General features: G+C 37.1%; 12 protein-coding genes and 1 long non-coding RNA gene across 15 annotated transcripts; 5 read left to right on the forward strand and 8 right to left on the reverse strand.

Moving 5' to 3' along the window:
* Positions 1-1607: 1607 nt before the first annotated feature.
* LOC130732359 (UDP-glycosyltransferase 83A1-like) lies at positions 1608-3765 on the reverse strand. Its single transcript, XM_057584423.1, has 2 exons — positions 3273-3765; positions 1608-2461 (listed from the first exon to the last, which is right to left on the reverse strand). The coding sequence occupies exons 1-2, from the start codon at positions 3763-3765 to the stop codon at positions 1608-1610; spliced, it is 1347 nt and encodes a 448-aa protein (XP_057440406.1).
* Positions 3766-5584: 1819 nt separating this feature from the next.
* On the reverse strand, positions 5585-19073 carry LOC130728604 (uncharacterized). The gene is made up of 16 exons (XM_057580115.1): positions 18864-19073; positions 18640-18727; positions 18431-18553; positions 18266-18329; positions 16203-17709; positions 16050-16081; positions 15091-15223; positions 13907-14004; positions 12632-12676; positions 11818-11923; positions 10341-10467; positions 9473-9588; positions 8314-8390; positions 7210-7344; positions 6607-6675; positions 5585-6102 (listed from the first exon to the last, which is right to left on the reverse strand). Exons 3-16 carry the CDS (start codon positions 18544-18546, stop codon positions 5830-5832), a joined length of 2898 nt encoding a protein of 965 aa, XP_057436098.1. The 5' UTR covers positions 18547-18553; positions 18640-18727; positions 18864-19073; the 3' UTR covers positions 5585-5829.
* A 2785-nt stretch (positions 19074-21858) lies between these two features.
* On the reverse strand, positions 21859-22530 carry LOC130728605 (histone H3.2). The gene has a single exon (XM_057580116.1). The coding sequence runs from the start codon at positions 22435-22437 to the stop codon at positions 22027-22029; it is 411 nt and encodes a 136-aa protein (XP_057436099.1). The 5' UTR covers positions 22438-22530; the 3' UTR covers positions 21859-22026.
* A 13262-nt stretch (positions 22531-35792) lies between these two features.
* LOC130732360 (uncharacterized) lies at positions 35793-36829 on the forward strand. Its single transcript, XR_009017017.1, has 2 exons — positions 35793-35922; positions 36552-36829. It is a non-coding gene; the product is annotated as an uncharacterized LOC130732360 (long non-coding RNA).
* A 730-nt stretch (positions 36830-37559) lies between these two features.
* LOC130728607 (protein RIK) lies at positions 37560-51114 on the forward strand. Of its 2 annotated transcripts, XM_057580117.1 has the most exons (12): positions 37573-37984; positions 38200-38383; positions 39493-39594; positions 39684-39718; positions 39803-39878; positions 40270-40401; positions 40481-40558; positions 46520-46613; positions 46721-46838; positions 47386-48052; positions 50153-50408; positions 50593-51114. In XM_057580117.1, the coding sequence occupies exons 1-12, from the start codon at positions 37902-37904 to the stop codon at positions 50712-50714; spliced, it is 1947 nt and encodes a 648-aa protein (XP_057436100.1). In that variant the 5' UTR covers positions 37573-37901; the 3' UTR covers positions 50715-51114. The 2 variants fall into 2 exon arrangements, with proteins under 2 accessions (XP_057436101.1, XP_057436100.1); XM_057580118.1 differs by lacking the exon at positions 50593-51114 and having other exon boundaries at positions 37560-37984; positions 49100-50293.
* A 916-nt stretch (positions 51115-52030) lies between these two features.
* Positions 52031-54907, reverse strand: LOC130728608 (glycine-rich RNA-binding protein 2, mitochondrial-like). Its single transcript, XM_057580119.1, has 5 exons — positions 54755-54907; positions 53902-54046; positions 53755-53823; positions 53188-53294; positions 52031-52632 (listed from the first exon to the last, which is right to left on the reverse strand). The coding sequence occupies exons 2-5, from the start codon at positions 54035-54037 to the stop codon at positions 52237-52239; spliced, it is 708 nt and encodes a 235-aa protein (XP_057436102.1). The 5' UTR covers positions 54038-54046; positions 54755-54907; the 3' UTR covers positions 52031-52236.
* A 4521-nt stretch (positions 54908-59428) lies between these two features.
* LOC130728609 (exocyst complex component EXO70E2) lies at positions 59429-62292 on the reverse strand. The gene is made up of 2 exons (XM_057580121.1): positions 62038-62292; positions 59429-61860 (listed from the first exon to the last, which is right to left on the reverse strand). Exon 2 carries the CDS (start codon positions 61680-61682, stop codon positions 59646-59648), a length of 2037 nt encoding a protein of 678 aa, XP_057436104.1. The 5' UTR covers positions 61683-61860; positions 62038-62292; the 3' UTR covers positions 59429-59645.
* A 3319-nt stretch (positions 62293-65611) lies between these two features.
* On the forward strand, positions 65612-67888 carry LOC130732361 (uncharacterized). Its single transcript, XM_057584424.1, has 2 exons — positions 65612-66923; positions 67528-67888. The coding sequence occupies exons 1-2, from the start codon at positions 65786-65788 to the stop codon at positions 67560-67562; spliced, it is 1173 nt and encodes a 390-aa protein (XP_057440407.1). The 5' UTR covers positions 65612-65785; the 3' UTR covers positions 67563-67888.
* Positions 67889-70488: 2600 nt separating this feature from the next.
* Positions 70489-71165, forward strand: LOC130716056 (uncharacterized). The gene is made up of 2 exons (XM_057566243.1): positions 70489-70506; positions 70737-71165. The coding sequence occupies exons 1-2, from the start codon at positions 70489-70491 to the stop codon at positions 71163-71165; spliced, it is 447 nt and encodes a 148-aa protein (XP_057422226.1).
* A 926-nt stretch (positions 71166-72091) lies between these two features.
* LOC130728610 (serine carboxypeptidase-like 25) lies at positions 72092-86632 on the reverse strand. 2 transcript variants are annotated; one of them, XM_057580122.1, is made up of 8 exons: positions 86148-86628; positions 81836-82039; positions 80833-81008; positions 80013-80300; positions 79127-79257; positions 78866-78961; positions 78517-78622; positions 72092-72508 (listed from the first exon to the last, which is right to left on the reverse strand). In XM_057580122.1, the coding sequence occupies exons 1-8, from the start codon at positions 86425-86427 to the stop codon at positions 72365-72367; spliced, it is 1425 nt and encodes a 474-aa protein (XP_057436105.1). In that variant the 5' UTR covers positions 86428-86628; the 3' UTR covers positions 72092-72364. The 2 variants fall into 2 exon arrangements, with proteins under 2 accessions (XP_057436105.1, XP_057436106.1); XM_057580123.1 differs by lacking the exon at positions 81836-82039 and having other exon boundaries at positions 86148-86632.
* Positions 86633-115938: 29306 nt separating this feature from the next.
* Positions 115939-118394, reverse strand: LOC130716074 (glucan endo-1,3-beta-D-glucosidase 1-like). Its single transcript, XM_057566261.1, has one exon. It carries the CDS (start codon positions 118392-118394, stop codon positions 116223-116225), a length of 2172 nt encoding a protein of 723 aa, XP_057422244.1. The 3' UTR covers positions 115939-116222.
* Positions 118395-126671: 8277 nt separating this feature from the next.
* LOC130728611 (LRR receptor-like serine/threonine-protein kinase RPK2) lies at positions 126672-130441 on the forward strand. Its single transcript, XM_057580124.1, has one exon. It carries the CDS (start codon positions 126882-126884, stop codon positions 130293-130295), a length of 3414 nt encoding a protein of 1137 aa, XP_057436107.1. The 5' UTR covers positions 126672-126881; the 3' UTR covers positions 130296-130441.
* Positions 130442-134185: 3744 nt separating this feature from the next.
* On the reverse strand, positions 134186-138434 carry LOC130728612 (ninja-family protein AFP3-like). Its single transcript, XM_057580125.1, has 2 exons — positions 137291-138434; positions 134186-134882 (listed from the first exon to the last, which is right to left on the reverse strand). Exons 1-2 carry the CDS (start codon positions 138096-138098, stop codon positions 134476-134478), a joined length of 1215 nt encoding a protein of 404 aa, XP_057436108.1. The 5' UTR covers positions 138099-138434; the 3' UTR covers positions 134186-134475.
* Between the last annotated feature and the right edge of the window lie 5745 nt (positions 138435-144179).

Here is a 144179-nt window from a genome sequence, read left to right on the forward strand (position 1 = left end):
AATTTATTTATTTTTTAGGCTTAATACATCAGAAGGCCCCTGGAATTGTAAAGGGAATCAGTTTCAGGACCTGTAAAATTTTTGCATCAAATTGGGTCCCTAAGAAATTTTTTTTAATTCAATTAAGGTCAAAGTGTGCCAGCTGGTGATGTGGCTCGATTTTTAACTCACTCAACATTTCCACTTGGCTTTTTCGTTTTTTTTAATACAATTAATTCCAAATCTTTTTTTTTATTCCAACTAACTTAATAAAAAACTTAATCTAAGCTAATAACTTGAAAAAATCAACTCTAATCAAATAGTAATTCCTAATCTAATCTGAGAATCCCCAATTAAGCCCTGACTATTCATCTTCATTCTTCAGCCCCAATTTCAACCCTAGAGTGGAAGAAGATAGAACCATCTTCTCCCCAGAACCCTAGTTCTCCATCTTCAGCTGCCACCCCTTCCTCTCCCCTCACCTTCTATCATCTTTCTCTTTCTCTCTCTCCCAAGGCCATGGTTGAATGATTGTGGTGCCTTTAACAAAGCCACCACTGAACCCATAAACCCACCTCACCCTCAAATGTTATTTGGTCTTACTATCATTGATAATCCATCTCAGAAGAAGGTAAAGGATGATGAGGAAGAGTCTAAAGAGGCCGACGAGCATGTAAACGACAGCGAAGATGCGGTCAACGCTAGCGTCGGGGTAGATGTAGGAGAAGTAATCGACGGTGGTGATGAAATCGTTCCATGGAAGCATGTAACCGAGGCCGAGGGTGAAGTAGATGATGTATGCTAACTGCCATTTGTCTTCTGGAACCTTCTTCGCCGACGATGAACCGGAACCCGAAGGTAGAAGGAGGCTCGATTCGCTGAAACCCATTTCAGTTCAGTTCCGTTTGGGTTCGGGTCGGTGCCTGTTTCTGGTCAGGAGTCAATGTCAATAGAGCAAATGTTATCTAGTCTTATTATCATTGATAATCCATCTTAGAAGAAGGAGTCGTGAAGCCTATGTAGTGCAAATCTGCTGGGAGAAGGATGAAGCCTAGCCCTTGTAGAGATGTATCAACAAAGCCTTCTAATCTGACATGGATGTGCCGAGTCGGTGAACCAAGCTTTTTGCTATGTGAGATGTGTGTTTTAAAAGCAAATCTAGAAGACTTACTTTGCTTTCTCTGCTGTCCTGTTTCTATCTAAGGCGTGGACTACATTGTTTCTCCCTTAGATGTTTCCTTTTTCTGATTTGGTTCTCTTTAGATAGTGTTGATGTTTGTTTCTATCTAAGGTTATTTGATTTCGATGTTCTGGGTTGATGTTGTGTTCTGGAAATTGAGTGATTTTAGATTAGAGATTTTATTAAGTTTTTTATTTTTTTATGCTTTAATATGAGTTGGAATTAAAAAATAAAGTTTTATAATAAATTAAAAAAGCTACGTGTAATTGATGACTAGAACAAAATTGAAGTCTGGCAGCATTTGGCCTTAATTGAATTAAAAAAATTTCTTAGGGACCCAATTTGATGCAAAAATTTTACGGGTCCTGAAACTGATTCCCTTTACAATTTCAGGGGCCTTCTGATGTATTAAGCCTATTTTTTATAATCTTAAACAAACGCACCCTAATTAATACTTCGCCCAATTGATAAACTTGTCTAGATTCTTTGATGATTGGCCATCTTCTGCTATGCTAGTTTTGGCTATTTCCTTCATTTTCAAAGACCTTGCTTTTATGTCATCATCACCAAGGAGTTGTTCCACCTTCTTCCTTATCTCTCCCCTTGATATTAATCCATTTTCATCCTTTTCTAATTCAAGTCCAATCTTCCACACATCACAAATATAAGACTTGTCAAGAAGTTGGTCAGAGAAAAATGGCCAACACAGGAAAGGTACCCCATTATACACACCTTCAATGGTAGAATTCCAACCACAGTGACTAATGAAGCATGCTATTGCAGGGTGGCTCAAAATCTTCTTTTGTGGAGCCCAACCAACAATTTTCCCATGACTTCCCCTGAATTCATCTGGGTATGCATTGTTTTCCTCAACACCATTGTCTTTACGCACAACCCAAAGAAAAGGCTTGTTAAGAAGATCAAGTCCAAGAGCTAACTCTTTGAATTGGTTTGGTCCTATCACTGCCATACTACCAAAGGAAACATATATCACAGATTTAGGTGGATGTTGATCTAACCAGTCCAAGCAAGTTGTGTCTTCTTTCCACAATGAAATTTTGTTGTTGTCATCACTCCCCATTAATGGGCCAATTGGTAGGAACTTTGGGGATATGGAAAATAGTCCTGGCTCAAGATCATAAGCAGTGTTGCAAAGCCACCATTCTGCTATGTTCATGGGTTGAACTTCCTGCACAATGCGATCAAAGATGAACTTACTTTGGCCATGCCATGGAAACTCTGTTGGGTCTATCATAGGCATGTTTGGGGAGAGTTGGATTTCTTGTTTTTTGATGGGAAGTCCTGCAATGCCATAAGGAAATTAATAATGAAAGTTCCCATGTTTATATATGTTGAATGTTTTGAATAAAAATCACCAGTATCTTCTTGATGTTTTGTACATGTTCAGATATGCATGTTAAAATCATGTGTCTATCACTCTATCTATCTCTTCATACGTGAAAATAGATTAGACACACTGAATATTATAAAGATGATAATTCCGATTGACTTATATAGTCAACTTTTTGATATTTTAAATTTATTTAGAAAATAAAAAGTATATTAATAAAATAATGCACATGTAAACAATCCCTCTCAAAAAGAATAGGAAATTCCTGAAAAAAAAGGACATCTCAAAGAGACCCATTCTAACAACCACAAAAGAAAAGAGAGGAAAAAAACCCCAAAACCAGCCAACAAAATTCAAAACAACAAAACCGCAACGGTATTTTAAATAAAAATTAAATGACCAACACCTTCTTGATTTTTTGTAAATGTTAGTGTGTCTTGATAACTTGGTGAAATATTTCAATGATATTTAAATCTCCTCCTTAAGGATGATTAATGTGAATGAAATCTGCACTTTGAAAGTGTTGTGCCTAATTGACAGCAGAAAGACTCATGATGCATGTTATGCGTAACTATGAGTAAATGTTCTCTATCATAATCCTTTTATGTTGAAACTTCTTATGACATTGTCATGTTAAAATTATGCGTCTATTATTAAATAAATGGAACACACTGAATATTTATGAAGATCACATTGTCATATGACATGAGAGGTTGTGATTCACTTCTAAACAACAAGAATCAATCAATAATTAATTATTACCTTCAGCATCAATAATCTTGTCCTCAATCAGCTTTGGTATGCTCAAAATACAGGCCATGGAAGTTCCTGAGGCTGGAAAGAGTAAAGCCCTTTTGATTCCCAATTTCTTGGCAACTTCCAAGGCCCAACCCATGTTAACAGTAACAACAATGCAACTGATCTTATTGCCCACATCCTCCAAAGCATTAATGTCTTCAATAAGCTTTTGAAGCCTTGCAGGCATGGTGCTTTTCATTGAGGATAAAAGTTTGAAGATATCAGTTCTATTGTCTTCAGGGTCCAAACCATCAGGGAGAGTCACAATCTTAATCTGTGACCCTTCAAGCATGTCTTTGCCAGCACCAGATGGATTATTCACTCGTTTGTGGGTGAACTCTGTTTGCACAAAAGTGATCTTGCAGCCATGTTTAGCCAAAAGTTGAGAAAATTGCATGAGGGGGTTCACATTTCCTTGAATTGGGAATGGCAAAGCAAGAACATGAGGGAAGGCCATATCTGAGTAAACTAAATATTGATGGGAAACAATTTCAAGGAAATGTATTGTATGGGGAGACTTGAAACATTGGTAATTTGTATTCATTCTCTTATCTATATATATATAGCTAAATTACCTTAAATTTTAATTAATGACAATTTTAATTAGTTATTAATGCCATTTTTTATGTTATTAATTATATTAAATATAAAAAATTTCAAACATATAATTAATATATTAAAATGTTAAAATATATTAAAACATTAATAACTAATCATAAATTGAAGAAAAAATATAAAACATTCAAATTAATTAAATTTAGATTATTATATTTTAAAATTCTAAAATTACCTAATTAATGACAAAAAAAATTAATAAAGTAATTTAAATACAATTAATGATACTTAATATTATCAAGTAAATAAATTTATAATTCATTCTATTTAATTATTATATATCTATATGTATATATTTATAATAAATAAATTTATAATTCATTCTTATTTAATTATTATCTATCTAGATGTATATATTTATAATAACATTGAATTGAACTTTGAATTAGTAAAACATTTAATTAGTTATTAGTGACCTTTTAATGCTATTAAATATTAACTATAAAAATTCTCAAAGATATAATTAAAATATTAAATATTAAATTCAGTTAGAAGATTAATTATTAATCATTATTTGAATACAAAAATAGTTTCAAAAACAAATACAAATATAAAAAATAATTAATCATATTAATTAAAATTGACTTGAGAAAGCATCAAATAAATTACTAATTATTAATTAAGTAAAAAATTTAAACTTCTTTAGTGGTATTATATAAAATTAAATTTGTAAATATTGTATTTTTAAATATTAAAATTACTTTACTAATGACAAAAAATAGTATGAAATTAATATAATAAATTTTATTCCAAGATATTAACAATTTAAAAACGCCAAATGAGATTTAGTATTATCAAATAAATAAATTTAGATATTACGTTTTAATTGATAGTAAAAATTTATTGATGATGAAATAGTATTAAAGTAATGTATCAATTTTATTCTATGATAAAAATAATTTAAATAAAAATTATATTCAATATTTAATTTAATACTTTTCAATTCATGTTTACACACACACACATACATATATATATATATATATATCATTATATTAAATATTAAATATTAAATATAATATAGGGTTTAATAATTCTTCAAGTCAATTTTACTCATACAAAAAAAAATTGAAACTAACAAATATAAATATATATATATATATATATATTACATTTAGCACTTAATTCTCTTTTACTTATATCCAATATCAACTATAAAATTCTCAAAAATATAATTAAAATATTAAATATTAAATTCAGTTAAAATTAACATTAATCAATAGTCTTAATTTGAAGAAACAAGAATAAATTGAATTAAGTAAAATTGAATTGAGAAAATATCAAATAACGAATTAATTATTTATTCATTTAACCACTTCAGCAATCACTCGGGAATATACAAATTTACATAATTATTAATCATAATTTGAAGAAATAAAATTTGTAACAAAAAAAAGTAATAAAATTTAATAAAATAAATGAAGTTTAAATGTATAATTAACTTGAAAAAGTATCAAATAATGAATTTTTTCGGTACATTGGAAACATAAACTACAACCCTCCAGGGTTGATCCCTGAACCTCCCCCTCCCGAACTCATATGTCCAACAACTCTTACCACTTCAGCTATCATTTAGGGACAAATAACAAATCTAATTACAAGTTTTTTAGGATAACAAGATAGAGTCAGCTAGCTAAAAGATCAACCAATACGCATATTAGTTATATAAAAATTAAAATGAAAATTGTGCTTGAATTTTTTCAATAATTTTATTTTTATTTATACATTATAGTGTTTCTTGACAGAGGTATTTGACACAGCTGATGTAAAATACCCTTAAAATGGATTAATATGTTGGTAGGTTTTGGTTATATTACAAACAAGATTCTCTTTTTCCTCCTATGAATGCATTTTATGGAAGCTATTTTTAATTTCCATGACAGAAAGAAGCAATTCTACTGTCAATCTATTGTCTCAACCACACTTGGTAGTCCTGTCCTTTGTCAACAAACTTTTGCCAGCTCCCTTCCAACTGGTTCTCCTTGGAGGGATTCCAATCAAAGTGCCCAAGCTTCATGACTAGTGCATCACCAACCTGGGCTACATAACCTTCATTGTGTGCATGTATTATCTTGATAGAGCTCCGGCAATGGATCCCAGCCCGTCTACGAGCCTCGATCAACTCAGTTATCACATCATGGATGCCAAAATCGTAGAAATGGTCATAAAATATCACAGGCTGCACAAATTTGCAATACAAGAAAAATAAATTATTAATATGGGACCATGAAGATTCTAAGAGTTATGCAAGTAGATTATCCTTAAAACTAGTTTGATTCCATAGTCCTTGTCAAGGAGAAACTAAGGCTTTGTTTGTGAGTTTTTAGGGGAGGGGAGGTCTTTGAGGGGAAGGGGGGTAAGCCCTCCCCTTGTTTGCAAGTTCTAAATCATACAGAACCCCCCAAGTTGGGGACTCCACAAAATAACTATAGGAGGGTTTTTGAGGGGTTTTCAAGGGTTTTCCATAAATTCCCCAAACCCTTCGCTCCTTAATAAACATACTCTCAAACAAGGGAGGGTTTCTCATAAGCCTCTCCCTTCCCTTCCCTCCCCCTCCAAAACTCAACTTGCAAATATACCCTAAATTGTTTAGGCGTCACAATAAAGCTTATATTTTTGGGAAAATCTTAGCGAACTACCTTAAACAATGAAGGTACTGGATGTGAATGTGTTGAGAACTTACAGTTCCAGGATGAGTCAAAATGTAAGCATATCCCTGCATGAGCTTATCTCGCGGAAATGGCCAGTGGCCCTGAAAATAAAATGAAGTGTTAAATCCGTTTTTAACCCATTCTCTAGCATGGCCAGGTTGTAAGTTGAGCATAAAAGGGGGTAATGTTATATGCAACAATGCCATGGCTCAAATTACTGAGGGAAACAAAGATCAGACTCTGCAACCAGTGGAAAATATAAGAATTGTAAATTCAACCCACAACTGTAGACAAGATGTTATTGCAATATAAATATAGAAGAAACATGGAACTCCATAGAAATGATTGGGTAAAGTTCAAATTGCAATCTATAATTTGGAAAGTAGAATATAATTAGTGAGTTAAGAATCTAGGATTAATAACCTAAACTACGTAGGTTTACCTAACCAACTATGTAGGAAGAATTATTGTGCAATGAACCACATTAACCAGAGCCAACCACAGGAAACACTTAGCTCAAGTCAACAAGCTCAAAGCGATATGTTTCCCTTGTAAATATATATTCTATATAATTACCAACGTTAATATTTTATGTATCATACTTTGAGAGAGAGAGAGAGAGAGAGATTAGATACTTGTGTGGACCCCGTATCATGGTTCTCCAGGAATGTGACAGCACGAGAAGGCCACCACCCCATTACTCCTGTGGGTTTCCCCTGTGGATCTATCAGTCTCCAATATTCATTATGCAGAGCAGAATGAAGTATTCCCTGGAAAGGGTAACAAACAGAGCAACAATCCTCAGAATGAATCAAGATTAATATTAAATTATGACAAAATTTTCAGAGTTAAGTCCCCTGCTTCCTCCCCATGGCATAAAAAAAAAGAAATCAAAAGTTAATATAGAAAATTACAATATATCAAAAACAAGGGTAGTCAAACAATAGCTATTATAGCAACAGCAAAAGCCAGTTTGGAAACTCCATTGATCAAGCCTTCCACTTGAACAGGACTTGATAGAATTGATACAAATGATATGTTGCAACTAGAAGTTTGTAAGGTTCCAACATCTCTTTCTCCCAATATTTGTCTCATACGTAGATTAACTCTGAAACTTCAGCAGCCTAATCACATTTCCATTGCAAGCTAGAAACTTCAGCCAATCACATTTCCATGGCAAAGTAGCTGCTTTTGGAGGAATAATTTGTTTGGCCTTTTTTTGTTTACATACATTGGGCATGTCCTCTCACATTGCAGTAGGATAAAAATGTGGTTACTGCTTCTCTCTGGTGCTATACTCATGACTATTTCAAAGGAATTTCTATTGCTGATGTTCATTATGAAGGGAGATTGGAGAACCTTATGAGCTATTTTGGCTTGCTTTTTTCTATTTTTGGAGATTTATTTTCCTTCCTCAAGATGTATATTCTTCGTCATTGTGTCCTCCCTCGATATTTCTACATGAATCCTTTCTACAATTGAACATTTATCTACTAAAACAAAATTTATATTCATATAGACATCCAAATAAATAAATACAACTTAACATTTCTCGATTGTTTTGTGGGTTTCAACTTTCTAGGTAGGTTCATCTCCTCAGCACGCGTTACTTCAATTCAGACCCACTTACCCTTAAACTTGCATCTCCTTAAATTAAAATTTGCATATAATAAGTTTCTGGATTTGATATCATGAAGTAACTTATTAACTGCTATGGAATTTACTCAACATAAAAGTACCTTTGTCGTAATATCAAATGCAGACGAAGTACCACCGGTTGCGTTGATCCAGTTAACTATTCGCTGCCGATGAGCATCTATTTATTATAAATGTCAGAAATAGCTTGTCATAGAAAAATAAAAAATGGGATACGTTAGAAATATTTCAAATTACTGCAGAAGGACTGAGAGAAAAAAGTATAGAATATCACAGAATCAGTGTGACTGTGAAGTGTGAACACAAGCAGTAGCATTATAGGATTTCCTCAACACGAACAATATTCAAATATATTAAAAGTATGCTGCCCCTTAGAGGTCACTAAGTAGGAGATAAAGTTGATAATAAATCAACAAAAACTGCTGCCTCCTTGTACTAGCCATATGCAGTGTGGTTTCCTAAAAGATATTAAGGTTTGATGATCTAGTCATGGTACTGATTATGATTGTTCCAAAGCTGAAAATGTGACATATCATATGATATCAGATATATCTATCTATCTACTGACAGCAGCTCAAATAATGTTTCACTAAGAAAACATTTTCTTGGTACCAAGTTGAGGACCCTCAATTGCAAATTGCGAGTTGATTTCCTTCCTTTCCCTTCTCATTCTTACTGTTGCTTGCTACGACCAATATGCACAGAACCAATGTCTCCTCAAAAAGGTAGGACAAAGATCAAGCTGTCAATCTCTGACCTACTGGATCAAGTGTCAAAAATATGATATTTGTTGTCAACAGCAATTACTCATCTCTGATCATTTAATAACAGACACTATAGCTTCCGTTTATCTTTGAGTGGTCCATAGTTGTCATTGAGATTTCACTAAGGATAATTTTGAATATTTGGCGACATTAAATCGTACTTCTATCTAATTAAAATCTGAATGATCCTTCTTAAGCTTTTTTGTCTCTTTAAGTTAAATCTTACAACTTAATGGTCCAGGTCCTTAATTCTGCCCAATTGAAAAAGCAATTAATTCAAGAGGCCTAGCATGATACATCACATTAACAAGAAACATGTAAAGGCCAAAATAAGACGATAATAAAATCCTGCGGCTGTGTGTGTTTCCAGTGCCTGGTAGGTGACAAAATATGATTTTATCAACACAAACCAACTTCCTACTATATTCAAAATAAGAATGGACTAATACAATTGAGTATGATAGGAGTAAATAATAACCTTGGTTGTAACACAAACTTCCATGTTCATAGGCCAAACTGTCCCAATATTCTCCAATGGCAAATACAGGATTTGATGCTTCAATATATTCTTTTACATATGTACCAGAAAAGCCTCTGCAGGCAGAAAATAAGAGTAACCAAATTTTACATGAGAATAAATTAGTTAGGAAATAAAAAAACTAGAATATCTTCCCAAATTCCATTTCATTAAAACTAAAGCTTCGTAGCACATAGCAAACAAAGACAACTGACACGCTCCATTTAACATATTGTTAGAATATGAAAATACATTTTATATATCGTGACCATATCCTAGAGTAATTAAGGTAATTTAGATTATTCTTTAGATTGGTTTCTTTATTTCTTATTTATGTTGATTTGTTTCCTCGTCTAACTAGAATTAGGAGTCTGCCCATCACTATAAATATCAAGTATTTTGTCGTTTGCACGATTACACCCAATAATATTATATCAATATTCATTGTGTTCATCTTTTCTCTTTCTATATCTTAGACTAAATCCTATAATTTCATCATGGTATCAGAGCATATTATCCTCTGCGACATTGCCATCACTATCCAGCTATCGAGTTCCCCAAAATTTGGAACTACGTTATAAAAATGTACTTCTCTCTCTCTCTCTCCTAATATAAAAAAACAACTTAGTTGATCAGTTTATCACATATACAAGAGTTGGTAGAGTTATCAAATTCTGCAATTGATTGCATTTACTTTTACAGGAGAAATTCTTCTAAATTTTTTCTTCAATCGCTCAGAATGTGTAAAGTGAAACAAGAGATATTTAGAAGGACTTAATGGATAAAGAAATTTTTTTGGATACCCATTATACACATAAAACAAAATTACCTTACAAAGTCAAGCCGCCATCCATCAAAACCTATATCATTGCGAAGCCAGTTCAACCACCCTTTGATATCTTTCCGCACAAAGTCCTGAGAATGATCAATATTTGGTGCGGCATGGAAGATGTCACCTACATATAGCATTAAAAGAAGTCTAAAGATAAGGGAAAACTCCATAAGATCATCAATGTAGTGGTACAACACTATACGGTCGTAACTGTGGAATAGGTACTCACATATAGCATTAAAAGAAGTCTAAAGATAAGGGAAAACTCCATAAGATCATCAATGTAGTGGTACAACATTATACAGTCGTAACTGTGGAATAGGTACCACATTTTTGTCTTCCATCTCAGGGTAATATTGCACAAGGGGAATGTAATGTTTCCAGGACCACAACAGCCTTGGTCCAAATGAAGCAAATACTCGAACAAATTTACAAACTCACACCATTTCTCAAGATCTGTGTTGCACGGGTACGGGTACGGTACCCGGTACGGGTACGGTATTGGGTACGCGGTACGTGATTTTTGAAAAAATGGGGGTACGGGTACGTTAGATAAATATATATTTTTTTATACATAATATTTAAATATAAATAAATTATGCAAAAAAAAAATATATAACTAATTAAAATAAGGGGAATGCTAACTTACTCCCACTTGTTTTTTAGAAGGAGTAAGTTAGCACTCAACACCTTTTATTTAGGACAAAAATACCCACTCTCTCTTTTTTCAAAGCATTAGAAGTATGTGCCCCTTGGTAATTTTCCTAACCCTTCCCTGTTCTCTTTCCACCCCCCACGTCTACCTTTCCCACTTCCCCACTAAGATCTGTAACTTCAAAGAGTTCATCAATTAGAAAGGAGATATGCAGCTTGACCATCGTTCCTATTGTCTGAATTGCGTCGCACCGAACCACTACGTTGTCCGAACCTCGCCGCCGGAACCATCACGGTTGTGCCACCGCTCCGGCCTCCCTTACCGCGAGCTTCCCCTCTCGATCTGATTCTCAGCACCGCCATCGCAGGATGGTTGATGCGCCGCAGTCAAGAGGAGCCACCCTCGTCGTTCTCTTTTGTCCACACATATAACCTCCAAGCTCTCCAAGCAATGGAGTTATCTGTTTTAGATTGGATTGGAGATTGAAAATGAAGATTTAACCATTGACGGCAAGGTTTTGTGAAACGGGTACGTACCGGGTACGTACCGTACGCGTACCCGTAGCGTATTCGTACCGGGTACGTACCCGGTACGGGTACGCAGCCCAACATCACGTACCCATGCTTCAGAGCTCAAGATTGTTCCTCATACTCATTTAATTAAGTTTTGTTTCAATTGTCTTTCAAAAAAAAGTTTTGTTTCAACTGGAATGACAAGAAACAGCCCCAAAAGCTTCCTAAGTAAATTACTTATTGAAAATACATGATTGAAAGTTGAAAAATCAAAACTTCCTAGGTGTATATAGATAATTAAATATACCACTGGAAGGATTTCCACGCCCCTGAAAATTTGGATCATCACACACAATTGCTTCAGGTCCCCATGCAAGCTTGCCACCAAAAATATTCCAAACACCATTTGGACTCTGAAACAAGTAAAGGTTGTTAATTTCTATTACAGCCATTTAACACCACACATTCAATACTTTGAACTGCGCTTTTTAAGGAGATTGCTCCAACTAGTGTTTCACATGCTATATTTTGATATAAAATGAAAATAATACTATGAATCAAGCTGAAGTTTAGCGCAGAGAAGGTATATTTTCTGTTGACTATGAAGATACTTGATGTTTATCATTGTAATTGTTCTACTTATTTCGATTTTCCCTGGTCAACATATTGACATGGCTTGGGCTTTTCTTGTGTTAATGTCCACATTCTACTCTGTTATTCATCAAAGAAATTCTTACGAAATTTGATTATTGATTGAAACAAGCAAAGGCATCAAAAAATTGATATCACAAAAATGAGAAGCAGTAGACCTAAAACCCAAAGCGGTAAAGGATTTATACATTACTTTCCTGTCTCCAACTCCCATGTTATGTTGCATGAAATATGGACAAAACACCAGCTCAAAACTCTCTCATGCTAGAACTAATTATAACTTTCCACCAGAACTTTTTATCATATATTAAGCGAAAATAAGGATCATACTTAAGACCAGAAACTGCTTTTAAAATCTGCAAACAACTGTAATACCCTCAAAGCTTAAACCCTAGATCAGTGGCTCAAGAACATATTTTATCACCTTTCACAGAAATATATACAATAATTCAGACTAAACAATAACTTACTTGTTTCTGTGCACATCGATGATTAAGGACGGCATCTCCTAAAACCTATTTACAAAGGAAACATATTACAATCATAATAAACAAAGTAAAATTTAAACATAGTAAAAGAAGTTTCTAGAAGAGTAAGAAGTCAAACAGGCAGCAGAAAAAATAACAATTCATCCTATTGAAATAGCTCAGTGAGTGTTTTATCTCAATACATAAGAAGAGTTCCGTTCACATTTTGTCTTCAAATGCGTGCTAACAGTTGTTGGCACTGCACTGGAGCCAACAGATTCGAAACATAACCTCAACTATGTAAATCCAGTTATGTGACAGGAAAACTGATAAGAAAAAATAGACCCCCTTACAGATAAATAAAACAGTAATATCATCAAAATAATTCTTTACAACATTCTGCAGTAGCTGATTCCATATTTGTTTGTTTTTTCACTAAAGAGATACGTAACTGTTTCCTATGTCGTGAATTAAGGCTACATCATTTCAAAATAACCATGGTGTATTATCATTCCCACAAAATTTATCCTAGGTAGTTAAATGAGATTTTGAATGACTTGATGTTCTCCCTACCACCTAACAATTTAAAATAACGAACTCAATAATTTCAGTGGAAATTTTTACTGTAAGACTACAAGACCTGTAATGTTGTATGGGAGTATGGAACTAAATGGTAAATGGTAAAAAGCCAATAAGAAAGTAAGCTTAGTGTAGCAACCATGGAACATTGATATGGATGAGTGGTTACACAAGACATGATAGGATTAGAAATACAATCATTAAACAGAAAGTTGAGGTAGCTACAAGGAGGGGACCAAGTGGAAGAGACTAGAGAGTCCAATGGTTAGGATAGAGGGAGACCTAGGGTAGCAAAAATATAGTCTAAATCCTTAAGCATAACTTATACTTAAATAGTATATTGGTAAGTTTAGTATCCGATAGAGCATTATAAAGTAGAATGATTTATGTAGCCAACTTCACATCTTCACCTAGTAGGAAAAGGCTTGATTGTTGTTGTTGATAAGTCTGTTTTCTTATTTGAAATTCAAACCACATGATTTAACAAAGATATTAATTATCTACAAAATAAAAAAGTAAATCTTTAGATTAGAAAAGTGGACTAGTTACTTTTGGATACCCATAAGCCATAAATTTTAGATTATTATAGATTTGAAAATTTTAATTGGTTGCCTACAATGCATCTCCACATATTCAATTACTTATGTCAATTAGCAGCAGAACATACCGCCTTATCAAAATAAAAGCAGCACAACATACCACTAGATCTTGAGAATGCATTTCCTCTATACAAGATTTAAGTTCTTCCACAGAACCATAGGATGAATTCAAGTTGTAAAGATCAGAAGGCATGTAACCTGCAAATAGTTTATATTGTTCATAAAGGCATGTTATACCACAGGTTGGCCATATATTACTTCATAAATGAAATTGTTTTGGCAAGAAATGTGAAAAGATTCCCTTGTAGGGAAAAAGAATAATTTGAAAAGACCATGCTGTCAGATCTCTTGTGAAGACAATAAAGCTTGCAAAAGCATTTATCCTATAAACTAGAAATCATGAGAAGCTATAATAATCTTACATAGAGTTTTCATTTATAAGTTATCCAAAGTACAAAACTGCCTGTGCTTCTCAAGAAATAAAAAGGACCCCTGAAATATGCTTATCTTAGATCAAGCATATTACTTATGCTCCATTTTTTAACAAATTCACTAAATAGGAAAATACTAATTACAAATACTAGTGCAGGGAAATGCCTTACTGTCTTGTTTATGATCTGAACAATTACAGAAAAGAGTTGTTATGTTTTCTATACAAAAGAAAGCTAAAAAGTTGTGCCTAGTTCAGTTGAAATTATGCTTTCAAAGTAGAAGAAAATTTACTATTATGCTTGATATTGTAATGCATTTGTAGTATATTTCGAAGGCAAGCCAGTGGGTGATGAATGAAACAACATCAGCGACATCTTCAATTATTTTGAAGTAAGATAAACATAATATGATACACATATGATCACATATTCATATCTATGAAGATCATTTGGTCTCATGTAAATAAATCTAGAACCAGAAAAAATTAAATATAGCCTTCTGTTATACTCGAGGATGCCCTCTAAATCGCATAGAATGTATAGAAGTATTACAAAACAGTGAAACTAAAACAATGAGAGAAAGCAGAAGCAAGAGAGAGAGAGAGAGAGAGAGAGAGAGTCCAAGGATGAAATATACTGAATCATGCAAAATTTAAAACTGTATTCTTTAATGAAGAGAGGTAACTTGTATAAGACACCCAATTCATCTAACCGAAGCTGTAACTGCATTGCAGTTCAGCCACTACAACTGAAAGACTGTTGCAACAGACTGAACAGCTCACAGTTAACATTTTAATGACTGTTCACACTTTACACACTTATAGTACTCTAAAAAGAAGAAAACAAGTCAAACCTTGTGGAGAAACCGAGTTAGTTGGCGGTGGCAACCACACTGCTGTCACCCCACATTGAGATAAATCCGCAGCTTTAGATGATAATTCAAGATACCAGCTCCTTCTCCAGCTCTCCCAGTTAAAAGCTTGAAACTTGAAAAAAAAAAATCACCAGACACATTTTCTTTTTTATTATTCCCTTTTACTTTTCTTTATAAGCAGTAAATACATGTAATAAATAATGGGAATGATAAATATTTGCAATATCAAGAGCTAATGAAAACAAGCAGATAGAATCATACAAATAAAACAAAGCATGAGATATGATGAAATACTACTCAATGAATCGAATGGCATTTTAGTCAAGTAGTGACAAAATTGGCATATAGTGCACAAGAACTAGTGTGTTTGGTTCAACGGAGGGGAAAGGAGGGGAGGATAGGGATTTTTATTCTTACCATGTTTGGTTCAAGAGAGAGGAGGGGAGGGGAAATAACTCTTTACTTGTTTGGTACAGGCTTGTCAATAGCGTGCTATAGCGGCGCAATAGCACTATAGCGTAGCGCCCTAGGGGTTCACCGCTACTCCACTATTCACCGCTATAGCGCCGCAATAGCGCTCGAAATAGCGTTTTTGGGGCTTGCCGCTACGCTATGCTATCCGCCATTAACAACCTTGGTTTGGTACACAAGGGGAGGGGAGGGATCTTATAATTAAATTACTTTTATACCCAACTCAAACATGAAAAAAACAACGCAGCTACATAAACTATGCACCCATTGTTCATATCTAAATCAAGAATTAAAATCAGTTTTTGTTCATAATCTTTGTATCAAGAACCAATGCATTCTAAATATCTTGCAGTATTTTCTGGCTTCAATTTCCCACCAACCACCACATCTGAGCAACACATAATAAATTTGGAACTAATATACATTTACGCTTAATTTGACAACTTCTTGGATAAGTAGATACTGACCACAATCTCACGTCCTGATCCTGTGCCTGGCTCTGTTATTGACATTATGTAAAAGTTTACATGCCAGAGGTGGATCACATTAATTAAAGAAATCTTCCAGAAGCAATTTTTGTATTTAATGTCAAGAAATGGACTAAAACACAGCACACTAACCTAGTTTTGTTTGTTCAGGGGCTCTCTGCCACTTTGTAGTCTTCCGTTGAAGAGCACGCTCCAGCGCCTTCCGCTTTCTCTCAATTGTTTCTCGTTCAAAAACTTGTTCAATTAAAGCATCATCTTCCTTTGGCTTTTCTCGAGAGATGGACCATACTTCATCAGCTTTAGGCAACTCCAAGGATCTGAACTTTGATGTCAATGATTCAGCTACATCAATCTTTCTTGGTGGAAATCTGGGAGAGATAGCCTTAATCCTTCGTGCCATCCACTGAGGTATCTCTCTACGAGGACCGTCACTTAGTAGTTTCCATTTTTGAGAATCAACATTTGTCAAAAGGTCTATCCGTCCACCATTGACAACATATATAGAATCTCTATCCCCTTCATCTTGTAGCCTTTCCTTCAATAGCAATGATTCAGCCATTTCAGCTCTCTGTCTCCACATCTTCAAAGCATCTTCGGATGACTTTAATGACCTCTGCAGCGCCTCACATCTTCTTAGGTAAGCATAATCTTTACAATGAGAAACTTCTTTGGCAGCTTCAAGTGTAGCCTTGATGTTCTTCAAGTCAGTCTTAAAAGCCTTGGAAATTGCCTTTGTCCTTTCTGCCATGTCTTTCTTCATTTTCTCCAGCATTAACTTCATCTCCTCCTCCTGCTTGAGAGTGGTTTTCCTGATTGACTCCTGAAGATCAAGCAAAGCTTTCTCCGCATCAATGGCTCTTTGTTCAAAAGCCTTTAGCTGCTGCCTGGCGTGCTCTAATTCTATCTTAAGACTATCAGCCTCATTTATTGCAACCATCAACTGAGATTCTAAATCACTTATCATGCCCTGTAACTTGATATTTTCTTCCTGGACAGAGGTCATTTCAGTAAATGGAGATGTGCCATCTATAAATGTTTCCATGGCCTCTTTTGCACGTTCACCTGCTTCCTCCGCCACAACTAGAGCCCTTTCTATAGCATATTTTGACTTTTCAACTATGGATGATAATGTACCCTCAGTTGCATCCTGAATTTGTCTTTCAATTAGATGGGCTGCTTCAGCAGCTGTGGTTTCAGCAGATGAAATTCTGAGTTGAGCATCTTCTAGTATGTGAGAAGTTGCCTGATGGAAAGCAACCTCTGCTAACTTTTCCACCTGCACTGCAAGATCAACAGCATCATGTTTGGCAAGGACCAGCTTAGATTCCAAAGTGAACTTCTCTTCCACCGAAGCCTCCAGCTTTTTCTGAAAAAGAGATTTGGCAGCCTCAAGTTCTTTTATAGTTACTTCTTTGTCATGTAAAATTGCGGAGATGTATTCCTGTTTTTTAGCCTCAGAACGAGCAAGTTCTTCAAGCAATTGATCTCTCTCTTTCTCAATAGCATTTTGTCTGTGTTGTGCCTCTGAAAGAGCTTTCTTGGCTACCATTAATTCATCTTCTATTCCCATAACTTCAGTTCTTCCAGAATAACCATCCTGGTCAACAACTACATCCGTGAAAGCATCATCTGAATCATTCTGTCACAGAAATAGAATAAATATACACTGCTCCATTATCACAAAGCATAACCAATTGTCATTTACATCTAGTTAATTAACATAAAATTGTTAAAAGACATACAAAATCCAATCTCTAAGTAATAAGCAGCCAAAAAATAAATAGTATTTACTATTTAGAATGATGCAAACATCTAAACCATGTATTTGACAGAGAACTAGAGCTGACTATGAACCAGATGTGTATTCCAAGGAAAAAATAGTGGGTTACAATAATGAATTCTCAGTTATTGTAAACTACCTCAGAAAATGGACTGTGTTCAAAGAATAATTAATGCATGAGCGCTCAATGACTCAAGTACTCAATTGTTTGTATACAAAAAAAGGTTTTTGGCAAGAACTCCTTTTTTGCAATTTTCCCCACAAAATGACAGTTGTTCCAAGTGGCAATAACTTAAATAAACTTCCCATCATTATATCGACCTTATTAGTTAATCTTCTCCACATGGATAAACACCCATTACATTCACTCCTAAACATAAAACCAAAGCCTCCAATTTCATAAGGAAGTCCTTACCGTTCGTGAAAAAACCGTGTATACTGATTCTCTAGAGACCCTCTTCTCAGCAAAGGAGTAACTCCTGCAATTAAACAAACAAAGAACACAAAGAAACTCACTTCAACATTTGCACATAATCTGAGAAAGGAAAATACCACACAAGTTACAGTTCTACAAGCTCACCTTTTTCTTATTGATCTAATTGAAGTTACTCTACAGATAAAAGGGTGCCTGGGAACAAAGGGACATCGCGGAAGAAGCCCAATTGCTACATCAGGCAACAAAGTAGTAGCTCCCATTTTATTCCTGCACATTACACAATCATCTCATCTTCTTGCATCACATTGAAAAACAGCACAACACAAACTGACAAACATAACACTATTCCTTACCTTCACTTCTTTTTTCCTGTTATCTCCTTAACCTTATATACAAAGTCATCATCATCATCATCAACAATTAACAGCAAAGACCATCATACTGAAAATGAAAAAAATTAATAATTTATATTGATTAGAGGAAATATTACAGTGACTACAACTAAACTGAGCTGAAAATTTTGATGTATGATGAAATGCAACTTTGAAATTAAGACAAGTTCAGAGATTTTTGTTACCTGGTTTGAAACAAACAAGATCCTCAGTTTTACTGTGATTTGAGAAAAGGGAGAATTTTTGTGATCAATGCGCGATTGGGAATGGAACGCAGAGCACAGAGATTGGAGTTGAAGAGAAGAGAAGAGAAGAGAAGGAAGGTTGAACTTGGATCGTGAAAAGTAGAGGATCACGTTCACGTGTTCACCGAGTCAAAGTTTTTAATTGGAAAGGTTAGAAAAGGTAGAAGGGAAAAGCCAGAAAACAATTATGGAAAAGTTCTTGTTTGGAGAAGTCATTGTCTCTTGTCTACTCTATTATCAATTATTAATTTATTATAGATAAAAATACAGTGTTTGAGTAATTTTGAAGAATTGATTTCAAATTTAAAATCATTTTAGTAAAAGTTATAGAGACAAGTTTATGTGTTGAACATAATGAATTTTGATATTTTACAACTAAATTTTGTAACATTATCCGGTAAAAAATATTTTTTATAAATGTATCTAAACATATATTATTTCACTTTCAATTCACTTTTAATATAATCCATTTTATCAGATTTACAAACTTTCATCCATATATTTTTTGTTTATAGTTGTGGGACACTATAAAAGTTTGCACTTTCTAAGACATTTGAGTGTTTGATACTTTGATTGTACTTTTTGTTTTCATTATTGCATTTAACATGTAATCTTACTTTTTGATACAGTTAAGCTTCCTTTTAAGTTTCATTTTATAAGAAAAATTGAAATCCTCATTTTTTTTATCAGATTAATTTCTATGCACTGACGGTGTAACAATTTTTACACCATCATTCAATCACAACCTTCCATTTTCTATTTTAGATATTATTTAATTCAAAATTAATTGTGAGCTAATAAAATGGAGGGATGTGATTGAATGATGGTGTAAAACTTATTTACACCGTCGGTGCATAGAAATTCATCTCTTTTTTTATTCATAGTCTCAAAGTGAACTCACCACATTAATGTAAGTCGTTATCTTGTTCACATTCGTGCAAGTATGCTCGAGCAGATTGTGATGAGCGGAGCTGAACTCACTCAAAATTTTAACAAACTTAACTTGTTCACATTCGTGCAACCATCAATAAAAAAAATGCATGTGGGAATCAACTGTTGATAGAGATCCAACCTCACGGACTATACCAGGGGCTTTTACCAATTAAAGCAACTAACATTTTTTTAGATATGCAACTCCTAATAGTTAACCAATAACAAAGTTTTCAAAAACCAATCAATTGAGTGTTGCCACTAGATGGAATCTTCAGGTTGAACTGGACAATATGCCCAACTGAATGCGCATTGAATAAAATTGCTCAAGCCTTTGTCTCTTACTACAAAGAAGTATACAAAACCTGTGATAATGAAACAAATCAAACAAGACGACACAAGCAAGAGGACACATGTGGATTCAAAATGCAAAGGGCATTGAGCTCTAAATAGGCTCTCCAATCCCTCAAGGTTTCAAAGTTCCAATAATTGTTATGAAGGGAATATGAAAACTGTTTGACAGTTTGAGAATCCCTTTGTTTTGATAAAATCCTCCTTGTGATCCAATTCCAAATGATTTTCACAACAATTAAGAATTAACAGACATTGTTAAGAAAAATGACATAAATTGTAAACAAGGTTAGCCAAAAGCCCAAATGGATGGATTACTCAACTATGAACAGTAGTTATCATGCTCAGATATTATCTGTCTAGCATCTCCTGTAGTAATGAAATGAACTCGTCAAGATAAAACCAGGGTAACACATTGAATAACAGAACAGTGTGTTGCCACAATCAAACTTTGACAAATATGTATGAGGCTTACACATTACATGACAATTGACAAGTGTTACCACAATCAAATCATTGACCAAACGTCCAAACCTAATGAATATGTTGCTGTAAAATTACAAGCCCTCATTCACAGTACCACATTACATCAAACAGCTAAGGAACAAAATAACACTCATGCCATTTTACAGAGCCAGACACTAAGGTCATCCATTCAATCAAAACTTTCCATCTAATTAGGCTATTCAAGCTGAACCATGTGACCCGTTGTGCCACAATGACAATAAGTGATTCATAAATTGCAACTCAGAATCATTAAGAAAGAGTAATACATTACAATCAACAGCAAATAAAAAAAAAACTAACAACAGCAATTCCATTTCACAGACTCAGTCAAAAAAATCACCCAGAACATCAAATAAAATAACTAACTAGATGAGCAGCACCTTCTGTTGATTAGTTAAGTATGAATTCAACTGCAAAGGTAGCACCTTATGTTACTAGAAAAACCAGATCCATTATAAGCCCAGATGCTCTGTAACACATTACAACAAGCACCAAAAACTTGAGATAATCAAGCTGAACTGTTAGGAACCTAGATCCTAACAATTGAGAACTGTAAAGAAAGTGTAAGAACTGAATTGATAGATTGCTTATTTGATGATAAAAAGGGATTACAACAGAAAGGGAATGGAATCCGATTCTGACACAGAGCTAGGCTCCTATAGGAAGCTCAAAGCTTCCTACTCATATCTCTACTTAGCTTAGAATCAAGATACCCTCTCAACCTTTCCTTCCTCCCTCTATATTGTTAGATGGTCATTACAATCATAATCCTCTCTCTCTATTCTGTTAGGGAGTTACTAAGTATTCCCCTTTCTACCCCTTCTAGAATACCCTCCAAACCTTAGGCCCATTCATCCTATGATGCACCAATATGTCACCCTCCAAGCCCATCCCCGGATCAGTCCTAACAATCCTGCTACTGAATTTCCGGGGTCTAACATGAACCTAGTCACCCATCATACCATAGTGATAATAAGGTGATTCATAAAATGAACCTCAAAATCATTAAGCTAGAGTGATACATAATTACCAACCACAATAAAAACTACATAACAGCAAATGCCATTTCATAGCCACAAAATCAAATATCACAACAATTCACTCTCTCTACTAACAAAAATACTAATCACAAGATCAGAAAGTTAGGTTAATTGAAAACGAGAACATTCATTTCATTTATCTTACAAAAGCAAGTACATTCATTTTCCAAACAAACACACATGGTAGACATTGCTACAAGAGAATGAGGATAATTCTCCAAAACACAATTCGAAACAAGAACCCTAACCCTAGATTTAACAACAATTTCAACAACCTAGGCCCTCTCGCCCCTAATTCTGCGAGCAAGTTGAATGTCCTTAGGCATAATAGTAACCCTCTTAGCATGAATTGCACAGAGATTGGTATCCTCAAAGAGACCCACAAGGTAAGCCTCAGCGGCTTCCTGAAGCGCAGAGACGGCGCTGCTCTGGAACCTGAGATCGGTCTTGAAATCCTGCGCGATCTCCCTCACGAGCCTCTGGAACGGGAGCTTCCTGATGAGAAGCTCGGTACTCTTCTGGTACTTCCTGATCTCCCTCAGGGCGACGGTTCCAGGGCGGAAACGGTGAGGCTTCTTCACTCCTCCGGTGGCCGGAGCGGACTTCCTGGCGGCCTTGGTGGCGAGCTGCTTCCGTGGGGCTTTGCCTCCGGTGGACTTGCGAGCGGTTTGCTTGGTACGAGCCATGGGGAATGGGGAGGAGAATGGAGAGAAGGGAGTGTTTGTTTCTCGGGAAAGTGAAGGAAAATTGAGAGTGAGTGGTGAGAAGAGAGGGTGTGTTTGGGGGATTATATAAGGGGAAATGGGAGAAGCGGGAATTGTGAAATTTTTTGAGAGGGTTTTCGGGGGAGATTAGCGGCCGTTGATTAAGAGAGTTATCGACGGCTGTGCGTGTCTTGGAGGAATGGCACGCGGATCGTGATCCGTGTTGTGGAAAAGTAACCAATGGGGTTGTCCCGCTAACATTTCTAATTTCTAATTTTCTGAAATTCAGAATTGTGACAAAGTCGCAAAGCCCCACAGATACCGCTGTGGCCCTTTTTTTTCTTCGAAAAAGGAAAAAAAAAAAAAATTACGAATAAAATGCATATTGACAAAAAAAAAAATATGCATAAACCTTGTTTTCTGAAACTTACTCTTCAAACTCAATCATGCTTATAACTTATAAGACTTGATCGTCCATTGTTCATTGTGCAGCTTGAAGGGTTTTGTCTAGTTATCAAGCAAGGTATACTTAGAAAAGTGAGCAGATGTCACATCTTGAGGAATAAGGGGAAGTTCTGCTAGGCCTTCTCAATGATGATCCTAGTATCCTTCTTCAATAACCACTTGGTTCTTCGATCAAGTTTTGAATGACTTTCTAGTCAGATTGTTTCTTTATTTTAATCTCAATGTCATCTCTCTCTGGACATTATTCGAGTTCTATATCGCCTAAGTCTATTACGGTGAGTGAGGAAGCCTTTCAATTGAAAGGATGCCTTTCTTTTATTCAAGTAGGAATGTTACTTTGTGACGGTGATGGGGTGGAGGTCAAGGGTGGTGGTTGTTGTAATGACTTGGTGGTAATGGTGGTGGGTGCTACGTGGTGGTGGTGGTGGTGGATGTTAATTCGTGACGGCAGTGGTAGTGGTGGAGTGCATTGGGTGGCAATGGTAGTGGAGGCCATGAGGAGATGGTGGGGGTTAGGTGGTGATGGGTGTTAGCAATGGTTGTGGGTTGTATAAAACACAATACATTAGACACGATTAGGAAGTGGCTTATAAATTGCATACTTAAGTCAATTCAAAAAGTTTTGTTTATATCCTTTAAAGTATTCAAACATAATCATTGCATCATTTATCATCATGAGCGTCAATTGTAGATGTTGATGTTGTTTTTAGTTTTTTCTTTTATCCTCTCTACTCTTTGTATTGAGTTGAAGTACCCCTTGTACTTCATTTCAATATATTTCTATTTGCCTATAAAAAAAATGAGCTGACAACGTCTAAAATACCATTTGGGATCACTTGTAAATAGTATTCATTTGTTGAATCTTAGTTGTAACTTCACCAATAGATGAATCAGGGACTAAAAGTGTGTTTATAGCAATGGTGTGTGAGTCAAATGCAAAATATTATTTCAGTTATTGCATCAGTTATTGTGTTTTAGGTAGGATCTTTGACCTTTTTCTTATTTTGATTTCTTTCACTAATCCAAACCCTTTTCCTCTTTCCAGTTCTAATTTCACTATTATTACTTGGGAAGTACTTAAGTTTATATTTTGGAATTCATTAATTACTCCAATACTTGGTCCAACACCACCACCCCCAAAGTTCTTCACTATCTCATTCGTTCTTTCTATCTTCACCATCCCTCACGAAGCATATATGATATGCATTATCCTTTTGGTTTAGGCCATTAGATGGTATCCTAGAAGTGGATGCCCGTGTTGTAGCCCCCTCATCCTTAAACAAAAATAGTCAATTCTTTGGAAAAAGAAAAACCTTTATATCAAAACCCTAAAATCGGCCCCAAAACCCTAAAATCGACACCAAAACCTAAAATCGACACAAAACACTCAGACCCTTTGGAGCCCATTTTAGGGTTTAAGGTCAATTTGAGGTTTGAAGCCGATTTAGGGTTTGGACCCGATTTTGGCTTTTTGGGAGTTGATTTTAGTGTTTAGGGTCAATCTGACCGACTTTAGGGGTTGGGGGCCAATTTTAGTGTTTGACATTGATTTTAGGGTTTTGAGGCTGATTTTAAGGTTTGAGGGCAATTTTGGTGTTCCGAGCCGATTTTGAGGCTTTAGGGCAAATTTAGGGTTTCATACTGTTTTTAGGGGTTTAGGACAATTTATTGGCTTCTGCCCAATTTTAGGGTTTTAGGGTCGTTTTTAGGGTTTAGTCCCGATTTAGGGGTTTAAGACTGATTTTAGGGTTTATAACTGATTTTAGGGTTTAAGTCGGACTTTACACTATGTTTGGTAGAGGGTGGAATGGTGAAAAAGAGATGGAGTATAGAGAGTTAGTGGAGATTATAAAGTAATCTTGTTTGGTTTGATTAAAGAGGGGGGGGGAGAGAGTCAAATGGTGGGCCATATCTACTTTTTGGCGTCTCTCCATTTTGAGAAGAGATTGAAGAAAAGAAAGCCATTTTCTTATTTGTTCCATTTATACCCACCCTTCATTACTCATTTCTTGAACCATTCAACCCAACTGTCTTTTTTTTTTACATTTCAATTTAATTCCATTCAAACTTCTTCCACAAAAAATATTATAAAAAATATTTGAAAAAAATAATTAAAAAATATATTTATAATAAATATCATACAAATTATTCTATAATAAATATTTCATATGAATATATTTATACGAAATATAACTATAATTGAGTTTTAATATTTTACATTTAGTGTAAATATGTCATTTTATACAATAGTAACACTTTCTCATCTCTCTCCTACATCTCTATCATACCAAACAACTTGTAAATCTACTATATTTCTAACCTCTTTATCTCTACTCATCTTCTCTCTTCTTCACTCTCTCTTCTATACCAAACAAAGTGTTAGTGTTTAGGGTCGATTTCAGGGTTGGTTTTAGTGTCTATGGTCGATTTTAAGGTTTATTGACAATATTAGTGTTTCAGGTTGATTCGTGGGCTTGGCGAGATTATAATTCAAGGTCGGAAGAAAGTGAGAGAGATTTTGAAATTTGAGGGCAATGGGCTAGCCCTCTCTGGTAGGGCTTTTTGAATATAAGGCTTTTCTTGGATGGCTTTTTGATTCGGTGGCCTGTTTGGCCCTAATCCACGTGGGTTAGGGCTTGTGCGCCAAATTGATAGCTCTGAAACCCATAAATCCCCCCATCTTCAAAATTCAGAAATTTCCTTCATCGTCTTCTTCCTCCTCCCCCCACTCCCACTTAACACCACCATTGGAACGAAATCCATTAGGGAGAGGGAGTCGTGGTGGTGGTTTGGGCATTGTTTGGGGAGGATGAGGAGAAAGAAGATGATGAAGGATAATTTCTTAGTTTTCGAGATGATTATGAATAAGAGAATAACAAAATTTTATGGAATTTTTATTAGAGATCAAAACAGAAGTGAATAGTTCTCGTGGAAGTCTATGTAGATAGATGGTTAAGAAAAAATTGTCACATAAGCTTTATGAAGAATTATTTTAAATCAAACAAAATATTTCAAGAACTAAAATGTTTTTTTATCAGGATCATTTTAGATTCATGTGTACTAGTCATTTTCACCTGTGCGTTGCACGGCGATTAAGTTTATTTTGTAGATATATTTGTAGAATACCAAATAACAGAGAGTAGGTTTAATCATGTATGTGAATAGACCAACGTAAAAAATTTAATTAGACTTCGTTGTATGACCTACCGATGTCAACACATGAACAATTTTTTTTTTTTGAAAACGAAATGAATATTAGTAAGAAAATGCTTGAGGCAAAATAACTTAAGGCAAGAGTAACGTACAATCTGAAACAGAATGATTCCTGACAAAACCAAGTGCTTAACAGTGCACCAAACACACCACCAACCCACATGATGGCTTCTAACATGTTTCTAAGAAGGAGCCTCGTTAAAACCTTACTGAGAAAAACCCATTGGGAAAAAAACCCAGCAAGGAAAAAGAGTACCACCAACTTGGGAAAGCCACCATGCAACTATAAAACATGAGAAATAGCCCAAAAAGCAACTGGAAATTCGTGTACAGTAAAAACAGAAATATTCCAATCTGTGTAGCATCAAAATAGCTAATAGAAACAGCAATCAAACGAAACAGCAGCAACAACAATCAGCAAAACAGCATCCCGCAAACCCAAACAGCAAAACAGCAAACCGGACCAGAGGATTAGCAACAGCAGCTTCAGCAACAACAAAGCAGAAATCTGCAACAGCAACATCAATCGCAGAAAACAGCAAACAACTAACAGGAAAACAACAATATTATAAATCCAGGTTTTTATAGAATGCGTTGCAAAATCAAACAAATTAACAAATGACAAAAATTTCAACAACATGATCGCTTAATAGAACTTGCTGACCATGTTCAGTGATAATGACTTCAGACTTGAAGTTGAATTTTGCTACCAATTCAATATTTAAACAACATAACCTACAATGGAAAAAGTAGATATAACAATAATAATTAGTAAGCAATACAAAGATGAACTTGATATATCATTTGAAAATTAAAAACAAACCTTATAGCAAATGAATTATCCTTCAAGTTAGATGGTCAATAAGCTGCTTTACTTTTATTTTTACTGTCAACAATTAAAACAAAGACACTATCAGATTTGGTATTTAAAAAAATATAAACCCAACAAAATTATAGTAAAAAACAACACTTACATATCAAATATTTTCAAAGACTTCTTGGTAGACAACGTTGCGGGTAGTGTTAGAAACTACTCCTTAGTCATCTAGGATTAGTATCTTCAAACCTTTTCTAGATTTAACCCTTGATAGTGCAACATATAATTGCCCATGAGTAAAGACAGGCCTTGGCAAATACAGTCCAACATGAGATAAAGACTGTCCTTGACTTTTATTTATAGTCATTGCAAAACATAAAGTAACAGGGAATTGTCTGCGCTGGAATTTGAATGAAATATCAAAATTAGATGGAGTTAAGCTCATCCTTGGAATAAAGGCTGTTTCTCCCATCGTGTTTCCGTTTAGAACAGTAGCAACAATTATATATTTAGTCAAAGCGTTGACTATCATTCGAGTGCCATTACACAACCCTGCAGCTTGGTCAATGTTTCGAATGAGCATGATAGGAACACCGACCTTTAGCTTAATCTGATGGTTTGGGATTCCGGAGCATTTGTAATCATTTAAGAATTTAGATGTAAACAATTCCGCATTGACACCCGAATCTTCATCGAACTTGCATGGAGTATCACAACTCAAGTACTCTGTTTCCTCCCCAGGAATCATAGCTAACATAAAGTTGTTTATTTCCTCTACACTTTCAAGTGTTGGTGCAAGGATTGCTCTTTCTTGGAAGAATGAATTTTTTTCCAAATTCATCAAAAGTTTCGGATATGAAAAATTTACTATTTCAAGTAATGTATCCTTACACGGTTCAATAAGAAGATCTGGAGGAATCTCAATGAGTGATTCGGCTTCATTAATGGTTGTAACGGTTCCGTCTCCCACTTGAAGCAACCAATCAGCAAACTCTTTAATTTCTGCTGCTGAAGAAGATGAGTTAGCATTCTGCAATCTCATATTAACATTCAACTTCATTACCTTGCAATGCTTCCATAGATATGAAGAATTGATAGCAGAATCCACAATCTCCGAACGACTTCCTTTGGAAATAACTGGGCGTATTTTTCTAAAGTCGCCTCCTAGTACCACAACTTTCCCTCCGAATGGAATGTCATGACCATAAGTAGATCTAGTCTTCATAATGTCATTTAGAGATCTGTCCAAAGCTTCAAAGCAATGTTTGTTCAACATAGGTGCCTCATCCCAAAAAATTAGGCTTGCTTTTTTCAATAATTCAGCTTTTGGGGAACCTTGACTGAGATTACATGTTGATATCTCATTTATTGAAATAGGAATAGAGAACCTGGAATGAGCAGTTCTACCTCCGGATAACAACAGCGATGCAATTCCGCTGGATGCGACATTTAACACAATAAGGCCCCTTAAACGCAAAGCAGCAGATAAGGTGTTCCAAACGTATGTTTTCCCAGTTCCTCCAAAACCATATAGAAAAAAGAATCCCCCATTATCAGATAATACAACATTCAAAACATTTTTATAAACTCCCTCTTGCTCTGAAGTTTTTTTTCTAGATAAGCAAAACTTGTATTAAAAGGAGGTACAAGGGGTACCCCAACCCTTAATACAACAAGGAAAAACAGAAAAGGTACATAAAACAGAGGATAAATTGCTAAACCAGCAAAAGACACCAGCAGTTCAAAAAAAACTTGGGCAAGAGTCCAGCAGGCTGGATAGGAAAAACGGTCACCACCAACCAGCCTCACAAAACCAGATGCTTCAAACAGACAAAGAAGAGAGCAGCACCATCCACTTATAGTCCATGAATGCAAAGCAACGGGTTAGTATACCAAGCATAGAATGAGTAAGAGAACTCCTTGACCTTTACTTTAGCCCACGCCCAGGATTGTTTTTTTACCAATTCCAAAATGCTTTCATGATTGAAAAGGCCACCCTTGAAAACAATTGAGTTCCTAACCAACCATAAATTCCAGACAGTGGCAAACCACACAGACAGTGCAACACGTCTTTGTGTATTATTCCAGCCAATTTTGAAGCGATTGAAATGATCCCGCGGGGAAGAGGCAGTAATAGAATCCACACCAAGCCACCTAAAAACCAGCTGCCATATCACAGACGAGACAGGGCACAAGAACAGCAAATGCCAGCTGGATTCCAAACTGATACGACAGAGACTACAGGTAGCTTGTTCCGGTGCTGCAAAAACTTGTCGTTTAAATAAATTCTCCCGACTTGCAATCCTGTCCTGCAAGAGCCTCCAGGCAAAAGCTTTAATATTGGACGGAGCCAACGACTTCCAAATCTCAGAGAGAGCATGATCCTGCGCCGGTAAGAGTGGTTCCTGCAGAAATGAATATGCAGAACTAACCGAATAAGCTCCATCACTACTAGGCAACCAAGACCAACGATCAAAAACGCCTTCGACGAGCTGAACACTGTTGATATCAGACAGCAAAGTCTCAAACCAGTGCAGCTCCCTACCCAACAACGGACGCCTCCAAGGGAAGTCCCAAAACCACACACCATCAATCCAATTACCACAGTCAGATATAGTGGCCGATTTTAATTTTGAAAGATTGTACAAACGGTAGTACTTACTACGAAAACATCCACGACCTGACCAATCCTCAAGCCAAAAATTAGTGCAATTACCCATTTGTACTTTTTTACGGGAGCCCATATCCAACCAGTTCAGATCATCAAAACAGCAAGATTGTTGAATACCCCGCCACCACGCAGATTCAAATGGAACAGAATGACCTGCACTCTTGGACTGAATAACCCTGCACCATAAGCTATTAGGGTCCGAACGCCATTTCCACATCCACTTCCCAAGCAAGGCCTTATTGAAAAGTGACAAATCTTTAATACCGAAACCCCCAACAGCTTTGGGTTTGCAAATAGACGCCCAACTTACCCAAGCAATTTTTTTATCTTCTTCCCCACCACCCCAAAGAAAATCTCTCATTATCTTATTGCAAACCTGTACCACACAAGCAGGGATCCTGAAGAAAGATAAAAAGAACAAAGGGAGGGCGGAGAGTACACTCTGAATAAGACAAATACGCCCCCCGAAAGAAATAGTCTTTCGCCTCCAGCTCGTTAGCCTGCTCCTGAATTTAGAAATAACAGGTTCCCATGTTTGTAACCGATCAGCCCGAGCACCAACAGGAATACCCAGATACACAAAGGGGATACTCATCAATTTACAGTGCAGAAAAGAAGCAAAATTCTGAGCAGTTCCCGAATCCAGAGCTATGGAAGCTAACTTGCTTTTATGAAAATTCACTTTAAGCCCAGAAATTAATTCAAAACAGCGAAGAATACCCTTCATCACCATCACATTCTGGAGTGAGGCCTCCCCCATGAATATAGTGTCGTCAGCGAACTGAAGAAGAGAAATCTCACATGAGCCACTCGTCCCCACTTTGTAACCTCTAAATTCTCCCAATTTTACAGCATTCATGAATAAACCATTAAGACCCTCAGCCACTATGAGAAATAAAAACGGGGCTAGCGGATCACCCTGTCGTAAGCCACGTGCCATTTTGAATTCCTTGGTCGGACTACCATTAACTAGGATCGAAACTGAAGCAGATTCCAAGCAACTACGAATCCAAAGGATCCACTTATCATTGAACTTCATACGCTTCATCATATACAGTAAGAAATCCCATTCAACAGAGTCATAAGCTTTTTCATAGTCCACTTTAAAAATCACTGTTGAGCGCTTCCGAACCTTAGCATCATGGACAACCTCGTTCACAACTGCAACACTATCAAGCAAATGGCGACCTCCAATAAAAGCAAATTGACGCTCGTCGATCAACTTCCCAATTACTGATTTCAGCCTCAAAGCAAGCAATTTTGATACCACCTTGTACATACAACCAATCAAAGATATGGGCCTGAATTCATTCAAATTTTGGGGAGAACTAACCTTTGGAATGAGGGCAATGAACGATGCGTTGCACCCCTTTGGCCAAGCACCCCGACGATGAAAGTCCTTAACCACTCTTGCAAAATCACCTTTCAAAAGTGGCCAGAATTTTTGAATGAATTGGAAGTTAAATCCGTCCGGTCCGGGGCTCTTGTCTCCGCCACAATCCCAAACCGCAGAGCGAATCTCCTCCTCAGAAAAAACAGATGACAAAGAAGAACTATCAACAGCAGAAAGAGTTTTAAATTCAATGCCATCTAGTCGAGGTCGCGGGCCAGCTACCGACTTGAATTTTGATTCAAAAAAGCTTTTTACTGCCTCCTTGACACGAACAGGTTGCTCCTCCCACACTCCATCAATCACTAGGCCCACAACAGAATTTGCACGCCTCTTCCAATTGATTGTGGAATGGAAAAAACTGGTGTTTTGATCCCCTTCCGCAATCCATTTCGATCGTGACTTCTGGCAAAGCAACGACTCATTGAGATGGAGGACTTGCCAAAAATCCGCAGAAAGATCCCTATACTGATCCTGTTCAACAGATGATAAACCCCCCTCTGCCGCCTTAGAATCCAGATCATTGATTTTCAAAACCAAGGAATCCCTCCTGCTTTTCAAGTTTCCAAACCCCTCTTTATTCCACTTATTCAGCGCCAACCGGAGACCCTTCAATTTCTCTTTGAGGACATAAGCTCCCCATCCTTGTACACGCGAACCAGACCAAGAATTCTCAACCACAGCCTGTAGATGAGGGTCAGTCAACCAACAGTTTAACACCCGAAACGGTTTAGGGCCCTAATCATCAACCGATTGTCTCAACAGTAACGGGCAGTGATCAGAAATACTACGGTTCAAAACCAGCTGAGAACAATTAGACCAGATCTCACACCATTGATTCGTAACTAGAAACCTATCCAGCCTACTGAAGGCCTGGTTGTTGGGCCTATGCCAAGTAAATTTTTTACCTGCCAAAGGGATGTCTGACAGCTCCATGGCAGAGATAAAGGAATTAAACTCATGCATATCCCGACGTTGGGAGGTAGACATATCCACCGTACCCCTACGCTCCTCTACACAACGAACAGAATTAAAGTCCCCAGCTAAACACCACGCCTGAATTTGGCAGCTCTCTTTCCAACTCTTAAGAGCATCCCACATCAACCTTTTTTGCTCCAAATTACAAGCTGAATAAATGTTAACCACAACACACTTCTGGTGACTGAGCTCCCAATATCCAATAAGACCCAAGAATCCAGGACCCTGCACACAGTCTTCTAAGACAAACGAGTTCAGTTTCCATATACATAGCAAGCCACCAGCTGCACCAACCGCTGGAACTGCACACCAGTCAAAATCTGAATCTCCCCACACCTGCGAGCATAAGCGTCTATCAACCGAATGGGACTTGGTTTCTTGGAAGCACACTAAATCCACATGATGACTACAAATAACCTCCCTGATTACACGTCTCTTAGCTCCATCTCCCAACCCTCTAATGTTAAATGAGAGCATCTTCATTGATTAATAATGTCAGTTCCACCATTGACATGCCTCAGCACATCCCCAGTCCCTGTTTCATCTCGGCGCTGTAAGACTTGAAGCTGGCTAATAACTTCCTCATCTCTACCAGTGAAAGAAGCACCACACCTTTTACCAAGTTCCCAAAACGTTGCTGCCTGTGGATTCCGTCCTTCAAGCCACAGAGTCTGATTCGGAATACTGTTGAAGGGATCAATCCCAGACTCCAACCAATCCTGACTTCGCTGCAGCCTCAGAGCCTTTCTTTGAGTTGAAGAGGAGCCTAGCGAACTAGAACGCAGAGGAGCAGGGACAGAAGGCGTTCCCGACCTCGCACTCCTTGATAAAGCTTCAAACTGGTTCCTCACCTCGACATTGAAGACGTCCATGGAGCCTCCATTCAAATCAATGGAACCTGCGCATAAGATTTGGCGACGCGTAACCTGGGCAGGGGCACTCACGTTTGCTACTCCAGAAGTCAAATCCCTAGCTTCAATTTGGGGCTCGATTAACCCAACCGAATCACCCTGCTGAACCGGGTTTGAGTGAGCATTCGGGTCACATGGATCCATAAGTTGAGATGGGTAAGACCCATGAACCATTGAGCCCAAAGATCCAGGAGAGGTGGGGTTATGGGCCGGTGAGAGGCCCACTGAAACCGCAGCAACAGGATCTGAAATCGGATCAGGTGAGTCAACGCAATTATTGGCCTCATCAATTCCCATCATTCCTTCATCATTGGATGACGGTTGCTCATGATTAGCCTCCGACGTTTCACAAACATTTAAACTGTCAAAACCCCTTGCGTGGCCGTTATTGTCCCCCACTGAGTCATTAATTGCACCCGGAGTTTCTACCGGCTCACCACCAACTTCCTGAACCAAGGTCGCCGGCGGACTAACAAACGCTGCCATCGCCGGCGAAGAGATGAAGTCGTCGTTGACCCCTACAGAATCAACCGTCACACCATCATCATCCTCATATGGCACCCAATCATCATCCTTCACCTCCTCGTCATCATCGAGGGAACTCTGAAGTGACGGCCTTGGGGCCTGTGAATCCTCCAAGAGTCGAATGGGGTACACAACCCCATTGACTCTGATACGCCGGAAGTGTGAAATGCGAAGAGGGGAGTTAGTTCGAACCAGAATACGAGCGTACTCCAGGCAGGAGAAGGAGGCCGTTTGGTTATCAACCAAAAGGAAGTCCCCCATTGGTTTCACCACCTCGTGAAAGCACTCTTTACGCCACATATGAACCGGCATCCCTGTACAGCGCAGCCAGGTTACCCGAGAGTCAGGTGCGACCTTCGTAGACCATGGATATAACTCGTCGAAGACTGCCTCAGGTCCTTTATCAACCCCCTTTAAAGCTTCTATCATATCCACTCCTTCTGGTCCAGTTTAAAGGACCAAGTTATCTCCCAAATATCTAACTTGGATGAACTGGAATCCGTCAAGCATTGTTGCATTTTGTAGAGAAGGAATAATATCCAGGTTTTTTATCACTCCCACGACACTTCGCTTTAGCCAATCAAACTCTTCAGAGACAATAGGGCCTTTCCAATCCTCAATCACTGGAGAAGACTGATCCCTGCTGCAATCATGCTTGGTCACCATGTCCTTGCAACAGACCCCCTGTTCAGAGGAGACAGCTTGGGCGTAAGTTTTCCTTGCAGTATTCGCCAAGATAAAGGGTGACCGTCTCATATTACGAGCATTAGGTCTTGAGTTCCTTCTAACCTCCTGTCCCGGTAAAGCCACGTTAGAAACCATCCCAGATTGACGTTTCTCAAACCGTGGGAAGTTGACATGCATCTTCGTGCACCCAATGATAATGGTATCCAGTTCCCGTTCCAGTTTAGACGGATTTTTTACGCCGATAAACCTCACAAAGCCAAAGCGATTCCCCTTCTTATTCCTCTTATGAGCAATGAAAACCTCCCACACCCGATCATACCTCTGAAAAATTTCCCACAGGTTTTTCTCTTTGAAATTATCTGGAAAATTTGTGAAGAAGAAGGTAGTTAAGTCCCCTTCACGAGGCGGAGGATCCTGGTTGGTCAATTGCTTCCTACCACCGCTCGAGTTGCTATGGCTGAACCAGTTCCCGTGACGGCTTCCCTTCCCCTTCTCTCTCCATCTCTCCCTACCTTTCTCTCTCTCTCTCTCATCGCTCAGACTTCACTCCTTCCTCTTGCTCTGAAGTAAGGCAACAAACCAATTCTTCATGAATCTTAAGCATTTCATCTTTATTGTAATTCAACTCATCTGCAACGAATCTATTTTCAAAATTATGTGCTTCAGTAAATTTAGGATATGGCAAACATGGAAATTTCTTCAGTGACCTTCCATGTCCTTGAAGAATTTTTTCAATCTCTATCAAACATAGGTTCTTTAATTCTTCATCATCTATATGCAGATCTGAATGAAAGCACAAATATAATAGTTAATTTCAATTTCATTACCAAGACAAATTGGTAAAGTTTATTAAGTCGTTTCATTACCAAGACATATTGATAAATTTAATTATGGAATATTTACTATTCGTGTAGTAGTATTAATTTACCGACGAATAATTTTCAGTCTTAGACACCAGTTCACCTTGGCCGGTGTGATGCTTGAAATTGAGTCTATGTGCATGGCCATTTACTCTCAAAGTTTTAGGCTAGAGAAGAGAAAGATGGAAAATTTAGGACATTTAAAAAAATGCGATCAGCTAAGAGGAGAGGTTGGTGTTGTGCTATGGGTAAGGAGGTATCTATATATAGATAGGTGTTGCTCTGAAATCATGGACTACAATCAACTTTCCACCAAGATTTTCTACACACTAAAATAATGTTTAATTAGTTTTGACTTTTCCGAAAATCAATAGATGTAATTAGGGAAATAATACTGAAATGAAGTAATGATTTTGGAATCAATTTTACCTTTATTATTGATTTAATCAAGGAAACCATTAAGTATAAATGAACGGAAAATGTCAAAATTTTGGGCTAGATATAATTGCAATTACATTTCGTTATTTTGGCCTAGGGTCGGTGTTAAATAAAATACTTTAAATTCAAATCATCCTAATTAATGTTTTATTTTATTTTATGGAATCAATGTTAAATAAGGAAAAAAACTGTTTTTTTGAAATTTAATTAGTAATTCCATTAAATGTTGTGTGGCCACGTGGGAGAAAAACTTCAAGGGTAGGCCAAAGCCATACCTTTTTCATACAATGAGTTAATTTGTGTCTTGGTGACAAAGTTTAGAACCTCAATATCTTCCATTCATTTATAATCTTTTGAATCATGCCACGAATTATGCGCATAAATTAGCTCAGGAGATCATCTAATATTACAGTTTCAGTTTTGGTCATTGAATTGATAGCCATGCCTAGTTTATCTGACCACCAAAGACTACATATGGCATGTTTGGCGGTGGAAATATTAAGATTTTCCAGGTTCAAATCTTCCCTTATTTTTTTTTGGTGCTTTAAATCTTACCTTATGCATCTCCCTTTTTCTTCCTACATGACTCTTGACAATAAATAAAGAATAAAAATTCGTAAGACTTCTTTTTGTGTATGCAATTCTAGGTGGCATATTAAAGTTGATTTTTTTATTCTTTATTTCTTATGTCTCAAGTTTTATTTTAAATTCCCACAAACATAAATATGGACTCCTCATTTATTTTATAAATGGAGAAAGGTATAACACTACTTTGGGGCCATATATAAGTGTTAGAATTATGAGTTTAGTCTCTCAAAAATATAAAAAAAAACTTCAGTCATTGATTAAAAAATCATACGTCAATAATGCAAATACATATACATAACAAATAAATTTGTTAAAAAATATTTTCTTTTTCAAATATTTTATTTTTAAAAATTCCAACTTAATCCATTGTTTGTATATAAAATTACACAACATCCAAATATATCTTGCACAAAAAAAATTGCAAGTTCATGATAAGGAAATATTTTAAACACATCTAGAATGAAAGATCACTACTCATCGAAAATAATAACATATATTAATAAAAGAAGCAATTATATATAGTCCGGTTATGACTTTGGCAACAATTATCCAGGTTTCTTTGGAGGCATCCACCTTTGCCAGATCGTCGATCCTTGAAGCCATAAAAAAGGAGGTTAAGTTGAAATATGCAAGGAATGATGGAAAATGCTGGGAATGATGGAGGAAAAATGTCACATGAGGGGTGTATATATAGTCTGAATGAAGGGTTTGTGAAATTGAATTATTTCCCTATGATTGATCAGTATTAAACGCACGGGTCAACAAATTTCCTATTATGACATGGTATGTGTTTGTAATGCGTACATAAAATCAACGTTTTTTTTTCTCCTATGATTGATCCTGTTCTAATTTATAATATTTGAATTTTTGTTTATATGATGAAATAGGTCCAATGAATATTCGTGTGTGTCCATAGAATCTGGCCATGATTCCCACGTTTATTCGTTCTTAATTTCATGATTGAAAAAATTATGTTAAGCAATTGAATGGGCCGAATGGAATTGTCATAGCCTCGTCATCACTCTAAAAAATTATATGAAATTATAGCCTCGTGAATGGAATTATACGAGTGAATGAAATTGTAGCCTCGTCATCACTCATAATTTCCCAATTGAATGGGTCGAATGGAATTGTCCATTGAATGTTAAGCAAAAATTATGTCAATCAATTGAATGGGCCGAATGAAATTGTGAAATTATGATTGAAAAAATGTCAAGCTGCAAAACAATAGTAACGTATTTTTTGTAAAGTCAAATGTGCGAAATGGATGCAAACATATATAGTAACGTATTAAATGAGTGTATTAATGTGTGAATTAAATGTGCGAAATGCTATCTGGCTGCGACACTCGTCAGTCAAAATAGTGGATAACGATTTTGTTAGAGTGACAAAATAGTGCAAACATATATACTTGAGGAGAGTAATTCTTAAAGTGACATGTGTTATAAAATAGTGGACAACGAAGATTTAAGCAAGTCAATTTATTTTTTACAGCAAAAGAAATTTAAGGAGGATAGATATGTAATTTTATGCTTTTAATTGTTAAGCTCTTTTTTATTCCACTCGCTTCCCCCCCCAAATTGGGGGGAGCAAAATTGAGGGTATTGAGTGGTATGTGGTGGAATTGGTTCCATTGGATTCCATCCTATTCCATCCACTTTTTAATAAACCAAACAAGGGATCCCTTCCTCCATCCCTTCCATTCCATCCCGCTCCATCCCCCTCCATCAATCCAAACGAAGCCTAAGATAGATTCGGGGGGTAAAGTAAAACCCCGTTTCACCGATCCAACGCTCACGTTATTATCGTTTCCAAAACCAAGAAACAAAGGTCAAGATTCTCAACAAAATCAACCAATCCTTTCAATTCCGATTGCCGAATCAATTCCAGAATCGCTTCATCAATGACGGAGGATAGCAGCGTTAGGGTTTCTTCTTCCGATGAAGCCTCCGCTGCCAACGACGCTTCACAAGCAAGGCAGAGGAGGTAGCTTTAACACACTCCATTGAATTCAGTTCCTCTTTGCATTAACTTTGTTGTTGATTTCATCAATTGATCTCGTTAATCATCGGAATAATAGCCCAGTGATTGAGATTCTAGGGTTACACTGGCACTGGGTGGAAATACGAATCCAAATTGAGTCTTTTGGATTGGGATTAGATGAATATTTGAGATGAATGGGTGTTTTGATTGTTTTGTAGAAAGAAGAGAAAGTGGGATCAGCCGGCAGAGCCTTTGAGCAATGCTTCTACGCCTCTTGGCGGGGTTGCATTTCCGGGTGTAGCTCCGGTGGTCACGGGAGCACTTTTGACGAATCCATTGGCTGCTTCAGTTCAGCTTCAGCAGCAGCAAACTGCTGTCACTGCAGCCCAGAAATTGACTCAAGTGAGATGTCTAATCCCTTACAATTGTTTAACAATTATTACTTTGGTCTTAGGCAAGAGGGGTTAGTAGTTGTTTGCCAAAATTTCATCCAAGATTTGTAAATTGTGTGGGTGAATGACATATGAAACATACAGTAGGCCAATAAGAAATAGCAGATTATAGGAAAAAACTGTGATTATGTGAAAATGAGGATCTATCCTTTTAGTGCCAGTGCCGTATATCATATTTTCACTGTACCGCGTACACCTTTGTCTATGGACTTTTGGACCTTGCTTTGCTTTGCATGATCTGCATGCCAGCCTTATAGATATGATAAATAAGCTATTGAGCTTAGTTCTACTGAGGCACAATAAGTGATCCTCTCTCGTCTTTAGTCCTCTTGGGAGCTTGCCCCACAAAGGGATCTTGATATTGTAACCATAGAAGTTTTTGATAATCCAGTTTCTCATTCTTCGTAACTATACCTTTTTTATTTGAGGAAGGTCCTATTAGAAAATCAATTATATTTTTGCATTATAATAATAAATTTTAGCTTGATCCATTTGTACTTTTTGGCCCATTACTGATAAGTTTGCAGACTGGGTGTTGGGATGTGGTAAAATCAATGTCTTCAACTTTTGTGCCTTGTAATAAACTAATCAATAGCCTGTCTCAGTGATTCTATTAAAATTTGTTTCATTTTTTGTAATGGTAAATGTTGTCATATTTGTGTTCTATGGCATTCCAAAATCCAAATTTTCTTTTCCTTTTAATTTCTGTCGAATAATTGCGTAAGTATTTATTTTGTATTTTTCAAAGATATTTTGAGATCCAAATTAGGAACTGAGGAAACTAAAATGTGAAAGGTGTGAGAGAAAATTGAGAGTGAAACTTTCTGAATCTAATTCATTGAAGGAGCTTACATGAGGTGCTGGACATATATACACGAGCGATACAATGAGGATTGAGATGCAAATTAGAGTTAGTTTCAACCAGTTAATCAATCAGCTAACTAATAAAACCATAACTGACAAACCAAACAGTAAAAAACAGTAAGCACTAACTAATACTGACTAATTTTGATACTCCCAATAATCCATATCTTAATTGTGGGATGAATTTTTGTGTAGCAAAAGATCCAAGATGAATTAGTAATTGCTCGAGAAATCATCATAAATGATGCGGAGTCTTCTATTCGTTACAAGTTGACGAAACGCCAAACACAAGAGGAGGTGACTTAAAGACAATCAACTATGCATCCTTTTAACTTCAAGCATCTCTTAATTTTTATCTTTAATGATCAATTTTCTTCTTTCTGCAGATCCAGAGGTGCACTGGTACTATAGTTATAACTAGGTTTGTGGGTCATTTAAAGCATTTCTAAAATCCTTTAGTGTTTTCTATACCTCTGCAAATAATGTGTTTGGTGATATTTTTCAGAGGGAAGTATCGACCGCCTACTGCACCGCCTGATGGAGAGAAGCCGTTGTATCTTCATATCTCTGCAGGAGCTCATGTAAGATCTGCTGCTTGTTTTTCATATAGCACAATGATTGGGTTCAATAATTAAATATTTTTGTGTCATCCTTTGTTATGATATGCCAGTAAACACTTATTACTTTGTAAAATACTCAGTCAGATGCATAGATTGGAAAGCTTTGGGATGGCTAAAGAAGAATAAAGTTTCGTCAAAGAAATAAATGAAATGTCATGTCGAAGATATTAATGAATTTGTTTGTAACATACTTAATAAAAATAAAAAGGTTTCTTATTGTTGAAAGAAAGAACCACATGACTTTTTTTGTGTGTATCATTGCTCATGACACAGTAACGGACTAATTGTAGTGTTACACTGGAATTGATTACATAACTTGGTTTGCTTTTGGTGACATAAAATTATATTGTAGATAAAAGAGACGGCGGAACGGATTTTAGTTGTTGATCGTGCTGCCGCAATGATTGAAGAAATGCTAAGACAGGGGCAAAATTCACCGTCGATTTCTACTGCATCACCTTCAGCTTTGGCTAATGGAGTGACGGTAGACATTCATTCATTACTAACTTATGTATACTGTTGTAATGTGATTTGTTGACAAATGAAACATGTTGCTGAATCAGATGCCGAGCGCATGTGTGTTTTTGGGCTTTGATGCTGACCCATCATTGAACATTGTTGCTCGTATACGTGGGCCAAATGTGAGTCCTTCTCTTCCTGATTGACATGTCTAATTTCTCTTGGTGATGGTCTGTGTGTGGCGGCCATATGTGGAGAGGTCTTCCGCATTTGTTTTTTGAAAGGACTCATCAAAATTTCTCTTCAATTGATCTGTTTACTTTCTGGGTCTCATTTGGTGGTTTATTGATGCATCCATTTTTTGAAAGGACTCATCAAAATTTCTTTTACATAATCTGTACGTTTACTATTCTATCCCTTCACTGACTAGGCTTGCCTGTGTTTTTGTTCCAAACTTCTGATTTGATGGTGTGGAGCGGTATGGTTTAAGAGATCTGATTTTCCAATAGTTGATTTGGCAAGTAAAAAAGAAAGGGTGGAGTGGGGGTAATGGAGGAGAGCTGTAGTGGTTTTATAGTTATGTCACATTTGGAATCAAAATACTAGTTAAAGTGTTAAAAGTGACCTTCAGATAGATGACAAACTGTTCTTCTGATGACTTAAGAAACCTTTTGATAGGAGAAGAAGTGAAAGAGAGGAGAAAGAGAGAGAAAGAGAGAGAAGGGAACTGAGAATTGAGATTAGAGAGATAAAATTCTTGTTACAACTAACATAACATCTCTAACTGCCTAATGGCCTTATTTATACTACTTTGCTGCCAGCTGTTATGACAGCTGTTCTAATTCTTATTTAACAGATGCTAACAAGTGCATCATATTCCTAATTAACAGATGCTAAGTGATGCTAAGTGCATCATATCCCTCCCCTTAAAACTCTCCTTGACCTCAAGGAGAAGCAGTAACATCAAAGAAGGGGAACTGCTGCTTCAGCTTATATAGCAATTCCCAAGTGGCCTCTTCTGCACTTTCCCCTTTCCACTGCACTAAGACTTCAGTAACAGCTCTATGGTGTTTCTGCACAGAGCGCCTCTTCAAAATCTTGAATGGTTCCTTAGGATTATCCATGCTGCCCCAATCTTCCGGAAGAGGATAAAGAGAAACTGTAGCATCTGGGCAAGGTTTCAGCAGGGAAACATGAAAAGTGGGATGAATGCGTGAGGTAGCAGGTAAATTGAGGGTGTAAGCAACCTTGCCTACACGATGTAGTATCTGATATGGGCCAAAGAAACGAGGGGACAGCTTTTGTGAAGCCCTAGAAGTGAGAGAGGATTGCCTATAAGGCTGGAGCTTCAAGAAAACCCAATCTCCAACTTGAAATTCTCTATCAGACCTGTGTTTATCAGCCAAGGTCTTCATGCGAGCTTGAGCTCGAGCCAAGTTACCTTGCAACTTGTTGATCATCTCCTCTCTAGCAACAAAGCTTCTGTCCACAGCATCCACCACAGTGCTTTGAGGGCAGTAAGGTAAATGCAAGGGGGGCGGCTGACCATAAACAACTTCATAAGGGGTAGCTTGGATTGCAGAGTGAAAAGTGGTGTTATACCACCATTCTGCCATAGGCAGCCAAGCAGCCCACTCCTTTGGTCTCTGCCAAGTCATGGCCCTCAAGTAATGTTCCAAGCAACGATTGAGGACCTCACTCTGCCCATCTGATTGAGGATGATAGGCAGTAGACAAGCTCTGAGAAATGCCCAATTGTTGCAGAAATGCTGCCCAGAATTTGCTAGTAAAGAGGGGATCCCTGTCACTCACTATATTTGCTGGGGCTCCATGAAGTTTGTAAACATTGTTGATGAACACCTCAGCCAAAGTGGAAGCTGAGAAAGGATGTGACAAGGCTATGAAATGAGCATACTTACTAAGCCTGTCAATAACCACCCATATGGTGTCCTTGCCATGGGACTTGGGTAGCCCTTCAATGAAGTCCATGGCAATACTTTGCCACACTCCATCAGGTATAGCCAAGGGCTGCAGCAAACCTGGAACAGCATGAGGTTCATACTTGCATCTCAAGCAAGTCTCACACCTTTGAATAAACTCAGCTACACTCTTGCTAAGTCCTTTCCAATAAAATAAGGACTTGATCCTATGAGTAGAAGCCCTTATACCCGAATGCCCCCTTGATGAGAGGAGTGCAACCATTGCAAAATAACCAATCTGACTTGGTCATTATTGGGAACTACCAATCTGTGTTTCCGGAAAAGGAAACCATCCACCACCCTGTAATGAGGATGCTGGTCAGGAGAAGCATTCACCTCTTGCATAAGATCCTTGAGGGAAGAATCTGCAACATAGGCTTGTTGTATTAGATCCCACAATTCTGAAGAAATGGAAGAGACTGCCAAGTGTAGCAACTCTCCATGATTGGCCCGGGATAAGGAGTCCGCAGCAACATTGTCCTTTCCCTGCTTATACCTAATTTCATAAGATAGACCCATCAATTTAGTAACCCATTTATACTGTGCAGGTGTAGACAACCTTTGTTCCAGTAAAAATTTCAAACTATGTTGATCCGTTAAGATGAGGAAAGGTTGAAGAGACAGATATTGGTGCCATTTAGACACTGCATGCACAAGTGCTAGTAATTCCCTGTCATAAACTGATAGCAACCTATTCCTGGGAGAAAGAACCTTGCTAATAAATGCAATAGGGTGCTTGTCTTGCATCAGAACTGCCCCAATTCCTGTACTGGAAGCATCAGTCTCCACTACAAATGGCTTAGCCATATCTGGAATAGCCAATACAGGAGCAGTACTTAAGGCTTGTTTGAGCTGATTGAAAGCATGGGAAGCCTTATCAGACCAAATGAAGGCATCTTTCTTGAGTAAGTCAGTGAGAGGTGATGCTAGCATGCTGTAATTTTGAATGAATCTTCTGTAGTAACCTGTGAGGCCCAAGAAACCTCTGAGTTGCTTAAGTGTCTGAGGTTCTGGCCACTCTTGAACTGCCATGATCTTGGCTGGATCTGTAGTAACCCCTTCAGGAGTAATGAAGTGGCCCAAGTACTCAATTCGAGTAGTAAAGAAGGCACATTTACTTCTCTTGACATAGAAGGAATGAGTCTTTAAAACAGTGAAAACATGTCTAAGGTGTGCCACATGCTCAACTATGGACTTACTATAGACAAGGATGTCATCAAAGAAGATGAGCACACACTTCCTTAATAGACTAGCAAAGATGACATTCATGGTACCTTGAAATGTGGCTGGGGCATTGGACAACCCAAAAGGCATGACCACATATTCATATTGTCCACCATGAGTCTGAAATGCAGTCTTAGCTATATCTTCTGGTTTCATCCTTATTTGATGATAACCAGACCTAAGGTCCAATTTAGAGAAAATTTGAGCACCCCCTAGCTCATCCAGCAAATCTTCAACAAGAGGAATAGGAAATTTTGCTTTAACTGTCATGTCATTAAGCTTCCTATAGTCTACACACATCCGCCAGCTGCCATCCTTCTTCTTAACCAAGACCACAGGAGAAGCAAATGGAGAAGAACTAGGTTGGATAACCCCTGAATCCAACAGCTCTTTCACCATGTTGTCAATGACATCTTTCTGTGCAGGAGGGTACCTATAAGGTCTCAAACTAACTGGGTTGGACCCTTCCTTCAGAACAATCTGGTGGTCATGGATGCCTCTGAATGGGGGTAGCTGTGTAGGCTCCTCAAAAACATCCTTAAATTCCTCTAGGACAGTGGTTTTATGTTCTTTAGTTGCAGGATCCTCAGGTTCCTCTAAGCCAAGAGCACAACACACTTTCTCTTGGGAACATGGAAACAATTGTAGCATAAAACAAAAGCTTTCCTCAGCTACAATTTGATTAAGTTTAGCAGCTGAAACTACTCTATCCTTCCCACTCTTATCAGCTTGCAATCTCACCTTAAGGTGTCCCATATCAAATTCCATAACAAGGGCTTTGAAATCCCATGATATAGTTCCCCACTGAGTTAACCATTGTAAGCCTAAAATCAAATCAAAACTACCTAAAGGAAGAGCAATAGCACTAGTGAAGAAATCATACCCTTGCATCTTCAACTGTATTCCATCACATAGGCCTGTACCTTGCATGACTCCACCACCTGCTACAGTAACTTGTAAAGGCTTCAGTAGAGGATGCACGGGTCTAAGGTAGCTCAGGCCTTCCTTGCACAGTTTTTGATCAATGAAGTTGTGTGAGCTTCCAGAATCAATGAGGACATGAATCCTCTTCTTTCCTATCCATGCAGTCAACCTCATCAAAGGATATTCAGAGTCCCCATGTATGGCATTCAAGGATAATGTAGGAACAACTGGTTCAGAATCAACAGAACTTGCAGAGTCAACAGCTTCTGGTTCACCTTCCTCAACCTCCATTAAGAAAACTTGGAGCTTCTTCCTTTGCGGACAATCATGCCCTGGAGAAAATTTCTCATGGCAGAAGAAGCACAAATTTTGTGCTCTATGTTCTTCCATCTCTTTAGGAGATAATTTCCTCTGAAATGTGTAATTAGGTTTTCCTAAAATTCCTTTCTGATTGGAATCACCCCCTGGTTTCTTCTCTGGTAACTTCTTCTCAACAAATGAAGAGTTTCCGCGCTTGTCAGACCATGCGCCGGTGCTTCTGACACCCGAAACAGTGCGTTTCTGGAGCAATTCGATGCTCCTCTCCTGCAATTTCGCGATTCGTGTAGCTTCAAGCAACGTCCTTGGTGCAAACATCTTCACACCATTGCTCAACTCAGCACACAATCCACCCAAGTATACTTGCAATTTCTGAGGTTCTGACAAATCTGTGCGCGCAGCCAAGGTATCAAAAGCCTCTTGATAATCTTCTAGAGTTCCAGTTTGAACCAGGCGCTTAAGTTCCTCTAATGGTGAATCGAATTCAGTACCAAAACGCACCTTCACTGCATCGCTGAACTGCATCCAAGAAACTGGACCAGTCGTGCTCTGTTCCAAGGTCTGGAACCACCGGAAAGAACTCTCGTCCATTGCGATGCTAGCAATCGCTACCTTCTCTGCTTCCGGCGTGTTGTCAAGCGTGAAGAATCGTTCGCACTTCACAAGCCACGATTCAGCTTCGTCGCGGTTGAATTTCGGAAAATCCAATCGCGTCAATCGCGTCGGCATGCGGTGCTCGCCGTCGTTCGCGCCTCTCCGCCGCGACGACATCTCCGTCATCTGCAACCCGAGGCCTCGCATCGCCTCCTGGAACCCGTTCAGTTGGAGCTTGAACCTCTGCTCCAGCTCACGCAAATGCCTACTGATGCACGGCTCGATCGTCGCCGTAATCCGCTCCTCCGCCTCACGGATTGAGCTCTGCAACCTCGTCGCTTCCGCCATTGGTCACCGTGAATCGAGTGCTCTGAATACCAATGATAGGAGAAGAAGTGAAAGAGAGGAGAAAGAGAGAGAAAGAGAGAGAAGGGAACTGAGAATTGAGATTAGAGAGATAAAATTCTTGTTACAACTAACATAACATCTCTAACTGCCTAATGGCCTTATTTATACTACTTTGCTGCCAGCTGTTATGACAGCTGTTCTAATTCTTATTTAACAGATGCTAACAAGTGCATCATATTCCTAATTAACAGATGCTAAGTGATGCTAAGTGCATCACCTTTTGTATTGAACAGAGCTTCTTACATAATGAAATTAATTCTCAGAGACTTTGGGGGCTGGTGGGCATAAGTTTGTATATACACATGCTGACAAGAATAAAGGAGCTTGGCAAATAACTACAAATCAGATACTAATTTCCAGAGTTAAAGATAGAGGCTGATCATTCAGTGAATCACATATCAAGAAAACAAAAACTTAATTTACCTATTAAAAATCCGGAGTTATGCTAATTAATTGCCTCATCTAATAGAATTAGTTAGCCTGCTTAGGCTTTTATCACTTATTGGACGCCAGTCATGCCACATTATTATATTTATTTCGTTTTACTGGATAGAGTTCTCTATTTGAATACTTTCTGAAGTTTACTTTGTGTATAATAAAGTCAAGATAATCTGATGTTTCAAGCTTTCTCTGACATCTCCATACAATTGGGAGAAATTGTTTTGGTGTTGGTGGTGGTTTGGATTTGAACGTGCAGGACCAGTATATAAATCACATTATGAATGAAACAGGAGTAACAGTTACACTGAGAGGGCGTGGTTCAGGAAATGATGAATGCATGAGTGGAGAAGGTAGGTTCTTCATTCATGTTATCTGGACTTTTGAACGGAATGTTATTCAGCATTGCATATTCTATATATATATGTGGTTTTGAAGTTGAGTTATTTTCTGGTTGCAGATGGACAACAGCCTATGCATCTGTTTTTGTCAAGTAACAATTTGAAAAGTCTTGAAGATGCTAGGTGTTTGGCTGAAAATCTTTTGGATACAATCAGTGTGGAGTGTGGTGCTTCGAGGTATTTTTTTACACTGTGAAAGGGTATAGGATCTGTGGGCCAGATTTAATTTCTCTCCCAAAGTGGACGATTTAGGAAATGCTTTATGTCTTCCTTAGAAATTTTTGCTCTTTCCACTTTGAAACAAATACTTTTTTTTTTTTTCCTGAAAATCTATATTTCTTTTATTTGATAATTCATGGAATATGTTAGGACTTAGGATAAAGGGGATTTAAGTAATTAAAATTAGTTACGGTTGTTAGTTTTTTCTGTGTACTTTACATTCGCAATTTGGACTTCATTGGTTGATTATGATATTAAATTTGGAACTTCGGTTTGTGTTGAATTCAGTTTTAATTTTCTTTGGAACAGAGATTGAGTTTGATTTTGAGAGGATAGTGCGTGTGTTAGATGTAAGGGTCTGGTAAATCTGATTGGGAACTTATTCTGCCATTGCAATTTTTTGAACTGTGTTATTTGGCTATTTTTAATGCTGGTACCATGATAAATTACTTCAAGTTGGATTTGTATAAGCTTTAGGAAATAACTTGTGATTTAACTGTCATAGGGTTCCATCATGTAAGGTTTATAGTGCTGTTCCACCTCCACAGCAGGCATATACTGCTGTTCCCCCTCCACAGCAGGTATATACTGCTTTTCCACCACCCCAGCAGGTTTATAATGGCCCTTCATTGTCAAAGCAGATTTCTACTGCCATTTCACCCCCGCAACAAGTTTATAGAGCTGTTCCACCCCCGCAGCAGTTGTTGGCTGGAGTTCAGAGTTCTGGAGTTGAGCTAGAGGGAATTGCAGGCCTAACCACAAATTCGTTGTCATCAAATGTGGCCCCAACACCAGTTCCACCAGCTTCCTTGATTGGAGTACCTGGTGTCGCCACTACCCTTATGTCAGCGACTATGTCACAATCTACAGGATATTTAAGCTCCGGGCCTCAAGCAAACATGATTGGTTATACTCTCCCTTCGGTATCAGGTGGCACTAGCTATATTGGATATGGTGGAATATATCCTCAAGCTACCCCAATGCAGCAAGTTGCCCTTGCCCTGCGACACTCGCCTCCTGTTGCTTCAACCGTCGCTCCCACAACATCGACATCAAATGGAGAATCCAAGTCAACCACAAGCTCTAATCCTGAAAAGGAGAGACGGCAACCTCAGAGGCGGAAGTTTCAAGAATTACCAGTTGGTTCAAAGAGCACAACAAAACTCAATCAGGTCATCGCATCACCATTGATCTTTAAATACATCATTGCATTTATCAAATGAAATAATATTCAATCCTCCTTTGTTACTTGTAGTTTCTAGTAAGTTTGCAAATGAATAGTAGGGCTTGGTCTATGGATTCTGATTCTATCAATTCGATTTGGAATTTTGAATATTTTATTAAGCATTAAAGTAGTAGTTACCTTCCATCTAGGCTGTAAATGAGGATCACTGCTACGGATTTTGTTTTTTATCATTCTAAAGAGCAGACTGTTTTCTAAGAATCTTGACTTTACTTCAACAAGAACATACTACTGTGATCAAGATACACCACCCCAGAAATTCTGCTTTCAGCTTTCTTCCGAGACCTCTTAGTTGAGCTGACATCAGCACCTAATATTTTTATGCATAGTTGCAGACTGGCTTTTCCTCAAGTGATTCAGATAATGTGTTATAGGAATGGTGGTTGTTCTTTTGATAAAGGTTCTATACCCACATTGCTACTGGGAACTCTGAGATTATTCATTGATTTTTTGACATACTTTATGATTTTTGGTTTTCAAAAATGGAAAGGAAGCAAAGTTTTAAGATTTCAATCCAGTAACTGAAATAATATTGAATTTCAAAGGCTTGAGAAAGAAAGGTCAAGTGTGTTGAAAGATTTGTAGTAAGCTATAATGTCTCCAAATTGACTGAGTTGACGAGAGTTTTTTTTTTCTTGGATAGAAGCAATTTTGCACCATTTTTTTCCGCCCCTCTGTTGATCATAGTTAGGGCAGTGGTTGCTGTACTAACATTGATGCTTGCATTTTGCATACTCATATATATATATATATTTGGAGCAGAGGGCCTTCTTATCTTCTGTTTTCTTTTTTACTGCATATATCTGTGTGTATATCTTACCCTCCTAAAGTGAACTCCTAATTCTTTTCTGTTCTCTTTACAATTTTCTTTCTTCATCAAAGAGAATAGAAGTACTCTTCTTTCGAATGCTCTTCATCACTAGCTCTGTACTGATTTAAACTATCTTGTGCTGATTGTTTATGCTTAATATTCCAGGTATTTTCTCTGACCTTCTATGAAGCTAATAGGCTGACACTGGACCTGTCTGTTGGGCTGTTGGTTTGAATGTTTGACAGGGTTTTCAGTTCTGAAGGACTTATGAGGGTGCTTGTGGCTTCACAGCATATGCCCTTTCGCAATCCAACTGTTATTCTGGTTTTTTTGCTTTCATTGGTAAACATGCTGCAAAAGATGTTGCAGCATGCTTGGGCCATGCCTCCAGTCCTGCATGTATAGGCTGCCAGCACCAAAAACACTAGATTAGAGAATGAGATGTCACCATAAAAATAATAAGTCAAGGAATAAAGTTAATGGCATGTGAGTGAAATGCATGGAAATGATAAAACTTTTTATATTCTGGTTATACATTCGAAGGAAACTAACTTCTAATATTTTTAAAACTATGGTGCTGTCAACCTTGTCCTAAAGGTGATAAGATAAAACCATCTCCCTTAAAATTGTTGCCTTCCTCTATAGCCAATTACCGCCTCGAGATGCAAAAATCTCACACCTCCTTGAAGTCTGGGTAGACTTAATTCTACGTCCCTTGCAGTGATTCATTAAAAATCCTTCTTTTGTGCTTCCAATATACCAATCACTCATAAAAAAACTCAGGTTTTTTTGGAAGATTAACTTACCCTGATTTTTGACAAATATGCGTCATTTGGCATTGGCGCTCAAACCTTTTTATTGGGAAAACTTTACCTGCAGATGTACAGTTCGCCAATAACTCTAGGAAGCATGAGCCACCACAACAAATACCTATGATCCTTCTATTTTAATTGTATTCATTATCTATTTGCACAATTGGAAGTCTACTAACTTTCTGTACTTCTGGCTGTTATGCATGTCGACATTAGAACACGTTAGAATGATACACAGCTAACAAGTTGTCTGTTTATCCTACCTTATATTGCTTTATGTATTTATTTTTCTTGATTTTCAGTCTTTATTGACTTGTAATTTTTGGCGTGTTGGAATATTTTAGTAAATTATCTGATTCAGAAGTTGTCTGGATTTTTGTTTTCTCCCACTCTAACTCAATTGCAGGGATTGGAACCTCTTAGACCTAATGAACAATCTGATGATCTGGTTTTGAGGAATACATCGAATATGCCTGCTCCTAGGAAGTTGATGCAGTCCAATGGAATGGCACCACCTCCGCCAAGAACTATGCCTCCACCACCTCCAACACTAAGAACGATGCCCCCACCACCGCCACCGCCTAAATTTTCTGATGCACCGGAAGTTAAAGTACAGGACAAGAGCAAAAATTTACTCAAGACAAAATCTGATGCAGTTCCTGGTTAGTGTAAACCTGGTTCAATGTGGCTTTAAATTTAATGTGGCATCCTCTGTTTTCTCTATTAACTTATTGTGAGCATGTATTGTATACTTTTTATTTGTGGCCCTGTAACTGGACTTTATGATGCCCGTCTTTATGGCCATCTTTTATATTGTTTTGTCTGTAAATTCTGTATTTATTTCAGATACTCTCATCAAACTAATGGAATATGGAGAGGATGATGACGATGTTGACGATTCCAGTGAAGAGCCACTTCCTCGCACCACCCAGGCAAATGGGGTTCAAAAGCCTTTCTGGGCTCTATGAGCTGTACAATGAATGGCGAGCATAAGATGTAAATAAGTAATATTTCTATTGGGATTTAGTCTTCATTAGTGCTTGCTGATTTAGCCGTTCCCCTGAGCATGATTTTTGGAGCAAACTGGTTGGTTGTTCAGTAGCATTTGAACTCTCAAGGCTGTAATTGCACATTCTCATCCGACCGGATTGTCTGTTGTAATTTTGTCCCAATTTGTTTACACATAAACACTGCTGGTCTATTTTTAGCAGTTTAGTTGGCCACTAATGTGATGTAACCATGTTGGCTCTTGCTTCTTCCCTCTTTTATAGCTGGCACCCTCTTAGCAACTCACCAGTAACCATGAATGAAATTGTGGTTCACTGTTAAGATTGAAGATGCAAGTTCAAAACCTGTTTTGTTTTTCCATTCTTCTGTTGGGTTACCTTGTTCCTAAAAGAAATCGCTTATTACTGATTAGTATTTAGTTTTAGTCCATGATTGAATCAATCTTGATCCCGCATTTCCTGAAATAGCTTAACTTTAGTTCTCAACTAACATAATGATGAAACAAACTATAGAAAAATAGTAATGATATTAAACATGTTTTTTTTTTGAATGGCTAAAAATGATATTAAACATGTTGACAAGAATACAACAGCAACATGAAAAATTAATTAAAAGCACATGCTGAGGGCTAAAACTAACTTTTAAAAAGAGCCAAAAATGATTATTTTTGAAGTTAAAGAACTAAAATCAAATTTTATTAGAACAACCTTACTCAATTAAAAATATAAACAATACAAAATGTCTGAACCTTTAAAATCTAAAACTTCCAAAATGTATTTCAGTAATAACTAATAAGTGATTTCAATGTTAATTTACAAATATTCCATTATTTCTAATATTATTGAAGAAATTTATTTACTAATAAATAGAATGCATCAAAATTTGATCCTTTATTGCTCAAATGTTATATTCCCAAACCAGCTGAGGCCCAGAGCATAAGTTCTAGAAGTCGACTAATCCTACAGAAATGAATCAATTACAGCAACTCTAAAAAGATTGTTGCTCCATTCTCAAAACATGCCACTTCAAAAAAAAATACATCGTAGACAAAATCATTTGGGAGATTTATTTAAACTTATTTTATTAAGATGTTTCGACAAGCTTATAAAGATATTTATTACCCACTTATTAATTGTTTAGAGCTTATTTTTATAAGCTACTCAAAATAACAATACTTGGATCATAACCTACCTATGAAATAAGCGCTTGAGTAAGTTCATCTAAACACACCTAATAGAGTTTTGAACATACATGTATGTTATTGTTAGGTGTCAAATGGTCGAAAAAAAAATCATTCTATATGAAGTAGCAATTATTCAATTCCTAGAAAACTTATTTTACATCAGTCGTTGATCTGACAAACTACCAAATTCAAGCCAAACAACCAAAATGCAATCAAATACTAGAAAAACATCCAGTTATAATCAAACCCACAGGTTACTTGCTCTAGCAAGGAAATCCTTTATGACCAAAATGCTCTCTTCACCTGGTTTGAGCATACTCATCATTAGGTTCAACATTGTTCTGACTCACATTGAATTCATCTATGTCTGCACCTGTTGTGTCATTTTGGTTGCCACCAAACTGACCATATCCAAAACCAGAGTTGCTGCTGAGCTCACCGCTAGCAGGTCCAAGATCACCACCGGAATTTTCATTGAATTGGTAGTTACCACGACCACCACCACCATAGCTGTTACCAACACCATAGCTGCCGCCACCACCATAGCTTCCGCCTCCACCATAGCTTCCGCCTTCACCATAGCTGCCGCCTCCACCATAGCTGCCACCGCCACCATAGCCGCCGCCGCCTCCACCAAACCCTGGACGTGACCTTTCAGTAGCGTAATTTACCCGTATTCTCCGACCATGAAGATCCTGAGACACAACATAATTTGAGATGTTGCAAGAACAAATACCAACATGTTACAGACAAAACTGTATTGAAACTTCAGCAACAATTAATTGATGCTCTGTAACATGAAGAACTGTATCCTCATTCCTTCTTTATTTAAATAGACAAAATAGAAGTTAGATTGGGAAAACATTTTACTAAACTCTGTCTTTGAAAGGCCCAATCTTGGTTTTAAAATCTAATTCCACTTCATAAGAACTTGCAAGGTTTTCCCTAACATCCATAGTTTTAAGCTGACTCTTGAAATAAATAAAAATGTAACAAACTTTTATTTAGCGTAAAGCATTTCTTACAAGAATACTATATGCAGGTGACAAGAATACAGCAGCCACATGAATATGCACTCAATGGTTCTACTAACCTCAAGCCAAAATAACAGCAATTGCTTACTCCAGCTATGTACATAAGGTGTTTCACTATTTCATACATAATATGAAGTAATGAAAACTCTCTAATTAACTCCATTAAAAAGGATTTGAAATTATGCTCATCATGTGAATTTTAAAAACTGATAATACCTGGCCATCGAGGGCCTGAATGGCAGAAGATGCATCCTCACTGGTTGCATATGTTACAAAGCCAAAACCTCTGGACCTTTGCGAATCATGGTCGACGATAATCTTTGCTGGAAGAATATTAAAAATAACCAGTTTCAGTGTAGAACGTAACCACCATATTATGAAGTGTATATGCTTGACATTTGATTGTTGTTTGCCAGTTTGTCACATGTTACAGCTAGGGACAATTTATCAACTATATTATGATTAACAACAATTGTAAATTAATTCTAACAAAAGAGATGATCAATTAACAAAGTAAAGGTCACCCACAAAAGAAAGAATGGCATAAGTATACAAATATAAATAAGAAGCTGTTATTTTTAATAAAAATGTTTTCATTAATCAAAACAAAAGAATATGGCCACTCTGCAAAATTACATCAAAGATGAAGATTTTAATGGTTTGCTTTGGCTCACGGTAAAATTCAGAAACAAATCTAGAGGTTGAAAATTATTATGGTTTGACATTACCTATATATCTGAAATAATGAAAAACAAGAAGACTGTGAGTTAGAACGAAAAATACCTTCAATAACTTCTCCATAACGAGAAAAAGCTTCTCGCAGACTTGTATCATCAGTGCTGTATGAAATACCTGCAAAGCAATTGAAATTCGAAAAGTGTCAGTGTTTTCCAATTTGAAAAAAACTTCAGCATGATAAACTTAACGTACCTCCAACAAAAACCTTGGCAGATGACATGGATCTGATTGCTTGAAACATCGAAGGAGTAGACACAGAAACATCCTGACTGATGTGCTTGACAGCAGAATTCTTGAGTAGCTTTCCTATTTTACCGATAAACGCCATGGCTCAAACCTAAAAATGTTTCGGTCAGCAAATAGTTAAATCACTTATATGATCCATTGTTCATTGCAACTTTTGCTCTGTAAGTACAAAAGTTCCACCAGCTATTCAATTAAAAAGCATCATCAGTGCAATCTGATCTGATCTGATGAGATTGACATTTAATTACACATTATCCACAACATAAAGAATTATAAGTAACCACTAACGGGTTTTGGTTTAAGTGTTCAACCACCTAGACCAAGTTTGTGGGATTAAAAAAATATGCTCTTAGAAGCATTATAACAAGCAAGACAGCCCATCATTCCCAATCAAAATCATATACTTATATGAAGCTTCTTGTTAAATTGTAATGATAACCACAAACTCATATTTGCAGTAAATATGCTAGAAATTTGTAATTGAAAATGCCCATAAGCCAAGAATCCATAAAACATTACTCCAAAGAAATTTTTTAAATTCATTTCGTTCATTTTGATTCGAATACCCCCACATGCATTTTGAACAAAACCAAAGGCTTGCAGAGTGCAGACAGTAAAAAAAAATCTTGCACCGTATCAAACATCACCACGGTCAAAATAGCCAAATGGTAGAAACTCAATCAACGAGTAAATGATAAAAACAAAAAACAGAAAAGCAATACAGGGAACAACAATGAAGTCATCATGGAAAAAGAAATGATGGGTTGGGAGGAAGTTTTGATTTTGAGATCTTACGAACCTTGAATAACAGAGCGAGGGTTCTTCACTGTGTGTGTGTGTGTGAGTTGAGACTGTGAAGCTGCATAAACCCTTGAAACAAATAATAGGGTTTTACTTTTACCTATGGGAATTACACGTGGCAGCTTCTGTGCCGTACAGATGCTGCTGCTTGAAGCCTGGAGCATGCCGCCCATATAGATTTCTTGTTGTTTGGATTTCTTCTGAGAAAAATATGTAGTTTTTTTGGGCCTGCCTATGTGGTCCAAAAATATATTCCAATTTTGGAACCCAAAAACATGATAAAGTCAAGACCAAACAAGGTTTTGAACACCTTCTACTTCTAGGAACAGCTGCAACTATGTTCAGGGTGTTAGAAATTTCCACATGCAAGTGATCTATCTATCTCTAAATATGTACACATTGTTTAGTCATTTGGCACAATCACTGCATGGAAATTTGCTTAATGTTTAGGAAACCCAACATTCCCAGACTTGGCTGTTGATTTTCCCTTGACATGGTGTCCATTATGGGATGATGGAACAACATCAATTATTTTCCACATTTTTTTTACAACAATCACTTTTTTGTTCTATGGTAAAAAATGTGTTTTGAGAGTTTTGTTTTTTGTGTTCTACACTTCTACATGAGTTGGCATAGAGGTAGGGGGAGGAAAATGGGAAGGAAGGTGATGATACATGCATGAAAATGAGAGGATTAACACTCATTTAGGCTTGACTTATATACTAGAAGGATTGCGTGACTTTCACTCTAAATGGGCTGTATAAGCTCCAATTTTCAATTTTCTTTGTAATTTAAATTCGAGTTTGTGAGTGTAGAAAAAACTCTCTCCAAGTTCTCTCTTGGAAACCCTAAAAACTCTCTTCTCTACTTTAACTTATCAATCCTCTTAAAGAAGATTGCAGTGCCTTTATCTCTAGTCTCTTCCACCACCACTGTCGCCGCTTTCACCACCCTCCATCGCCATTGTCGTCGCTACCACCACTACATATATCTCAGTGACCCACCATTACCACTACCACTACCACTACCACCACAACCACCTCCCTCAACCGCCAGCACCAGCAATGTCACCGCCACCATCACCTTCCAACACCACCACCACCACCCGAACCACACCCTGCCATGATCACAATACTCTCCACCAACACCATCCACCACAACCAACCTCTCTACTGTCATCGTCATCACCACCACTACCTACCGCCACGATCCACCATGCCACTACGGTCACAACCACCCCTCCACTGTCGTCACCACTGCCACCTCTACAACAACCACCCTCCATCTCTACTACCTCAATTGTTGCAGTCACCTCGGCCGCCACCGTCATTCTTACCGTCCGCTAATACCGTCATCATTTCTATAATATCTATCATTATTCAATATTGCATGAAATATAAATTTATATTAATTTAAACGAAATGATAAGTTATACAGTGTATAATCAAACATCATGTAATATTAAATTTTTATTAGGTCTCATACAATATCAGACCTAATACTATATGCTATAAGATCTTATACTATACAACATTCAAACGAACCGTTAGATTTGATACTATGGAACATATCAAACCGCTACAAGAAAGTGATGCATTGAAGATACAATGAAGATCTAAAAGGCGACCTTACTTTCTTGACTTTGTCCAACCTTACAAAGATAGCTTTATATTCAATGAAGAAAGTAACGCCTGTCCCCTATGCTTTAATTGCATTCAAGGCAAGCACCGTATTTTTGCCGTATTCATTTATTCCAAGTCTTTGATAAAGTCTTTTTTTTGTTTTCTTAGATTTAGATTTTAATTGAAAATGAACCATGTTACAGTACCTTTTAATAGAGGCTCACCGAAGTCATAAACTTCTCTCTTGTATTCCATATGCTATTGCACTGAACGTTCTTCATTTGCCAATTTAATGGAAGTTTCATATTTCATCAGAATTATGATAAGGAAAAAGAAGAAAAAAAACTAACCAAAAGATACTGGTAACAAACTTCCACCCAAATTATGATTTGAGGTTTTCCAAATAGAAAGCCATATATACTTGCTGTAAACTGGTTGCATAAATGAACTATCCAAGTGTTCGAAATTTCGGCCACAAAATATAAAATAGTTTGGGTCAAGAACTACGGTTAGATTTGTTGTAACTAACTAACTAATAAGAATTTCTTAAAGCATTAAAAAATAATTTGGAACACCATTCACAATACCAAATATTCTGTACCTAAATTAAATAATATATACTATATATTAGAACGCAGGATTTCAAGGCATCAACTTTTGTGGGTCAAAGAAAGAGTATTTTCTTTATTTAGAGGAACAACTACATGACGGGAGTCTTATCTTCATACAGCACTCATTACCACATAACAATAATGCCAATTTAGCATGTACAAGTAAGTACAAGAAAGAACATGTTAATATGCTTCTGGTAGCTTACACTAAAAATAAAGCCAGCCAATTAGGACCTTAAACGTTTTCCATTTGATCACTCATTCAAAGTCCCTTTCGCATTCAACAATTTCTAAGAAAGAAGAAGGAAAAGTTGCTGTTATTTTAGGCAACGCCTAGGTGGATGCCCTCAACGAGACAACGTGCATATTTGAATTAGGGTTCTCAAAAATAATAGTGGCAAGAATCAATTTTAGTAAAATTAATTATAATAAAAGTATAATTGAAGGTAAAGTGATGTATATTCAAATAAAGCTATGAGACCTATTTCTACGAGATAATGTTGTAAAATTACACGATTGATTAGTTTTATTCGAGAATTCATTTTAAGTTATAATCAATTCTGATACAAAGCATCGAAATGCATGTTTGAAAATTCTTCTACAATTGATTCTACGTACTAAATAACTTCTGAATTTCAAATTTGATCTTATGGAAGGAGAAGTTGATCAAACATGCTATTAATAGCCAAAAATATACTGACCGTGAAGAACCAGTCCGATCTCACCAGTTGCAAATATGAAACCACATATGCTCGCCCATCAAGTCAAATTTTCACATGTTTGATTAAGTTGAGTTAACATGAAAAAAAACTCAACTCAATTAATTAGTAGAGTTTCGTCACTTTTTACCTTGAAGTGAGTGTAAACGCTATTAGCACTAGAGCCAACAAGTACCAAAAAAATACAGACTCTTAATAATACTTCTGTTTTTCACTAATCTTATTATTTGTTCTCTATCTCTCTTTTCGTATCATATTATATTATATATCACATCAGTTAGTCTTATAACAACATATAATGGAATCAAGTGCAAATAATATTACATACCACATCTTTTATTTTTCTATCTCTACCCATTTTTCCGGGGTTGTTTAAATGACTCATGAGAAAGTTTGGGTTAAATAACTCATCATTCAATTACATTGGAGATAAGTGAGTTGGAAATAAATTAAAAAATAAAATATAAAAATTTCAACTCACTTATCTTTAATGTGATTGGATGATAAATTATTTAACCCAAACTTTCTCAAGGCCATTTAGACAAACCCTATTTTTTCCAGTACATCAATTAATTTACTCCTTTTATTTTGGGGGCAGTGGGGCTTCTTATCTGTATAATTCACATGCATGACAAAAAGTGTTAGGTCCAAATTCAATGCCCCATTATAAATATTTAGTTATGGACCAGCTATGCTGAAAATTGGACCCTCAAAAGATTTCAAGTTGCTCAAGGAAGTGTCTCGTTCAGTCCATATTTACACCTTTGAGGTGGAAAGACTAATTTGCTATTGGACTAGAAAATGAAAGGTCCAAAAAATCCCAATTGAAAATTGATTAAAATTTGCAAACCCTTGGTGGATGCATCTGACATGAAATTCTCAAGTTGACTTCAAATCAAATCCCTAGTTTCCAGACATTTTCATCAGCAAAAGTCAATGTTAAATCTTGCCCTATCAAAGACAATTTCAACCAGTATTTCAAGATTTTGATCAACATAGGTTTCTTTCAGGACCATTAACTGCAGTAACATTATTTGACTTAGTTTATGGTCATATTTAAACATGAAGTCATCGGCAAGTTAAAACCCTCCTCCGGTGTTGGAATTATAAGAGAAATTAAAAATAGAACCCTGCTTTAATTTTCCCAATCTTTACAGATTTAGGCCCCGTTTGGATAAACAGCTTAATTAAGCGCTTATGGTCATAAGCGCTTATGACATAAGCGCTTATTCATAAGCTATTTTTAAAAATTTATTGAAATAAATTAAAAATAAGCTGTGTATAAGCATAAGCTGTTTTTCATAAGCTATCCTGAGTAGCTTATGAAAATAAGCTGAAAATAGCTTATGGCAGACCATAAGCTGTTTGCATAAGCTCTCCCAAACACTGGCATAAGAGCTTATGCTGTCAGATAAGCTCAAATAAGCTCTTCCAAACTGGGCCTTAGATCCATTTGAAATAGCTTATTTAAGCTTATATAAGCATTTATGCAGCTTGTGTAAATAGTTTATAACAGGCATATTTAGAGCTTTTTTTTATGAGTCAAATTAGTTTATGAATAAACATTTATACTTTATACATACATCTAAACCTAATTTGAGTCTATTTCAATAAGCTTCTCAAATTAGATTACGAACAAGCGCTTCGTCATAAGCGCTTAATTAAGCTACTTGACCAAACAAGCCCTTATTGAATGTTTCAGATGCAAAAAATTCAAAGAGAAAAGAAACAACAAGCATATCTCCTATTTTGATTAGAAATCAAGCAATCTAAAGAATACATTGCAAAATAGCAGCATCACTGAAAATTTTACAGTCATTACATATAATGCACACTAAGTGGAACAAGAAGGTTTTGGCAGGAACCTAACCTGTTTGTGACCACATACAAATCTTTGTTAAATAAAGAACAAGATTATTCTCGCCTATCTGCTATTATCACCTCCTATGGGGATTTTGCAACAACTTTGGAGACCCTTCAAAGAAATCCAAAAGATAGTTTTCCAAATCATCAGCACTGTACTTAAGGTGTTTGTCACTTATGTGACTACTATTTCTTCCAACAAATGTCCTATAAGCTTGGATCACTTTGACAGATATAGAAATCCTCAAGTCTTCGCGAAGCTGAACATCAGGGATAAGCCAAGCTGTTTGGATCCTGTACACATCCTCAAAGCCAAGGTAGAAGCTTCTTAACTTCTCCTTAAGAAGGCTTTTCGAGACTGAACTCGTACCGGGAACATGAATTCCCTCATCTTTGAGAAAGTTGAGAATGGAAATCCAAGTAGACCTTTCATATTTCATTGCATGCTCCTGAAACTTCCAGTTGTGCTTTCTAATCCACCCATCTCCATATATGATCCTGAGCTCCGACCCTTTAACCTTTTCAGCCATGTAATGCAAGTTGTTCATTAAGAACAAGTGCTGCAAGGGAATTTCTTTGTATAACTTGGACTTGTCCTCAAGGTTGCATTCCAAGATTGAAGCAACTGATATGAAGTGGAGAGTCATTGAGGAAGCTCTATCTGGAGATCCCTGGCTTCTGCTATCTTCCTCTGTACCCGGGCTCATATCAGGTGATAGCGAAATCGCGTCATCATCTTCTTGATCCTTCAGAAGCAGGTTGAGTGTTTCACTGTAGTCGGTGAGAGTCCTAAGATAATTCATAACATACCTTGTCAAAGGATGTATTCCACCACCTACAAAAGGGGCTGTTGACGCATTCGATGCAATGGCATTTTCAAATTCAATGAATGTTGCCTTCACGCAATCACCTAATCTCTTTAGAACCTCATGACATTCAATTTTCACTGAGGAACCAACCTCATCTGAGTACAAAACATCAATGTCTGGCATAAGATCTGCTAGAACTTCATACATGTCAAGGATACGGAACAATTTTTCAGGCTGGTGAGGGCCAATAGACATGGCTTCGCCGAAATTCAGAAGCTGCAAGATTGAAGGCTTGGATGCATTAACAAAACAAGCTTGACTCACAGGCTCACCCTCCCCGAAAATCTGTTCACTAAGCCACTTCTCACTTGCAAGATACACCCTGACAAATATTTTCACAGCCCAAATCCATCTTTTTATCTTTGAATTCAAAGGACCCCACTCCATTTTCAAGACATCCTCAATACTGAGCCTTTCCATTTCAAGAATGAAGAGGCACTCGTCTAATGCGTCGCCGCGGACAATGGTGTAAGCATGGGAACATTCCTGGACATAGTTAGAAGCAAACAGCAGGTTTGCAATGCACCTGAGATCTGGGATCACAGCTGGATGAACTAAATCAATGACATGCTCCTCAGAGGCTCTGCTGACACTGTCTCTTCGTAGTGATTCCTCAAATGATTCATCACCTATAGAGACAAAAGAGTTTCCATCAACAGCATCTTCCTCAATGGACCGAAAAGAGACATATTCCGGTTCAAAAGGTTGCCTGTTCAGGATAAGCAGGTTCCTGAACTCTTCTTCAAGCCTTGCCATAGCTGTTTGAAGAACACTATAAGCCTTCTGCATTAACTTGTATTCTTGGTCCTCTTTACTCAACTGCATACTCTCCAGCTTCTCGATCAACCTGCGCGCTTCATTAGCAGCATTCAGATATTCAGATGCTTCTTCAGGCCCCAAATCCCAAATCATGGCCTGATCTTCCTCCCATCTCATTATTTTCTCCTGAATCTCACCAAGCCTTTGTTCAGCAGCACTAACACCCTCTTCCTCTTCTTCCTCTTCCTCCCCTTCGTCATCCTCGTCGATATCATCGTTCTTTCGGCCTTGCTTCCTCTCCTCCTTCTCACTGTGCATGGTCATGGAGGACAACTGTGAGCCAAGATCTGCCAGAACTTTCTTGGCATCACTAGTAAGGTGCTTATTTGAACCTAATGCCTTCACAATATGCCTTGCTGCAGCAATCAAATTCTCCTCCCTTTCCAGCTCTGGAATCACATGCTCAGACTCCTCAAAAGCCATGGAGAAGAATAAGAACAATCACCAAAACCAATCCTTCACCTCCAAAATCAAGATCAAAACTTCCTTCTCTAGAAAACCCAATCAATAAATCACACACCTACCCAGAACTTCAAATTACCAAAACAAGCTTAGCAGGACTCACCAACCCAATCCAAAAACAAAAGTACATATGGCTGAGCTGCATAAACCCAAAAAAAGCAAAAATCAGAAGAAAATAAAAATAAAAACACTCTTTTTTGTCATAGATGCTAAGCAAAACCGATTAAAGAAAGATCAATCATAAATAAAGCAACCCCAGAAGAAATTCACAGGAGCATAATAGCAAGCAGATGGAGGGCATGAAGTTGGCACATACCTCCTGGATATGATCAAGAACAGCCAAGAAAACTCTGAAGTGAAGTAGAAGAAGAAGCAGAACAAGGGTTGAACTGCAACTTCTGCAAGATCTGCAAAGGACAGTAGAAGCCAAAAAAGCACTGTACGGTGTATTTTGACTTTTCTGTGCGCAGATAACGTTGTTGTGTTGTGTTGTTGGATGCAAATGAAATGAGAAATGAGGAAAAAGCAGAACCAGCTTTTTGGAGGTTTGAGAATGAAACAAGACAAATTTTGGAGTAAAATATATTAATTATAACAAACAATGATGTGGGTGTGGCTGCGATCTCTATGACTAATCTCACCCTCGTTTTACTGTCTCCAACTTGCTACAAAAACTATGTTTTAAAATATCTAATATTTTAGTACAGTTCCTTGTGCACCAATCAATCTTCAAATGTAGTATCAAACTGAATTAAACAGTCCAAGTCAAGAGTACCAATAGATGATTAGTTAAAATGATACATTTTTTATTCTTCTTAAATAATGTCTCAGATTGTAATCTTATTGATGGAAAAAATCTCAATTAGAAGAGTTAATTTCACTGTGATAAAGAATACTTGTAATCAGTAATCACAGAAAAATCAAAGTCAAGTATCACGTTTACCATTTTTTATTCTCCTTAAGCCATATTTCATGTTCGAGTCTTGTTGATTGAAAAAATTCTTATTAAAAAAGTTAGCTCCATTATAATATGAATAATTCACGGTTAAAATCGAATTTTCTATGTAAGAAAAAAAAACTCAAAGTCAAGTGTCACATTGGTTCACTATTAAAAAGTTGGGAAATGAAAAAATAGTACCTATCCATCCATTTAGTTCCAATCAACTTACGTAATTGATTATTTTAAAAAAAAAACTTGCGTAATTGGCTGATTTCTCTTCCAATTTAAACTTAAATTCATTTGTTTAACTCGAGAAAATTTAATTCTTGAGGAATTCTTATTGACTCATATTTCTACCAATTCTCTCTAGGTCAGATCTATTATGAGTAAGTCCTACACTGGAACATAAGGATAATATTAAGTACTTTATAATGAGATGATCCATACACCTAATATTTTAAGGTTTTGGGTGAAGATGTGGTGTCAAATTTGTTTGTGGTTTACTCTTTAATGCCTAATGTAGATGATTCATCATAGTTTAAATCATCTCCTTTTAGGCCTAACAGTGGTATCAGAGACGATGGTTATTTGACCATGGTGACCGACTCCTTGTGTCGAAAGTCTTCCTAGCAATGTTGTGATCAGGCGATGAGTCTTGGTAATCAACCTTACGACAGTGAAAGTATTAGGAGGCCCAACATTTGAAGGCTTTCACTTTCGTTTGAGATAGACTCACTTGAAAGGGAGATTGTTGTGATATCAAGTGTGAGTAAGTCTCACATTGCAAGATAACGATAATTTTGAGCACTTTATAAGTGAGAGGTCTCATACGCCTAATACCTTAAGATTTTTGGTGAAGATGTGGTGTTCAATCCATTTATGGTTTTCTCTTTAATCCAATGTGCATGGGTGATCCCTTAATTTAATTCATCTCCTTTTAGGCCCAAGAGGATCCATCCAACATGTTGATTGTTTACTTAGTAATCAATGAAGAGGTAGTAGTAAGTGTTGTATTCGTCAGAGACACACATGAGGGGCAAAAGCCGGTGTACTTTGTTAGTAAAGTCTTCCAAGGGCCAGAAGTCAAGTGTCAAAAGCTTAAAAAGACAGTTTTCACTCTAATTATAAACAGCAAAGATACTGAAACAATAATGCTTCCAAGCTCACAAAATCACAGTCTGCATAGATTTGCCACTCAGGCAAGTAATACATAAGTCCGAGTTAGACAACAAGGTGATTAGCTTTGGTCACAAAGGTGATCAAGAGTGACTGGAGTAGGGGAAGGTGGCCAAAGGGAAGTAATGCATCATTCATTGCATTGATTCCGAAGGTAAATTCTCCTCTTAGCTTAAATGATTTTCGACCTATATCTTTAATTGGGTGTATGTATAAGTTGGTTTCAAAGCTGTTGGCATTAAGGTTGGCGAAGGTGTTACCGAAGGTTATCAGTAACAATCAGTTTGCTTTTCTTGGAGGTCGGAATATGCTTGATAGCGTGGTAGTGGTAAATGAAGTACTCCATGGAGCAAAGAAACTAAAGAAACCAACACTGCTCTTTAAAGTCGATTATGAGAAGGCGTATGATTCGGTAAGGTGGAATTTTTTAGAATATATGATGGGGAGATTGAAGTTTAGTAAAAAATGGATTAACTGGATAATGAGTTGTATCCAATCGGCTTCGGTCTCTGTGCTAGTGAATGGGAGCCCATGTCAGGAGTTCACTATGAGTAAAGGCCTCCGCCAGGGCGATCCCCTCGCTCCATTTTTATTCCTGATTGTGGCTGAGGGTCTCAATAGATTTTTTTCACAGGCAGTGAGCTTGGGCAGATTTAAGGAGTTCAGTTTTGGAGGAAATTCATGTATTAATATTTCTATGCTTCAGTTTGCAGACGATACTGTATTTGTAGGAGAGGCAATACTGCAGAATGTGCAAATTATTAAATGTATCTTGCGTTGCTTTGAGCTTATTTCTGGGCTAAAGGTAAATTTTCATAAGAGTAAGATAGCCGGAGTGGCAGTTGATCGGGATTGCCTAGGGAGGTTTGCTTCTATTCTTCATTGTAAATTAATGACTATTCCCTTTGTGTACCTGGGAATACCTGTCGGAGGCAGATTGAGGAGCTTGGCTTCATGGGAACCGGTTATTAAAAAGATGAGAGGGAGGCTTTCATCATGGAAACAGAAGCATATATCCTTTGGAGGTAGGGTATGTCTCATTCAGAGTGTATTATCCGCACTACCGTTATTTTTCTTATCATTCTTTAAAATTCCGGTTGGTGTGCTTGAGATATGTACTGGCATTATGAGACGGTTCCTTTGGGGGGGAGTTGATGCGGAACATAAAATAAATTGGGTTAAATGGTCGGAGGTGTGTAAACCAAAGGATCATGGGGGGCTTGGCATCAAGGATTGGAGACTGTTTAACATGGCTTTGTTAGGAAAATGGAAATGGCGGTTCTTGACGGAGCCAGATGCTTTATGGTGTCGTGTGGTTAAGGCCAACAGTAGTACTTGTGGTGAATCCATGTGGTGCAAGGAGATTCAAGCGATTACTGTGGAAGGTGGCTGGCCTTGGTTCCAAGATAGTTTACACAAAACTGTGTGTGAAGGGAATGAAACAAAATTTTGGGATGAAAATTGGCTTGGTTCAGGAAGCCTGCAGTCCCGTTTTAAACGCTTGTACAATTTATCTTGTCAAAAGCGTGAATATGTAAGCAACATGGGTCATTGGGACAATGGGGAGTGGCTATGGACATTCCGGTGGAGGAGGGCATTGCAAGGCCGGGAGATAGCTTGGTTGGCAGAATTAGTGGAGATAATTCGTGGTGCACGGTTGGTAGCAGAAAAGAAGGATAGGTGTTGAATAAGATAGTGTTAGCTTACCACCTTAGGTAGTTAACCATGGTTAGCTCTACTATGGTTAGTTTAGTTTGTTAGATATCTGGTTAAGTTGTTAACCGGTTAGTTAGAGTTTGCTTAACAACTCTCTTAGTATAAAGCTTGTAATAACAGTAGATTTTATATTCATTCAATACATTCTCAGTTTTCTCTGCAATCAATCAAGAAACTTCCGCTTTGTTATGGTATCAGAGCTCTCTTAGAGAGAGCTCTGCTGCGCGCTCCCATGGCGGCGATCGCGACGCCATACCCGTTCTCTGTGCAAGATGCACAAACCGCCTCACACGCTCTCTACATCCATCCCAACGAGAGCCCTTCTACCGTTCTGGTTTCTCCTCCACTTTCAGATGGAAACTACCACAACTGGGCTCGTGCAATGAAGATGAGTCTGATGACGAAGAACAAGCTGGGATTCGTCGACGGCACGATCGGAGAACCGCCGCAGGATCATCCCGTTCTTCCCTACTGGCAGCGTTGCAACATGATGGTGTTAAGCTGGCTCATCAAATCGATGAACGTGGAGATTGCCCAATCGATTCTATGGCGTGACAAAGCTGCAGATGTGTGGAAAGAACTCAGAGAACGATTTTCACAAGCAGATCTATTTCGGATTTCAGAATTACAAGAAGAAATCTTCAGCATAAAGCAAGGTGATTCTTCTGTTTCCAAGTTTTACACAAGCATGAAGACTCTTTGGGATGAATTAGACATACTCAATCCTCTACCCATTTGTACCTGTAACCCTGTTTGTGCGTGTGGTGCGATCACGAAAATTGCTGAAGAAAGGAACAAGAATCAAGTGGTGAGGTTCCTTCGAGGGTTGAATGATCAATTTTCGGGTGTTCGTTCCCAATTGATGCTTCTAGATAATTTGCCTAATGTGAATAGGGTCTTTGCTATGATAGCTCAACAAGAGCGACAATTTTCGTCTGAAAATGTTTCTGGCTCGAAGGCTCTGTTAGCCTCAAGAGAACATGGTGGTAACGATTCCAGGGGGGTACAGGGTCAAGGCCAATCTTGTGGTCAATCTTCTGGTTATGGAGGGAGCAAGTATAACTCCAAGAAATGTTCCTACTGTGGCAAGATGGGTCACACAGTTGAGGAATGCTACAAGAAGCATGGATTTCCTCCGGGTTTCAAGTTCAAGAATCCAAAGTATGCCAGCAAATCAGCCAATCTGGTTCAGACAGATGGAGATCATCAAGATGATGATGATCAAGAGGGCAAGGATGCTGGAAATACTCGTTTTGGGTTCACTGCAGACCAGTATCAGAATTTGCTTGCTTTGCTACCAACACAAGATCAGAAGGAGTCAAGAACAGCAAGTGTGAATTCATGCACACAAGTAATTCCAACTCATAATGGTAATTTTCTCAATCCTATATGGGTCTTGGACACTGGAGCCACAGATCATATTAGAAATTGGGAGGCCTATACTCAACCACAAAAGCTAGCTCAAGAGTTGAGGTTTGCACAACCCTTATAAACACTTGATTGGCCTTATCTCTAGCCAATGTGGGACTTCTAACACACCCCCTCACGTCCAGGATTGAACAGACTGGAACGTGGGAACAACAACGGGTGGCCCAAATATGGGAGGTCTCCACACAACAAATGGATCTAGGATAGGCTCTGATACCATATTAGAAATTGGCACAAGTAATTCCAACTCATAATGGTAATTTTCTCAATCCTATCTGGGTCTTGGACACTGGAGCCACATATCATATTTGCAACAAGCTTGAAGCTTTCAGTTCATACAGACATGTTCCCCCTGTGAAAGTTTCTCTGCCAAATCGTGTCATTGTTCCTGCCACCATCAAAGGGACTATAAAAATTACACCTTTCTTTGAGCTACACAATGTGTTGTATTTACCTAGCTTTGAATTCAATCTCATTTCTGTTCATAAGTTAGTTAAATGCCTGAAGTATAAACTGACTTTTGAAGATGATGATTGTATTATACAGGATTCCATTGCTTACAAGAGGATTGGCACAGCTAGAGCAGTCAAAGGCCTATATCTACTCATGAAAGGAAATCCCAGGTCTTCTACCAAAGCCATTTGTAACTCTGTTTCAGTTCCGGAATCTATTGTTGATAATACAAACTTAGCTTGTAATTTCATACCTAGTATGCATAACCTTTGGCATTTTAGGCTAGGCCATCCATCTTTTGTAAAAGGGCAGTCCATTAGAGACCTATTTCCTTACATTGAGTGTAATAAAGAGCAAGTTTGTGACATTTGTCCTCTTGCAAAGCAAAGAAAATTGAGTTTTCCTTTGAGTAATTCTTGTTCTTCAGCTATTTTTCAATTGGTTCATGCTGATATTTGGGGTCCTGTGTCTACTGTTTCACTTAATGGTTTTTCTTACTTTCTCACAATAGTTGATGATTTTACTAGACATACTTGGGTTTATCTGCTTAAATCCAAAGCAGAGGTGAGACCTCTTATTCAAGATTTTTGTGTTCTAGTAGAAAATCAGTTTGCCACTACCATTAAAACCATAAGAAGTGACAATGGTAAAGAATTTGATATTCCTCAGTTTTATGCTTCAAAAGGAATCACACATCAAACTAGTTGTGTGGAAACCCCTCAACAAAATTCTATTGTTGAGAGGAAACACCAACATATCCTGAATGTGGCTCGAGCTTTACTTTTCCAAGCCAGCCTACCTACTTCTTTCTGGACCTATGCTATAGCACATGCTGTGTTTTTAATAAACAGGTTGCCTACACCAGTGTTGGGACATAAGTGCCCTTACCAACTTTTGTACCAAGAGCTACCTGACTTGTCCCATCTCAAAGTCTTTGGATCCCTTTGTTTTGTCTCCACACTTACAAGTCATAGGACTAAGTTTGATCCTAGAGTTAAAAAGTGTATCTTTCTTGGATATAAAGCGGGTACCAAAGGGTATGTGGTCTATGATCTAGGAACTAGAGCCATCTCAGTTTCTAGGAATGTTGTCTTTCATGAAAATGTATTTCCATACAAAATATCAGCATCATCTTCTCTTGAGAGTACCACTGATAGTACTTTGCCTTTACCTAATTTTTCATCAAAAGAGCCATTTGATTATTCACCCATTGTTTCACCCGAGACACCTATAGTACAACCAGTGCCAGCTAGTTTGGCTCCAGCACAAGGTGTTATCCAGCAAACATCACATCGAACCAGGAAACCACCTTCTTATCTCCAGGACTACCATTGCAATTTGGCTGTCTCTACTGCTGTGCCAGACACTACAAGCAAGGGTAATCCTTATCCTCTCTCTAGTGTTATTTCTTATGAGCATTTGGGTTCAAATTATCAAACCTTTGTTATGAACATTACTACTGCTGTTGAACCTACACATTACTTTGAGGCTGTTAAACACGAATGCTGGCGAAAAGCCAGTGATCAAGAGCTGGAAGCACTAGAGAGAAATAACACATGGATTTTGGTAGACAAACCTCATGACAAGGTTCCCATTGGATGCAAATGGGTTTACAAAATCAAGCACAAGCAAGATGGTTCAATAGAGAGGTATAAAGCTCGGTTGGTGGTCAAAGGCTATACCCAGATTGAAGGGATCGATTTCATGGACACCTTTTCACCAGTAGCAAAAATGACTACACTCAGAGTGCTTGTAGCATTGGCTTCTTCTCAGAACTGGTTCTTACATCAATTGGATGTAGATAATGCATTCCTTCATGCCACTTTAGATGAGGAAATCTATATGTCACTTCCACAAGGGTTGTCCTGTTCTAAGCCTAATCAAGTGTGTTTGCTCCAGAAATCTCTGTATGGACTCAAGCAAGCAAGCAGACAATGGTTCTCTACACTTAGTAAAGCCATTCAACAGCTAGGATTCCAGCAAAGTGCAGCAGATCATACACTCTTTGTTAAGAAGACTTCATCTTCATTCACAGCTCTTCTTCTATATGTGGATGATGTCCTATTGACAGGCAATGATATGACTGAGATTGTGTCAGTGAAACAATCACTTCATGCTCAGTTTAGGATCAAAGATATAGGAGAAGCCAAGTTCTTCTTAGGATTGGAGATTGCCAGATCTACTGCTGGGATTGTTCTAAATCAGAGAAAGTACACTTTGGAACTCATTTCAGATTCTGGTTTGCTGGGTTGCAAACCTGCTTCTACTCCAATGGATCACTCTCATAAGCTTGGAGTATCTACAGGAAAACCACTTGATGACATTGGTTCTTATAGAAGGCTCATTGGCAGGTTACTTTATCTCACAACTACAAGGCCTGACATAGCCTTTGTTGTTAATCAACTCAGTCAGTTTTTATCTTCTCCTACAGACCTTCATGAGGCAGCAGCTCACATAGTACTGAGATACCTCAAAGGTACTCCAGGTTGTGGTCTTTTCTATCCAGCTACATCTTCCACTACCTTAACTGCATTTAGTGACTCTGATTGGGCTGGTTGTGTGGATACACGAAAGTCTATCACTGGCTATTGTGTGTTTCTTGGTAGTGCACTGATTTCATGGAAGTCAAAGAAGCAGACAACCACATCTCATTCGTCTTGTGAAGCAGAATATCGGGCCATGGCAGCAACAGTGTGTGAGATACAATGGCTCAATTACCTTCTTCGTGATCTAGAAGTTTCTCATTCTACTCCTGTATCAATGTATTGTGATAATCAGTCAGCTATGCACATTGCTCACAACCCAAGTTATCACGAAAGGACCAAGCATATTGAGCTCGACTGTCACATAGTCCGTGAGAAGCTTCAACAAGGACTCATTCATCTTCTACCAGTGTCTTCCTCTTTGCAAATTGCTGACATTCTTACAAAACCTTTGACCCTTGCCCCATTCCATAGTATCTACTCCAAACTGGGGATGCATAACATCCATTCTCCAGTTTGAGGGGGGCTGTTGAATAAGATAGTGTTAGCTTACCACCTTAGGTAGTTAACCATGGTTAGCTCTACTATGGTTAGTTTAGTTTGTTAGATATCTGGTTAAGTTGTTAACCGGTTAGTTAGAGTTTGCTTAACAACTCTCTTAGTATAAAGCTTGTAATAACAGTAGATTTTATATTCATTCAATACATTCTCAGTTTTCTCTGCAATCAATCAAGAAACTTCCGCTTTGTTAATAGGTGGACATGGAAGTTGGAAGGGGATGGCAATTATTCAGTTAACTCATCCTATGTTTTCTTACAGGAACAATATTTATTGGAACCAGATTCTGTTTTTCAATGGATTTGGGCAACACAGGTCCCTTCAAATATTAAGGCGTTTGTGTGGAGAGCTATGCTGGGAAGGCTGCAAACTCGCGATAATTTGCTCAGGAGACAGATACTCAGAGATGTGGATGATGCTAAATGTGCGTTCTGCAGATTGGAGGTAGAAACTTGCTCACACTTGCTCTTTACGTGTTCTGAGTCAATGGCTATTTGGTATGAATGCTTTGCTTGGTTGGGGGTGTCTATTGCTCAAGTTGCTGATCCAAGGATACACTTATTGCAATTTCCGGTGATTGGAATTAGTAAATCTCAGAAGCTAGCAGAAACTGCAATTTGGATGGCCACTGTATGGTCAATTTGGTGTGTACGGAACAGGGTCATTTTTAGTGGGGGGGGAGCTAGATAAAGCACAAATCCTGGAGCAGGTTCAGCTAAAAGCATGGCAGTGGCTAACTGCAAGAGTGGATAATTTTTCCTATTCATGGTTTGAATGGAAAACTAATCCTAGGGTGTGTCTCATGTCCACATAAGAACTGGGGTGGCTTCCTGTTATTATCCTTGGCAGCGTGTTATATTCACATATAGCACTATTGGATATGGAGTTGGTTGATAATTATTCTTAGACAGTGGGTGTATTGCAATTGAAGATCATAGCAAGTAGGTTCAGAACATGAAGATGTGATGAAATTAGGATCTATCATGGATGGTTTTTCACTTATTTGTTGGTTCTCTTGTGGGCTGGGTTTGTGTTTCTTCTTGGAAATTATCTTTTGATTCTAGAAAAGTGGTACTCTTTTTCCTTATTAGGTTTTCCCAAGGGGGTTTTTCCTAATAAGGTTTTAATGATGCCACTTTTGTAGAGTCGATTTCCAAGGGAGCGGGTGGGTAAGTTTAGCAGTAGAAAGTTTTTTATCCTTGCCTTTGTCAATGTTGTTACTGTTAATCTCTTATTGTTTATTATTTGTATTGGGTTGAAGTACCCCTTGTACTTCATTTCAATATAATTATTTTGCTTATCAAAAAAAAAAGAGTGACTGCCTTATGTATGCATGTGATGTAGGACAACGATCCAATCTTGTCAGGGGAAAAATTAACTTGGTTTTAGAAACAAGATTGTAGCACTGGTGAGTTATTAAAAAATCACTTAAATAGATCAGCAAGACGTTAACGATTACAGTGAGAAAGACAAATCTTAAACATAGTACAATCATTCATGAATGATCAAAATAAAAAAAATTGTTTAATGATCATGCATGTAACTTTTTTAAAGATATCACATCATATTATAATCAAAAGCTAATGTATGATCTATTAATCATAAAGGCACACCTATTTTCCTACTTATTTAGGCTCATTTTATCAATTATACCGAATGAAAAATATCAGAACAAAAAACATGGTTACAATTTAGAATTGACCCTTGCTATTTCCACCAACCCCTCTTGTTAATTTTTTGACAACTAAAAATGGCATAAATTCTTTGTCCAGTACAATAACAATGAAATAGAAATTAGAACCTATGAGCTTTTCCACTTGCTATCTTTTTTTCTTTTCTTCTTTCTTCATTTTCTCTCCTTTTTCTTAACCTCTTCTTGTTTCCCTTTTTTAGGACTTTGGGAGAGGCTTCCCTTCAAGGAACGATTTGAATAACTGAAGAGCTGCTCTGGGCTTGAATAGTGGGACTTCATGGCCTGCTCCTCTCACAGTGGCAAATGTTAGCCCTTCATACACCTCTGTCCACCCTCCAACCTTCACAAAAACCACAATTTCTAATCAGTATACAAGCAAAACTTAAATGAACTACTTTATATATTCTTAGATGTCACTTAGAGCTTTCCATTTATATAAATGTTCCCTTAAATCCCACACGAAACTCCACCTATGCTGTGTGTCATAGCCGATCCTAAATACGAGTAAAAGAGGAATGTTGTGATAGACTTGCGGCAGACAACATTGTTAGAGATAAATATGTGTAATATCCTACGGGATATTCCTTTTACTATTATTTATATATTTTGTAATATGTCTCATAATATTCCTTAGAATATTCTGTAATTTCTTTATTATAAATAACATTGTCTACCTCACACAATTTGTGGTGAGAGTATCCAATCTTACATGGTATCAGGTTTTAGGTTGAAACCCTAACCAAACACTGTGCCGCCACCCTTCTCTCTTTTTTGTGTTACAGCTTGTTTTTTGCTCGAGCACCGTGCCACCAAAATCTTGCTTTCCGCGTGTGCCTTGTGCTCTGTGCGCAGCCTTTCTCTTTTGGCTTTCCGTGCTCCTCTGGAATCCGTGTGCTTCGTGCGCCCCATCATCAGCCTTGCCCACCACGCGTCCGACACGCGCCCGAGCTGTCGCCCTTGTCCCTTGTGCAGCCGACAACATCTACACGTGCTTTCTGCTCTGCGCCCCTGTTCTTGTCTCCTGCCGCCGACAGCCTTTGTCTCCTTGCTGCCAGCCACGCGGGACACGCGCCAGCACGCCGTCAGGCCTCTCTTTCCGCGCCGTCAGCCACTTGTTGCCCTTGTTGACCGTGCTGTCCCACACACCTTGTTCCTGCATCAGCTATTTTGTCTTTCTTGTTGGCAGATTATTTATTTATTTATTTTTGGGACAATTGTGTTCTCTTTCCCATGGCTTCGGACGCTACACCTCCGACTTTTTCCTTCAACACTTTGGTGCATATGATTACAGTGAAACTAAAATCAGATAATTTTCTTCTCTGGCGTAAACAGGTCACAGCTCTTCTTCAGAATCAAAATCTTTATGACATTGTTGATCCTACCGTTGATCCACCACCGGAGTTTGTGCCACAAAATGTTTCTCCTGGTTTGCGTGCTGTTCCAGGTCCAAATCCTTCCTTTGCTCAGTGGCAGACTCGCGATCGCAACGTCAACAGTCTCCTTCTATCCTCACTGACTGAGGAAGCTTTATCTGAGACCCTCAGTGCTACCACTGCCCGGGATGTTTGGACTGCTCTTCATTCTGCTTATGCTTCACGCAGCAAGGCCCGTGAACTGCGTCTTAGTGATGAGCTCCAACTCATGCGTCGTGGTTCCCTCTCCGTTTCTGAATATGGCCGGAAATTCCGCACTATTTGTGATCAATTGGCTGCTATTGGTGCCCCTGTCGCTAATGATGACAAAGTTCACTGGTTTCTTCGTGGTCTTGGCCCCTCATACGCAAATTTCTCCACAGGACAGCTTGATCAGGTACCCTTACCTTTCTTTACTGACATTCTTTGTAAGGTCGAGAGCCATGCTATTTTTCAGGCTTCTCTTGAGGAATCAGTGACTCCTCCACCTGCTGCTTTCCATGCGACCAATCAGACTCGCTCTTCTGGCCATCAGTCTTCCACTAGTGGCAACCGTGGTAATTATGGTGGTGGTTCTCGGGGTGGAAACCGTGGCAACTCTCATGGTGGATCTCGTCAGCGTCGCCATAATGGTGGCTCTGGTCGTCGTGGCTCTTACATTCCTCGCTGTCAAATTTGTCGTGAGCAGGGTCACTAAGCTGATAAGTGTCCGGTTCGCTAGGATCGTTCTTCTGAGTCTGCCAATTTAGCTCAATCTTTTGCTGCGGGTTGTTCATTGGACAACTCCAACCGTTCCGACTGGTATATGGATACAGGTGTCACCTCTCATATGACTCCTTCTCTATCTCAGCTGACGGACTCTCAGGATTACTCCGGTAATGATCGTGTTCTTGTTGGTAATGGGGCTGGTTTACATATTTCTCATATTGGTTCTCGTTCTGTTTCACATTCTGTTCCTTTATCTAATGTTTTGGTTGTGCCTCGATTAACTAAAAATCTTGTCTCTGTTAGCAAATTGACTCGTGAACATAATGCTAAAGCTATTTTTCTGGATGATTCTTTTGTTATTCAGAACCGACAGACAGGCGCCGTTCTGGGAAGGGGCCAATGTGATAAAGGACTTTATGTGCTTGACCAAGGATCGCAGGCGCTGCTTACTACCAGTTCTCCATTACCTCGTGCCTCATTTGAATTGTGGCACTCACGATTAGGACATGTCAATTTTGAAATTATTCAACAATTGCATAAACTTGGTTGTTTTAATGTTTCCTCTATTTTGCCTAAGCCTATCTGTTGTACTTCTTGTCAGATGGCTAAGAGTAAACGTTTAGCATTTTATGATAATAATAAACGAGCTTCTGCAGTTTTGGACCTTATCCATTGTGATTTGTGGGGACCATCTCCTGTTGCTTCCGTTGATGGTTTTTCTTACTTTGTTATTTTTGTGGATGATTTTTCCCGGTTTACTTGGTTTTATCCATTAACGCGCAAGTCTGATTTTTCTGATGTTCTTGTTCGATTCAAAGCGTTTGTGAAAAACCAATTCTCCCGGTCGATCAAAGTTTTTCAAAGTGACAATGGCACTGAGTTCACTAATCATAAAGTCCAGGCTTTATTTGCTTCTTCGGGTGTGCTTCATCGGTTTTCCTGCCCTCATACTCAAGCACAGAATGGGCGAGTTGAACGGAAACATAGACATGTTCTTGAGCTTGGTCTTGCTATGTTGTATCACTCACATGTCCCTACTCGCTATTGGGTTGATGCTTTCAGTACTGCGGTATATATTATTAATCGTGTTCCTTCTAAGGTGCTCTCTAATCAGATTCCATTTCAGCTTCTGTTTCATGTTGCGCCTACATATACTAATTTTCATCCCTTTGGCTGTCGGGTGTTTCCGTGCTTGCGTCCATACATGAAACATAAGTTTAGCCCCAGGAGTACTCCTTGCATATTTTTGGGATACAGCGGTCAACACAAGGGATTCAAATGCTTTGATCCGGCTATCTCTCGGACTTATGTGTCCCGTCATGCTCAATTTGATGAATTTTGCTTCCCTTTTGCAGGTTCTCCCTCTTCTGCCAATGACTTGGTGGTCTCTACATTTTCTGAACCATCTGTAGGACCATCTTCATCTGCACAGCCTGATGTACCCGTCATTCGGGAGAGTTCCCCACATACTGGTCCTTTGCTTTGTCCTTCTTGTGATGACTCAGATGTTCTGCAGGTTCCTCATGTTGATGCACCACCCTCGCCGGTTCCTCATAATGCTGCCCCACCTTCACCGGCTCCTGCTTCCCCAGCACCGTTAGCCACCCCTACTATTGTGGCTCCGGCTCCTTCTCCGGTTGTAGCTCAGGTTCCTCTTGCTCCTGATGCTGCTCGCCCTCGGACTAGATCTCAGAATGGTATTTTTAAGCCTAATCCGCGTTATGCTTTGTTTCATGCTCAGCCTACTGGCCTTCTTACTGCTTTGCATACTGTTACTGAGCCTAAGGGTTTTAAATCTGCAATGAAGAATCCTCAATGGTTGGCAGCCATGGAGGATGAACTTTCTGCTCTTCATAAGAATTGTACTTGGACTTTGGTTCCTCGTCCTTCCACTACCAATGTTGTTGGTAGTAAATGGGTCTTTCGCACTAAATTTCATAGTGACGGCACTGTTGAGCGCTTAAAAGCGCGTTTGGTTGCTCAGGGTTTCACGCAGATTCCAGGGTTTGATTACTCCCTTACTTTCAGTCCTGTTGTCAAAGCTACTATTGTACGCCTCATTTTATCTCTTGTTGTGCTCAATGATTGGCAGCTTCATCAGTTGGATGTCAAAAATGCTTTCCTTCATGGTCATCTCACTGAAACTGTTTATATGGAGCAACCTCCTGGGTTTGTTGATCCTCGCTTCCCGACTCGTGTGTCGGTTAAACAAGGCTCTCTACGGCCTCAAACAGGCCCCTCGTGCTTGGTTTCAACGCTTAAGCTCCTTTCTTCTGCGCTACGGTTTTTCGTGTAGTCGGGCTGATCCTTCCTTGTTCTTCTTCTACAAAGGACGCATTACCCTGTATCTTCTTGTGTATGTAGATGACATAATTCTTACTGGTAGTGACCCTTCTCTTCTGACTGAGTTTATTGCTCGCCTTAATGCTGAGTTCGCCATTAAATATCTGGGTAAGCTTGGCTACTTCCTTGGTCTTGAGATCACTTATACTGCTGATGGCTTGTTCTTGGGTCAAGCCAAATATGCTCATGATTTGCTTTCTCGTGCTCTGATGCTTGAGGCCAGTCATGTTTCGACACCCTTGGCTGCCGGTTCTCATCTTGTTAGTTCTGGTGATGCTTTCTCCGATCCTACGCATTATCGCTCTTTGGTTGGGGCCTTGCAGTACTTGACTATTACTCGTCCTGACTTGTCATATGCTGTTAACACAGTTAGTCAGTTTCTTCAGGCTCCGACTGTAGAACACTTTCAGGCTGTCAAACGCATTCTTCGTTATGTCTGTGGCACGCAGCACTATGGTCTTACGTTTCGTCGAACCTCTTCCCCCGCTGTTCTTGGTTATAGTGATGCTGATTGGGCTCGCTGCACTGACACTCGTCGCTCTACTTATGGCTACGCCATTTTTCTTGGTGATAATCTCTTGTCTTGGAGTGCCAAGAAACAACCTACTGTTGCTCGCTCTAGTTGTGAATCTGAGTACCGAGCCATGGCTAATACTGCTTCTGAGCTCGTTTGGTTGCTTAATCTTCTTCATGAGCTTCGTGTTCGGTTATCAGCAACTCCTCTTCTTCTTAGTGACAATCAGAGTGCTTTGTTTATGGCTCAGAATCCTGTTGCTCATAAACATGCCAAACACATTGACTTGGATTGTCACTTCGTCCGTGAGCTGGTTTCCTCTGGTCGATTAGCTGTTCGCCATGTGCCCACGTCTCTCCAGCTTGCTGATACTAAGGCGTTACCTCGTCCGTTGTTTGAACTTTTTAGATCCAAGCTTCGCGTTGGTCTTAATCCAACGCTAAGCTTGACGGGGGGTGTTAGAGATAAATATGTGTAATATCCTACGGGATATTCCTTTTACTATTATTTATATATTTTGTAATATGTCTCATAATATTCCTTAGAATATTCTGTAATTTCTTTATTATAAATAACATTGTCTACCTCACACAATTTGTGGTGAGAGTATCCAATCTTACAAACATGAATCCAGACGTGTTTTTAATATGGATAATGTTATCCATTTAGCCAGCCTGACTTTGTGGGACAAGTCTTTTGTTCTTATTCTTGTATATCCCACATGAAATGCCACTGTCAAATAAATTCACTAACTGAACAGTTTCAAATTACCAAACTCTAAAACACAAAATTGTTTGCATTTCAAGTAGGTCCTCTAATGAAATTAAGTAGGGGAAGTCAGATGTATGATAAAGAAATACTTAAAACTCCAATTGAAGGCAGTATTCACAGTTTACACTTTATGCCAGTTCAACTTAGGAGTTTTTATTATTGAATCAGCATAGGCCAGAAAAGTTTAACTACCCTAAGATTCAAGAACAAAAAAAGAGTAGGGTGCTTAATTGGTTTCAATTAACACACTGTTGTTTCAAATCTTCTGGCTCTACCAGTTTAATGGCATTTCTTAATTACACCCTCCGGTCACTATTATAAGCAAAAGTTTGCTTTGTAGATTCATTCAATAAATGATGTATGTGGTCATTAAAATGGTCACATACATCATTTATTGAATGAATTTACAAAGCAAACTTTTGCTTATAATAGTGACCGGAGGGTGTATGTACCAAAATGTACTCCTGGAGACTGAGTAGCTGTAGTGTTAATCTAGATATCTAATAGTAATAAAACTATACAAGACGATGAGTACATGGCTATGGCTATGATAAGAAAATACATATGGGAGGGGATGAACAATTTTGAAATTGCACTCACCTGCTTTTTGACATACCAAGGGTACCATGGTATTTTAGTTGTCATTTTAAGCTGTGCAAGGGCATATCTTGTTGCTGTAACAGGCACCACTGAATCTACATCCCCACTGTATATATTAACACAAGTGTAGAACATAATTAATAGGCAGCATCAGCAATTAATCACAGTACAGAATTAGCATGTTTGAAAATTCATCTATAATCTTCTGAGGAAAAATAAGTTAATCCAATTTGGAAATAAGCTTCTGTGAATAAATTATGATGTCAGAAATGATTCTGATGAAAAATAAGTTAATCCAAATATGCTAAATATCTGGCTTGGTAGCCTATTTCATTTTTCTTTGACCAACCTGAACACCCAAACTCTTATGCCATGAGCCATCAACTCTCTATAAATTGGAAGAATAGACACATCTGTGTCATTCCAGTTTCTGTTCAAAACCTCACTGCACCAAAATGAAAAGGCAACATTAATTAATTATCAACTAACCCTTTGTACATTATATCACTAGATCAGGAAACATAATTTAGAATTAAAACTTGGGATTCAACACTTCAAAGTTAAATTTTGAAGTTCAATTTCAATTTCAAAAAAAAAAGTTCAAGTTCACCTGCAAGCAGTCCACTTATAAGGAATGCCAGTTTTGTTGGCATGGAGTGCTTTCTGAACATCTGGCCTGTTGTAGTAAATCTCTGCATACTTTTCCGTACATGGATCATAACCAGAATATTTCCTAAAAGCCTAAGAAAAAAGATAAATTTTTCTTCAGACATTTTATTACGATCATCATAAGAATGTGACAGCAGAATAAATATAAAATAAATTACAATAGCAAATATATAGCATTTTTGGATTAATTTTTCTTTCATCTAAGTCTTTTTTGAAACTTAGAAGCTACTCACATGATCTTATCCCCAAATTGATTATGACCTCATAATCAATTGTAGAACATAATCTAAACGGTGATCTAAACATGCACACATTGTGTTTGGAAACTTGGTACACATTTGAGGGATAAGTGAGTCTGGAAGAAGATACTAATAACAAGTTCTATTCCACGGTAAAATGCTCTACAGTTACTTCTGGTTAGACAAGTCTTATAGCATGTTTAGTTTCACAGGGAACTGCCCTAGAATCACTTTTGGTTAGAGAAGCTACAAGTCTTAGCTTCTAAGAGAACATGCCTTGATTGTTTTGCAAATTGGAAATTCTTTTACCATTGATTCTAAAGTCATAATCAATTATGTGAAGAAGTTGACATTAGTAGTTTTTAAGTTTGAGAATTGATTATGTTTAAAGAAAAGTTGATCTAAACATGCTTTTAAGTTTTAACTTCGGTTTGAAAATGCCCTTGGTTTTGTGCGAATCGTGACTAATAACATGTTAGGATTGAATTCTTTTTCCTCAGAATAAATTCCGGAAGCTTTTGCCAAAATTGATTAGGATTTCCAAACAGGCACTAAAAGTAGCTTTTGAATGGGCAAAAGTTATTCTACCAGATGGGGACGGTGAGGCAACCGAATCGTGCGGCTACTAGTAGCGGCGGAGCTGCCATCTGACTTGTTACATGGAGGTGCATAGATGTTGTACTGATCAATGTTTCCAAACTCTTGATCCATGGCATAGCTATACAGAGACTCACATTCATCTGATTCCTTCTGGTGACGAAAATCACAAGTGCTGATCAGCTGGTGGTATGTTTGATCAGAGATCATAGCATGGCTCCACCAGTACGTCACCGTGCCCAAGTTATCATAATAGTTGTCTGTCACTGCATTCCCAACCTGCATTTCATTTATAGAAAATGATTTGTGACATCCCCATAGTGTCAGTGATGTGATTAGAACAGAGAGCAGTCAGAAAGAAAAATGAGATGAAAATTAGATATCTAATGTCTAAATATCATTACTCTTAATTAATGTATAGGGTTTAATCTTATACTTTCACATATGCGCGATTTTAGTTCTTGTAGCTTCAATTACTCGAATTAGGACCTTCAATTTTTTAAATTGAACAATTTTGATCCATAAGTTGATTAGCCATCAATAATTCATGGAAAAATGGACATATATCACAATTTTTCACTGTGAAAAGTGACATAAATCGGCTTAACTAGTGATTTGAAAAAAAATTATGATCAACATCAACTTTTTTTGTTAGTTGTTGGATGAGAAATCACCTTTGGACCAAAACTGTTCAATTTTGACTTAAAAAGTATGCATCATCATCAATCAATATTCAAGAGCATTTAATTATTATTAAACGTTGCACTTTATGATAAATGCAAAAAGAGATTAAAGTTGAGGGTTTACATACCATTATTCCCTTGAGATTGATGGGGTGCTTGGTTTTGGTGTTATAGGTCATGATTTCCTTTGCTAATTGAGGGACATAATGGCCTGCATAGCTCTCTCCAGCGATGTAAAGCTCCCGGTTCTTATAACGTGGGAATCTTTCTAGCCATCTGATTACAAATTCCAGAGAGTCTTTGGCTGAACAATAATTAATCAACACATTAAGCATGTTTATTCTCATTCTTAGTCATTTATATATAAAAAAATTGTAAGATAAAAAGCAAAATTACTGCTAGAATAACTTAAAAATTAGTATTATATATGTGTTCACCTAAAGATTTAAGTGTTTTCACACCAATAGTATAAACGCCTACCTGCAGGTAACTCAAATACACATGTCACATTCATTACTTTTCCCCTTCTTTCCCCTACTCACACTTTAAGTGTCAGTTGGGTGTACGCACTATGTGAGTGAGGGCCCTTGATACTTACCAAGTGACATTTTATTCTCTCTTCCTAGTTCCTAATATTTGTATCTGTACCAACTTTGGGTGTGTATGAAGCTTTTTCTATTTTTTACCATAGTCACTAGCTAACACCTTGCACATGAATGGATGAAAGTAAAAAGCTGAACTCTAGGTGTTATTTTCAACTTGAACCACGTTTTGGAAGTCTTCAACCATGATCATGAGAATTTTTTTGTACTGAAGCTATAGTGCTACAAAGTACAGTATTGATGGTCAATACATAAATTATGATACGTGTGATGAACTAGGGCCACCAAAAATTGTCCATCGTTGTCAATTGGCAATTATGTTGAGGACACATATACCAACTTTATAACTAATAATAATGTTAGAAGTTAGAACATTTTTTTTTCTCCATCATAACAAGTTCATCTTATCATTTTCTAGGGCCTACCTAAAAATCATTACTGTTTCCTACTTTGGAATTAAAGATGTATATGAACCGTGGATGTTGGTGGCCATAAATGTGGATAATTAAGAGGGTGGTGTAGGGCCTACCGGTGCGGCGGTCGCCGGTGTCGAGGAGGTCGGAGGAGCGGTTGGTGTAAGAGAAGCCGACGCCGGCCGGAGATTCCAAGAACAAGAGGTTGGCCACCGTGTTCCATGAGAACTTGTTGATGTAGAGTCCAGAAGATGTTTTGTTTATTCTAAATGGGCCAATCTCTTCTGATGCTCCATATGCCACTGATGAACAACCTGGACCTAATTAACCACAAAATTGGACACTACATAAAAAAGACTGGGTTTGAAAATAAAAACATTATAAGCAAAAAAAAAATTATAAAAAGAATAAATAAGAAGAAGAAAAAACTTCGTTGACCAATTAGTATTTAGACAATTTCTCTGATACTCATTTCAATACCTTTTTTTAGCTTTTAACTAAAGTATTCTCGAGTTCAAAAAACTATAGTATTCTCAAAGCGGTTGTTATGATATTTTCTAAAATAAAGTTTTATTATTTGCAATTTATATCTATTAATTTAAACAATGAAATGTATTGAACTCTCCCATTTCAAAAGGGAACAAGAGCAATGCTCCAAATAATTTCTCTGAGTGTTTTAAATTGAACGAGTTATATACGTTATTATCTTGATGACATGTTATTTTCTAAGGAGGGGTGTTAACAACACCTTCTATGACATTCTCTTTCTGAAACTCTCACTTTAATTGGTTAAACTCATATAAGTTCCACTAAATTAGGAGGAGATCCATATAATTTAATGAACTCTACATAGATTTTGAACAATAAAAAGAGAATTCTTGTTAACATTCCTCATCTTCTAAAATAAACAAAACTAAAATGAACTTTTATATTTGCAATATAGTCCTAGTATTAAATTGAATGGCACTAAACTTTCTCCAAAGTAATGCCCAAGTTAATTTTGAGGTAGTTTTGGAAGAAAAATTAGAATTTGAAATGTGTAATTGAATGCATTGTAAGAGCAACTCCAACCCACAATTTCTTATCTGGTTTCTTAACACACTATTCAGCACTATTCAGCACTATTCCTGTGGGCCCGTACTGCCACATCAGACTTAAGAAACTCCTAAGAAACTGAACCAGATTTTGCTCCAACCCATGGTTTCTTAAATTACTATTTGAAGGGTCCCACCCGTGTCCCACCATACAACATAAATTAATAATATTTATTTTCACTCAATTTAGATTTAACATTTAATACTAAATCAATACTTCAACTTAAAAATAATTTAATTAAAATTAATACGAATTTAATTTAAATTTAATTTTACTTAATATTTAAAACAATTAAATTTAAATATCGGCATGTTAACTTGAAACAAAAATAAAAAAGTACATGTTGGCTTTGCGGGTGAATCATCTGCGGAGGTTGGTTTTGTGGCGGAAACATAGGCGAAGGTTGCAAACCTTCACTTGTAGGAGGTGTTTCATTGTCGAGCAGTGGATAATATTGCTCATAAGGATTAGACATTTTGAGAAATTTGAGAATTTTTGGACAAGAGAGAAATTGTGGGAGTAAATGTTGGTGTTTCAAATGGTCTACTGCACTATATATAAGGTAAAGAAGCTGAGAATTGAAAAAACGGTCGGTAAAGAAGCTGAGAATTGAAAAACGGTCAGAAAACCGGTCAATTTAAAAAAATTCAAAAAAAAAAAAGCCCAAACGGGCAGAAAACCGGCTCCAGCCGGTGGGATGACCGGCTCAGCCGGTCACCCACTATATAATCTATTTTTCCTCACTCTCACCCTCAGACCCAACCCTCAACCCTAGCCGCTCCTCTCTTCTTCCTCTCTTCTCTCACGCTCAGCTTCTTCTTCAACCTCTCTCACTCACCTTCTTCCTCAAGCTCTCACTCACCTTCTTCTTTCCCCCTTCCTCTTTCCCCCTTCCTCTTTCAGGACCTGCAGCGTCTCCTTTTCCCCTTCCTCTCACCCACCACCGCAACAAACACCCACCACCGCCAACAAACAACCTCAACCGCCAACAAACACCCACCACCGGCCACGATGCAGCATCCACCGCCACCAAAACCCACCTCACACCCATCGAAACCCACCTCACCACCACCAAACACCCACCACCGCAGCTAAAACCTACCCCAGCCGCCACCAAAGCTTCAATCAAGACCCAGATCGCCCCTCAAGCTTCTGGATCAGACATGCAAGGTGCTTGATCGGTGGTCCAAGAGAGAAATTTTTGCTGCTCACTTTGCTCCCTCTTCCTTATTTTTTTTTTTTCATGTAATCAGGATCTTGAGGGTAAAGTTTTAATTTTTATTGTAAAGTAATAATTTTTATTTTAAAGTTTGAATTTTGTTGTAATCAAATTGTTGTTTTGGAGTTCTGTTGTTCATCTTCTTCCAAGTTCCTTCAATCTGTTTTTTTCCCTCTGAAATCTGGAGCATTCGGTTGAAGAAAGTGAGAAAATAATAATTTTTAATGCTAAGAAACCAAAAAGCATAGTTGCTTGCAGAAGCAACCATGCACTGTAGCTAAGAAACTGAACCTGCCAACTGAGCAAGCTCCAATGCTGAAAAAAATAAGAAACCGTATCTTAGCAACTCCAGCTTGGTTAAGAAACCAGCGTTGGAGTTGCTCTAAGTTGTATGATAATAATGGTATAGGTACGCTGCTAAAAATGGGGTTGCATTGATGGTGCACCAATGGCATTGCCAGCTGACAAGTTTCCTAACAGAACCTTAAATAATGGTTCTGAGGTTGATTGTTAATCATTAATGAGGCAGGTTTATGGTTGCTTTCAAGCATTAAGTGCCATGCGTGTGTATGCGTGCATCTGCCTATATATGCAGTGCCATAGATACATAGATAGATATAGGGATGAAAGAGAAACAGAGAGAAGAAACCAGAACGTTTACTTGAGTGTGTGTTGAATTGGAACCATTCATCGATTTGGTTAAGTCATCATTCCAAGCTATCCAATATCCATTGCCAACCCACTCGACCATGTGGGCTCTACGTACTACACTTTCTTTTGTTTTTTCTCAAACAGTTCACTAATTCAATGCATTTCCCACAGTACACCCACAACTTTTCATTTCAATTTCTCCCCCTCCCCCACACAATAACGTGTTGTAACCCCACGAAAATTAGAAAAATGTAATGACATGTGTGTAGGTACTAAGTACAATGCCAACTTTTCTTTTTCAAAAAACATAACCTCACATCTAATAGGGATTAATTTCTCATGCCTGACTCCTCTAAAATAAGTCAGATCCTAATTTCTCGCCCTAAAGAGTCATTGCACTAAACGATATGAGATAACAAATGAGTTTTCAACTTCCCTTCGTTCCCTATTATAAGTCACTTTTTTTTAAAAAAATTTGTTACAAAATATAAGTCACTTTCTAATATCTAGGAAACATTAAATAATTTTTTTCCAAGTTCACCCTCATATTTAATATGAAAGAGATGATAAACTTTAGAATTATTAACTTGGAAAGAGAAAATTATAGGAAAGTAAATAAGGGTAATCTAGGAAAGTAAATCATTTTCTTTACAAATTTATTACTCTTAACTACTTTTCTTAATCTAAGAGAATTAGTTATTTGTGACTTATATATAGGAACAAAGGGAGTAATTATTAAGAAGAGTTTTATTAAAATTGTTATCTTAAATTACAAGTTGATTAACATCAGTTTGCACGGGTACTAATGGATATTCAGCATAGTGAAAGTAGGGAAGCCATATAAGCAAGGCCAATAAGAAGTACGTTACAAGTAAAAGAATTAATGTTTTCATTCATGCTTCAAATCAAGTTGAGTGTTATCCAAGGTGTTAATAATTTAAAGCGTCACATTTAGGAGGGTCAAAAAAAGAAATTAGTACATTTTGTTGACTTAATATATGTCGGTAGCAAAGTAGTAGCTAGCTAGTAGTTGTATTTTGCACCGTTCATTAGCTTCCGGAGAGGGATGCTAAGAATTAATGTAGGAGAAGGCTTAAAATTACCAAATGAGGAAAAATCATATATACAACAAATCTATAGCCGATATAACAGTGAATTTCTGATATGCAAATAGCACTCAAAATACTTTCATATATAAGCCAATAATAATATTAAATTTGCATGTCAATTTTGCTCTCACTTAACACTATCAAACTCTTAAGTAAATTTGGTGTGTTTTGTGTTCAAACTTCTAAAAGCATGGATTATATAGATTATTTTTACTTAAAAATTAAAATCAATTCTGACTCAGAGAAGCTACTCAGTTATATATTTTTCTCTAAGAGTAGCTTTTCACCAGAACTAATTTTGACTTAAGAATCTATAAAATAATTTAAAAAACATGACATAATTATTAGTCTAACCTCCATTGAGCCAAATGACAAGGGGTTTGGTGAGAGGATTTTGGGCAGCTTCAGTGAGCCAATAAAAGAGAGCTCTACCAGCAAGTTGGTTAACAGTGACATAGCCAGAGAACTGATGAAACGACACCGTTGGCTGACCAGGGAGTTTCAAAATCCTATCACCTTCTTCTCCTCCTCCTTTTTCCTCAGCTTTAACACTATAGCATCCATGACTTGCTAACAAGATCAACAAGAAAATCATCACCACATGAAGAACAAAGATCTGTCTTTGCTCCATCATGATGATGAAAATGAAGAATAATGAGAGAATGTGGAAATGTCTCACTCAATTGCCTGCTTGGAGAGTGATATATAGGGAGTTAATTAGGCGTGTCTGCCCTTCTGGAAGGATTAAATAGGAAAGAGAAAGATAGAGGCTGAGAGAGAAACAGAGAGACTGAGAGAAAAACAGAGGAGGGAGAGGGGCTAGGGAGAGTTATGGGTGTCATAAACTATTTGGGCACATTACCTAAGAAACTAGATTTTTCATTCAAAATCATATTTTGACCCTATTTTTGTATACCTACTAATTCTGGTTTATTTCATACCCAAAGAATGTTCATGTCAAAACTGTAGATGAAGAAAAACTGTAATCCCTGTATATCTAACATTTTTCCACTTTTTTTTTTTCATTTTTTTCAATATAGGAATAGAAAATTATTTACCTCATTTTCTTCTCATTTATACCCCTTACTATTTTCCCCTATCACCAATTATTAATTTTGATTATCTTTTTATATAACTCAATTTCAAATATGGGTTTTATAGATAAAAGTTTAGTAGGATGGAGGGAGTAGCCTGTCACTTTAAAATTTTAGCGAAACAATATTAGTATTATTATATATTTTTATTAAAATTACTAACTAAATTTTTAATATATAATATGCATTTTATCTCCCTAATTTGCATGGAAGATTTTAAAGGGAATGTAAGGGAGGGCAAATTTATCAATTTCTAATCAGTATTATTTCTTTTGAAATAAAATGACAGATCAATATAAATTTAATGTCCCTTTTTAATTATAAAGACTGAGTTTATTTTTATCAGAAATTAAAATAACTTTTGACTATGCAATTCATAGCTAGCTAGCCATTACTAACATCTACCAAAAAAATACTACTAGTATTCATAGCCATTAACACACACTACTAAAATGAGGTGTTCGTATTAGTTGGCAACAAATTCAAGGGAGGAGGAGTTTGAAAGGTTTTCTATGCAACAGGCTCACATGGTCTTCCCATGATCACGAACCTGTCGATTTGCTTATAAAAAAAACGAACCTGTCGATTTGATATCCTTAAGCACAAGAACTTTGACTACCTCATTTTTAATAATTGGCTTATCTATTCCTATAATTATAGTAGTATACATTGTTTTTTTCTTCTATCACACTCAGAAATTAGGTGCATCCACATCAATAAATGTACACAAATCATAGTACTTTGGGTCAATACTGTTAACCAACACACATGTTTTTCTAGTCGGTAAGGACAACATTGTAGTATATCTTAAAAGGCTGTATGTTTGATTTCAATTATTAATAAATGATTGTATTGGTGAGTAATATGTAAATATGTCAACGATCTATATATAGTCCTGAAAACATACCATAACACTTAGTTGTGATTGAAACTGAACTCGCTTAGGTTTTTGGAGATAAAAATAGTGCTGCTACATAAATTACAAAATATCTAATTTGTCTTGTACAATGAAGTATAAATCATATTTTGTCATATTGTGTTGTAAAGTTGTACCAATACATATTAATAATGAGAGATTTTTTGGATTCGTAATATTGTTGTTGGCCAATATAAATATAAATATTGTGTCGTCATTATTAAAATTACTAAAATTGACTATTTAAACTCCTAAAGTTTTTTTTTTGAAACTCCTAAAGTTTAGAATTTCATTTCTAGGACACGCGTTTTTAAAAAAATCTTTAACCGTTAATACAAACTGATTAATATTACCTTTAATCAGTTTGTATTAAAGAGTAAAGGGTATATCAGAGGTTTTTTTTGTCTCAAAATATAAGTTCTTTTATAATACTAATGAAACATCTATTACTTTTTTTCCAAACTTACTCTTATTATTTAACATGAAAGTGATAATGTGATTTTGAAAAATTCTTAAATTTGAGAAAGAAATTTATGGACAATTTAGGGAAATTAATAAAACTTTTTACAAATTTATTGTAAATAACTATTTTTTTTAATATTAAAGAACTAGGTAAAAGTAACTAATTATAATAGGGACAGATCGAGGAAGTGCAAATTATTTTCGATATCACACTTTAATCTGACGTGAGTACTTAAACACAAACAAATTAAAATACCATTAAAACAAGAAAATATTGTGTCGTCATTGTAGACGTACATGCACGATCTTGAAAAAATAAAGATGGTGATGGGTCAGTTATTATCAGTTTTAAATGCGTATTCACTATTTTCTTCTGCCTGTAGTACTCAGAAGCCCGAACTGATGTAAGAGAACATGGTGTCATTTACACATTTTCTGAAATGAAAAGTGACTTCTCATTTTACCATTCTCATCAAACGCATAGCACTCAATTAGAGGAGAGAAAAACAAAAACCAACTGAAGAGTCATGGAACATACGACAAGATTCGTGGATTATGTCTTATATATTTTAAAATTTCAATGGATGGTAAAATATTAGAAGTTCATCAAACACTTATCATCATGAACTAGAGTATGTAACCCGGCTTTCAGTTGCAATTTGACTTACAATTAGAGAATCTCCAATGCAATATTTTTAATTCTTATTTTAGAGTTAAGAACTAAGAACTAAGAACCCATTGGAGGTGCTGACATTGACTCATTAGTTCTTAAAAATAAGAACTCAGTTCTTATATAAGAAATTTTGCATTTTGAGTTCTTAGCTTAAAATATTAATTATTTCTCTCACATCCAAATTACTTTATCACTTAATGAATTTTGTTTAATTACTTTATGAAAAAAAAAGTATAAATAATGTGGTTGGTGGGACCAAATGAATAGAGGTAAGAACTAAGAACTAAGAACTCATGGTTGAAGCAAAATTGCTTGAGAGTTCCATAAACACATGTGGCAATACGGGCTCACATGAATAGTGCTAAGAACTAAGAAATAAGAACTAGAGCATCTCCAATGCTAATGCTAGTTCTTAATTATTACTCCCTTCGTTCATATTTAACTGCTCACTTTGGGTGGAGGTACACATATTAAGGGTGTAATTAATTTTGTTGATTTTTATAAAAAGTGAGGCTTGTTTTTTTAGTTTACTCTTTAAAGTGTGTGTTATTTCTCCTCATTTATTGTTCTGTTAAGAACATTATATATAAAAACATCATTTAATGCTCTCTTGAAATGCTAAGTAAACAGTTAAATATGAACAATTTTTTTTAAAGTGGACAATTAAATAGGAACGGATGAAGTAGTTCTTAGCATTATTTATGTGGGTCCGTAATGTCACATGTGCTTAAGCAACTCTCAAGCAATTTTGCTCCAACCATGAGTTCTTAGTTCTTAGTTCTTAAGTTCTTACCACTATTCATTTGGTCCCACCAACCACATTATTTATATTTTCTTTCTTCATAAAGTAATAAAACAAAACTCATAACGTAATAAAGTAATTTGGATGAGAGAGAAAAAATAATTTTTTATGATAAGAACTCAAAAAGTAAAATTCTTTATATAAGAATTGAGTTCTTATTTTTAAGAACTAAGAATTTCATGTCAGCACCTCCAATGGTTAAAAATTCAGTTCTTAGTTCTTAACTAAAAAATAAGAATTAAGAACTTTGCATTGGATATGATGTTAGTTCTTAGTTCTTAGTTATTAGCAATATTTATGTGGGCCCGTACTGCCACATGTGATTAAGCCACTCTTTACAGAGTTTGCTCCAATCATGAGTTATTAGTTTTTAGTTCTTAGCATTATTCATTCGACCCCACAATATGATTATATTAATATTTTTTATTTTCATATAATTTAAATTTAAATTTAAATGCTAATTCAATACTTAAATTAAATGAATGAGAGAGAAAAAAAAATTATGCAAAGAATTCAAAAAGTAAAACTTCTTATATAAAAACCTAGTTCTTATTTTTAAGAACTAAGAACTCCACGTCATCTCCTCCGGTGGTTAAAACCTCAATTCTTAACTAAAAAATAAGAACTAAGAACCTTGCATGAGAGATGCTCTTATGGCGCTTCAAACCGCCGCTAAAACGCATCCCATCGGTTAAGTAACCTTAGAGAATCATGCGTTAGTAATCAAGCAGTTGACATTGTTCATTAACTTATGGAGGTGTCATCCAGTACACGGTAGTGGCAGATCAAACCACACTGAAAACTTAAATTCCACTGGTAGTTTCAGCTGATGCGAGGTCTTTACCAAAATTAACCACATTTTCTGAACTGTTGTGAATCCATTAATGTAATTCATCATATTTTTAGCATAATTGCCACAAATGTATTGTCACAATTCATGAAGATAAATGATAGCGTATTCTAAATAATTGATCTCACGTCCTATCCAAAAGTATTCTTAGTCTTCGAGTAACCACCACGAATGAATTAACATAATTCACCATAGTTGTCACGGTGGTTTGAAAAGTTGGTACAATAATTCATGTTTTTTTTAATGTTTGGCAACGACAATAAAATACTTATATACTAGATTAAAAACTTGTGCAGTGCACGGGTGTTTTACAATTTTATAAACATTATATAAAATTTATTATAGTTTAAATAAAAATATTAAATATTTATTACAATAAATTTTAATTTTAATATTCTAAAATATTATTGAATAAATTAATTATTTTTCTTTGTTATACTTCTTTAAGTTGATCTTTTTTATTAATATATAATAGATCAAAATTTATAATTGAATAAATTATGAAAAAAATACACACACGTCATACATTTTTAACATCCACGTCATACTTAATAATGTTACTTTTAAAAATATTTTTAAAAATTATTTATTAATAAATTATTGCGGCACTTTTTATTTTTAAAACTATTTGCTATTTTTAATTATTAAAATTAATTAATTTTAATTATAAATAATGTTTCCATATAAAAATATTATTTAATAAAAAATTTATTCTAAATATCACCTTGTGTATACTCTATACATTTTTTGATGTATATAAAAAGATTATTCAAAAAGACTTAAATAATTATAATATATTAATTTTCATGTATGTAAAATTATTTTATAAAATAACACAAAACAACATTATAATCTATATTAAACAACACATGTAACTATTAAAAAATATTCTAAGTATATCTTTACGAAAAAGCATTTACTCATTGACTATTTCTGATATTTTATATATTTATTTTATATAAAATATATTACTCTATATAAATTTAATTTTTTTCTCAACTTGAGGTCAATAATTAATATTTTAACTACATATGTTTAAATTATATTTAGCTTTTACTTAAATGTACAGGAAATTTTATAATTAATATATAAATAATTATAAAAATGAAGATAAATAAGTTTATAAATATATTATTTAATGTTGGTAGTTGAATAGTTTTTAACATTATAATTTATTCAGTTTTAATTTTATTATTTAATATATTTATTGCCAATGCTTTGTCTAAGGAGAGGAGGGAGATTTTGGAAGCTTTATGGAAAGCATACCGCCAGGAGGAAAGAACTTGGCGTCAGAAATCAAGGGTGCGGTGGTTGAAGGAGGGTGATCGGAATACAAAGTACTTTCATCGCATCTGTAAAGCAAGAACAGTAAAAAAAAATATCACCCAGTTAAGTTATCAGGGAAGAGACTTAACTACCCCAGGGGAAATTAAAGAGGCTATGCGGGATCACTTTCAGAATTTTTTCAGGATGGCAGCTGTTACTCGACCTTGTTTTCAGAATCAGAACTTGAAAAAGGTGTCTGAATCAGAAAATCAATTCTTAGAAGCTGATTTTTCACTTGATGAGATATGGGAGGCTATAAAAAATTGTGATGGAAATAGAGCTCCTGGACCTGATGGATTTAGCATGGATTTTTTTAAAAAAATCTGGAATCTAGTGAAGGAAGATTTGATTAAATTTTTTAATGATTTTCACCGTACAGGGCATCTTGTTAAGGGCTTGAACTCGACTTTCATTGCGCTTATTCCAAAAGGTGATCATCAGGAACATATTTCTGATTACAAACCCATCAGCTTGATTGGTAGTGTGTACAAACTGTTATCTAAGGTGTTATCTGTACGTCTGAGTTCAATCCTTCCCAGGCTGCTAAGTCAGAATCAGTTTGCTTTCATAGCAGGGCGCCAGATTGCTGATTGTTCTTTGATTGCAAATGAGATTGTCCATTCTATGAGTTCGAGGCCGCAAGGAGGTTTGTTATTTAAAATTGATTTTGCAAAGGCTTATGATAGTGTTGAATGGGGTTTTCTGTTGGACCTCTTACAAGAGATGGGGTTTGGGGAAAGATGGATTAGGTGGATGCACTGCTGTATTTCTTCAGCTACTTTGGCGGTTTTGGTAAATGGTTCACTGTCGGATTTCTTCTCAATTGAAAAGGGCTTGAGGCAGGGTGATCCTCTTTCTCCTCTTCTTTTTAACATCATAGCAAATGGGATGTCTTGCATGTTAAATCAGCTAGCAGGGAGGGATATCCCATGTGGGGTGGAAATAGCTCCAGGGCTTCGTCTCAATCATTTACAGTTTGCTGATGATTCATTGCTTTTTACAGATTGCGATCAGAACCAGTATGAGGAGTTGGCTTTGGTGGTAGAAACTTTTTTGTTTGTTTTAGGTTTAAAAATAAATTTCAGAAAATCAGAAGTTTATGGAGTGAAAGCGCCCCCAACACTGGTACAATCAGCAGCAAATTGGTGGAATTTCAAGGTTGGATCATTACCTTTTATGTACCTTGGTTCGCCTCTAGGAGGTAGTCCTAGGAGATTGTCGTTTTGGAGCCCAGTTCTGGATAGATTGGCGGCCAAGCTTGGCACTTGGAATTCACGCTATTTGTCACTAAGTGGCAGGTTAGTACTTGTTAAATCTGTTTTGAATGCCATCCCCTTGTATTACATGGCACTTTATAGAGCACCAAAGGGGATTATAGTGAGAATAGAGAGGATTCTGCGTCGTTTCCTGTGGGGAGGTGTTTCAGGCGAAAGTAAAATTATGTGGATAGCATGGGAGGATTTGTGTAAGGGATCTCGATATGGTGGTCTTGGGGTGGGGTTTTTAGAGTGGAAAAATAAAACAATGTTATTGAAATGGATATGGCGTTTTGGGAGGGAAAAGAATGCCTTGTGGCGGAGGGTGCTCTGTGGGAAATATGGGTTGCCTATGGAATTAATATCTTTTAATTTGGATATTTTAGCATCTACAAATATGTCTATCCCTCTAGCTGATGTGTGTGCAGTTTGGCGCGAAAGTGGGCTGGTTGGGAGTGTGTTCAGAGATGGTTTAGCTTGTCAAGTTGGAAGGGGGGCAGGTGTTTTATTCTGGATAGATCATTGGGCGGCCTCAGGTCCTTTCAGGCTTGTGTTCCCTCGTGTATTTGCTCTAGCAGCGAACAAGAAAGCTACGATCAGGGAGTGTGGGGTGGTTACAGGGTCTCAGTGGGTATGGAATATAGCTTTTTTGAGGGAATTTTTTGGCTGGGAACGTCAACAGTATGAAGAGTTACAGTGTGTCCTGAATCAGTTGGTTCCAAAGCAGGGAGCCCGAGCAGAAGCAGACATCATGATATGGAAGCATGATAATATGGGGATGTTTACTGTTAAATCTCTATGCTCTGTAGTTGAGGCACGATGGTTCACAGAGGATGGTTGGTCAATTCCTAAAGTATTAAGGCCTATTTTACCTTCAAAAATTGCTTTATTTTTGTGGCAGGTCCAGAAGAACAGAATTGCTACCAAAGAGAATTTGCAGCGTCGTGGTGTAGTTTTGGAGGGAGGGGTGCAGTGTGTTTTTTGCATGATTGCACCTGAGACTGTGCCACATCTTTTTATGCATTGTCCTAAGGTTTGGCCTTTATGGACAGCAGTGTTATTTAGGGAAGGAGTCTGGGGGGTCATGTCAGAATCGATTCCGGATTTGTTGGAAGCTTGGGTATCAATGCGGAGAACAACCTCAAGAGTTTTGTGGGATTTGATTCCCTATGCGCTTTGTTGGGTATTATGGTTGGCTAGAAATAATGTGATTTTTAATGACAAAGTTTTTGATGCAGAGGAAGCATGGGAGTCTCATATATTTCTGTTGTTCACCTGGCTAAAAGCATGGTGGAAGGAGTGTCCATATGGGGCAGATCAATTTGCTAGAGGCTTTACAAAAATTGATATTCAAGGGAAGGTTGGGGTTCGTCAAGTGGTACCTTGGAAACCCCCTCACGGTATGAATTTAAAGTTTAATGTTGATGGGTCTTTTCAATCTGGTAGTGCTGGAATTGGAGGAATTTTAAGGAATAGTGGGGGAAGTGTGATAGGTAAATTCTCAAGGAAAGTTGAGGTTCAGAGAGCGGATGAGGCTGAGGTGTTGGCCATTTTGTATGCTCTCCTGTTTTGTCAGCAATACATGATTCTTTCAGTGGAAGTGGAGAGTGATTCTATTATTGCAGTTGGTTGAGTGAGAGGGGAAAAGCCGCGACCTTGAAAGCTGACAAATGAGTTGAACATGATTGATTACTTGATGCCACTGGTCAAGTGCATTGGAGTGAATCATATATTACGGGAAGGGAATGCGGAGGCAGATGAGTTGGCCAAGCAAGGTTGCTTTAGTATGGAACCGGTTTGGCTATTCTCAGGGTGCTAGATACATTGGTGCAATTCACTGTTTTAGTTTTCTTTTTGCTGCAGGAAATCTAATAAAAGCTGATGAGCAAATTTGTGCATTTGGTAGCTGCTGTAGATTCTTTGGGGCTGAAATTGATGTCCAGTTATAGATTGCCGGATATGTCACAAATGGAATTTTTGTAATTGATGTAGCTGTTGACGTAACCAACGCTGTTGCTGTTTTTGCTGTTTTGGTTGGCTGTTATCACTATTGCTGCTGTTTCTGTTTTACTGTTGCTGTAGAAATTCCTGGTGTTGTTGTTGTTGCTGTTGGTTGTTGCTGTTGTTGTTGCTGTTGCTGCTGCTGTTGCTGTTGCTGCTGGTGCTGGCTGGCGCTGTTGCTGTTGCTGTTGCCTGTTGCTGAAATGCGAAAATAATACCATTGCTGGTGCTGCTGCTGTTGCTGAAGTCCGAAAATAATAAGCTTGTTGGGGCGGTTTTGTTGTTGTTGCTGATGTACTATGGTGCTCTTCTTGTCTGATGTTTGTTGCAATACTTCTCCCAGATACGCTATGTTAGCTTTTTATGCTTGTAGGGGCTATTTTAGTTTGAATCTTGTTGTGAAATGGCTTTCCCAAGATTGTGGTACTCTTTTTCCTTGCTAGGTTTTTATCCCTTTGGGTTTTTCCTAGCAAGGTTTTAATGAGGCTCTCTCTTGGGAATACGTTTGTGCCATTTTGCGGGTTGGTGGTGGGTTTCTGTTTTCTCAGCCTCATGTAACTTGTACTTTGCCTGTTTTGCTTCTTTGGCTCAGGCTATTTTATTATTAATATATCATTCATTTTCAAAAAAAATATTTATTGCTAATGAAATTCTTTATTTTTAATGTATTTTAATGTAGAGGTAGGAATTACTTGATATATTTAATGCAAAAAACACAAGTCTCCTTTACATATATATAGAAGATAGATAGATTTTTTAATTTTAAAATTATTTTATAATAAATAATATTTAATTTAATTTATATTATTTGTGAAATACAAAAATTTGCCAATTTTTAATTATTAAAATTAATTATTTTTATTTATAAATAATGTTTCCATATAAAAATATTATTTAATATATTTGTTGAGGGTATTCTTCCCACTTCACCTTTGTTGCTGCCGGATTCCGATCAGTCTTGCGGCGGGCGTTACTTCACGCGATCGAAAAAGACATGGCTTGTGGGCAAAGTCTTGGGTCTAGAGTTTTAGGGAAATGACTTAGATGCCATTCGAGGCCTGGAAAAGGTTTATGAGGATCATTTCAGGTCTTGATTTATGTATGATTCTCTCGGGCTGTTCTTGTTTTGGTTAAGGGGTTTATTTCTGGCTATTCCCCTCAGATTCGTGGCTGTTTGTTTAGCCCTGTTTTGATTTTGTTCCTGGGTCTTGGTCGAGGGCTTTTAGGTGTAGTGGGGTTTCTTTTTGTTCATCGAGTTGCTCCCCTTTTTGTTGGGCTCTCCTCGCTCCCTAAGGGTTCTGTCCTTAGGGGTTTTTTATGGATAATAATACTTAACCTTTAATCTTTCAAAAAAAAATTATTTAATAAAAAAATTATTCTAAATATCATCTTGTGTATACTCTATACATTTTTTAATGTATATAAAAAGATTATTCTAAAAGACTTAAATAATTATAATATATTAATTTTTATGTATGTAAAATTATTTTATAAAATAACACAAAACAACATTATAATCTATATTAAACAACACATGTAACTATTAAAAAAAAATTCTAAGTATATCTTTATGAAAAAGCATTTAATCATTGACTATTTCTGATATTTCATATATTTATTTTATATAAAATATATTACTCTATATAAATTTAATTTTTTTCTCAACTTGAGGTCAATAATTAATATTTTAACTACATATGTTTAAATCTTTTTTCTCACATTTTATTTAGCTTTTACTTAAATGTATAGGAAATTTTACAATTAATATATAAATAATTATAAAAATGAAGATAAATAAGTTTATAAATATATTATTTAATGTTGGTAGTTGAATAGTTTTTAACATTACAATTTATTCAGTTTTAATTTTATTATTTCATATATTTATTGCAAATGAAATTCTTTATTTTTAATGTATTTTAATGTAGAGGTAGGAATTACTTGATGTATTTAATGTAAAAATCTCAAGTCTCCTTTACATATACATATATATATATGTAATATAATAATATAGATAGATGGTTGTTCCAATGACAAATTTAGCAGGAGAATGAGATTAAGGCACTTATTTTTTTCTAGCCACTATTAATAGCAAAGGAAGGGAACAAAGAGTGAAGCCTGCCGTTGGTTACACAACCACCTCTAAGAATAACACTTATTGGCAGAAAGCTTCCGGTAACCGCTGTTAGGCAACCGCCACAAACATGCATGTAGTGTAGCAGTGTGGTAAATCAGGTTTGTATATATTACTTTTTTTTCTCAAGGTATCCCTACAACCGATAGTCATGAGACTAATCCTTTGAGACCCTGAGATCATGTTAAGTGGGTAGGTCTCTCCCAACAAATGCTTCTCCATACGCACGCGCCCAAGAATCGAACCCTGGAATAGATGGTTAAAGAGTCAAACTATCTACCAATTGTGCGATACCTGGTTGGTGTATATATTACTCTCTCTGTTCCTATTTAACTGTCAACTTTGGGTGGAAGCACACATATTAAGGGTGTAATTAATTTTGTTGATTTTTAGAAAAAGTGAGAATTGTTTTCCTAAATTTACCCTTTAAAGTGTGTGTTATCTCTCCTCATTTATTGTTTTGTTAAGGGTATTATATGTAAACACATCATTTAATACTCTCTTGAAATGCTAAGTGGACAGTTAAATAGAAACAAAAATATTTTTTCAAGGTGGACAGTTAAATAGAAACGGAGGGAGTACTTATTAATTGCATTGGACATGTTTATTTATAGTGGGAGGCCACACAAACCGAAGTTTAAAAGACATGGATTTAGGATAGAGTTGAGGTTTAGCCGAAGTTAAGGTGTCTCAAAAAGAGAGATTCATAAATCCAAACGGGTTCATTATCAAAGAACATACATGCACTCAAGGCCCTTAAAAGTTAAAGATCACAATAGTGGTCCAACACCACATCTTGACCTAGAACTTCAAGATAATGAGTCTTTGGGTCTTCGCACTTGTATTGTTTTTAGTTAACTTGTTATATACCAGTGTGAGACTTATTACTCACACTTAAAACTTCAAACATTCTACTCCTCGAGTGTGAGTTCAGAGTGAGTCTCAACATCATACTTCCCCTTAAGCGAAAGTCTTGCCCAATAGTATAAGGCTATCATCCACAACCAAACTTCATGCTCATCTGCATAGAATCATCGGCTTTGATACCAATTGTTGAAAAAATAACTAATAAGAGCAGAAGATCATGTAGACACAGATTACATCATGTTATGAGTAACAATGTAGAGGTATTATACTACTATGTACCTGGAGAATCCATGAATGTGTTCTTTGTTTCATTATGAGAAGTGTAAACGTCATAGAGAGTTGAAACTCCACTCTATCTGATGAGTACTAGGGTTTTACATTAATTCTTGGCAGTGGCGGAGCCACGTTGAGACAGGGATGCCTGCAACACCCCCCCCCCCCAAGGTCATGAATTAATTGTTATATATATGAAACAATGTGTAGCCTGTCAAATAAAGTGTGATGTCACAATGGTTGGTATCTGTGCTCTTTCACCACATAAGTAGTGTGTTCAAATCCCCTCTCCAGGACATCTTTGATTATTTTTCCATTTTGACAAACTTATTTTTTCTATTATTTCACTTATTATTACTTAATAACTTTTATACAATTAATTAGTACAAGAATTAAAATGTTATTTTATTATAAGAGGAAGGCTAATACTCTTGTTTTGGTAAAAAAAAAAAACTAATAGTCTTAGAGCAACTCCAATGCCTTGGCTCTTATACACTACTCAGCTCTATTCTGCACTATTCATGTGCCACATCAGATTTAAGAGCCTGCTAAGGGCCTGAAGCAGATTTTGCTTCAATGCATGGGCTCTTAAATTACTATTACAAGGGTCTCATCCGTGTCCCACCATACAACATTAAATTATAATATCTATTTTCACCAAATTTAGATTTAAAATTTAATACTAAATCAATACTATAATTAAATTTAATTATTTCCTTTTAATTTCCTTAATACTATAATTAAATATTAATGTTTGGGTTGAAAGTAAAAAAAAAATATTGGGCTGATCAAGGAGTCCAAAGATGATTTAAAAAAAATAATTCAAATATAAAAAACCGGCCAGGCCGGTCAAACCAGCCCAAGCGAGTAAAAAATCGGTCTGGAACCGGTCCACAACGGCGGGATGACCTGCTCAGCAGGTCACCCCCTATATAATGATTTTTTCCTCTCTTCCTCACCCAAAACCCTAGCCGCTCATACTCTCTCCTTCTCTCTGAAAACACGTCTTCTTCCTCCTCTCTTCATTTCTTCTTCTCTCTTCCTCTAAACCTCTCCCTTTCTTCCTCCTTTCTTCTCCCCTCTTCTTCACCGCCACCAAAACCCACCAAATCGAGTGACCACCACCAAACACCCACCACTGCAGCCTAACCGCCACCAAACACCCACCCTCGCAACCAAAACCCACCTCACCGCCACTCACCCACCACAAAACAACCCTCACATGCAAAGCAATAGCAGTCCATATCAATGTTTCAAGCTCTAGATCGGTAGTTTCAGTAGCAGATCGGTGACATGCAAGAACAGACCTCAGATCGGAGCTATATTGTTTTTTTTTTCCATTGTAAAAAATTAATCTTTGAAAAAATTTCTTCCTTTATCTAATGAAAGGTTGATTTTTGATTGTTAATGGATGAATTTCTGGTAAAATTTGTGTCTATGTTCATCTTCTTTTCCCATTCTGTTACTGTTCCCTCGTTTTCTTATTGATGGATGTGAGAGAAAATAATAATTTTTTAATGTAAGAGCCCATAAAGCAGGGGCTCTTGCACAAGAGCCTCTGCACTGTAGCTAAGAGCTTGAAGGCTCTCTTCAACGCACAGAAAAAATAAGAGCCGGCTCTTAAAACCTCCAGTTGGGCTAAGAGCCCAGCGTTGGAGTTGCTCTTAGAGCAACTCCAATGCTAAAGGGCTTTTAAACACTATTCTGCACTATTCATGTGGGCCCGTACTGCCACATCAGACTTAAGAGCCTGAAGCAAATTTTGCTCCAACCCATGGGCTCTTAAATTACTATTACAAGGGTCCCACCCGTGTCCCACCATACAACATTAATTTATAATATTTATTTTCATCCAATTTAGATTTAAAATTGAATATTAAATCAATACTATAATTAAATTTAATTATTTCTTTTAATTTCCTTAATACTACAATTAAATATTAATGTTTGGGCTGAAAGTAAAAAAAAGATTGGGCTGAAAGTAAAAAAAAAACAATTGGACTGAAAGTGAGATGACCGGGTAAACCGGTCAACTCAAGCCCTAACGGGAAAAAACCGGCTCCAGCCGGTCCACAACGGCTTGATGACCAGCTCAGCAGGTCACCCCATATATAAACCTCATTTCCTCTCCCTTCCTCACATTTTAACCTAGCCGCTCCTCTCTCTTTCTCTCTGATTCTTCATCTTCTTCCGCTTCTCTTCCTCTGATTTTTTCCTCTTCTTCTGGTCTTCTTCAAACCCTATTCTTCCTCTTCCTCTCCTCTTGCCCCCTCCACCATTTCCGCCCCCAACCGCCACCAAAGCTTCAAACTGGACCCAACCCTACCCTAACGCCCCCAAGCAACGATTTTTTCACCAAATCAGAGTCAACAAGCACATGGATCGGACATGCAACGATTTGATGATGAATTTTTTAATGTAAATATCAATGTGCAGGGTAAAAGTTTGATTATTTATTGTAAAATTTTGAATTTTTGTTGTAAAGTTTGATTTTTTTTATGTAAAGTTTGAATTTTTATTCATAAAGTTTTGATTTTGTTTCTATTAATGGTGCTTCTTCCCATTCTGTTGTTGATTTAGCATTCAGTTCCTTCCCTCTAAAATCAGTTGATGAACAAGTGAGAGAAAAAAATAATATTTTAACTAAGAGCCCAAAAAGCAAAGGCTCTTGCGCAAGAGCCTCTGCACTGTAGCTAAGGGCTTCTTCCTGCCAACTCAGCACTCTCCAATGCAGGAAAAAAATAAGAGCCGGCTCTTAGCAACTCCAGCTGGGCTAAGAGCCCAGCGTTGGAGTTGCTCTTAGAGCATAACATTAATATATAAATGTCTCTAAAAAGATAATAACTAAAATGATTATATTTTTTCAAGAGAAACATTTAAAAAATATAACTTAAAATAAGTTTTCAATGAGTATATAATTTAATCATTATTTTTGGTATATATGAGTCCATTTAAAAAAAAATTAATTCATATTTAATATCTTACTTATGTTCAAAAAAATATGTAATATCTTATTTTGGCCCCCTCATAATATTTTTTCTAGTTCCGCCACTGATTCTTGGTAAGGTGTCTAATGAGGAAATTAAATAATTTATATATTATCAGATGAATCACAGTCTCCTTATTAGATATATGTGAAGAACAATCAACTCATCACAGGCCCGTTAATAATAAAAGACCAATATATCATTCATCATAATACATGTATCATGTATGACATTTTCCGATGAATAAAAAAAAATGTATCATGTATGAGAATTAAATTAATAATTCAGATAATTGACATTAATAACTAAACCAAAATATATATATATATATATATATATTTAACTAATTGTTTAATAATAATCTACACAATTAAATAATCCAATATACAAAAACATTTTCATTTGACAAATCCTACAAATTATAGTATCTTCAATTCTAATCAGGAGTAGAGAAGAGCCCCGCACACTTCAAATAGTAGTTGTGATTAAACAACTAAAAGGTTTTTCCGTTTCTGTGTAATAGAAGAATGATCCTTACAAGGAGATATTGTCCTTTTTTTCTAATTAGAGGGTACGTAAAAGTAAAAAAGAAAAAAAGGACTATTTTCTACAGTTCTCTTTACGTGCACGCGAGCTGAAGGGATGAGATCATGAGATCAGGTGCCATTGAATTCTGAAAATTGAATGGTGTGAATATATTGTGGCCAGTAGCCCAGTAGCATGATGATGCCTCTTTTGGACCTGGATTGCCAAGGTGCCCTACCTACACAATGCAAATGTGAAAATTCCAACTACACCTCTTTATGGGTGCTATGCTTATCCCTATTTTCAAGAAGTAATATCATTCTGTTTAGTTAGTGTAAATTACTCATATATCATATGAATATCTTTTAATATAAATGAAAATACACGGTGAAATTGAAAAGTAAAAATATCATTTTAAGTATAAATAAAAATGACTTAGTGTAAGAACAACTATCAAAATGTATTACGAATAAAGTCATGTTTAATTAGCAAGCAAGCAGACATATTCTTCCATCTCAGGGGCCAATTATTCCTCCAGCGGTATCATTAAGATTTCTTCCTCTAGGCATCCATGTAGAAAAGCGGTATTCACATTAGGTTGCTCAAGATTTAGACGTAACACGCTCCCCATGGCTAGAAGAAGGTATATAGTTTTGTGTTTCACTACATGAGAGAACATTTCATCCTCTCCTTTTGTGAAAATTAGTCTGTTACAAACCTTGCCTTGAACCTTGACAGTTGAACTCCGAGAATGTCATTTATCTTCTTCAATAGACATTGGCATCATAGGAGCTTTGCTCCTTTAATTAATTTGACCTTTAAGTGTCTACATCTCTTTTCATGTAAAAAAAAAAAGACTACATCTCTTTCCTTTAATTTGGGATTGAGTAATTATTATCATTATTCATATTATTTCTACAACTGATTGTCTTAGAAATTTTATGGTTAATTATTTTTTGATCCCTATACAATGAACGAAGCTTGAACTTGGTCCTTAATTTACCGGAGTAAATTGTAAAAACACTCAGGGCTTGTTTGGCACGCCGTATTAGGCATGATAGTATAAGCTTATACAATACATTATGAGTTTATCCATTGTTTGGTGATGACATTGTATTGTATAAGTTTATCCATCAAAGTCCCCTTATACGTTAAAATGACGTATTATTTAATCCATCATGTAAGTGATGGATAAAGCATGATAAGATTGTGACGTATAAGTCACCATCACCACCACCCTCTATTGCTGCCAACTTACACCACCATTGGCACCACCACCGCCACCACCCGATCACCGTCGCCGCCGCCCTACCGCCACCACCACCATAATCACCGCCACCACAACCCTATCGCCACCACAACCATAATCGCCGCCACCAATCTATTGCCACTACCGACACCACAACCACCACCCTATCGCCGCCACCACCACCATTGTCTCCACCCTCCACCGTCGCTGCCACCCTACTAAGCCGCCACCGCCTTACCACCACCACACCCTATCATCGCCAACACCACAACCACCACCGCTGCCACCGGTGTTGCCTCCACCGCCACCACCATCGCCGCCGCCCTACCGCCACCCCAACCACCACCCTATCGCCACCACCACCATAATCGTCGTCACCGCTCTATTGCCACCACCGACACCACAACCACCACCCTATCGCCACCACCACCACCATTGCCTCCACCACCGCGTTACCACCACCATCACCACCTTATCATCACCACCACCATCGCTGCCACCACCACCGCCAACATATCTTCACTGTCACCACCACCGCCACCAACATCAACCTACCACCATTGCCACCACCACCACCACCACCACCACCAACCTACCATTACTTCCATCACCACCGCTATAAGCACCTCCATATTTGATTTTTATTATATACGTACAATTATTCAATACTTCATTAAACATAAAATTGCATTAATTTAAACGATATGGTAAATTATACAGAGTATGTCCAAACACTGGATAGTATGAGAAAGTTATCAGGGCTTATACTATCAGGCCTAATACTATCAGACCTTATACTATATGTCGCATTAAACGGATCATCATGCTTTAGAGAAATGCCTCGGTTTAGCATTGATGGACAACACCCTCCAAGCGAACTTCTTTATGAGGCCGGCTATGATAGCTCCATAGGTATATTAACCTAATTTTTCAGCTAAATAGCTGTACTTATATTTTGTTATTGCATTTGTAAATTAGGATGCAGATTTACGGCTACACTATAGTAGCATGCACTAGAGCACTAGATCACTAGGCTAGTGATAAGGAAACAAAGACAGACACAGTTGGGTGAGCAGAAGATCGAGCTAGAATGGGAAAACATGTGGAGAGAAGATTAATTGGAAATTGAGCATCCTATAGAATAGTTAGATCCATAATCAATGTCTCTAGCTCGCACCTAAATTCAATGGCATTGATTGAATGAAGTTGAATGAAGTAATATTTGTCAGTGTCACATCTGATATCTGATCAATTTGGTCAAACCTCCCTCATCTTCTCCCTCAAGACCCGCACGAACACTTCCTAACTCCAATTAGTTTATATCTCATAATATGATAATATAATAGTGTATATACGCATGCATGTTCGTGGTAGAAGATAAATTCAATTCATTCATGGAAGAACACGTATTTTCTTCTATAAATTTTAGAGTAATGATATATACACACCTCATCTTTTAAACACTTCATTTTCACCTATTTTTGTTTCTATCTCTCTCCTCTTATTATCTATCACATCTTATACTTTCTCTCTCATACTTTCTTTTTTGGTAAATTCTGTGGTACCCTGAAATTCTTTTGGGTACGGTACCCCAACTAGATGAAATTGTGAAATTGAAGGGCAAAGAAAAAGAGAAGATTAAACCTTTTAACTTTTGTTGGAATCTTAGACATCATGTCCGTTGTTCCAGCTCTTTTTAAGTCAGAATTTAGTGGTGGAAGTGGAAATGTATGCAATGTAAGAACAAGAGAGTTATTGACCATAATAAGAGTGAGATATGGAAATTAGTGTCTGGCGAACAACAAGATAACAAAATAATCTACTAAAATACTCATGAATGATGAGGTTAGAGGCTTTTAGAAGTTAAAAATTTAGAGATAATGTGATTTTACATCATTTAAGGTACCGTACCCTCATTTAAATTAAGGTACCACCGCAATCACTAAATTTTATTTTGCACAGGGAGGTATATATGACTTCACACTGAAATTCTGCTGTTGGTACTTTGTACATATGTATGTATATGTATTTGCGTCATCAAGAGTATATATCTCTTGCTCCTTACGTTTCCTCTTACTTTCCCGAGTATCTACTGACTAGTGACTACTGTTATGATCTAACCCCGATTTTTTTTATCACACGTTTGACCTGCAGAGTTTATATAAACTAGGTCTGTAATTTTGACCGCCACAAAAACAGTATGTAATATTTGCCACAAAAGTGTGGTTTAAGAGTTAGAACTCAATTTCTGAATGTGTATTTAGATATTAGTTAAGTGTAATATGAAACACTTCATTTCAATTTTTTTTAAAAATGCGCTATGTATAACTTTTAAAAAAAAAAATCTATTCCACTCATGGTGTCTCCATCTTTTGTATTTGATTTTGAGAGATATAATTCAGTTTAAAAAGTTTGCTTAAACGTTGAGGATTTTATTCACTTATATAAATGTTATATTCATCATATTTTTAATTAATATAATGTAAGACTTTTCAACACACCCCTCATGTCGATAATGTAGAGCGCGAGATATACATGCATAATCAGTGTCTCATATATAGTGATTAAGTGATGATCACCACCTGACTTATCTAAAAAAAGTGATCACCACTTTAACAAATTTAAAATAGGCTTAATACATCAGAAGGCCCCTGTAATTGTAAAGGGAATCAAATTCAGGGCCTAAAAATTTTTTGCATCAAATTGGGTCCCTAGAAAATTTTTTTTAATTCAATTAAGGCCAAAGTGTGCCAGCAGACTATTTTATCCCAATCATCAATTCCACGTGGCTTTTATTATTATTTTTTAATTACAAAAATAATAAAAAATTATTTTTATTTCCAGCTCAATTAAATAATCAGAAAAAAATTAAAAACTTAATAAATCAATCCAGCCCTAATTAACTCATCTAACCCCAAAATTTATTTTCCACCCACATCTTCATCTTCATTCTGTTCATCTTCCACTTCCTCTTCTTCCATCAAACCCAGCAATCTAGAACCACCACCACCTCATCTTCTCTCTTCCATCAATCCCTAATCTAAACGGAGGATTTCTTTAACAAAAGCACAAGAAAACCCCTCCTCCACTATCGAAGCTTCATCACAGCCAAGCTCCAATTCCATCTTTCCTTTGCAGCAACCCACGGTAGAGAGAAGCAGAAACAACAGAGGCAAGGGTTTCTCGTAGATCCAAAGTTTACGGTTGCATCTCCAATCTTTACCCTAAACCCAGCAACACAACAACCTTACAACCTTCATGAACACAGACAGCAACAACAGCCTCCACCACCACAACCCACAACCTTCACCCTTTCTACAGAGCCCAGAAAAACAGACAAGAGAAGGAGAAGGAGGGATCCAGGGAAAGAGATCGAGAGAGACAGAGAACCCCCGATAGAAACCTCACACCCCAACCTCCATCGAGATCGAGACGGAGGGGGATGGAGAGGCGCGGTGCGAGGAGCCGAGAGACAGCGAAGCGAGATCGAGAGACGATGGACCACCACCATGCCTTGCACCTTCCACCGCAAACTCCAGAACCCACCTTTGCTTTGGGTTTTTTGAGATTGGTTGTTGTTCTTGGTGATGGAGGAGGAAGGAGAGATTGAGTATTGTCTGGGTATTTTTGGTTTCTTGCTGGAATTTTATTTTTGGTTGTTGTTCTTAGTGATGGAGGAGGAAGGAGAACTTGGTTTCTTGTCTGGGTTCAATTTGGGGATGGGGAAGTTTTGTAATTGGGTTCAATTTGGGGATGAAAGGATTTAATCAGGGATTGGTTATAATTAGATTATTAGGTTAGTTTATTATTTAGATTATGTAATTGTTTTGTTAAGAGATTATTAGATTAGGATTTTATTAAGTTTTTTAATTTTTTTTTCTGACTTAATAAATGAACTGGAATTAAAAATATTTTTTTAATAATTTTTATAATTTAAAAATAAATAAAAAAGTCACGTGGAATTGCTGACTAGGCTAAAATTGAAGTCTGGCAACATTTGTCCTTAATTGAATTAAAAAAAAATTCTTAGGGACCCAATTTGATGCGAAATTTTTTCAGGCCCTGAAACTGATTCCCTTTACAATTTCAGGGGCCTTCTGATGTATTAAGCCTTTAAAATATGCTTAACTTAAAAACTAGCTCAAGAGTTAATTATTGTCTTTTATATATTAGAATAATTGTCTTGATCCATTATATTTCTAATCATGTGAGACTTTGCCAATTCAAACATTTTCCTTCTTAAAATACTCAATTGAAAATATGCACACGAACACACGTGTCCTTTTTAACTAGTCCATGTTGGAGTTGGGATTTGAGCGAAATGAACTTCCAATTATACAGCAGTAATGATCTTCTCATCAGCTATGACCATGATTGATGATTCTATGAATAATAGTACAACCAACAATGGATTAATTATCAGCCAAACAATACAGTCAATGGTCCTTGGATTTTCCGCAGAATTAGTTACTAATGGGTACTTGAATCTCAATAATGAGTTTGGTAATAAAGTTTCAACTTCTTTTGTTGACCATTAAATTTTGGTTTGTTCAAATCACCAAACACACAAAAGTTGTACGCGGGGAATATCTGTTTTTCTATTTCTATCCGATGAATTTATCTGATCAATCACGTGAGACACAAGAGAAAGCAATGGCTACTTGGTTGGTGTGATGAAGAGAGAATTTATAGTTCCTGAAAAATGTTGCTCGTTGATGTAAGATGACTATATATATAAATGCATGGTATAAGTAAAAATGGGATAAGAAAATTATTAGGTGTGTTGGGCCAAAGAAAGGAGATGGTTTAAAACTCATGAGATAAAACTTCACATTGGACTTTAAAGAGCAAATCATAAGTGGACCAGACACCACATCTTTCACTCAAAACCTTAAGAGTTAAGACAATGAGTATATGAGTCATCACACTTATAAACAACTCAAACTTATCATTATCTAACACAATAATCTCTCCCTCGTGTGTGAGTCTATCTCAAACGAAAGTTGGGGCTTGTACTCAAACATAACCTCAAAGGTTGTCATTCTGGGCTTGTGGTCCTGAGTCTTAGAGGTCCATGATAAAACAACAATCGACTCTAAAACCACTTGTTAGGGGAGACAGGGGAGCTCATGGGCTGAGGAACGAGACATCAAGAGATATCGACGCTACATCTTAACCCAAAACCTTAAGTCATTAGGTTTATGGGCCACATCTCTTATAAAATCTTATCCTCACCCAAACTTAACCAATGTGGGACTCCAACTTCACACTTGAATTCTCAACAATCTCCGCCTCAAGTGTGAGTCATCTCCACATTATCATGACTCCATAATATAAGAATCGAACTCAAGACTAATGAAAATCGATAAATTTTAATGGAACTAAGTAGGGGTGGAAGTAGGTTAGACGATTGATAGGGGCTCGCGGTCTAACCTGATTTGTTTATCTTGAAAGTTAGGCTTAGGTTTCTTAAAAAAACTCATTAACTAAAAAGGTTGGGTTCATGCTATCACAAAAACTTGTTTGCCTTATAAGTCGGTCTGTTTACATAATTTTTTTATTAATGAAATAAATAAATGAAAATGTAATGATATTAGAAAGACATATTTGCCCCCTGACCTACTGAGCTCTTTAAAATGACTTTTTTTTGTTAAATTGGCTTGTAAACATGTTAGTTGGTTATGCGAGGCCGTTTAAGATGTCTTACTAGAGATCTTAAAATTTGGCCTTTGACATGCCATAGGTCAAACTTGGTTTGCGAAATTATAATGAAAATCAGGCTTAAGCCGCACAAAGATTAGCATGTAATTGCCTATTTCACTCCATAGTTTTTTAAAATGAGAGAGGAGATTGGCTTTAAAAAGGATTGAATATCTAATTTGTGGCTAAAATAGGTTTTTATTTTTGCCAAAGCTTCATAATTAGATTAAGGCATAATCCAAGTCAAACGATACTTACAAACCCTAGAGAACATTACAACACAAAATCATATCATAGATACCAGATACTCATTACAAAACAAGCTAGCAAGCTTTAAACCACTTGAGCAAAGCAAACCCAAACAGAACAAGAAAAAAGACACGCAAAAGCCCCTAACAAAAACAACTTCCAAAGCTCAATCTAAAAACATGATGTGCTGCATATAAAAGTGAAAATTCGATATTGTAATTTTTTATGTCATTTCTTCTCAACCCAGTCGGCATTGTTGTATGTCATCTCTGCTATAATTCCATCAACAACAAAGGTGCACAACACCTTGAAAATAAAGGGCTAAGACAAGCAGAAGACTAGATCTGGATAAGAAGGGAGTTGAGTCATGGAGTTGTTATCATAGGCAATGGTCTCTAAATCCTATCCAACCACGATAAAGAAGCATAGAGGCAAGAGGAAGATGGTGGTGACTGTATGGTGGAGGAGGTCGTGACTGAGGTGATGGAGGAGACATGGTGGGGTAGGTGAAACGATGATGGAGGTGGAATAAAGGCAGAACGATGATAGAGGTAGAACGAAAACGAGGGTGGAATGGTAGCAGCGGCTAAATAGGGTGGAGGCAATGATAGTGTGGTGTGTGGAAGAGAAAAATGGAAGGAAGTAAGGCAGTCGTGGGAAACATGAAGAAAAGGGGGAAAAGAACAAACACGCTTATTTAGATAAAGAACCACCTTATATGGTAAATACCCACCTTCTATGGGAAAAACACATAAGAAAGAAGGATAAGAGTCTCCCACATAGTCAGAGAGGAGGGGGGAACCCCAAGGGGAGTGGCGGTGCAATTTCAAAGAGAAACACTAGTAGACATTGAGGAGAGACCGTCTCTCATTGTTAGAAGTTTGTTAAAACTAGGAAGAATCAAGCCCGTGGGGTGGGCCAAAGTTGGAATAGACTAACATATTTTGGATTGAGTTGAGTGGCAAGAAATTAAAACAAACTACTAAGAGCCTGTTTGATAACCCTTTTTAAAAATTGTTTTCAATTTTTAAAAATTAAAAAACTGAAAAACTTGCTTGGGTAATCAAAAAAATGTTTTCAATTCTAAAAACTGTTCTCCATTTTGCTTTTTAAAAACTGAAAAACGGAAAGAGGTAAAATGTGTTTTGCTTTTCAGTTTTGCTTTTCTCTTTCCAAAACTGAAAAAACACGGAGAAGTGAGTGTTTTCAGTAATGGCAAACTTGGTAAATATTATCAAAAGTATCAAACGCTTTCTTTTCACCTAAATAGGGTTGAGCTCTCCTGGAACGTGTTCATCCCAAGCACTGCTAGAGCCTTCTCATCCCAAGCACTGCAGCGCACAACCAAAGCACCGTGGCACACAACCCTCAAAATCTCAGGTTGGTTCATTTTTTTCATTCTCTTGGAAATCTTAAATTGATTTGATTTCTTTTAATTTTGGTTTCTTCTGGTTCCCCTGTCATCTTCAATTTCTCCATTCTCTATGGGTTTTGCAAACCCTAGATTCGAGCATGGCTAACTGGCTGTTTTGTTGGGTTTCTTGGGTGAGTTTTGTGGGGTTGTTGGTGGGTGGGGGCTGTTGTTGGGTTTGATTTTTGGTAGGCTTCGAAAGTTTGGTGGTGAGGAGGGGGTTGTGTTTCAACAGTGGTGGAAACCAGATATACACCTTCAATCTAAGGTCCACAAGTACTAGTAGTTCTTGTTATGGCAATATATTGATGTGGGTGTTATGGCTCACCTTAATAAGATGCTGTTTTGGCTCTTGTTTTTTTTCTAGACAATTAAGTTCAAACAAATCATTCAAATAGTGTACAATACTCAGACGCCTTCCATATCCTTGAATGCAAAGAAAATATAAAAAGTAACAACCAGATGCATAGTGAACATCACAACGAAATCTGAAAGTATCCATCAAACATTTTCTATGATAATGAGATGAGACATTCTGAGCAATTATATCTTCCTGAAGCAACTTAACTATACTATAGTAGTTGAAACATAATGCCCTCAAAATCCAGTTAAATACTTAAAAACAAGTAGAAGGGGAACAAGATGCAGGTCACATTGAAGCATGGACCTTCATTAAGATAGATTTTTCTAGTCAACTTATTAGGAATGACATACCCTGTATTACGAGCTTTTAGATTTTTAGTTGTTAAGGCTGTTAAGGCTTTTAGTTTTTTCTGTTGCTTTCATTAATGATGGCAATTGTATTCTTAGTTGCTATTTCTCTAAAAGGACATGATAATACTTGTGGATTGTATACTTACTTGTGATGATAATTTGTAATAGATGACAAGTAACGCTGACAGTGTTGAGTCCAAGCTATGACCTAAATTAGCTGTAAGGAATTCATAGATGTTATGGTTGATGAAGTGACAAATGGAAATATGCCAAATGGTGTATTTCATACTAGAACAGGTTTCCTATATTCTAAAGTTGATGACTTCATATAAACCTTGCAGGCAACGACTTATAGTAACAGCATGTTGTGCTATTCATAATTACATACGCAAGTGGAATTTGAATGATGAACTATTTAGGATGTGGGAAGAACTGGAGGAACAACCTCACATGATGACAATTTAGCAAGACTATTTGATGAAGGTGCAGCTGAAATGGCAATGCAAAGGGATCAAATAGCAGATTCGATGTGGGCACATCATGACATTGATAATTGACTCATTTTAACTTTGTTTGATATTAGACCGCACTAGTTTTAAATATTATCACTTTGACTTTGTTATCCAGTTGTAATATGATAATATGACATTTTTCCTAGTTATTAGATTTTAATTGACTTTAACGTATGTAAGTGTTTTTTTTAGTTTAACTTATCTAAAAAATGCATTAATATTCTCATGTTCATAAAATAAGACAAGTTCTTGTTCCATTTAAATATGAAGTTCATTTAAATCTCATAAAAGAAAACAACACAATCAAACAAGTTTTTAATTTTTTAGTTTTCAAAACAGGTTTTCAAAATGATTTTTCCAAACAAGTTTTCTGTTTTTTCATTTTAAAAACAGTTTTCAAAACTAAAATGATCAAACAAGTTTTTTCTCCAATCTCTCCCCAAAAACAGTTTCCGAAAATTGATTCATAAAACAGTTTTGAGAACCCTTTTTGAAAAGGGTTAACAAACAGGCCCTAAATTTAACAACCCATTCTAACCATCCACGAAGTGTGGGCTAAACAAGCCAACACACAAACCATTATTTCTTAAAGAGTTATTTCAAAAATAAATATATGAAAATATAAAAAGTAAAAATTCTTTTTTATTTTTTATTTTCACATGTTATTATTTTGTCAGGAATTAAGTAAATAAATAAAAATTATATTGCTCAACTAATAGATTGGGTCTCATTCTATCATGGGTCATCTCGCACCGAGTTGGTTGATTTTTTTAGCTAAATCGGGTTGGATGGAATTTGAATTTATATAGGGTTTGAATTCTCTTAGCTCAACCCAAATTTAAACTATTCGGATCGATCCATCAGGCCTAGCTCATTTATACACGTCTTCTCCCATATCACCGCTAATATCCTACTATGTTGTTTTACCTTCCACATTCCTCATATGATCTATTTTTTGTGTAAGATAGGTTACCTCCTTCGAAGGCAATCCTGTTTGAGCTGAGAACATCCACATCATGGTGGGGCTAACTCTCATAGCGAGAGATTTTTCCATCCACAAAACTCAAACTCAAGACTTTACTTAAGGGGAATTAAGCATGTACCACTTGAACCAACCACCTCATTGGTCACAAGATCTATTTTGTTTCTTTACAATTTCTCTGACATGTCATCACATGATGAAAAACAGGGCTTAGCGAAAAGCATGAAATTGATACTTTAAACAAATTGTTGGATTTGGAGTACTTGAGTTCCATGCATACTTGATTTTGAGGCATTGGGTTTTGATTCTAAAGGTGGGTTGAGGAAATCAGCTAAATGGCCTGGAATGCTTTATTTTAACCGCGCTTTGTGCCGTAAAGTGTGGTGTCATGGTGATATATCTCTCTCTCAAGCATGTCTGATTAGGGGACTTGACAAGAAAAAGTTTGACTGGGGAAGGAAAATGCCAAATGTAAGTGAGCTGTGAAATGATGAGTTATAATCCAACAGTGCAAGATGCTGAACCTGTTCTGCAGAAAGGTGGGGACTAATGTTAACACCATGAAGTAGGAAGCATATACACAGTGTTGTCTCTGCTATGGCATGCAAAGAGCCTTGTTGTGCGTGGACTGAAGAAGAGGGTGACTTTTTTTTTTGAGTTATCTTTGTACAAATTGTTTATCATCCTCACTAGGGTGTAATCGGACCGGATTGGTTCGAATTTAGGGTGTTTAAGTGTCCGAACAAATCAAACAAGTTCGGTTTGGATTGGTTCGGATCTCATGACTTTTACTTCTAAACCCGAACCAAACAAACCTGATCTCAATTGGATTGGTTCGGTTCGGATGATCGAATTTAAAATAAAAAAATATTATTTGAAAATATGCACCAAAATTATTTAAAAAACGTGAAAAGTTATAAAAAAATATAGAAAAGTCCAACATTTTTAAAGAACAGAACATTCAATAATGACATAATCCATATAATCTAAATAAAATTTACATCTCTAATACAAATATAAATATGTAATGTAATAGGCTGAAAGTGTTTGAGTTTAATGTAAAAAAATTCTTAATTCATTGGGTTGGTTTGTATTGATCGATTTTTCAATCCCCCAATCCGATACCCGAACCGATGGTGATCGGATTCAGTAAAAAAAAATTCGAACCGAACCAATGATCTGATCAAACCCACCATAATGTGTTCGTTTCGGATCAGTTTGATTGGATTCGCGGATCGGACCATACCGGCTTACACCCCTAATCATCACCATATATGTGGGTGGAGTAATGATTTATCCTCTTACAAATTCTCATACATACTAAATGAAGTAAGTATTTTTTGAAAGTTAACGTACCCGGTATCTTATAAGTGTAAAAATCATTAAATTATTGTTTTATTTAGTATGTAGAAGGAGAAAGTATGAGAATATAACATTACTCGTCCGAGCGCATCCACTTTAAATTTTCTTTAACAACAATGATGCATGAACCATCGAATAATCCAATTTATGCGGATTTACCTATAAATTTTCCTGCATATTTTACTTCAAAAATTATTCATAGAAAATTCATAAGAAAGTTCACAGGTAAAACTTTTAAAACCAAATTCGCAAAATAAATTGATCTGAATAATCGCAAAAAATCACTTTACAGAAGTTTTAACCGCCACACAATGACCGCCGCTAATTTTTTGCTCGCAAAATGTACGAATCTATATTGTTTCTTTAGACAATTATTTTTTTTTGTAAGTTTCCATAACTAGTTACTAGTAACAAACATGAGTAGGTTAAATATCAAACATAGCCTTTGTTTGCACAACAATATGCACTCATTGTTCCTTGAAACTGTGAGGGTTGGGCTAATGAGAATTTCATTTCCAATTATTTTTTTTCCAATTTTGCAGGTCCAAAATGCCAATGGTGACCCAACAGATGTTGGTGGTTGGTAAAAAATGATTATTTGAACCCTTATGTTGAGAGTTCGATTTCTAAGAGCTGCTCTCTTTGAGAGACCCGTTTTGTAGCATCTATATCGAGAATTCAAGTATTGTATACGTCATTAGTCCGATCCTTTGTAGGAAACTACCCTTAATAACGAACTTGCAAAATGAATCTGTATATCATAAAGGGATTCGTTGTTCCTGACTCAGTAATGGACTTCCTTTCATTCTTCCTTAGCCTTAGATGTCCTACCATAGATTATCGAACCTCCGACAGACATAATCCTCATGCATGCGTTCTTTCTCCCCTCCCCTCAGACATACATCTCTTTTTTTTGGCCGTTTTTGTTGATCTTCACCACACTTGAGTCGGAATTGTGAGAGCAATTTAGAACACACAAAAAATGCCCATGGTGCTTTTGTAGCGGGGCCTTTTGTTATCAATTTTTTGTCTACCAGCTGGGTCAGATGTTTTATTGGTTTTCACTTTTTAGTCTTTTCTTTCCAACAGATTTCAGCCTTTGTATTCTTGCTTTATGGCTTGGTAGATTTTGCTGGGCTTGTGGGGCCCTTTCATCTCGTATCCAAAAAACTTAGGGCCAACAATAATGACAATGGACCTATTTTATTGGACCAAAAAAACTCAACCAACGGAAAATGGATATCATTCTATTTTGTAGGTCCATTCTACTTAGTACGATTATTTAGGTGAAAGGATATCATTCTTTAATTCATGGATTTGGTCCTTTTGTCACAACGGTAACCCTTGGGGAATGGATACAGCCTGGAGTTAGCCGTTAGCGGACCTTTACTTCTTTAGATATAGAGCTTTTGCTTGTCTCAAGTCTCAACTTTTTATATATGTACTTTACAATATTTTTATCTTGTTAGCATAACATTCGTTTTTGCTTATTAAATTTTAGGTTTTTCTTTTTTGGGTGAAAAACAACAATCATGTTAGAGCCGAGAACATTCATATTTTTGAGGTTAGCTCTTCCAGCGGAGTTTTTTCCATCAACAAAATATTGTTATTCATTTTATTCAGTGAAAATTAAGTATATATCACTTGAATCAACCAACTGTTAAATAATAAAAGTACTATCATATGAAACCACACACTTGGGTCGCTTTTTTGTTTCAACAAGTTTGAATATCATTCATTGACTTTGATTCCCAAATCTCATGCTGCATATTTGGCTCTACCACCAATTGAAGTCAAGTCTTGAGCTAGAAACATTATTAAAAATTGTAGAGAAGTTAACTTCTAGAGCAGTTGAAAAATACACTAAACTGCAATTTCTTCACACACAAAAGAAAATCCCAAACTCCAGTTTTAAGCCACCATGATAACCATAACTATCATGATAAGGTATAAATAATTTCATAAATCACATGACATTAAAAATGTTGATAAATAAATTGTCAAATTGAAGCATCAGATTGCAAGATTCTTTCTATGAGCCTGAACAATTGAACTTGTCCAAAAAATTCTTCACATCACTACTCTTATCTGCTATGAATCCACCACAACAGATTACTGTATGAGTTCCCATCATCAAAACCTTTCAACATTCTTATACTCTTCAATGCTATTTCCTTATCATAAATCCCTTGCAAGGAATAGGTAAACCCCTTCCACCCTTCTACATTTGATTTGCTTTTCAAAGAAGGCAATGTCCACTCCACAAGCTCCTTAGCATAACCAGCATCAGAGAACAAAGATTCAGTAACAGGCAACAATGGTAGAACTTGGATACTTAACCTGCATTCTCTGCACTCAGCAGGAGCCCACCATAGATTACTGTCTCTCTTGTTAGCCCAAAGAATCCCCACAATTCTGTTATCTTCTGCAAATTCTTCTGGGTACAAAATTTGTTCCTTTTTCACATGCCACCACATTTGTGTAGCACCAATTTCCAGTGCCGTGAGTGTTGATCCAGTGGTAGCTAGACGTGTGTCGCCGTACGCTAGACCCATCAATGCTGCTGAGTAGTAAGCATTCACAGCTTCACTTGTACTTTCCTGATTCCTCCCATTTTCGAACTCGGTTAACCCCGAGGCCCAAGAGTGCATCTTGTAAGGATCGAAACACCGTAACCGCGGAGAGAAAGTGTAGTATCTTTGTCCCAAGTTCATGAAATCATTCACAAGTGCATAGGCTTGGGGCTTGTATTTCTGTCCCCAAGCAGGGTCAATCTTTGCAAGAACTGCAATTCCATAGAGAAAGTACCCCAAGTGGAAATGGTGATCATTGTAAATCCCAAACCCAAAATCAGCACCTGCATCTTTGGACCCTTGTTGAGTAACAAGCCCACCCCATTTTGTCTCATAGAGAAAGCCATTTCCTTTGAATGTTCCATCCAACCATGGCTCAATACTCTCCTTCAGAAACTTGACAATCTTTGGAATCACTTTTGGGAAAGAAACTTCTTCTGCTATCAATGCAAACCTTGCAGCTCTTCCAACAAGCTTCCCATAAAAATAAGAAGAATTTGTTGCCACTGCAGAATAATTCAGCTCCTTCACATCTTTCAAAAGTGCTGAAACAATTTCCCCATAAGATTCTTTTTTGATTCCTCTGTTAGAATGCCATGTTACAGGAACAGGCTCAGCTTCCAACACCCATGAATCTCCAACAACACCAACAAGGTCACCATCAACGCTTCTATACTTGAAATCATAGAGAACAGTGGCAGCAAGCTTGTTTTTTGAGAGAAGCTTGAGATGAAGAGGGTGAGCTAGCATGAGCAAATCCCCTGAATTTTTCCTCTGCCATTTATACACCACGGTGAAATTCCCCTTGAGTTTTGCATCCCCAGAAACAGGGTAGCAAGAACTGAACTTGTCAAGAACTTCTTCATACTTAGGGTTTGAAGTTGAATCAGGAACAACAGCTATACGAATCACCCCAGAAAATGGGTCAGATTGAAGCTCAGAGCTTCCATGTTTATTTAAATTGATTGGGGATGAAGAGTATATTAGCCATGTCTGATTGTTATTGAGCTGAAGGGTGTGCTTGGTTTTGTCAGCAGCGGATAACAGAGACACTATGGAGTGAACTGTTGTGATTGAAAGTGGTGTTGGTTTGGTCACTGAGGCTGTTATGTAAGGGCTTCCTCTGGCTAGATAGAATCTCAAATTGGAACTGGGGATGTCTAATGTGACACCAAGGTCACTGTAAGATGAGATTACATGGTTTTGAGGATTTGAGGTTTTGATAGTGGAAGAGATTGTGAGATCTGGAACAAAGGTTTGGTATAAGAGTGCTGCAGAGAAGAAGAGAAGTGGGTATGAGGCAGAAAGGGAGGAGTTTGAGGATTGGATGAGATAAGGGTGAATGTATTCAGGTTGGGAACCATTTTGGATGACAAGGTTTTGGAAGAAGGAGTTTGTGGGGAGTGGAGATGAGAGGAGGTTTTGGGAGAAGAAGGTTGAAGGGTTTGGGAGGACTGTGGATTGGGTTTGAGGGAAGAGGAAAGGAGAAGAAGGAGGCATTGTTGTTGGTGGAGAGAAGATGAGATGTTGGTGCAATTGTTTGTGTGGTGGTGTTGTCTTCTTATATGAGTTTTTGGTGAGATTAGAGACTAGAGAGGATTGGTGAAAGTTGACCTTAGAAGTTAGAATGAAGCTTCTTGCATATGTGTTGCCTTTGGAACCGTTATTTGTAATAAAAATCATTATATAGTTCAAATATTAGTACACAGCCATTCTATTTGTCAAACAATAATGATTTGTATACAAGATTAATTTACTCGAGACTCAAAAATTATATTAGGTGATTAAACTATGAGAACTAAATGATTAAAGAGTTCAGAAATTTATAAATTGTGTTGGATCTTGTTGGTGATTGTGACAGTTTTTTATGGCTACATTTCGTCAAAGTATCTAAAGAAAAAAAGAACATTTTTTTTACGGTTTATGCACTCTCACAAAATTGCATGTTTATTTTGAACTAAACTCTTCTATATTTTTAAACATTTTTCTAGAATACGTGAGAAAGTCCGTCACATAATTTCGTGTTTCATTTGGCGATTTCAACACCTCCACTAAATGTACTTTTTTTTATGTCTGACAAACATGTATTTCCAAATATTAAAGATTACAGATATAAATAATATGTTCGAGTTGAAAATAACTATATCTTAAGAGTTTAATTTTGATGCACCGACGGTGTAAAGTTTTTTTACACCGTCAACCAATCAGATTTCAAGGATGTGACATGTCAATTAAAGAAATTAAATGAAAAGAGAGATTTTCTCACATCCTTGAAATCTGATTGGTTGACGGTGTAAAAAAATTTTTTTTACACTGTCGATGCATCAAACTTTTTCTCATATCTTAATGAAATTGGCTCTTGAGACAAGTTTTATAAACGAATCACAACCGGACACAAAAGAGAAAAACATATAATGTTCGAATTTTAATTAGTTGCATGCCGTTCTGTTCATGCTGCTATTTTTTATAATGTTATGATTCTTAATACATGTAGATTTTTTGATAGCCATACAGTTGATCCATCACAACCAATTTATATTGCGTGAGGACAGCGAGTATGTAGTACTATTTCTTTCATTAGATTTGGAGTAGATATTTATGAACATGTTTCCATTTCCAAGGCGCTGAAAAGTTATAAGTAGGGACAAAATACTCTTTTGATTGCATCACATTTCAATACCTTTTTCTAATGGCAAATATGTTTAGAATCATTGTGTTTATTTTCCTCTAACGGGTTGCACAACTAATCCTCCTCTAATTCGAGAAAATTATTAAAATTAACACATGTCATAATTTGTTGGGAATATTACCGTTGTACATGTACATAAGTTGACATGTTATTATATGCTAGCTTTCGATTTTATTCTGTTTTCATGTTTATGCATGTTTACCCAGTGATTCTTGCAAGAATGTAGGATTCCTTTTAAGTGATACATCACATGAGTGATATTATATAATATATGGAGAAAATTGATTCATCCAATTGTGTGTTCCAAAGGAAAATGTTACTTACACACCTCAAAAAGAAGTGGAAGAGGTGGAATGAGGTGAGAGATAGGAAGAAAAGAAAAAGTATGAGATGTGATAGATGATAAGAGGAGATAGGTAGAAACAAAAATAGGTGGAAATTAAGTGTTTAAAAAATGAGGTGTGTATATATCATTGTTGGTGTTCCAAATGTAATTTTGCTGTCTACAGGGTCTTTTTCTTATGATGGTTGAAGGGGCTACTAAAGAATGAAAAAAATGGGCAATTAAGCATTAATCATGTAAAAAGTTTTACATCTAGTGAGGTCATTTGCTAATTGCTCATGCGATTGACTAAAACATGCAATGATGACTCTATGATTGAAATAATGTGTACAGAAGCATCAACAATGCTTCTTATAATGCTTCTTATTTTTTTTAAAAGATTGGGTTGTCCATAAACATCTGGTATGGTCGAAACCTGTAAAAACACAACAACAACATCAAAATTGTGAAACCGAGCGGGTCAGTTTAGTTCACAGGTCGCATGGTTCAAATAGCTGATTTCTTGTAATTAACAGTGATCAATTTCAGGCTAGGCTCCAGCCCGACCAAATTAGGTATTATTTATAATAAAAAAATGCGAGACTCCTCTAATTCCAACCCTAGCCACCACACTCTCTCAATTTCTCTATCACTCTCAGCCCCTCACCTTCCCGCTTGAGAAAATCGGAAAACCCTACTCACCACCACCATGTCTCTTCTCCCATTGCCACAAGAACCTCCTCACAAAGATCCATTATTTTTCCTTCTCTTTAATTCCTTCACTTTCTTCACTATCATTGTCGCCCGCCATCTTCACCATCAACCTCATCCTTACCCTTTCTCTCTCCCAGTCGCAAATTTGTGGAAGCTTCATCTCCTCGTCCCACTGTTGCAGATTGGAAGAGTGATTTCATCACGGCGGATGATATCTCGTCCTTGTAGAGGCGGTTCTAGGTTCTACGTTCCTTCACCTCGTTCTCTTTTCTATCCCCACTCAAGCACTTACAATGGAACGTTGTAAGAAGATGATGGTGAAGATGAAAAATGTTGATTTGTGTGTATTTATTGTTTAGGTTCTTATTTGTTGAGTGTTGATTTCTCTTCACCTTTTCTGTGTTGTGTTGTTTCATATGTTGAATGTTGATGAACCTGTTGAATGTTGATCCAACTTGTATGGGTTTGTTTCTTTCATCTACTTTCTTTTCTTTTCTTGATTAGTGTCTTGATATGACGACCTGCGTGAACTCACCATCAAAATCACAACCCAAAAAATATGAACCTAAACAACATGTGGTTAGTGAGCAAGTGATGGCGGGTCTGATGGTTTGATGTTTTTCAACCGGCAAAACTGACGATCTTGGCCCGAAACTGTCCGATATGGACAACCCTAAAAAAAGGTATAAAGGGGTCAGTAAAACTGAACAAATATTGAACTAAAGATATATATGACTAGACATTGAGTCCATGGGTAAGTTGGAATTTATTAATTTACGGTGCTTATATGTATACTATGGAAATCCACGACATTCAATCAATATATTGTTTATTGACAATTTCAGGTATCACTAAATACGAAGTGTAAAAAAAAAACAAATTTAACAAAGTTTTCGACTGAAAATCGTTGTTATACATGTATGTTTCAAAACATAAATTTTATGGCTTCAAAATTACCGCTATGTATGTTCAAAAAAAAAAATTACCGCTATGCGCTTGTTATCTTCTTTTACACTTCACAAACTCATATATTGATTAAATGTTCAACCATCACTATTTATCAATTTATTAATTTAACCAATAATGACTCTGAGTTGGAACAAGTGTGGATTATATATACCTAACTATGGCTCTATACTTCATTCAAAATTGATCCGAAGATCCAAACAATCAAACATGCAATAATTGACTAGAGGATTTCTTCGCCGAGATGCACAATCAAGATGACCGTTAGACTAATAGAATGTTATTAATTTAAATAATTATTTTCAGTTCATAATTATAATATTATGTTTTAAAAAAAAAGTGAAAGAAACACTCAAAGTTTTGGCGTTTAACCATTGAATGACGAGGTTGATAAATGCCTTAAGAATATTATTTTAAAAAACTAGAAATAAGATATAATTATAAAAAATAAATTTGATAAAATTGTTAACAGTTATAATGTTTTTACATTTATCAAACAATACCCTTGAAATAATTGTTATTAATATAATATTTGAATGGATTAACATCTCCTTTCCTCTATGTCACGTTTCTTCATTGCCTCATTGTTGACATAACATACGACTGTTCAAAAGAATAAATACAACTTTGCAAGTTGCGAATAATTGGTTAGACATATACTCCTTCCATTTTAAAATAATTGTTATTTAAGATAATGCACAACAGTATAAAAACTCATTAATTAATATAGAATTTGACTAAATAACTCATTCAAAATTGAGTTATATTTTCATATTGTGATGTTCATTTATTGTAGTTTAATATGAAATTAAATTAATATTTCAGGTGGTCTGTCGCTGACGAGAGATCTTGGCTTGCGGGTTTTCACTTTCCAATGGCGTCCTAAGCACCATAGCAGCACTGTGGAGTGGCTGGAGGAAGCCCGATGTTGGTACGCTTAAGTTCAACATGGACAACACTGTCAAGGTCAATTGCTCAACCTGTTGCGGTGGGGTTCTGCAAGATTATAGTGGTTCTTGGGTAACAGAATTTTGTACCAATTAGGGAACTTCAAACCCCCTTTTTGCGGAGCTTTCAACAATACATTTGGACCTTGGTCATAGCTTCCCTCAATGATAATTGAGAATGACAGGAAAGAGGCCGGCATATTGATTTTTGAAGCTAGTATCGAGGCCCATCATCTTGCAAGTTTAATTTGGGACATTTTTCTTGGAGTTTTAGTTCATGGAGGCATAAGTTTCTTCTATGTTCCTAAAGAATACAATTTGGTTGTGGATTGGCTGGTTAGTGCCACGCTTCAGTTTTCGCTTGAAAATTATGTTCTTTCTTCCTTATTTTGTGAATGCCATCACTTACTAAAGTTAGACCTCGAGAATCCTCCTCCCTCTTGTTTTGAGTCTGGTGCTTAGTGTTCTCTTTCGGGGCTTTGCCTCGTCATGTAACCAAAATATAAATTAATATTTCTTCATTAATTAAATATTCAATTGATTTTTATTTAAATTCTTGAAATAATAATATCCAATATTTTAATCAAAATGAAATATAATGATATATTTATAGATCAAAATTTAAAATTTTAAAATTAGTTAATGATTTTTTTTATGTTTTTAATATTAAAGGTTTTAATGATTCATATTTTTTTATTCTTGAATTTGGATTGGCGGTGTCTCTTTTGTCACGGTGGTGATGTGTGACCCTGGAAAGATCTTCTTAGGTGATTGTGATGCTTTGAGACGATAGAGTGGGCTACCTGCAAAAGCATTCTGATGCTTCTCCCTCCCGGTTTGAGCCTGGGGCTTAGTGTTCTCTTTCGGGGCTTTGCCCCGTAGTGTAACTAAACAAAATAAAATAATATTTCTTCAATAATTAAATATTCAGTGAATTCTTATTTAAATTCTTGAAATAATATCCAATATTTTAATCAAAATGAAATATAACGATATATTTATAGATCAAAATATAAATATTTTAAATTAGTTAATGAATTTTTTTTATGTTTTTAAAACTAAAGGTTTTAATTATCCAATATTTTCATACGCATAATAGACTCCCATATCTTAATCTAGTTTCAAATATTATATATCTTTGAATTTCAATGTTCTCCAAATAAAAAAACATCGGTGAGCACTCCTATAATTTCACACTTTCTTATGTGTCATTCTGCTGCCATCATGATTACGACAGATAAGGCCACATGGGTCCTTGCATTGCAAATTCCTACTTAAAAAACATAAAAATCTTCAACATATATAGATAAGGGCAATTATTAACATAGATAAGGGCACATGCATGGAAATTCCTACTTAAAAACATAACATTAACATAGATAATGCTAGTTGATTGGTGCTATATATATATTGGTCTACTGCTTCCTGGCATAATTAACTTGTTCTTTGGGCTAGTTTTACATGTTGAGACAAAAGGATAACAAAAAAATGAACTATAGAAGTCTTTTTTTGTTGTTTGAGATTTAACATATTATTCGTTTGCATAATTTTCTACACTTAACGTTTACCATTTCGACCAAAAAAAAAAAACGTTTACCATGTGGGACGGGAGTACTAAAAGGCTAGTTTTTTTAATGTTTTTAAGTAGAATTTGTCATGTTAGACCAAAAAAAAAGTAGAATTTGTCATGCATGGCCCCTGTGCCCTTATCATTTTTTTTTAAGAAACAAGTTTTATTGATAATGGGCCAGAGCCCAAAGAGAGGTCTATGCCACAATACAATCAGTCTTTTTCATAGAGCTCTATCAATTAAACAATGCAATTTGTGGGCCTACTAACGGAAGGAAATATCACCAAAGACAAGCATACTAGGAAAAAACATAACAAAGATTAAAGGGGGATTGGTTGAAGGAAAAATGCTAGTAAAGGAATCCTTCAACCACCTTGCATAAGTGTTTTACATAGATAAAGTTTAATTAAGCTAGTGAGTCCTTAGTACACCTAAACTTAGACTAAGGGAGATTAGAAAGCCTATTTGCAAAGACCCTACAGGAGTTAGGCCGATGACAATGAACCCATGAGAAAAAGGTTCAGTCAAACCCTAGCTTGATAGAGTCTCCAAACCCTAACCAACCACATGGGAGAGGCGACGAAACAGTGGCGGAGGAGGCACATACGATTTTAGGTGCATGTACGATTAGATTTGTAGCACTTTAAGAGGGAGTTTGAGTTACAAAAGGTATTTATTGAGGAACTATATTAGTAATTAAAATTCTAAGTTTCTAACTAGACTACTACATGACTCTTCCGATGAAGAAATTTTAGTCAATAACTTCCTATCATCGTTTTTTTTTTATAGGCAACTTCCTATCATAGTATTTAATGAACACCATTCTTAATATCACAATTACAATAATTAGAGCTATCTAGCCTACTTGTTTTGGGTTGAAGTACCCCTTATATTTCCATTCAATATAATTTAATAAATAATTTTTTAAAAAAACAATAATTAGAGCTTGAGAGAAACAAAAAGAAAAAAGAAAATTCATTCAAACCAAGCATTCTTATGAAAAATGAAAAATAAACATATATATGCTTCCACAACAAACACATATGCCGCTTGGGAGAAATGAAATGAAAAATAAAAAAAGCATTCTCAACAACAAATAAGTTTCAAAGTTTTAATATGCTGATATTTCAAAATTAAATTATAAACATAACTCAGAAATGTCAATATTAAATGTGCAGATAATATTAAAAAAAAAGGTTGCAAACAAGAACTATTTGTACCTGCTGTCAAAAAAAAAAAAGAACTATTTGTATCTCCAAGACGTATAGCGTTGTATACCTCAATCTACATAAGATACTAACAGATCAGAGCAAGTGAGCAACTTAGATGTTTTGTAACTAAATATCTATTATTATCAAAATTCAGCAAAAAGAGGAAACTCTAATGCTACGCAAATACTAACCCCAGATATGGAATGGTAACTTAAAATTATAGGAACTACTGGTGCATTTGCCAAAAAATCACTAGTGTTGAATGGAAATTCTCCATTTATGGTAGCATGTTCTCAAATATGAAAACACTATTAAATTAGATTAGAAAAACATAAATATGCATGCATAACTAAGATTATCCATACCGCTTATGATACATAACTTATTGACATAGAAATTTAATACATAAAAGTTAGTTAAATGATGTAGTAAAACACTTAATTTAGCAAATGAACCAACTAATTCACACACTAGCAAAACAGGGATTCAAAATATCAAGTTTGAAAAAAAAAAAATCAAGAATCAGAATAAATCAATGATGAAAAAAGGATTTGCATTGATAAAGAAACCAACATTCTCTATGGACAATCGAAACCCTAGTATATCACCCACAATCCTTGTTCGTGGGATTATGGAGAAGTCGGTGACACAGTGAAGCACAAAAATGAGTTAGGAGAATTGAAAAAAAGAAAATATTAAGTGAGAGAGTGAAAGAGGAAATAACACCGTACCGACAATGTAGATGTCGTGACAACCGATTTTTTGAGCATCTCTTTGAGGTATTCCTTGACTCCAACAGTGAGGAAGGAGGGGCTAGCAGCGGGGGCTCAGGCGCAAGGTACTATATTGTGAAGAGGGTGGAGTTAGGGTTTTTCTTGATGAGCGATTTTGGCTTCATTCTGGCGGCGGCCCTGAAGTGGGTGGCTACTGGATAGACAAACATGAAAGTTAGAGAGCAAGATCATAGGGTTTCTAATCATTGCTTCAGTTTAGCCTCAAGTGGAAATGAGCCCTGGAATGAGACAAAGATGCTAGGGTTCAAGTGACTCCCTACGTCCCTCCTGTGGAAATGACCTCTGGAACTTTAGAATTAGTGAATCTCGCATATCCTTATTTCGAAAGGTTCAACCAGAAGCCCAAAACAAATCCGACCGTTCCAACCCATGTGAAACCATTTTCTTAGCCTATCACAACTTTGCAACCGGCCCATCAGTAAAAAGTCGATTTATTCGAGTTCAAGTCGGATTTATTGGACACCCCTTTTATGTATGTGTATTCTTATCAATGTATACTGACGTGTTACTTTATCTTTGATGAATGACTCACCCTCTTTAAGGATAAGATTAATCATGTTCGGGAAACTGACACCAACTAGAGTGTATGAGACATGTGAGGACTGAGGAAGAGTGAAAAACTTCATTTCTCAAAAGCAAGTTTAGACGGTAGTATTTTGTTTTTACATAGGAAAGCCATAAAAATAAAATCCTTATTTTCCATAGCATTGATTGACTAGCATTTAAAACATGAAAAAGAAAAAAGAAAAAGAAAAGAAGAAGAAAAACGCGTATTCTGAAAAAGAAACCAGACAGTTGAATCTTCTCTCTCCTCCTCTTCCTCATCATCATCATCACTGTTCTCTTCTCTCTTCTCAATCTCTCAATCCCAATCTCTCAAAATTAGGGCTAGGGTTTTCAGAAAACCCTTTTTCTTTTGCCTTCTGCAACTGAAACAACGTTAACAATCTCTCTGAGATGTTTTCATCTTCAACTACTTCTACAACCAAATGGAGGAGGTTCTTTCAACTCTGCACTCTCTTCTGGGTCCTCTTCTTCTCCGGCAACAACCACGCTGTTTCCGCCGTCGATTCCGATGATGGGTCGGTGTTGTTTCAGCTCAGGAATTCACTCTCTGACCCTGAAGGCTTGCTCTCCAGCTGGGACCCCACCAAGGGTTTGAGCCACTGTGCATGGTTTGGTGTCTCCTGCGACCCGAGCTCGCACCGTGTTGTGGCGATCAACGTCACGGGTAACGGAGGTAACCGAAAACACCCTTCTCCGTGTTCTGATTTTACTGAATTTCCCCTATACGGTTTTGGAATTAGGAGGAGCTGTGTGGGTAGTGGAGGGGCTTTGTTTGGGAAGGTTTCACCTTTGTTCAGTAAGCTCACTGAGCTTAGGATTCTGTCGCTTCCCTTTAACGGGTTTGAGGGTGTGATTCCTGATGAAATTTGGGGGATGAACAAGTTGGAGGTTATTGATCTTGAGGGGAACTTGATAAGTGGGTATCTTCCTTCAAGGTTTAGTGGGTTGAGGAGTTTGAGGGTTCTTAATCTTGGGTTTAATAGGATTGTTGGGGAGGTGCCAAATTCATTGTCAAGTGTTGCTAGTTTGGAGATTTTGAATTTGGCTGGGAATGGCATTAATGGGTCTGTTCCTGGTTTTGTTGGGAGGCTCAGAGGGGTGTATCTTTCTTTCAACTTGCTTACCGGGAGTATTCCGCAAGAGATAGGGGATGACTGTGGTAGGCTGGAGCATCTGGATTTGTCTGGTAATTTCTTGACTCTGGAGATACCGAATAGTTTGGGGAATTGTAGTCAGTTGAGGACTATTTCACTGCATTCAAATATATTGCAGGATGTTATTCCAGCTGAACTTGGTAAGCTTAGGAAGCTTGAGGTGTTGGATGTTTCAAGGAATACTCTTGGCGGTTTGGTGCCTCCTGAGCTTGGGCATTGTATGGAGTTATCTGTCCTTGTTCTTTCTAATCTTTTTAATCCGCTTCCAGATGTCAGTGGTATGGCAAGGGACTCTTTGACAGATCAGCTAGTTTCTGTTATTGATGAGTATAATTATTTTGAAGGTCCAATTCCGGTGGAAATTATGAACCTTCCTAAGTTGAAGATACTGTGGGCGCCTAGGGCAAATCTGGAAGACAGTTTTCCGCGCAGTTGGAATGCTTGTGGTAACTTGGAGATGCTCAATTTGGCTCAAAATGATTTCACTGGGGATTTTCCTAATCAACTTAGTCGCTGCAAGAAGCTCCATTTTCTTGATTTAAGCTTTACCAACCTTACCGGCAAGCTTGCTAAAGACCTTCCTGCTCCATGCATGACAGTCTTTGACGTCAGTGGAAATGTCTTATCCGGATCAATTCCTGAATTCTCTGGTAACGCATGTCCCTCAGCTCCTTCCTGGAATGGGAATCTATTTGAATCCGACAACAGGGCCCTTCCGTACGGATTCTTTTTTGCATTAAAGGTTCTTCAAAGGTCCCCTTTGTCGTCACTTGGAGATGTTGGCCGTTCTGTTATTCACAACTTTGGTCAAAACAATTTTATTAGCATGGATTCATTGCCAATAGCGCGTTACAGATTAGGAAAGGGATTTGCTTACGCAATTCTTGTTGGAGAAAACAACCTGACAGGACCGTTTCCTACTAATTTATTTGAGAAATGTGATGGATTAAATGCATTACTTTTAAATGTGAGTTATACTCGGATATCTGGTCAGATTTCTTCCAACTTTGGCAGAATGTGCAAATCATTAAAATTCTTGGATGCATCTGGAAATCAGATTACTGGCACGATCCCCTTTGATTTAGGGGACATGGTATCTCTTGTTGCTCTGAATCTTAGTCGGAACCATTTACAAGGTCAGATTCCCACCAGCCTTGGTCAGTTAAACGATCTGAAGTTTCTCTCCTTGGGCAATAATAACTTCAGTGGCTCCATTCCTACTAGCCTTGATCAGCTGCACTCCTTAGAAGTCTTGGATCTCTCTTCAAATTCTTTTACTGGTGAAATTCCAAAAGGTATTGAGAACTTGAGAAATCTGACTGTTGTTTTGCTCAACAATAACAAACTTTCTGGACAGATTCCTGCTGGTTTGGCAAATGTCAGTACACTGTCAGCATTCAACGTCTCATTCAATAACTTGTCTGGGTCCTTGCCATCAAATAGCAGCTTGATAAAATGCAGCAGTGCTGTTGGGAATCCATTTTTGCGCTCTTGCATTGGAGTTTCTCTTACTGTGCCATCAGCAGATCAACACGGGGTGGCTGATTATCCTAATTCTTATACTGCTGCACCACCAGAAGATACAGGCAAAACAAGTGGGAATGGATTCACTTCTATTGAAATAGCATGTATAACTTCTGCATCTGCCATTGTTTCTGTTCTTCTAGCCCTAATTGTCCTTTTTGTTTGTACGCGGAAGTGGAATCCAAGGTCCAGGGTTGTTGGGTCTACAAGAAAAGAAGTCACAGTGTTCACTGACGTTGGGTTTCCATTGACATTTGAAAGCGTTGTCCGGGCCACTGGAAATTTCAATGCAGGCAACTGCATTGGGAATGGGGGATTTGGGGCAACCTATAAGGCAGAGATATCACCAGGAAACTTAGTTGCAATAAAACGTCTCTCGGTGGGGAGATTTCAAGGTGCTCAACAATTCCATGCCGAGATTAAGACCCTTGGAAGGCTTCATCATCCAAATCTTGTCACCCTTATTGGTTATCATGCTAGTGATTCGGAGATGTTTCTCATATACAACTATTTGTCAGGTGGTAATCTGGAAAAGTTTATCCAGGAGAGGTCCACAAGGGCTGTGGATTGGAGAATTCTTCACAAGATTGCATTGGATATAGCCCGTGCACTTGCATACCTGCATGATCAGTGCGTACCGCGAGTCCTCCATCGAGATGTCAAGCCCAGTAATATCTTGTTGGATGATGATTATAATGCTTATCTATCTGACTTTGGATTGGCTAGGCTTCTCGGAACTTCAGAAACTCATGCCACCACCGGTGTAGCGGGAACATTCGGTTATGTTGCTCCTGAATACGCCATGACTTGCCGCGTTTCTGACAAGGCTGATGTGTATAGCTATGGTGTGGTGCTTCTGGAGTTACTCTCAGACAAGAAGGCGTTGGATCCTTCATTTTCTTCATATGGGAATGGTTTCAACATTGTAGCGTGGGCATGCATGCTACTCCGGCAAGGCCAGGCAAAAGATTTCTTCACTGCTGGCTTATGGGATGCTGCACCTGCAGATGATTTGGTTGAGGTCCTGCACTTGGCTGTTGTTTGTACAGTTGAGACCCTCTCCACCCGACCGACCATGAAACAGGTTGTGCGGCGGCTGAAGCAACTTCAGCCACCATCGTGTTAATTTGCCATGGTGAGGCTGGCTGTGCTTGTTTGACATAGTAATCTTAGACATATTGTAATTTGTGATGCAGATATTTGATCTCCAATGCCATACTTGTCTATTCCAGTTTCATTTGTCAAATAAAATTATATAACCATAGATCAGAACCAGTTTCTTGAAATTTTTGGTCAGTTTTTATGATTTTGTGAATTTTTAGTAGCATCACTTGCAATTATAGGAACTTTCTAGTTTCAGTTGTCAAACAAAATCATAGAATAGAATCAGCTTCTTGAATTGTAGCCAGTTTTTCTAATGTTTTGATTTTTAGTGGCATCACTTACAATTATAGAAACTTGTAATGTTTTGATATTTTTTTCCTTGTTGTTTAAGTGTTCACATTCAATTATGGTGTGCCACCCATCAGTTGACAACTCAGTACAAAACTACAAAACTTCAAAACTTCGAAGTATTCTCTCCACCACATGTGAAGTTCTCGTTACTCAAACTTTCATTTTGATTTTCTCTCTGAAATATTATAATTAGTTTATGTTCTCTCCAAAATTCTATAATCCAAGTAATCCGAGTGTTTGGGTTAACCTCCAAAACTAACCAACCACCAACCAAAGTATTAGAGTGACGATCACTTTCTTCTTTGTCCTTTTCTCCGAGTGTTTAGATTACGAATTGTTCCACAACAAAACATAAGAATGCAGACATGTCTTCAATTGACCCACCCCATGATTTCTAAGTGGATCTTTGAATTAGTATGGGAGTTTTGATTGGTTAATATGCTTTTTCATTGCTTTCTTGCGTAAGTTTGTGTTTGTTCATACTGTTTAGCAATACTCTTATCCACTCAGATCCTTTTAGCTTTCCCATATTAAGTATTTCATTCGTTTTTTATTGTTTTTTGTGAATGGAAAAATTATTCGTTCCCTATTGTAAAACCCACATTTACATAATTTAAAATTAGTTAGTATAAAGAACTTATTAATTTTTCTAAGTTACCTTTAATTAATAATGTGCCAAATAAATTAGTTCATGTCTCTACTTTGATTGTCTTTTTTTTTTGTTACATGTGTTTTTTTTGTTACATCTACTTTGATTGTCTTTCCTATTTTTCATGAGTTTCTTTCTCAAAATTAATAATTTTTCATAATCATACTATCTTTTATATTAAATATAATGGTAAAAAAATATATAACGGTAAATTTGAAAAAAAAAATACTTTACAAATATTATATGTTTTATAGTATTTAAGAACAAGAAAATCTCGTAAAAAGCAACTGATAATTAGGAATAGAAGGAGAAACTATTTAGTCGCTTCTTATAGTATTATTATTCCATTTAATGAGGCCCTTGCGTTTCGGGCTTCAGGCACAACTTTTGTCAGGTGGCCTGTGCCCATGGAAGGATGGATTAAAATCAACATAGATGGTTCTTTCGCTCCTTCCTCAAATTGTGCTGCATGTGGAGGTGTTATGTGGGACCATGAAGGCACCTTCATTACTGGTGCCTCTGTTAGATTGGGTTGCTGCTTTATTAATCACGCGGAGCTCTGGGGGATCTTCCATGGTGCTAAAATTGCTCAAGCCAGAGGTTTTAAAAAGATTCTTGTTGAATCTGACTCAAGCTTTGCTGTTAGTCTAGTCAATCAAGGTTGCTCTCCTTCAAAGCCTGCAACTCCTCTTGTTAAGGACATTAAGAGTTTGTTTAATTGCTTTGAGCAGGTCCATCTTAAGCATGTGTTTAGAGAAGCTAACTCAGTTGCAGATGCCCTTGCTAAGAGTGGTCTAGGGTTGTTGTTGCCTAGCAAAGTTTATGACTTTGTCCCGGCTTTTTGTTCTGTCCCTCTAATATTCGACTCTTGTAACACCCTCTATGTTAGGGGTGAGGTTCCTTAGCTTTGGGTTTTAGCCCCGTAATGAATCAAAAAAAATATTATTTCATTTAATGAGTGGTTTATGATGCAATGATTACACCCATTAAGTAGACTTTACAATCTTTCGGCACCTTATAACTCTTCTTATAATTTACTAAACCAGTAAACCATGACTTAGTCGGTTTATCAACTGACCTAATGGTTTATGTGTCTCTTGGACTACCTGGCTCAGATGCTAACTCAGCACGTACAACTGTATCAACCCTTCAAGTTCTAAGAGCATCTACATCCATCATACTCACTAAAATATCTACACTTCATCTTTTATAACTCCCCATAATGCAACACCATCTACACCATTTTACTAACTTTTTACTCCAACCCAACAACTCTTAAAAGTTTCTATAGTGGATCCCACCATCAACATCACATTTGTATATTTTATTATTTATATACAATTATACTAATTAAGTGCTTGTAATAAATACAAGCTCACTTTTCAAGTCTAGTGTAGAGTATCTATTCCTACATACTCTCATATTTGCTATGTTGGAATTGAATATGTACTCCAATGGTAATGGATACTCATATGAGTATTATTTAACATTAGATACTACCATTGAAGATGCTCTAAGCATCTTATTTAGTAGACTTGAATTGCACCAACCCAGTATTATCAACTAACTCTTCACACACCAAGTTAGATACCATAGTTTTCATGTCCACAACCCTTAAATCCTAAGCATTTTGCTTGGTGGACTTATATTTACACACTCTTCACATACTGTTTTAGAGGCTAAATAACTCAACATGTACACGACCATCAAAATCCGAAGCATAAGGCTTAGTAGATTTGTATCTTCACCCGCACGTCCTACGCATTTTGCTTTGTGGGCTTGTATTTATGCCAAATCTGTATATAGCCAGCTCCTTACACACCGATTTTAAGGCCAAATACTCGACATACACGACCTTCAAAGTCCTAAGCATTTTACTTTAGAAATTTATATTTACATCGATCCAATATACAACACACTCTCTAGTCTCTACACATAGAGTTAGATGCAAGATAACTTAGCATGGCCAACTAGATGCAACATCCCTTGACGCTCTTGACTCTCCTACTGAGAGTAGGCATCTACTAGTCTCCCTAGCATACTACTGACGTCATGTCCGATAATGTGAAAGTTTTTCTCCCCGTTCTACCATTTTTTTTCGAAAAAAATTAAAACTTAACACAAACATCATATTGTGGACTGTGGAGCTCCAAATTTCTGATTCATTTCTCTTGTATCCACAACTTATCGTAGTTGTAAGAAATTTTAATTTTTTTAGGGTTTAAAACTTTAAACTACTTTAGTTATCTCAGATAATCAAATTCAGAAAGAAAATCATTTTGATTTCAAAAGCATATTTTCAGTCACATGTAAATTTATAGTTTCATAACTCCAAATTTGTTGTTACCTCTGCTGTGCTGAAGGACAAAGGAACTACTAATCCTGTGGGTTTCCCAAGTGGAATGCTGCCTATTTTTCTCATTGGACTTAGGTTGTTTAGACCTATGTGCCTTGAGTTTCTTGCTCTGGTTCATTTTTGTTCTAGTATTTGGGTTCTAAAACCCCTTATACTAGTCATTAATATACTTTGCTTATCCAAAAATATTGTGGGTTCAAGTACAGAACTCCAGAAGATTATGAATAACGCACATTGCACAGGAACAAACCCCTAACTCGAGAAATCGTTCTTAGAAGCCGAATTATGAGCAAGAGGTTACTCTTAGCTCAGATTGCAAGATGGAGGTTCACAGAAAGTGAAAGAGGACTCAAGCTTTTAAAGACATGAAAGAAGCAAATCAAACACATCACACTCTATTTTAGAACTCTACTGTAAGATAAGTATGTGTCACCTTTTTAATCATAAAGATGTTTTAGAAAGTTTTACTTTAAAAAGAAAAAAAGCTACAAATAGCAAATTAAGAATGTTTAAAAAGCAATATCCCTAAACAGGTAGATATTGATTTCAGCCCATATATACAATTCAATCTGAGCTACATGATTGATTAACAGAAACTAATAGAAATCTTACAATTTCTATCAAGTACCCTTGTCCCCTCATAAAAGGGACCTAAAGTCGCAAAGGGTAGGAATACCCAAATAAGAAAGAAATCAGATCCATAACAATATCTATGATTTCAAAGGACTACCAAACTCCTACATCACATGCAAATCAGGAAACTAGAGAGTATTAAAGGTGAGCAAATTTAATGAAGTTAAATTTTGATCACTCATCACTGGTTTTCTCTTCAGCCTCACACCCAAGTTACAAAAAGCTTGGACTAACAACAATGTGCTTCAAGGGGTTGGCTACATCCTCGCCACCGGCATGTTTAACAAACTCGGCTGGGGTCATGAAAAGGCCATGGCAGACGCACAAGATCTTCACTTCCTCGCCTTTGGAGTACCGGTAGAGAAACCCTTCTATTTTCTTCCCGTTAGGGCCTACTCCTTTGGTGGATACACTGGGCATGTCCTCCAACATGTTCTTCACAGTGTCTTTGTTTCTGTTTTGAAGAGGTGGATGTCCGTTAGCCTGAGTTCTCATTGTCACCGCAGCGATCTTGCCCGAGTTTTCAGCAACTCTGGCTCCTGAGGTGGCTGGTGATTTCAGTTCACCATTTTGCAACATGTTGTCACCAGTTGGGCTTGTAGTGTCCATTGGGGTTGGTCCTGAGGCATAGCAGAAATGAGTTAGGAAATTACTTTAATTGAAGATACCAAAAACATCATGTAATAAGCTTATATTTGTGTTTTCTCCAGTTATAGCAAAACAAGCTAAGAGGACACTGCTACAAAACAGTGATATAGATTATTGGTTAAACAGCTTAACTAAGCACTATCACATAATCTAATTTCAGAAGCATATTGAAATAAGCTGAAAACATTTTACTTGTAAGCATAAGCTAATCTGAACAGCTTATGAAAATAAGCTTGAAAAAGCTTATAAGTAGGTCATACACCATTCACATAAGATCTCTCAAACACTTGCATAATCAAGTATATGTTATAAGATAAGCTCAAATAAGCTCTTCCAAACGGGGCCATAATCACCCTGATCTCAAAGTTGTTCACAATGAAAGTGAAGTTCTTAAGTCTTAGCATGCTGTTATCCCAAAACCCAGTCAGTCAACATATCATGAAGTCGAAAACAGGATCAGATAATATTAAGTAGATTTTCTTCATGTAGCACTTGGAATTCAATGATTTCACAGAGGGCCTGAAGCTATTATTAAACTATAGATCTTGTTCTAAGTGATGTTATTAATGGCTGATAGCAATTTTAAGGCGGGAATCCTAAAATCCACTAATCACAATGCAGAGCCAAATATGGTGGCTAAAATAAAAATATTATACATATATATAGAATACAACAAGTATACCAAAAACACTGCATAGTAGAGTAAAATAAAGAGAACTAATAAACTATGTCAAGAACAATAAAGTAGAAACATATTGTAATAAATAGAATTTAACCTATGTCAAGAACAATAAAGTACAAAACATACTGTTATAAATAAAATTTGCCAAAAGTATCATAATTAGCTGCCCTTGAACAAATAAAACAGAACCACAAGTAGAGATGTGCAAATGAGACCGGATAGCAAAATGTGATAGAATTTAATTTTTTCAGTGTCGTCACGTTCTTAATGGGTCGCTAGGGTTTAAAATGGACGGGGCGCTCGGATTTAAAGCGGACGCCACGTGAAGGCCATCAGATGGTGTTTTCACAAAAATCCAGGCATTTATTCCAAGAGATAACGGTCAATCTAAAGGCACTCACACCAATATAGAATCAATGTCGGAGACAATAAATAAACTATCAGTATGTTTGGTAACGCATCACGGTATCACGTATAGCATGTATAGCATGAAAACCACGTAAATTATGACGTTGGCCAGTAAGGCTTCCTGCATTGACATGCCCCAACCCTCAGCGTGTGAGTGCAACATAGAAGCAAACACCCACTATAAGAGTACTCTAGACTCTTCCCTCCCCAACATATGGACACAGGACAGGACCCTAGAATAGTGATGCACTATACATACTGGCAATGAGGGTTTAGTTATAGAAGTTATTAATATTCCAAATATCAGCAGGCATATAACATGAGTTCATTAACTTCAAAATCAGGAATCTGGAAATTGATTTTGTATAGATAAATAACTTCCAGTCATCCTCAACCAAATAATTTATAAAATTCTTCCTTTCCTTAATAATTACTATGAAAAACTAGTTGAATGAGCACCATGAATAATGCAAATTTAACAATCAAAGAAAATTATCACCGGAATTACGAATGAAAAATCTTATATCTAAGGTAATTATAAAAATGGATTAAAGAAAAGGCAGGACAATTATGCTGGAAGTTCTGAATGACTGTGCATACCTGACACCAAGAATGAAAACATCTACACATAGGAGATCTGTATTATTTCAAAGTAGTAGATGGAAATTTCATCTTAGATTATCCTATAGAGTGATTTGTTGGGTTTTGCAAAATTGTCAAAAGGAACTAAGACAAATCTTTTATCAATTCTGGAAAGGCAAAGACAATGACATGATCTGACATGATCATGGTTTCAAGTTGCAGTGGTGGTTTCAAACTGTGGTCCACAACAGTAATTGTGGCCACATAGGCACCGTGACCGCAATTGCGGCCACATAGGCACCGCATTTGTCTGCAATTCCGTGACCCAGCAGCAGCTACAACCAGAACCGCAATTAAAAACCCTAGACATGACAGTGCATGATCAACCTTGACAGTGAAGACAATGGTCAGTGACTTACCACCATGTGACAGAGTAATACAATACAATAGAATACAATCCAATAACCGATCTTGATCAATCTAATATAACCAAAACCAATTAGTATCTAAATCTAAATTGAAAGAAAAAAGAACCCTAAATATAGATGGCCACATTCTGCCTTGATCGATGACCAAAATCCTAAAATGAAGGCATCAAATTCGAAAGAAAAAAGGCACTCAAAACCTAAAAATAAACAATCACAATTCAAGAAAGAAAGCAAATGCATGAACAATTAAACACCTCAAAATTGAAGCACAATCACTCACCTTGACCATGTTGAGACTCAGATTCTGATGTCCCTGAAGACCCTGTTCCATGAGAAGAAGAACCAATCGAAGGCGGCGATGGAGGTAGAAGCAACACATTCCCCTTCTCCTTGTCATTCAAACCAAGTCCACCAACACGAGTGGTCAACGACACCGTTCTGCTCAAACCCCCAGCCCCTGCACCTTGCTCCACCAGATTATTGCTCCCCCCATCCGAACCAGCAGCAACCTCTTCAGACAACCCACGATGATTCCTCCTCGAATTCCTCTGCTGCTTTTCCGAGCGCTTCCTCCTCGCCTCCATTCTCCTCAGCGTCTGCAACTCCTTCCTCTTCCTCCACTCTTCCTCTGTCTCCGTCGGAAGGGAACACGTCCTGATCAGATGACCACCACCACCAGCACCACCGCCGACATATCCGCTTCCACTGCTACCACCGCCGCCATAAGCCGACACCGGCGCCACCGCATACCCCATCTCCTCATTCCTCGCCTGGTTCACAAACTCCGGTTTCGACGTCGTTCTCTTGATCTTCTTGGCCGCATTCGGGTCCACCCCAAATCGACCATTCATCGAAAGGCCAAGACTCAGCTCTAACTCCTCCTCCTCTGCTCCTTCCTTCTCCCCTGCATCACGTTGCTCCGCCTCCACCTTCATCCCCGGCAAATTCATTTTCTGCTTCTGGAGGTGATTGTTCGTCGCCGCCATGAAACTCTTCAACAGATCTCTCGGGAAACCACTCATTTGGGCTGCTGTTGTTGGAGGAGGAGAAATGTGACGACCCTCTTCTCTGTCTTCAACCTCTGCCATGGGGTGAGAAATTTCCACGAAACTTCACTAACAGACAAACCCAGTTGACGAAACCCCGGAAAATCCTGAAGTGATGCAGGGAACTTGATCAAGATAGTAGTAACTCAAAGTTGATAATGATGCAACACAGTGACATCAGAGGGAGCAAAATTCAATGGTTTTTCCCATGTAAAAATTGACAAGTGTTGTTCTGTTATCACAGCAAATGGCTTTGGAACCAGAAATTCAACATTTTTTTCTGCCAGGTTTTCAGCATGAGCATAAGCATATAGAGATACAGAGAAAGAAGAGAAAAAGGTGAAAAAACATTGAAAGCAAAAACGGATGAAGGGGAAGTGAGAGAGTGTTGAAACTGTGCAATTGGGGGTTTGTGAAATGACGAAAATGTCCCTGTGGGATAAGGTGGCGACATGTGGATGGAAAAGGGAGTCAAGTGGGGACACGTGGCGGGAGGAGCGTGTGGCGCGTACGAGGCTAATGTTGTTGTTTTGTTTGAGGGTGTTTCCCTTTGGAGGATGGGACATTGGTTTTGTGAATTTCGAGGCATGCACACGTGTCGAAGGTATGGGAGGGAAAGGAGATGAGGCGCCACGTGATGGAATGACAACGTGACACATATTGGCTGGAAGATAACATAAACATAGACATAGACATGACATGAAGAAGACCAAGGTAAAACCCACTTTTCTTTATTTTGCCTTTTAGAAAGAAGCATATAGGGAGGCATTAGCAATTTAGCATATCTTCTATTTCCCGGAATCTAGTTTTTTCCTTTCCTTATGTCCTATTTTTCGTTTTAAAGTTTAAAGACAAATATAGATAATCTTGTTTGATAAGGTGTGGTGGATGACAAATCATACACAATAACAACAAGTGTCTAGCTTGATGACATCATATTTATATTTTCTGATTTTTAATAATTTAGATATTAATAAATATTTTATATTTTTAAAAATAACTAATGTATTAATATTACGTTTAATAGTTATTAATTAAATTAGAATAATTAGCAAAAGGGAATTGTGACTTTTTAAAAAATAACTGCTGCATTAATTTGATATTTAATGATTTTTAATGATATTAAAATAATTAATAAAAGTTAATTCTGACTTTTCTACTATTAAGATATAAGTTTAATGGATATTGTTCTGTACTAGGGCAAGCTTACGTAAGAGAAAGACAAAAAGTAAACCCTAGCAGAGCACTAAAATAGCAAAACTACCATAAAAGGAATATTCTCATTAATGCTGAAAAAGTTGGTCTCGTACAAGTGGATGACCTCCCCTTTTATAGAGGGGGTGGTCATGATATGGATCTTTCCTATATTTGGGCCTGACAATCAGGGCCCAAATCCCCATACATATAAGACAAATCCAAAGGAATCTTCCAGCTGGCTTGTGGGTCCATCACCTAAGGGAGGGCGATGAAGCTCGTTGTGTCACACTTCCCGCCATGGCTATCTTTAATGGTTTATTGTTCATCTTGGGCGGGACATAATCTTCTTTATGTCCCGCCCAGTCCACATGCCCCCAAGACATGAGACTCGAGTAAAGAGTCGAAATGTCTTCATCATGTTACCTAGTAGTTCGCCTCTATTGTTTATTCGTTCATCGCCATTTTACCTTCGTTGTTACATCGCCATTTTACCTTCGTTGTTACATCGCCATTTTCACGCTTCGCCACCTTTGTTGCCGTTTCAAAGATATGTCGCCATTAATCATAACCGTCAACCACGTCTTTTCAACTGACGCACGTATCCTTATTTTCCGGGATTTCGTCATCATTTGTTATAAATGCAATCTTCAGTTGCGCGTCTCGAGGAGTAATGTCTTTTCGCTTCCTAACTTTTCGAATTTCAAATCCCACGATCCCACGATCTTCCCCCACTCATTCTCTCTCTTCCTTTCTCTCTATAAAATCCCCTTTTCACTTTTCATTTTTCACTTTCTTAAAACTTTTGCTCTGAAAACCCTTTTCACCGCAGCTTTCATTCTCTTCTTTGAACTCCGGTGAACCTTTTCTTCCTCCGGCCGTCGTCATTGCGCGGTGCTCCCCTATCGCCGACGTTCTCCTTTCTCAAATTCACGGTTCTCCCTCTGGTTAGTTTTTCTCTTTCTTGAGACTCTTCGTTTACTTCTTTTTTCTCTGACTCTGTTCATCTTCTTTCTTCTTTCAACTCTGTTCATCTTCTTTTTATGAAACTGCCTCGCATGTCTTTACCAAACGCTAGCCTTCCTTCCCTAGAACTTTCTTCACCCTCCACGGAGGAGGAAGTTGTCGCCCCCTCTATAATTGAAATTCATTCCTCGCCTTCTACCCATGATGATTCCGGTCCCGCCGGCTCTGTAGACTCAATTCTCTCCTCTAATGGAGATTTATCTTCACCTGAATGGCGCTCTGACGTGCATTTAGTTGAAGATAAATGTCTGTTGCATTCTATCTGGAGCAGCGTTGGGAGCATTAGTTCGCTTCGAATTTCTGCTCAAGGGTTCACGAAGATAGATCCCGCCACCTCAAATAATGAAGATCATCTGTTGAATGTCCTCCCATGTGGCGAAGATGACTGTGTTCTGTTGCGTAAAGAACCAGACGATGGATCGCCCGATTTTTTCTTTGTTTATGGCTATTTCTTCTTAGATTTAAACATTAAACTTCCCTTCTCGCCGTTTATATGTCACGTTCTTTCTTTTCTGAATGTGGCGCCTTGCCAACTCCAGCCCAACGCCTGGGGTTTCCTCCGCTGCTTTGAAATTCTTTGTGAACACTTGAGTTTCACTCCAACCTATCCCTTGTTCTTCCTTTTTTATAAATCAGTCACCACTAAACCTACTTCTGTGAAATGGGTTCCACTATTAGCCCGTAAGAACATGAGTCGGTTTACCGCCCTTAAAAGCCATTACAAAGTATGGCAGAAGAAATACTTTAAAGTTGTGGAGTCGCCCGAAATAAAGAACTTGTTCCGAGATTCTGACAATAACCCCCTCTTCCCTTTTTACTGGACAAAGAACCCTCGCCGAAAAATATCTGTTTCATACGACGCCTTGGATGAATCTGAACAAGGCGTCGCCGATTACCTCCGCACACTACCAGTAATTTCCGGTCACGACTTGATTGAGGCGTCGAAATCCGGCACTTTAAATCAATTTTTTAGTAAGTTTATAATCTTTGTACGTAACTTCTTTTTCTTTTTGTTCATGTATCTCGTCTAATTGATGTTTTCCGTACAGCTACGATGGGAAAAGGCAAGGTTGACGCGAACCCACTCAAGATGAAGGAGTACCTCGCCCAGTCTGCTGCGGCGGCGAAAAAGAGGGCCGCCGAAACTGAGCAGAAGAAGAAGAATGAAGGTACCTCGGGTTCTGACAACGTCAGGGACCCTAAACGTCAAAAAACTTCAGGTGCTGCTGGTGGTAAGCCTCTCCACCAATCAACTCTTGATTCAAAAAGTCGTCCAGCTGAGAAAAAGAAGGGACATGACAATGTCCCGCCCCCTCAACAAGATTCAAGCACGCTGATCAACCGCCCATCAACTCCATTTGGCCAGGCTGGCCCTAGTTCAGCCATCGGTGGCGAAGCTCCTCCCCCCTTGCTGAGCTTGTCGGATCCTCACTTCAATGGGCTGGAATTCATGACCCGTACTTTTGACAACCGGATTCACAAGGACATTTCCGGTCAGGGTCCCCCCAACATTGCTTCCATGGCGATCCATCACGCGCTTTCTGCCGCCAGTACTGTAGCGGGAATGGCTCAGTGTGTGAAAGAGTTGATCTCAGCCAAAAACCGTTTTGAGAAGAAGGCAGCTGATTACAAGACAGCCTATGAACGGGCTAAAACTGATGCTGAGACCGCCAACAACAAGCTGAAATCTGCTGAGGAGAAGTGTGCTAAATTAACTGAAGACTTGGCTGCTTCGGACCTGCTTCTTCAAAAGACCAAGTCTCTTAAAGAAGCCATAAATGACAAGCACACTGCCATTCAAGCCAAATATCAAAAGTTGGAGAAGAAACATGATCGCCTGAATGCTTCCATCCTAGGGCGTGCTTCTCTCCAATATGCTCAAGGCTTTCTGGCGGCCAAAGAGCAGATCAGTGTAGTTGAGCCGGGCTTTGATCTTTCCCGCATTGGGTGGCTGAAGGAGATCAAGGATGGTCAAGTAGTTGGTGATGATGACATTAGCCTCGATCTCCTTCCCCAATTCAATGATGAGAGTGAGCCTGAAGAAGATGGCGAGGATGGGAATGAGCAGCACAGGAATGAGGATCAAGGGAAGGAAGATCCTCAAGCTGGGACAAGCCAGGGCAACAACGCCAACAACGAGAACCTGGCTTGAATTTGTTTTTATTTTATGAAGTTGAAATTTTTCTTTGGGCATTGCCCCGTTTTATTTTCATTCCAAATCATGTATGGGCATCGCCCCCTTTTCTCTACTTTAAATGGATATCATCTTAAGTTCATTCGTTGTTTTTAGTTGTTCCCAACTTTCGTTGTTATATACCTTAGCCGATTTTTCGACGAGGCTTGGTTTCTAGTGGCCACTAGAATTGCCAAGGCTTTTAACTTTTGAAGGCGATACTTTCTTATTCCGAAAGGTTTACTCGCGGTATTTGCATACCTTGATACGATTTGCATTGCATGAACTCGTAATAAAAATTCAAAAAACATACGATTCTGTTGAAATGATCTTTTCATTAATTTTCCTTCGTATGGGAACAATTGTCCCTTCATTACAATTGTCGCCTCATTAAAAACCTTTCCAAAGAAAGGGAAAAAGAGTGCGACTTCATTTACATTTGTTGTTTCTACTAACTAAAATACTGCTTTAGATGAGAGGCGTTCCATGTTCGTGGAACCTTTTGACCGCTTAGTTGTTCCAACTTATAAGCTCCTCCTCCAACATCGCCAATAATCCTGTAAGGCCCGCCCCAGTTGGGTGAGAGTTTGTTGTGTTTATCGGGTATTGTATTTTTTCGGAGCACTAAGTCTCCTACCCTCATTTTTCTTGGCACCACTTTTGTTGAGAACTTTCTTGCCACCTTCACTTTTCCCGCCTCATTTCTTATGTGGGCCTCTCGTTGTTCCTCGGGCAGCATAATTAGATTTGCTATTAAGTTTTCTCCGTTGTCATTTTCATTAAACCGAGCCACTCGCCAATTTTGGTTTTCAATTTCCACTGGGAGCATGGCGTCAGTTCCATAAGTTAGACGATACGGGGTTTCCTTTGTGCTTGACTGCTCCGTGGTGTTGTATGCCCAAAGAACGCCTGGTAGTTCCTCCGCCCAAAGCCCTTTTGCTTCATCCAGTTTCTTCTTTAAACCCTTCAGGATAACTTTGTTAGCCGATTCAGCCTGCCCATTGGTCTGTGGATGTTCTACAGAGGCAAATCGCATCTCGATTCCCATTTCTGTACAAAATTCTCGGGTAACACTACTTGTGAATTGTGTTCCGTTATCCATTACTAATGCCCTGGGAACCCCAAATCTACAAATAATCCTTCGCCACAAGAAGCTCCTGACCTTGGCGGCCGTGATAGTTGCTACTGCCTCAGCCTCTATCCACTTAGTGAAGTAATCAACCGCCACGATGATGTACTTCATTTGTGCCTTCGCCACAGGGAATGGTCCTAAGATATCGGTCCCCCACATGGCGAACGGCCAAGGCGACATCATGGTTGTTAATTCTTCTGGTGGAGCCTTGTGTAGGTCAGAAAAGACTTGACATTTTTCACATTTCTTAACATACTCCAAACAATCCTTCTTCATCGTTGGCCAATAGAATCCTGCTCTTATCACCTTAACTGCCAAGGATCGCCCGCCAATATGACTAGAACACACGCCTTCGTGGACTTCCGCCATTATTCCGAGGGCGTCCTTGATATCGACACATTTGAGCATAGGAGACATGATTCCTCGCCGATACAACTCTCCACCCACCAGTGTGTAAAAACTGGCTTCCCTTCGTTTTGCTCTCGTGTTCAAATCATCCTCCTTTGGTGGGTTCTCTAAGAAGGTTTTAATCGATTCCATCCAAGATACCTCGCCCTCACTGACTGACTTTACAGCTTTCAACTTTATTTCTACCAAA

Source organism: Lotus japonicus, chromosome 1, assembly GCF_012489685.1.
Source record: "Lotus japonicus ecotype B-129 chromosome 1, LjGifu_v1.2".
Lineage (NCBI taxonomy): Eukaryota > Viridiplantae > Streptophyta > Magnoliopsida > Fabales > Fabaceae > Lotus > Lotus japonicus.

Coding starts and splice junctions, on each gene's coding strand:
- LOC130732359 (XM_057584423.1), bottom strand. CDS start 3,765: ATGGCCTTCCCTCATGTTCTTGCTTTGCCATTCCCAATTCAAGGAAAT. Junction 2,462..3,272: donor CAAGATTATTGATGCTGAAG/GTAATAATTAAT, acceptor ATGGCATTGCAG/GACTTCCCATCAAAAAACAA.
- LOC130728604 (XM_057580115.1), bottom strand. CDS start 18,546: ATGGGAGCTACTACTTTGTTGCCTGATGTAGCAATTGGGCTTCTTCCG. Junction 12,677..13,906: donor TGCATTCTCAAGATCTAGTG/GTATGTTGTGCT, acceptor CTTTGTAAATAG/GTTTTAGGAGATGCCGTCCT. Junction 9,589..10,340: donor TGGCGGCTTGACTTTGTAAG/GTAATTTTGTTT, acceptor TTCTGCCTGCAG/AGGCTTTTCTGGTACATATG.
- LOC130728605 (XM_057580116.1), bottom strand. CDS start 22,437: ATGGCTCGTACCAAGCAAACCGCTCGCAAGTCCACCGGAGGCAAAGCC.
- LOC130728607 (XM_057580117.1), top strand. CDS start 37,902: ATGACGGAGGATAGCAGCGTTAGGGTTTCTTCTTCCGATGAAGCCTCC. Junction 46,614..46,720: donor TGAATGCATGAGTGGAGAAG/GTAGGTTCTTCA, acceptor TTCTGGTTGCAG/ATGGACAACAGCCTATGCAT. Junction 46,839..47,385: donor GTGGAGTGTGGTGCTTCGAG/GTATTTTTTTAC, acceptor TAACTGTCATAG/GGTTCCATCATGTAAGGTTT.
- LOC130728608 (XM_057580119.1), bottom strand. CDS start 54,037: ATGGCGTTTATCGGTAAAATAGGAAAGCTACTCAAGAATTCTGCTGTC. Junction 53,295..53,754: donor TTATGGAGAAGTTATTGAAG/GTATTTTTCGTT, acceptor ATATTCTTCCAG/CAAAGATTATCGTCGACCAT. Junction 52,633..53,187: donor TTCAGGCCCTCGATGGCCAG/GTATTATCAGTT, acceptor GTTGTGTCTCAG/GATCTTCATGGTCGGAGAAT.
- LOC130728609 (XM_057580121.1), bottom strand. CDS start 61,682: ATGGCTTTTGAGGAGTCTGAGCATGTGATTCCAGAGCTGGAAAGGGAG.
- LOC130732361 (XM_057584424.1), top strand. CDS start 65,786: ATGGCGGCGATCGCGACGCCATACCCGTTCTCTGTGCAAGATGCACAA. Junction 66,924..67,527: donor AGTAATTCCAACTCATAATG/GTAATTTTCTCA, acceptor TGTATTATACAG/GATTCCATTGCTTACAAGAG.
- LOC130728610 (XM_057580122.1), bottom strand. CDS start 86,427: ATGATGGAGCAAAGACAGATCTTTGTTCTTCATGTGGTGATGATTTTC. Junction 81,009..81,835: donor CACCGGCGACCGCCGCACCG/GTAGGCCCTACA, acceptor ATTATTGTTCAG/CCAAAGACTCTCTGGAATTT. Junction 80,301..80,832: donor TCAATCTCAAGGGAATAATG/GTATGTAAACCC, acceptor AATGAAATGCAG/GTTGGGAATGCAGTGACAGA.
- LOC130716074 (XM_057566261.1), bottom strand. CDS start 118,394: ATGATTTTTATTACAAATAACGGTTCCAAAGGCAACACATATGCAAGA.
- LOC130728611 (XM_057580124.1), top strand. CDS start 126,882: ATGTTTTCATCTTCAACTACTTCTACAACCAAATGGAGGAGGTTCTTT.
- LOC130728612 (XM_057580125.1), bottom strand. CDS start 138,098: ATGGCAGAGGTTGAAGACAGAGAAGAGGGTCGTCACATTTCTCCTCCT. Junction 134,883..137,290: donor TGAGTCTCAACATGGTCAAG/GTGAGTGATTGT, acceptor GCTATGCCTCAG/GACCAACCCCAATGGACACT.